At 39.1% G+C, this 144,179-nt stretch overlaps 1 protein-coding gene across 3 annotated transcripts; it reads left to right on the forward strand.

The window, feature by feature from the left end:
• The first annotated feature begins 4,583 nt into the window (after positions 1–4,583).
• Positions 4,584–81,879, forward strand: LOC5574455 (TBC1 domain family member 31). Of its 3 annotated transcripts, XM_021843870.1 has the most exons (11): positions 4,584–4,725; positions 4,839–4,952; positions 5,020–5,168; positions 7,797–8,168; positions 33,722–34,035; positions 34,108–34,620; positions 35,625–36,735; positions 50,061–50,263; positions 60,996–61,184; positions 69,282–69,389; positions 81,195–81,879. In XM_021843870.1, the coding sequence occupies exons 1-11, from the start codon at positions 4,658–4,660 to the stop codon at positions 81,264–81,266; spliced, it is 3,213 nt and encodes a 1,070-aa protein (XP_021699562.1). In that variant the 5' UTR covers positions 4,584–4,657; the 3' UTR covers positions 81,267–81,879. The 3 variants fall into 3 exon arrangements, with proteins under 3 accessions (XP_021699562.1, XP_021699561.1, XP_021699563.1); XM_021843869.1 differs by having other exon boundaries at positions 33,722–34,620; XM_021843871.1 differs by lacking the exons at positions 50,061–50,263; positions 69,282–69,389; positions 81,195–81,879 and having other exon boundaries at positions 33,722–34,620; positions 60,996–61,166.
• Positions 81,880–144,179: the final 62,300 nt, after the last annotated feature.

Raw genomic sequence — 144,179 nt, forward strand, 5'->3', positions numbered from 1 at the left:
TCATCCTTCACTGCGAACGCATATGACTGCACTGCCACACGTTATACCTACGTGGGTTATGTTTGACCCACCTGTTGCTATGGTTACAGCTTGCTATGGTCGATGTGTTGTTTGTGTGGAATGATTCAACTTGAATCATATGTATAGGGGAGATGCCAAATGCGCATGCAAAGAGTGGATTAAGCACAAGTTTACAATATTTTAAGGATACTAAAAGTAATTAGCAACTCTGGTAAACCATGCATTGTTCTGAAAGAAAAAGTGAAGTGAGTGATCCAATCCATGCTAAAATTATCCCAAAGATGCAATTCAAGCTGAAAAATAAAAGCGACGGGTACGTATATTTTCATTGTTCCTATAAATATTTTGTCGTACATCGAAGTAACATTTAAATTAAGAAATCTATTCATAAATTCATAAATACGAATTACTGTTATTGTAGTACCGTAAAACGGGGTAAGTTTGATATCTTTTTTTCGAAGAAAACTTCAATATTTATGCATTCTGTTTCAAAGAATTACAATTTATTTTTTTAAAACAAGTACTGACATAATAGCTATCGATTGCACTTGATAGATTGCCAAAAGATTTATTCTGAATGGATATATTATTATTCATATAATCGAAAGTTGGTTTTCTGTATTGGGGTAACTTTGATAATGGAGTATAAATCGGTTTTCGCTAAGAGATTTGAGACCGAATTCATGTTCTACTATAACTAGGTTGTCAAGGATAAGTGACGAACTCATTATGACTTCATCAAATAGTGATCGTAGAGCAGAACAGATTGTTGGTAAACGTTGCAAAAGTTCAAAATCTTATAAATTTTCAATATTTGAATATACCTACATCCGCAAATGCACTTGATTCCAACGAAAATAGCTTTGACATGAAGTGTCATACTAATATTCTTTACTTCTGCATTCGCTTTGCTCAACTGATTAGCAGAAACTTCGTTATTTCATTTAATATGTTGTGGGTCTCGCACTATCAAAGTTTATTTATTTATTTCGTCAACCGATGTAGACTAGTACATTTTACATATACATATTTTTGTTTTATTTCTTAATGCTAGTATTAAATTTATGAAAAAATACTGAAAAAATGTAGTGTAAGTAATGTAAAGTTCATTTTGTTTTATATTATGTGTTGCGATTTCGAATGGATTTGAAGTATGTTTTTAGATTTTGCCGAGACATGGTAAAGTCAATAGTTTCGCAAAGTTTATTTGTAAATGGCCATCATTTGATTTAGAGGCCCATTTTTGGCATAATTTGTTCGATGATGATTTGTTAGAAATAAGCTACGATTTCGTAGTTGCCTAGAAGGAATATAGAAATTAAATTTTGATAATTCTTTTTTTTCTATCTTTATTAACGAGATTTTTAGCCCTGGGCTAGTTCATCTCGGGACCAACGGCTTTACTTCTCTTCCGAAGGAAGTCGTCACTGATTTTTTTTTAGTGACTATCTCGGGGATGGGATTCGATCCCAGGTCCTCGGCGTGAGAGGCGTGTGTTCTAACCACTACACCAGGTCCGTCCCCTTCAGAAAAATTTTGATAAGATTTTTGTAGAATCAATACGTTGCGAAACGATATCATTTACAAATGAAACCCTTGATATTTCTCGCCACTCTTTCGAAGTTTGTATGTCAATAAGCATGAAGCGTTCTTTGTAGGGTGGAAGTGGAAATGATTTACAAAGAGCATGTAGTAGAAATTGTTTTTGTATAGATTCTAATCTTTCTTCGTGTGTGATTGAGAAAGGAGACCATACAATCAGGTCCGTTGCACTCGGGCTCAGATTGGGTACCACTTCTAGTACTGCATTTGGTCCCTCGGTAGTGCAAAAGGTACCCAAGTTTGACACATCGCAGTACACTTTTCACGGCATTCTAGATTACCTTATGAGCCATAAAATTTTGGGCATTTTCAAGGGACATGAAGGTCTTTAATTTGTCTTTGATACAATGCTGCAGTATTCCATAATTGGTCTTACATATGCAATATATAGAGTTTTAATTGTGTATGGGTCATGGAAGTTGTAGCAGAAACGTTTTATAAACCGTAGCATGTTATTAGCCCTGTGGATTATTGTGTTGTAGTGGTCTACGAAAGAAAGTTTAGAGTCTAAGATCCCTTACTCTTTCACATTTTTCCACATTTTGATTTACTAATGCAATTGAAATGCGTGGTGTTGTTCTTTTTCTGTTAAATGATGTTAGATTGATTTTTTTTGCATTTAATTCTAATAGGCTTTTTTTGCACCATGTGTAGAATCTTTCTATTTCATTGCGGAATACATTGATGTCTTCTTCATTTCTTATTTCCAGATAGAGCTTCATGTCATCGGCATAAATTAACACTTTGAGTCTATGGAAAGTGAAGGAAATGTCGTTAATTTACATGATAAAAAGAAGAGGTCCCAAATGAGAGCATTGAGGGACACCCGAAGTGACTTGAATTGGTTTTGAGTTTTTTTCCTTTGAATTTCATGATTTGTTGGCGGTCAGTTAAATACGATTCAAGCCATTTCAGCAGTCCTGGCTCGATGTTGTAGTTTGAAAAGTAGTTTGGTATGTCTATGTGATCAAATGCCTTGCTAAAGTCCGTATGAAGAGCTTCTACGTGGTTTCCATTGTCCATCGCATTCAATGAATAGTCAACAAATTGAAGTAAATTTGTTGAGGTCGATCGACCTTTAAAGAAACCGTGTCGTGTGTCAGAATTTCTATTTTTGATTTGAAGAAATAATTTTTTGTTGACAATTGACTCGAAAAGTTTGTTTTTTTTTTTCCTCCGAAAATGTAGTATAGATTTGTTGGAATAAAATTGCATATAGATTGCATTTTTTCAGAGTTGTCACCCACATTTTCATCAAGGTGCATAACGGATGGAAAATTGTCAGATTTTAGTTTTTTTTTAACGTAATTGAAGAAGTTTTTTGGACAGGACTTTATTTCAAGTTTTTGAATTATATTCTTCAAAAGCATCGCTAATGGCAAGTTTCAATTGATTGCAAATGTCCAAATATTTTGCTAAGTTTTCATCGTTCTGGTGTTTCTTATAAATTTTGTGTGCCTTTTGCTTCCGATTTTTATGATTTTTTATGTGGTTTCGCCGTATTTTCTTGGAAGGAATTTCTTGTTTTATGATTTTTAGTTCATTGAATATGTATGCAGCAGTTTCGACATTTCCTTCATTTCTGATAATTTCTTGCCAATTAACGCTATTTAATCTACATTTAATTTTTTCACAGTCTGCTGATTTGTATTCAAAGGTCCTAAATTTGCGGTTTTATCGAAAATAAACTGCAATGTTTCATTATCCCCAACGACTACTCGCATTATCAAAGTTATCCCGTTTGACGGTATTAGATATACAAATAGGCCTGTCCTTTATCATGGAGAAATGTCATCATGCCAAGATAATTGAAAATTCGAGTAAATAGCATTCGGATTGATGGAATTCGGGGAAATGGCATTCGGGGTAATGGGGTAGAATCAGGACTGAAGTAACGGTTTTAGAAATTATAAAAAATGTAGGTAATAACGATTTGTTTTGATATCTTTCTAGTCTAAAATTAAATGCACTTACAGTTCCATTTGACCAATCGATCAAATTTTCAGTCCAAATGGTTGTCTAGTTCTCTGGAAATTTAATGCATCGCAAAATTGTTTGTATATTAGTTAAGCGATCGAGTGGCCCCAGTCTTCTTCTTTCTGTCGTTACGTTCCCACTGGAACAGAGCCTGGCTTCTCAGATAAGTGTTCTTATGAGCACTTCCACAGTTATTAACTGAGAGCTTACTATGCTAATGACCATTTTTGCATGCGTATATCGTGCGGCAGGTACGATGATACTTTATGCCCTGGGAAGTCGAGAAAATTTCCAACCCGAAAAGATCCTCGACCGGTGGGATTCCAACCCACGACCCTCAGCTTGGTCTTGCTGAATAGCTGCGCGTTTACCGCTACGGCTATCTGGGCCCACATGTGGCCCCAGTCTATATCCTTCAAATCAATTTTAAATTTTGCGTTTGTGTTATTTGTGTTATATAGACAAAATATTGCACAACATTACTTTGAATAAAACTGTTTTAGATTCCTAGAAAATATGGTGGGATCAATTCTACCAAGTCTCCCCTATAAGAGTTCACAATTTACAATTCAAGTTACCTAATTTAAAAACACACAATACAAAAAAAAACGCGAAAAAATAATTATTAAGCTGATGAAAAACCCGAATTTAGTACTATACCATTTAATTCCACTAGAGTGTGTATCCTTTGACAGATACGCGTTTTTCGACCTCAACTGTAAGGCCGTCTTCAGTGTCGTGTACTAAAATATTACATGGTTTTTTACTTTCTGTGAACGGATTATCGAGTTGGGAGGGTTTCTAATTTTGTTCATCCTGAAGTGTATATGTTTTCTTATAATATTACACATTTCTCGGCTTCCTTAAAGCAAGTAACGCGTCAACATTTCCCTCCCATCCTTAAATTGACCTGCATTTGGACGCAGCCGGCGCTGGTATTGTTATAAAATGAGAGCACCAGTACTTATACATTGAAGATGCTTCTGATCCTGAGTAACGTCTGTTGGTTCCCTGTGTGTTCTTGCAATAACGGAGTGGCAACTGCGGGCGGTCAATCATGTTCATGCTCATAAGAATTTTTAGCATCCTAACGATGTACGCAAGAAAAAATGGTCAATTGGCAAGGAAAGTTAATATCGTGGAAGTGCTCATAAAAATACTAAGCTGAAAAGCACATTCTTTCCCAGTTAGAATGTAATTTAAGAAAAAATAATGAATGGAAAATATTTTCTTCACAGAGTGCTGTTAAAAATTCATCAAACGGTGTCCCAGAATGGCCGCTTATTAAGGATACGCTTCATCATAGCCTGTTTCAGTTATGAAAATGACAAGCTGTTTTGTGTCGATCACAGGTAATATTAAGCTTGTACGAAGCATTTTGTATTAACAGATTCAAAACAGGATTTTTTCTTCTTCCAGGGGAAGCATCTTTGTCTTTAGTTTGACTGCTCTCAAATATTGGATAATCGAAAATAACTTAAATCAAGTAACTGCAATTGAGCCTATACCTAATACGAACCAACTGCTTGTGGGAAATAAAGAAGGAATTGTTGCAGTTATAGATTCAGGTGAGTGTTCTCTCTCATTAGTACGCTTTTGTTTTAATGTTTACCATTGTTATTTATATGCAATAGGGCAAATGTTAGGTAAGTGTACCATTCAGAATTATTTTCACGTGAATATGAAGTGAATAAGTCATGAATTACTTGAGTATGAAGTGAATCCGACCTAATCACCTTTAACAATTTTGCAATTTCTCATCGTAATAGGCTGTTTTTCATCAGGCAAATCTGTCATGAAACGGCCTACTTTCCTGCACTGAAGTAAGCAGTACGGGAATAGTCATTACGCAACTGAAACCAGTGCTGTAATGATTCATTACGCAACGCTTTCTCATTAAGCAACTGTTTTGAGTAGCGTAATGAATCATAACACAACAAATTTTCAGAAATTGTAAAATAATGGTGTATGCATTCCGATATAATTTCTGATACCCTCAAGTAATGTTATACGAAATTGTAAAAAAATATTGTACGTAACTCGTTGCAGAACTCGATTTTTACAGCACTCATCAAAATTATCCTACTCGGCAAGCCTCGTAGGATAAATTTACGACTCGTACTGTAAAAATTATCATTCTGCAACTTGTTTCGTAAACTACTATTCCTGAATCGCATGAAATGTTAATCAAATTTAACCTAAGTTATTTGATTATGAAGTGAATCAATCCTGAACCACTTGATTATGCAATGATTCAGGCGTGACATACAATGAAAATATTTTCGGACTCATTTCAATACCGAGTGAATCAGACCAGAATCACCTTAATGTGGAGTAAATTAGCTTCATGCAGTGTATCAGGCCTGAATCACTGGAATATGAAGTGAATTGATCCACTTGAGTACGAAGTGATTAAGCCCAGAAAATGAAGTGTATAAGTCCTTTAGGGCTCATTTTTTGAATATAAAATGAATCAAATTTAAACTACCATGACCCCACAGTTATGGATCAAATAGTGTGGAGTCCAACATATAAAATTCAATAAAACGACATAAAAAACGTAAAATTGTAATTTAAAAGCACGAATTGAATCGTTTCAAATTGGAACTTCAGTTAGTAAACTGTTTTGAGTGTAATATTTACATAGGATTGCATAAAAATTAAAAATTGTATCGGTTTCTGAAAACCAGTTTTCATATTATGGATCAAATTGTGACATATTACGGATCAGTGCATAAAATCAAGAGATTTTCAACTCAATACATCTGTATTGATTGATTTGGCGAAAGTTAACAATGTATTACATATTACTGCAAAAAAATAGCAGTGTCAGAGCTGGAAACAAGGGTAAACTGCCCATTTTTTTGTGATACTGCATTGTAGTAACTGAGACATGGACTGTTTTCGCTCCACACCAAGTTTTCCACCCATTTTGTGTCTGCTAAAAAATGACAAAACCTTGATGTTTTATTAGTTTTATCCTTAGTGCTATTGTCTGAAAATGTCGAATCCAATGCTTAAAATGGCAGAAATCTACATTCTTTGGAAATGATCCATAATCGTGGTAAACAATCATTTCCTGGCCGGTATTTAGAATCAACAATCAAGAAAAATGTTTTCCAAAGATGAATTCATACTAAATCGATGCGAACGAGCATGTTTTATGCTATAACATTTGAATTTTATCACCTGTAGGAGCTTATGAATGCTGACGGCACTTCTTACAGAAAACGACCACATTTTGATAGCTGTGTGGTACCAACTAAACATTTGTCTAAAACACCGTTATTTAGCGGTTGAATGTTGTGCTTAACATTACAAATGGTAGAAGACAAATAGTATAACATGGGAAAAATATGTTTTACGTCAACGTTTATGTTTTGAGCGAGTTATCCGATGTTGAACGCCAAAGTGATCCGTCACTGTGGGTGATCCGTAACTGTGTGGGCATGGTATTTAAAAATGAAGTGATTCAGATTTGAATTACTTCAATATATAATAAAATAAGACTATAAGACTATAAGTCATGAGTAGCTATCTCTGGGATGGAATAGGCCAGGGGAAGTGGTTCACCCAGAGTGAATTTATAGCAGAGAAAAAGTAGATTTTGTATGAGTATGTATTGTACTCGACGTGATAAGCGTGTCATGTGTAAACCAGGTCCATGCTCTATGAAAATATAATGAAACAGAACTAAATTACTTGGATATGTAGTGAATCAAACATGATGTGCTTCAATATGGAGTAAATCAAACCTAAATCACTTGAATATGAAGTAAGTTCGAGCTGAATCACCTGAATAGGCAGTGATTCAGTCCTGATTATCTTGTATATGAAGTGGAAAAGTCCTGAATACGAAAAGCATCAGGCCTGAAACTCTTGAAAATGAAATGACTCTGACCTGAATCACTTTCAAAAGACTACAACAGACCACGTGAATTGTAGGTGATCCATTATTTTGTTTCTTGATAAAAAAATATCCAAATCTGTTTGGCTTCCTAGAGAAGCATTCAAATCAATTTTGAAACTTGTGAAGAAAAAAAACGAGATGAATATACCAGTATGATAAAATGTTCTCGTTTGTGTTTGGGTGGGAAAACGGCTCTACTACAACTATGGTACAAGCGTTCCACAACTAGCTGCGAACGGCCCTTCATGTATTTACCTAATTGGATTTCTGTTCTTTACACCCATAGATACTGGCAACGAACTAATGCGCTTAAAACCTCACCATACACGAATCGAACGGATATCCTTCCCACCCTGGGTAGGAAAACAACATCAACAGCAACAAAAACAACTACCACATGCACAATTCAATTCACGCCAAAAACAGGAAGCAAAGTACTTAGAAAAACCAACCAACACGACCGGCACAAAGGACCAACAGAAAGCTAAATCGAGCAAGAACGCCTTAGCAGCGATGTTTCTAGTAACAGCGCCCGGCTGTGCCAAATTGTTCGATATGCGAAATTTCGTGGAGGTGCACCAATTGAATTACGGGACAGTGGACTCAATGAAGCATATCGAGCAGCTACAATGGGTTCCACGGGCGAATCTTCTGCTAGGTGAGAAACATGTAAAGGCAGCCTATAAAATCAATTTTGAAATCTATTTTATTTGTCGTTCTATTGTTTTTTCATACGGTTATTAGGTTTTTCAACATAAAATTGACTTAAAAGCTCTTAATTCGCATGAATTAAAACTATTTGTTTAATCTTTGTAGGATGTATCTGAATTTGGTTTTGTATGTTAAATATTGTTCAAAATATTTTTTTTAATCCTGTATATACAGGGTGTTTGGTTCCATGTTTTTAATAATTGGAGGGTAGATAGGTCTCCATGAGATATGAAAAAGTGCCCATGGAACATAGGGTCGCAAATCACTGCTAAGTGAGTTATTCACGATTTTAAGATTTTCAACTTGTTCATCTTTGGAACCACATATCTAATTAACTATGCGTCATACATTTAATCCCAGCGCATGAATCGAAAGCTTACAATCTAATCTATCTTAGTTTCTTGGACGTAATTTTTGTAGAAAATGATTCAAAGGCTCAAATTACGAAAAGTTTGCAAAAAGTGACGGAAAAATCAGCATTTTTCGACGTATTTTTATGAATTTTATTAAAATTATCGTAATTAATGTTAAAAAAATTCTTCTACAAAATATGCATTAACTTGTTAGCTACCAAAGGGTCTTTGAGAGCAAAAGTGTATCTCTTGTAGATTCGTCACAATATCATGTTGAAAGTTGTGCTTCAAAGAGCAAAAAAATCAAAATAAATATCGGCTGATAACTCTATTCGTTCGTCCGTTCGTGTGTTGATGCCTCCGCGTGTGGATGAAGTGCTCGGAAACGACAGATGTCGGTCGTGCCGAAGCGAAGGGGAAATGAAATCGCTTCGCAACATGCGCCATTTATTTCTTCTCTTCGCGGCGTTTGGTTTGCAAACAGACGCATAAATAGATTTAGTGCGGTCGCCGCACGACCACCGCAGTAGCGAAAGTGTGTTCATAAAGACTGATCCCTTTAAATTCCTCGCACTAGTAGCTGAGCTACGGTGCAGAGCAGATGGGGGGTGCGCTTGCGCGTGTAGCGAGGACTCAATTTATGCATTTCTCGCCTATGACGTGGAACTTTTGATGCATTTTGAAGGGTTTTAGGTCGTCTATTAATTACATAGAGGTGGACAAGTGAGAGTAGAATTTATGACGTGCTATTCACGCCGTTGTAAAAGTACAACACTACCAAGTAAACCTCGCCCGTGATACACAGCACGAGCGAGGTGAATTCTTAGGTTCAATAAAGTAATTTAGGTATCGCACTAATGCTCAGCGTGAACTATTGGAGCAGCAGGATGAAATATCTCACAAAATTAGTGACCGTCTATCCTACTACAGCTTGGTTTTCTGTATAAGGTTGCTTACAAATTATGTTCAATAGATCAATAATCTCTCAGTTAACTATTTTTATAAAATCAAATAATAGACCTACATGTAATATTTCATACAATTTTCAGTGTCGTATCCAGAAAATTGCTCAGGGGAGACAAACGACGCAAAAAAGTGGATATTTTTACAAAAATTGGGATGGCTTAAGACGGTTCAACCACATCATTTTGTTTTTCTTTTATCCAGCAAAATAATAGAATAACTGCATAAAATTAAGAATCTCTTTTGAAATTGAAACTTTGGCAGTTTAATAGGTTCTATGTGCAGTCACAAGAATTAAAAGTCACAATTTGTAGATCAGTACTTTTCTTAAAAAAAGCCTGAAGCCTTGCAATGTTTGTAATATGAAATCAAATATTTTGAAAAAAAAATCAAATAATTCATCAAATTCCAACATTTTTACTTCATTATTGAAATAATTTATGATAGATTGAACGAAAACGACACAATTTTATCAAGCAGGTTGATGAGGTTCTTGTACAAGAATAATAAAATATAAATAAACCTTTTGTTATGCTCTAAATCAAGTAGTAATCAGATCAGTACCCAAATATTTGTAGTTCAAAATTTCATTTTCTCTCTCTCTCTCTCTCTCTCTCTCTCTCTCTCTCTCTCTCTCTCTCTCTCTGTTGAGTTACTGAGTCTTATATTTTTAAATTTGAATTAAAAACCAAGAGAAGTGTTAATTTTGACCGATAACATTTGAAATATTTGCAGTTTGCTCTAATAGATGGAAAATTAGAAATCAAATTGAATATAATTTAACAATTAAATGTATTAAAATGAACTTAAAACAGTCACAGTCACAATTAGAAATTGAAGCTCTTTCCAAACTTTAGTCAAGTTTTAATCATCAAGTTAACTGTAACTCTAGCGATGGCAAAATCATTTGAAATTTGATTCATGGAACATATTCAAGGCATAAATGTGTATGATTTTACACGAATTAAATTTAAAAAAAAAAATACCTGCTGGAAACCCACCAAAACCCGGAAATATGAGAATATGTCATTTTTCAAACAAAACTAGTTTCATGTTATTTAAAGCTCCCACAGTAATTTACGGATGCTAATAGTTGTCACTATGGCAAGCCTGGAAAATTTCGTGAAGGAAAATATCCTTCATCATTTTAGTAACAGAACCTCCGAAATGTCAAGAAGGCGAAAGTGTAAACACGACACGTAGCAAAACATTTTTTGGGATGAACAATATTTCATTAATAGTATCAAGAACTTTGGTGATCACTAAGCCTCTCACTAATTTGAATTTCAAATCCAAATGTTTAATTTTAAAAATAAAATTCAATTCACATTTTCAAAGCTGAATAAGCCAAACATGCTTTTAAGAGCGTTTTTCGTATTTCAAGTGGTTTCACACCAAAAACTTACTCCAAAATCCACTAAGGTGGAGAGGGAGGGAGGGTTGACCCTCAAACACACCCCCTCCCACTGATCACTTGTTTCTGTTTTGTAGACAATATGATCTTAATTTTCTTTCTGGCGTTATGTCCCAACTGAGACAGAGCCCTGCTCCTCAGCTTAGTGTACTTATGTGCACTTACATAGTTGTTAACTGAAAGGTTTTCTCAGCCAAAGTTGCTGTTTTGTATGTGTATATGGGCAGAAGCATATACGTTTTAAATATTTTATATGGGACAAAGTCCACGAGACCCCTCCCAGCTCTGAAATTCTTTGGAAATGAGCATGTAGCTTAAGGACAGCCAAAAAAGCACTGTAAATGAAAAAAGAAAACTCTAGTGGAATTAAATGGTATAGTACTAGATTCGGGTTTTCTTTTAATTATCGGTATTCCACTAAACAGCTCGAAGATTTATTACACAATATTCTTAATTTTTCTCATGATCTCAATTAAATGCTTTTCACACAAAACAAAAGCATGATTACTGCATTCACATGAAAATATTAATTTAGAAAATATTCAAGATCTATCCTGCAATTTCCAAGTTGTTCCAATAATTTCTCCACAAATTCCTTCAGGAATTCTTTCAGTTAATGTTCTCAGGAGTTTCCCAGGGATACCTTCAGACTGAGACCACTTGAGGAATCCTTTGTCGGCCAATACCAGGCTGGTTTTTGGGAGGGCCGATCCGACAACGAATCATTACCATTACCAGATACATCTTGCAAATGAACTTAGATAAATTCTTGGAGTATAACTAGCAGACTCACCATCTGTTTGGATTGGAGACGAGGTGTCAATGTCGTGTGTGAATTTAGATGGAAGTAAGGAGACGCACTTAGGAATTCATTGTTCAACATTGCACTCCAGGGTGATATTAGGAGACCAGCGAGCAAAGAAATGACACTATCATGACACGGTCACATCTTCTTCTTCTTCTTGACATTACGTCCTCACTGGGACAGAGCCTGATTCTCAGCTTAGTGTTCTTATGAGCACTACCACAGTAGTTAACTGAGAGCTTTCTTTGCCAAAGTTATCATTTTCGCATTCGTATATCGGGTAGCAGGTACGATGATACTTTATGCGCAGAGAAGTCAAGGAAATTTCCATTACGAAAAGATGCTGGACCAACCGGGAATCGAACCGAGACACCTTCAGCAAGGCTTTACTTTGCAGCCGCGGACTCTAACCACTCGGCTAAGGAAGGCCTACGGTCACATATGGTCCTTGGTCTTGTGGACGATATCAGCCTCATTTAAATCGATCGCAGGTCAGTGGAGGAGGCTTTCGAGGCTCTGAAGAATCTGAATATCTCCAAGAATTCGTTGAGGAATATCTGCAAAACATCTTTCAGCAATATTTTTAGGGATCACCCCTGATACTCCTTCAAGAATTATTTTATGAATTTATCCAGGATTTTCTCCAGAAATTGTTTGGTAAATTCTGGCAAATTTTTTTTTCAGGGATTTCCTATGAGATACATCAAAGGATTCCTCTAGCAACTCCTCTAAAATTTCTTCGGGGATTTCGCGGATTTCACCTAGCACTCCTTCTCTTAGGAATTCCACTAGGGATTTGTTCAGAATTTCCTCCAAAGATTTTAACAGGAATTCTTCCAAAGATTCTATCAGGAATACCTCTTTGAATGCCTCCAGAAATATTTACATTTTTTTCTTTATTAATGTGAATTTTAACACATATGGCTAGTTCTTCACTCATACAGAAAAATATTTGAAAGGATTTCTCGTAAAATACATCCAGAGCTCCCTCCAGGAATTCCTTAAATTACATTCCTTCAGCATTTTCTCCAGAAATACCACCAAGAATACATCCAAGAGTTTCTCTAAGGATTTCTCTAAAAATACGTCCAAGGTTTCCTCCACGAACTACATAAGAAATAACTTTAAAATTCTACTAAGAATAGCTCCAGGGATTCTTTAGGATTAACTTCATGGTTTCTTCCAGGAATACCTTCAGGTAGAGGAATATCTTTCAGGATTCGTCCATAAATTACTGCTTAGATTCCGCTAGCAATAGCTTCTAAGATTCCTCCTGAAATTTGACCATGGGTTCCTCCTGATAAACTTCAGGATATTTTTATCAATTTCTCCGTCATTTGTATAGGAGCTGTCTAGTAACATCCTTTAACTCCTCCGGAGATTCCTGCAGAAATTCCTCCAGAAATACTTTCATTTTTTCCTCCAGGAATATCTCCAATGATTTGTTAGGAAAACCGTCAGGGTTTTCTCTAGCAATCAATAACATATCCATTGATTTTTTTCAAGAGTACCACTAGGGTTTTCTCTAGGAATACCTCCAAGGATTCCGCCAGTTATAAACCCATGAATCCCTACTGGAAAACGTTCAAAGATTTCTACAGAAATATCCTACCTCCATGAATATCTCAAAAGATTGCTCCAAGTAAACTATGAAGATTTCCTTCAGGGAGTCTTTCTGGAATTCTGTTTAAACTTTTCTTCGGTGACTCCTGCAGGCATTCCTCTAAAGAGTTGCTCCAAGAATTCCTTTAGGGTTTCATCCAACGATTTCCTTAGAAATCTCTCCAAGAATTCCATCCGGAGCTTCTCCATTGGTTTCTTCAGGAATTCTTCCAGGGTTTCTCCCTGTTTTTAAGAATAACGATTTGGATTTTCTCATGGAACTTCAAAGAATCCTTCTTAGAATAATTTCAGGATATTTTTCATGATCTTTTCAAGAATTCTTATGGAGATTTCTACAGTGACCCCTACAGGAATCAATCCATTCTTAAAAACAGGGAGAAACTCTGGAAGAATTCCTGGAGAAACCAATGAAGAAGCTCCGGACGGAATCATCGGAGAGATTCCTATGGAAATTGTTGGATGAAATCCTAAAGGAATTCTTGTAGGAACTTCTTAGAGCAGTGTTTCCCAAACTTTATTAACTTTCGCCCCCTTTAGGCCAATATTTTTTGGAATCGCCACTTTAATTTATGAAACACATATGAATTCCACAAAATGTCTTCGATTTGCATATCCCTTAATATTGTCGGTTATCGGACAATGATTAAAAACGATTAACTGAACAGTATTTTGTACAGTCGACTATCCACATCTCGATATCTCACCCTATGTCGATGAATTCTTCGGTCCTTTTATTCTGCATATAATTATCATCTCCATGTGTCGATATCTTCGTCGATCGATGTACTGCTCATAACTACATATTTGTCAAAATCGACATTTTTGAAAATTTCGAGTTTGTACCGGGGAGAGTTATCAAATGACAAATACTTTCGATCAACTAACCGAAATCTATGAGATTGTTCTAGAAAAAAAAAAAATGCATAATTGTTTTGTCACATTGGCAATTGTAACCGCATAACAGTCACATTGAGATTATACATGAGCCACATAATGTAGTAGCAAAAAAATTTCTATCAGAATTATTTTTTGACTACTCTTCCTATATGCAACATGAGTTGTACAAAATTTCAGCCTCAAATAAGCAATTATGGATTCATAGTGATTTTTTTGAAATTTTAGTTTCCTTCAATACTGCAATGAAATGCAAACTAGGTATATCATTTAATAAATGCCTACTTTTGTCGAATGTTACAAATATGCAGATATGGATAGTTTAGTCTTGTAGTTTTTTCATTCCTGATTTTCTTTCCGTACGTCGCTATGCCCATTATCAAAGGATACTAGTTCAAAATTTCGTGATTCAAAATAATATAGGTGCATAAGATGACGTCTGCTTGTTTATTATTTTGCTTATTTACCTTCGTATTTCCACGCAATCAACGCATGCTTCGTAAACTGTTTAAGGTTAACGTCAACGAATTAACGAAACGACGTTAATCGTTGATTAACGTTAACAACTCTGTTTTGTACGTATATTTATCGATCTACAGCAAATTGTTAACGATTTTCTTCGAATATTTCGATAGGTAATCTCAAAATAACATATTATGAAAACAATATGTGAAAAATAGAATCCATTTCATTACAGCAGTGTTGCCAATTTTGATGATTGTCAATGTACTTTGAATGGTCTTCTAAGAATGAAGCAATTGTGTTTCTATTGTGCTTCAAATGTGACATTGGGACTTAATAAGTAACTCTGTGAAGGCGTAAGTTATTTTTCATATTAATACTATATTTGCACTTCCGTCAGGGCGTACTTTTATCCAAAAAAAAAATCTAATCATATCAGTTCCTTTCAAATTTAAAATATTTTTCTCTAAAAAATATAGGGGAAAAATGATTTTATGATATCTGTAAAATTGTTGCTCCAAAAATAATTCGATTTTTACCATCAGGCTTCTGATTGATGATGTTTTCTAAGAACAAGCCTTTTATGAAAATAAAAAATATAAATTGTTGAATTTTTCAGCCAATTTGAGCAATCATTGGTTTTGATAACCTCCAAAAATCGACCGTTCTAATCGTTGTTCAATATTCGTGTGAAATTTAATTATTTTGGAGATTTTTTATTATCACAACATTGTAAAATACTAGTCGAACGATGTACAGAAACCCGATTGAAATTTCATTAATAAATTTAAAAGTTACAGAATGCACAAAGTGTCCATTTTATAAAATGAACAGTCCTTAATTTCAAAGTTTCATACAAAAAAGTTCCTGGTATTCAATATTGAACATTGGGATAATTACTTAAAATTCTCAGATAAATGTTTTGAACTTTCAAAACATGTTATCTGTGTTCTCAATGATATCAGTGATTTATCTTTTCGATTCAGAGAAAATCTCAAATACCGATAATTCACATGATATGGAAAAAATGAATGCATATTACAAACATTTTGTTTTTGACAATCATTCAGTGTTTTCTATCATAATTTTAAACGGAACATGCTTAGAGTTCTAAGCAGTCTAAAATAAAGGAAATCATGAAAATGGTTTAGTTTAGAAATGATTCTCCTTCAGATGCATTAGTAATAGTTTCTTGTTGTATAGTTGTACTTGAGTGTGTTCTTCAAAGGTTATAAGTAACAATTTTCAACTGCTCCCATGTCAGCTTTTTCTAGATTTTCGCTCCCCAATTTCTGTTTTACAAATTTTCACCCCCTTGGACCTGAAAATCGCCCCTAGGGGGGCGAATTCGCCCACTTTAGGAATCACTGCTTTAGAGGATTCATCGGGTTATAACTGACGGAATCCTAGAGAAAACCCTAGTGGTACTCTTGAAAAAAATCAATGGATATATTATTGATTGCTAGAGAAAACCCTGACGGTATTATATTGTGTTAAAATACACTCAAATAAAGATTTAAAAAAAAAAAAAAAAAAACCTGACGGTATTCCTAACAATTCATCAGAGATATTCCAGTTAGCAGTAATTTATGGACGAATCCTGAAAGATATTCCTCTACCTGAAGGTATTCCTGGAAGAAACCATGAAGTTAATCCTAAAGAATCCCTGGAGCTATTCTTAGTAGAATTTTAAAGTTATTTCTTGTGTAGATCGTGGAGGAAACCTTGGACGTATTTTTAGAGGAATCCTCAGAGAAACTCTTGGAGGTATTCTTGGTGGTATTTCTGGAGAAAATGCTGAAGGAATGTAATTTAAGGAATTCCTGGAGGGAGCTCTGGAAGTATTTTACGAGAAATCCTTTCAAATATTTCTGGAGGCATTCAAAGAGGTATTCCTGATAGAATCTTTGGAAAAATTCCTGTTAAAATCTTTGGAAGAAATTCTGAACAAATCCCTAGTGGAATTCCTAAGAGAAGGAGTGCTAGGTGAAATCCGCGAAATCCCCGAAGAAATTTTAGAGTTCCTAGAGGAATCCTTTGATGTTTCTCATAGGAAATCCCTGAAAAAAAAATTGCCAGAATTTACCAAACAATTTCTGGAGAAAACCCTGGATAAATTCATAAAATAATTCTTGAAGGAGTATCAGGGGTAATCCCTGAAAATACAGTTTCTTCAGAGCCTCGAAAACCTCCTCCACTGACCTGCGATCGAATTAAATAAGGCCGATATCGTCCACAAGACCAAGGACCATATGTGACCGTAGGCCTTCCTTAGCCGAGTGATTAGAGTCCGCGGCTACAAAGTAAAGCCATGCTGAAGGTGTCTCGGTTCGATTCCCGGTTGGTCCAGCATCTTTTCGTAATGGAAATTTCCTTGACTTCTCTGCGCATAAAGTATCATCGTACCTGCTACCCGATATACGAATGCGAAAATGATAACTTTGGCAAAGAAAGCTCTCAGTTAACTACTGTGGTAGTGCTCATAAGAACACTAAGCTGAGAATCAGGCTCTGTCCCAGTGAGGACGTAATGTCAAGAAGAAGAAGAAGATGTGACCGTGTCATGATAGTGTCATTTCTTTGCTCGCTGGTCTCCTAATATCACCCTGGAGTGCAATGTTGAACAATGAATTCCTAAGTGCGTCTCCTTACTTCCATCTAAATTCACACACGACATTGACACCTCGTCTCCAATCCAAACAGATGGTGAGTCTGCTAGTTATACTCCAAGAATTTATCTAAGTTCATTTGCAAGATGTATCTGGTAATATCTGATTCGTTGTCGGATCGGCCCTCCCAAAAACCAGCCTGGTATTGGCCGACAAAGGATTCCTCAAGTGGTCTCAGTCTGAAGGTATCCCTGGGAAACTCCTGAGAACATTAACTGAAAGAATTCCTGAAGGAATTTGTGGAGAAATTATTGGAACAACTTGGAAATTGCAGGATAGATCTTGAATATTTTCTAAATTAATATTTTCATGTGAATGCAGTAATCATGCTTTTGTTTTGTGTGAAAAGCATTTAATTGAGATCATGAGAAAAATTAAGAATATTGTGTAATAAATCTTCGAGCTGTTTAGTGGAATACCGATAATTAAAAGAAAACCCGAATCTAGTACTATACCATTTAATTCCACTAGAGTTTTCTTTTTTCATTTACAGTGCTTTTTTGGCTGTCCTTAAGCTACATGCTCATTTCCAAAGAATTTCAGAGCTGGGAGGGGTCTCGTGGACTTTGTCCCATATAAAATATTTAAAACGTATATGCTTCTGCCCATATACACATACAAAACAGCAACTTTGGCTGAGAAAACCTTTCAGTTAACAACTATGTAAGTGCACATAAGTACACTAAGCTGAGGAGCAGGGCTCTGTCTCAGTTGGGACATAACGCCAGAAAGAAAATTAAGAACATATTGTCTACAAAACAGAAACAAGTGATCAGTGGGAGGGGGTGTGTTTGAGGGTCAACCCTCCCTCCCTCTCCACCTTAGTGGATTTTGGAGTAAGTTTTTGGTGTGAAACCACTTGAAATACGAAAAACGCTCTTAAAAGCATGTTTGGCTTATTCAGCTTTGAAAATGTGAATTGAATTTTATTTTTAAAATTAAACATTTGGATTTGAAATTCAAATTAGTGAGAGGCTTAGTGATCACCAAAGTTCTTGATACTATTAATGAAATATTGTTCATCCCAAAAAATGTTTTGCTACGTGTCGTGTTTACACTTTCGCCTTCTTGACATTTCGGAGGTTCTGTTACTAAAATGATGAAGGATATTTTCCTTCACGAAATTTTCCAGGCTTGCCATAGTGACAACTATTAGCATCCGTAAATTACTGTGGGAGCTTTAAATAACATGAAACTAGTTTTGTTTGAAAAATGACATATTCTCATATTTCCGGGTTTTGGTGGGTTTCCAGCAGGTATTTTTTTTTTAAATTTAATTCGTGTAAAATCATACACATTTATGCCTTGAATATGTTCCATGAATCAAATTTCAAATGATTTTGCCATCGCTAGAGTTACAGTTAACTTGATGATTAAAACTTGACTAAAGTTTGGAAAGAGCTTCAATTTCTAATTGTGACTGTGACTGTTTTAAGTTCATTTTAATACATTTAATTGTTAAATTATATTCAATTTGATTTCTAATTTTCCATCTATTAGAGCAAACTGCAAATATTTCAAATGTTATCGGTCAAAATTAACACTTCTCTTGGTTTTTAATTCAAATTTAAAAATATAAGACTCAGTAACTCAACAGAGAGAGAGAGAGAGAGAGAGAGAGAGAGAGAGAGAGAGAGAGAGAGAAAAAATGAAATTTTGAACTACAAATATTTGGGTACTGATCTGATTACTACTTGATTTAGAGCATAACAAAAGGTTTATTTATATTTTAACATTCTTGTACAAGAACCTCATCAACCTGCTTGATAAAATTGTGTCGTTTTCGTTCAATCTATCATAAATTATTTCAATAATGAAGTAAAAATGTTGGAATTTGATGAATTATTTGATTTTTTTTCAAAATATTTGATTTCATATTACAAACATTGCAAGGCTTCAGGCTTTTTTTAAGAAAAGTACTGATCTACAAATTGTGACTTTTAATTCTTGTGACTGCACATAGAACCTATTAAACTGCCAAAGTTTCAATTTCAAAAGAGATTCTTAATTTTATGCAGTTATTCTATTATTTTGCTGGATAAAAGAAAAACAAAATGATGTGGTTGAACCGTCTTAAGCCATCCCAATTTTTGTAAAAATATCCACTTTTTTGCGTCGTTTGTCTCCCCTGAGCAATTTTCTGGATACGACACTGAAAATTGTATGAAATATTACATGTAGGTCTATTATTTGATTTTATAAAAATAGTTAACTGAGAGATTATTGATCTATTGAACATAATTTGTAAGCAACCTTATACAGAAAACCAAGCTGTAGTAGGATAGACGGTCACTAATTTTGTGAGATATTTCATCCTGCTGCTCCAATAGTTCACGCTGAGCATTAGTGCGATACCTAAATTACTTTATTGAACCTAAGAATTCACCTCGCTCGTGCTGTGTATCACGGGCGAGGTTTACTTGGTAGTGTTGTACTTTTACAACGGCGTGAATGGCACGTCATAAATTCTACTCTCACTTGTCCACCTCTATGTAATTAATAGACGACCTAAAACCCTTCAAAATGCATCAAAAGTTCCACGTCATAGGCGAGAAATGCATAAATTGAGTCCTCGCTACACGCGCAAGCGCACCCCCCATCTGCTCTGCACCGTAGCTCAGCTACTAGTGCGAGGAATTTGAAGGGATCAGTCTTTATGAACACACTTTCGCTACTGCGGTGGTCGTGCGGCGACCGCACTAAATCTATTTATGCGTCTGTTTGCAAACCAAACGCCGCGAAGAGAAGAAATAAATGGCGCATGTTGCGAAGCGATTTCATTTCCCCTTCGCTTCGGCACGACCGACATCTGTCGTTTCCGAGCACTTCATCCACACGCGGAGGCATCAACACACGAACGGACGAACGAATAGAGTTATCAGCCGATATTTATTTTGATTTTTTTGCTCTTTGAAGCACAACTTTCAACATGATATTGTGACGAATCTACAAGAGATACACTTTTGCTCTCAAAGACCCTTTGGTAGCTAACAAGTTAATGCATATTTTGTAGAAGAATTTTTTTTAACATTAATTACGATAATTTTAATAAAATTCATAAAAATACGTCGAAAAATGCTGATTTTTCCGTCACTTTTTGCAAACTTTTCGTAATTTGAGCCTTTGAATCATTTTCTACAAAAATTACGTCCAAGAAACTAAGATAGATTAGATCGTAAGCTTTCGATTCATGCGCTGGGATTAAATGTATGACGCATAGTTAATTAGATATGTGGTTCCAAAGATGAACAAGTTGAAAATCTTAAAATCGTGAATAACTCACTTAGCAGTGATTTGCGACCCTATGTTCCATGGGCACTTTTTCATATCTCATGGAGACCTATCTACCCTCCAATTATTAAAAACATGGAACCAAACACCCTATATATATATATATATATATATATATATATATATATATATATATATATATATATATATATATATATATATATATATATATATATATATATATATATATATATATATTCTTAAAATTGAATACTTGAATTCCATCAAGCACTTGATTTCTGCAGAATTTTCCTAGAGCATCCTCGATGAATTTAGGGATTCGAACAAAACATTACCACAGAAAAAAAATATTCCAGGGATCTCTCAGAAAATTTTCATCAAAATTTATGTGTAGCTAACTGTAAATGTTTTTGATTTGGACAAATTCATAGAGTAATTGTAGAAGATACTTTTACACTGCTGAACAAAATTTTGAAATTTGGTTGAAGTTCTTGGGTTATCCTCGGATGTATCAATGAAATTCATGCAGGAATTGATATTGACATTTTAAAGAAATTCTAAGAAAAGCTCTAGTTTTCTTACAGGTCTAGTGTAATTATTGTAGAAATTTCTCTGGAATGTGATCTAACATTGTAAAATATGAGTATCACGGGACTCCTCCACTACTACCCCCCATGCAAAATTTCAACGTTTTATACAGAATGGTTGCGTTTCTATTCATTCCATGTAGAATTTCCAGCATGTTCGGTAAAAGGATGGAAAAGAGAGGGGGTTGTGTTAGGGGTATGGAGGGGAGCAGGTAATAGTAACAACAAGCATTATTTTGATTTTTTGAAAATCGATGAAAATAATCCATAAGAAGTGAGAGGAAGGCAATCTTAAGAAATCTGGACATTTTGAATGGTTTTTCTTCTTTTAATAACGAAAGATTTTAAATATTTCTTTTATAATTTATCGCAGAAATAATACAACACTATTCTTCATCTGAGTTACCTCTCATCCACAAAATTTTCGTCAATTTCATCAACGACGTACATCAGATCATCTAAGGTGTCACCAGATAAATCGCATTTAGAATCCTCGGATATTATAAAGTTTTGCACAACTCCAAGGTAACTCACAGAAACTATTTTTTTGCTATTACGTTGCAAATAAGCCTACCTTATATCAAGATAATGCACAACATAATGGCCTACTTTTCCTGACAACAAAAACAATGCTGAAAAGTGCTACTTTTCAGCACTCATTTCGGTGTTGAAAAGTAGCACTTTTCAGTTCTGTTTTGAGAGTCACCATATCTGCGTCTCTCCATGGATCAATGCACGCGTTCACTCGTTGACGTTTTAGCGGTGCCGTGTTATTTACGTGACCATGGCAACGAGTGAATTCGGCACCGCTCAAGTGTCAAATTAGTGCAGTCGTGCATTGGTCCATACTCATCATATACCACTAAACAGCTCGAATATTTATCGTCTCTTTATACGCCTGTATCTCAAGTTTTTGACCATGGACATGCATACTACTGCTTCTGCAACCATTGGGCGATTGGTATCCGAGTGAAGGGAGATCGAGAGCCATTCTGATCTAGAAGCTGGTCACCCAATGTTTGTAAAGGTTGATGTAGGGTAAATCCCAAAATATCCGGAACCTAACTTCAAGCTTCTTCACGGTTCTTGCAGGCAATTTGGTACATGAGAAATAACTTTTAAAAGTCAAAATTGTGTGCGGCGTCTAGTCTGGTCCCTCGTCGAAATCCGATCAATAGATTCTCGATTGAAGCATGAAAATTTGTGACTGTCAGAATAAAGATCAGGCTGCTGTGTCACAGCCTACCTGATTGAAAACTACGGAGTCTATGCGTCGCATGGAAGGCCATGTGGATACTCTCGAAATAGGATTGTGCTGTTAAAAATAATTCAATAGAACGGTATTTTTCGTAATAGCAAAAAACGTTGTATGCAACTCGATGCAAAACTCGATTTTTTCAGCACTCGTTGTATTTATCCAACTCGGCAAGCCTCGTTGGATAAATGTACAACTCGTGCTGAAAAAATCATTATTTTGCATCTTGTTGCATAAATAACTATTTTGTTTTCCTCAAATAGAATTTAAAAATGGATCTGACTCGTGCAAAGCGTGAAGAATAACGTCATGCAAGTTGGCCTCTCTGGATTTTTTTTTTGCTGGTGGATCCTATTTTTTTTTTCAAAACTTTTTGCTGGCGTCCGAAAGTTTCTTCAGTCAGTGAACCTAAAGGTGCAGATGAGTAAATTATTCTTTCCCCAAAATGAGCAAGAACTTTATGAACAGTTGCAGGAATTGTATACCAACTATACAAATTGAAATATTGTTGGTAAGTAGCTTTTCAATACTCATCAAATTTTTCTGGGTTTATTGGCTCATGACAGTTAATTGCTATTAGAATATTGTGCAACCTTACAATAAATCTTCAATATGATAAGCTTCCTTCCACTTTGTTACTAATTCATATTTATATTTATATAGCTTTAAAGTCATCGTAATCATCTTCTTCTATTCCATAAATGGCACAAATATGTTTGAAAACATTTTCACCATTCTCCATATGATTTAATTTTATATCGAAAAGAGAAATAACAGCGTGATTATCCATAGCTTCAATTATCATTGTTTTTATGGTGCTCCCACTTTTTCTAGTTTTTCAACAATAGCATCATTTTCAAAAGCACTGACAGTACTCTACTCATATATAAAATTCAATTGCCAGTATTAAGTACTAGCTGTTGTCAAAGAAATCAAACAAGCATATTTTTGTTTGTGCTCAACAAAGAGCGATTGATGTTTCCTAGTTACCTAATGGAGAAATATTATTCCGAATCTCATGGTGGCGGTGGTGGTCATGGTTATGAATGAACAAGTAACAAAATCACGCATTTACTACCTTTGGTTTAAAAACAGAGTTGCTCGCTGTCACTATCAACGCCTAAAATTTGTCGACATGGATAATTACCACGTGATCACTCAACATGCAGTGATTATGATCTAGAGTGCGCTGTCGCATCACTGCTGTTGGTTGTCAAATCAAAGTGATATTGATAGCTCGCAAATGATATTGATAGTTTTAGGGCATCAGCCATCAGCTGATATGATTGATACAAAGCAACTTTCAATGTTATATCTATTCTCTATAGCGACTATTCTCTATTACGACAGTCCCTTCCGATGTCGTTATAACGCGCTTCGGTTGTACATCAAACAATTATTGCTGTTTGCATTTGAGATGCAAATCTCGACTAAACGTCCTTCGAATGCGGTAATACTAAACAATTAAAGGACACCTAGCAACGATTATACAAATCACCGCCGCCCTAGCAAGAAAAATCTATCCTTGACATCGCATTGCTTGTGAAAAATCTTACCGCATTTGGTGTTCCCGCATTTGATATTTGCATATTCCCATAAAGGGTTTACATAAGCTTTCTGTTGGACTATTTAAAAAATGTCATATCACTAATAGAACAAATATTTAGAATGAAATAAATTAAAAATTTTAGAAAATAATGCCAAATTTAAACTTTGATAGTCAAGAACTTTTTTCCTCGCATTTCCTCACACTTCTGTTTAGATAAAAACCAAGCTTGAAACATCCACAAACATGTCCCGCAGATAAATCTTGCATAAATTGCAACTTTGAAAGTTATATCATTTTTAATTTTTTTTGTAATTAGATTTTTTTACCGTGCCTGCTTAAAATAAGATTCCTTCCACATTAACAAAGCTTACAGATGGTCAGAATATCGTTGTTTTCAGTTGGCCTACAAGTTTTTGATTTATTCCATATCAATATTTTATTTTGCCTTTAGGGTAGACAGAAAACATGATTTTAGGCAATATGATTTAAAGTTTTTTTTTTTTTTTTTTTTTTTTTTTTTTTTTTTTTTTTTTAAGTTGATTAGTATAAATCATATCAGCTGATGGCTGATGCCCTAAAACTATCAATATCATTTGCGAGCTATCAATATCACTTTGATTTGACAACCAACAGCAGTGATGCGACAGCGCACTCTAGATCATAATCGCTGCAGGTTGAGTGATCACGTGGTAATTAGGCTGATACAAATATTAAATTTCTTTTATGTCCGAGACCTCTTGAAAGGTACGAGGGGGGGGATAAAAATAAATAAGGAACAAAAAAATAAAAATGAAAAAAAAAGTTTTTTTTTCGAATTTTTAATGTTAACGATAATTGTTAAACTTTTTTCATTCGTCCTCTGGGTTATTATTTTACTTGTTTTTTACTTTTGAAATTGAAAAAACCTAACTGATGTCAAAAAATGATGAATCTTTTTTTTTCTCCCCTTCAAAATTTTCGGATTTTCGAAGGGGGGGGTGACATAAAAGAAAATTAATATTTGTATCAGCCTTATCCATGTCGACAAATTTTAGGCGTTGATAGTGACAGCGAGCAACTCTGTTTTTAAACCAAAGGTAGTAAATGCGTGATTTTGTTACTTGTTCATACATAACCATGACCACCACCGCCACCATGAGATTCGGAATAATATTTCTCCATTAGGTAACTAGGAAACATCAATCGCTCTTTGTTGAGCACAAACAAAAATATGCTTGTTTGATTTCTTTGACAACAGCTAGTACTTAATACTGGCAATTGAATTTTATATATGAGTAGAGTACTGTCAGTGCTTTTGAAAATGATGCTATTGTTGAAAAACTAGAAAAAGTGGGAGCACCATAAAAACAATGATAATTGAAGCTATGGATAATCACGCTGTTATTTCTCTTTTCGATATAAAATTAAATCATATGGAGAATGGTGAAAATGTTTTCAAACATATTTGTGCCATTTATGGAATAGAAGAAGATGATTACGATGACTTTAAAGCTATATAAATATAAATATGAATTAGTAACAAAGTGGAAGGAAGCTTACCATATTGAAGATTTATTGTAAGGTTGCACAATATTCTAATAGCAATTAACTGTCATGAGCCAATAAACCCAGAAAAATTTGATGAGTATTGAAAAGCTACTTACCAACAATATTTCAATTTGTATAGTTGGTATACAATTCCTGCAACTGTTCATAAAGTTCTTGCTCATTTTGGGGAAAGAATAATTTACTCATCTGCACCTTTAGGTTCACTGACTGAAGAAACTTTCGGACGCCAGCAAAAAGTTTTGAAAAAAAAATAGGATCCACCAGCAAAAAAAAAATCCAGAGAGGCCAACTTGCATGACGTTATTCTTCACGCTTTGCACGAGTCAGATCCATTTTTAAATTCTATTTGAGGAAAACAAAATAGTTATTTATGCAACAAGATGCAAAATAATGATTTTTTCAGCACGAGTTGTACATTTATCCAACGAGGCTTGCCGAGTTGGATAAATACAACGAGTGCTGAAAAAATCGAGTTTTGCATCGAGTTGCATACAACGTTTTTTGCTATTACGAAAAATACCGTTCTATTGAATTATTTTTAACAGCACAATCCTATTTCGAGAGTATCCACATGGCCTTCCATGCGACGCATAGACTCCGTAGTTTTCAATCAGGTAGGCTGTGACCAGTGCCGTAGCGTGCGGTTGGCCATGTTGGCACCCGCCAAGGGCGCCAGCCATCAGGGGGCGCCAAAATGCGTGACGTATCTGGGAAATTTGTTGGAGATACATATTTAATAAGTTTTTTTTTTCTGAAGTCACAGTATCTATAAAAAACAGTCATAGACTTAAACAGCGATAGAGGGCTTATGAAGCTTCACAAGCAAAGTTATGTCGTTCTTCCTATGTAATTTATTAGCAGTAAGTTGAATGCTTCGTCCATAGACAATTCCTGAGATACTGTCTTATCAATAAAAAAAAATCAATAATTTAGAAAACAGTTTTCGATAGCAATGATAAATCAGCTTATCCTCAGTGCTTACTTTAAAAATAACTATAAAATTCTAAACTGGTATTAAATTCCATTAACTGGTAGTTAAAACTGTACGATTCCATAAAACTGCCGGAAGAATTTTCAAATAACTCGGCACATCATTTCCTCAAAAAATAAGTCAGAAATATCACCTATAACCAATATCATAAAAGAATACTAGGTAGGTTAAACATTAAAAAAGGGTAAAAGTGAAAAAAAGTGGAATAGTGTATTTTTTTAACAAGAGATTTGTTTATTTCTCTAAAACAATGCTCCGAACTGACTGATAAATGTTTGATTCTGTAACATCGATTTCATTGATTGACTCTTTTACTATATTTTAATGAAACTTCGTTTGGTCTCTTTGAGTATTTCCTGAAAATAAAATCTATTACTATTTTACATAAATTTATTGTGAAAACTTTAAACTCCTTTATACAAATTTATAATGCAACTTTGACATAAATTCTTGAAAATTATTCTGGTATAATTCAAGGCAAAAGTATTCGACAACTTCTGGATTATAAACAGAATTTATCGAGTACTTTTTTGAATATATGCTGCAACTGATCCTCGTTTTTTAAGTCAACAAGATATTGTAATGAAAATTTATAGAGAATTAATGAAGTAGTGTCTTCAAATCCGCCTCTAACCATATAAACAGTAATTTCATTTGAATTAAAAAAAAATCTGAGGATGTTCAGACAATTCACATGTATAAAAGATTTGACAGATCTTGCCCAAGCCTTATCAGTAGCCTTAAAGCCTTACAGTATTATTTGAGTTTTATCATGCTATTTTTGAGAATTTTGATGAACAATAATTACAGGAAACAATCTATAATTTTGAAAATAATCCTTAATGAACGTGAACGTGCAAAAAAATAAAGTACTTTGAACAAGGGGCGCTCAAATCGCGGTTCGCCAAGGGCGCCGTGAGGCCACGCTACGGCTCTGGCTGTGACACAGCAGCCTGATCTTTATTCTGACAGTCACAAATTTTCACGCTTCAATCGAGAATCTATTGATCGGATTTCGACGAGGGACCAGACTAGACGCCGCACACAATTTTGACTTTTAAAAGTTATTTCTCATGTACCAAATTGCCTGCAAGAACCGTGAAGAAGCTTGAAGTTAGGTTCCGGATATTTTGGGATTTACTCTACATCAACCTTTACAAACATTGGGTGACCAGCTTCTAGATCAGAATGGCTCTCGATCTCCCTTCACTCGGATACCAATCGCCCAATGGTTGCAGAAGCAGTAGTATGCATGTCCATGGTCAAAAACTTGAGATACAGGCGTATAAAGAGACGATAAATATTCGAGCTGTTTAGTGGTATATGATGAGTATGGACCAATGCACGACTGCACTAATTTGACACTTGAGCGGTGCCGAATTCACTCGTTGCCATGGTCACGTAAATAACACGGCACCGCTAAAACGTCAACGAGTGAACGCGTGCATTGATCCATGGAGAGACGCAGATATGGTGACTTTCAAAACAGAACTGAAAAGTGCTACTTTTCAGCACCGAAATGAGTGCTGAAAAGTAGCACTTTTCAGCATTGTTTTTGTTGTCAGGAAAAGTAGGCCATTATGTTGTGCATTATCTTGATATAAGGTAGGCTTATTTGCAACGTAATAGCAAAAAAAATAGTTTCTGTGAGTTACCTTGGAGTTGTGCAAAACTTTATAATATCCGAGGATTCTAAATGCGATTTATCTGGTGACACCTTAGATGATCTGATGTACGTCGTTGATGAAATTGACGAAAATTTTGTGGATGAAAGGTAACTCAGATGAAGAATAGTGTTGTATTATTTCTGCGATAAATTATAAAAGAAATATTTAAAATCTTTCGTTATTAAAAGAAGAAAAACCATTCAAAATGTCCAGATTTCTTAAGATTGCCTTCCTCTCACTTCTTATGGATTATTTTCATCGATTTTCAAAAAATCAAAATAATGCTTGTTGTTACTATTACCTGCTCCCCTCCATACCCCTAACACAACCCCCTCTCTTTTCCATCCTTTTACCGAACATGCCGGAAATTCTACATGGAATGAATAGAAACGCAACCATTCTGTATAAAACGTTGAAATTTTGCATGGGGGGTAGTAGTGGAGGTGTCCCGTGATACTCATATTTTACAATGTTAGATCATACCTTGCTAGAAACAAATGAAAAAAACGCTATAAAACTAAAATAGTAGTTTACGGAACAAGTTACAGAATGATGATTTTTACAGCACGAGTCGTTAATTTATCCTACGAGGCTTGCCTTATGATTCAATACGCAAATCAAACCAGTTGCGTAATGAGAAAGCGTTGTGTAATGAATCATTACAGCACTGATTTCAGTTTCGTAATGACTATTGCCGCGCTGCATACTTCAGTGCAGGAAAATAGGCCGTTTCATGATAGATTGGCGTGATGAAAAACAGCCTATTACGATGAGAAATTACAAAAAAATATTTTTGACCGCCTGGTTGTATGGGGATCCCCATAGTAAAATGTTTCCAAAAGTTCCAACGTATTTTTTTAGTTCTTACTTTCGGATTTCATCCACGGTTTTTACAGAAACATACCAATACCAAGAGAAAAAAAAAGCATATTTGCGCATTTTACGACAATTTCCTTAGCTCATGAATATAAAAAAAGAAGCACCATTCATGCATTGAAAATATTCCATCGATAAACGTTGGTTACCGTTCACAAATAACGTACTGAGGGGAGGGTGAGTAGGCTCAAACGGCTAATACAATAACTTTATGTTTTTCCATTCAAAAAGCGTTACGAAGGGTGGGATAGTATAAACAATAGTCAATTTTAGCGTTACGTAATAAATAGACGGTGCCTTGATTCGAGCTTCATCCTAGAAGGGACATTCCGATCAATGTTACTCCGTATTACGGCACCTGGAATTATCTCTAGGGGATTAATATTTTTTTAATTTCTTCATTAGTATCATTCCAAATCTTACATTTATTTCTTAAATGTAGGCGTTCTGTGTTATTAGACAACACTATCATCTTAATTTGGTAAAACAAATTTAAGATTTTATTAACATTTTGTTAACAACATTTCATTTGCCGTAGCAGTTCAGATTTTTTTACAGGTGAGTTGATTTCACCTTCTTATAAGAGATTTTTTTTTCAATTTACTTAACCTAACTATGTATATAACGCATTAATCGTGGCAATAGAAGATTGATTGGGGGCCCAAATAGCTGTAGCGGTAAACGCGCAGCTATTCAGCATGACCATGGGTCGTGGGTTCGAATCCCGCTGGTCGAGGATCTTTTCGTAAAGGAAATTTTCTCGATTCCCAGGGCATAGAGTATCTTCGTACCTGCCGATACGATATACACATGCAAGAATGGTTATTCGGCAAAGAAAGCTTTCAGTTAATAACTGTGGAAGTGCTCATAAGAACACTAATCTGATAAGCAGGCTTTGTCACAGTTGGGACGTAACGCCAAAACAAAGAAGAAGATTGTAACGATTTTTGGCTGAAATTATTAATTATTTTATTTGACATTTGTTCCAATGTTTCAACATTGGATATTCTATGTAACTCATCGGTACTATACCAGGGAGGAAGCTTTAGAATCATTTTCAAAATTTTATTTTGAATTCTCTGCAAAGCTTTCTCTCTGGTATTACAACAGCTAGTCCATATTGCTACAGCATACAGCATGGCTGGCCTGGAAATTTGTTTGAATATCAAAAGCTTGTTCTTAAGACAAAGTTTTAATTTTCTGTTAATAAGGGGATAGAGACATTTTACATATTTGTTACATTTGGCATGAATGGCCTCAATGTGATTTTTAAAAGTTAAATCCTTATCTAGCATGAGCCCTAGATACTTAACTTCTTCTGACCAATTTATTAGAACCCCTTAGAAGTAGAATGTTGTCACAAAACATGTCTACTTGAAGGTTTCAAATAATGAGCTTTCGGTTTATGTGGGAATATTATTAGCTAAGTTTTGGAAGCATTATGAGAAATCTTCTATTTTTGCAAGTATGAAGAAAGAATATCCAAACTTCTTTGCAATCGACTACAGATGACACGCAGACTTCGTCCTTTGGCGGAGAGGCCTGTGTCATCCGGAAACAAAGATTTTTGACATCCCTGAGGTAACTCACGTAAGTCAGATGTGAAAATATTGTATAATATTGGTCCCAATATGCTTCCTTGTAGAACACCAGCTCTTACAGGAAGACTTTCATATCTGGAGTTCTGATAATTAACCTGAAGTGTACGATTTGACAGATAACTTTGAAATATTATAATAATGTACGTTGGAACCTTTTCAAAGGGCATTTATTTACTGACAGAAATCTGTGGGGTGCATCATTATTGTTTGGATCTGCTGCGGCATCTGTGGTGGATTCTCCACAACATTTTTAGGGAGATTTTTAGAAGAAATATGAATCTTTGACGAACTCCAAGAATTATCAAATAAAAAAAATTAAAAAAATTATTAAAATCATAGCTAAACACATTTATAAAGTTCCAACTTGAGATTAAATTCCTTAGCACTACACCTAATTTTCAATTATGATAATTTCATGATACGCTCATGTTTCAAACCGCATAAGAAACAATTTGAAGTCAATTCCGGGATTTATAGTATTATGTTTGTACAACTCTTGCCCACATGATCTATTTTTAATTTTCAGTTTTTTTTAAACAAAGAGATGAACGAAAACGTCAAAACTTGAAAACGCTTGTTTGGAGTGAAAATCTGTTGAAAATCATAAAAGTAATCCGAAACAGAAGAAGAGAATACATTTTGGCCAGCACAGGGGAAATTGGGATCATAAGGCGCCAAACAATATTACCACGCTACAGTGTGTAAGTAAGTGTAAGTAAGTGTAAGTAAATATTCTAAAGACTATGATGAACATAATTTGTGAAATTAAAACAACTAAAACTTCAAATCAAATGCATCTGGGTACTTTAGGTTTGTTGCGTTGCGTTGCGTGGTAATGGAGTATTTCGTAGATTGCATACTGAAAACTGTAACGTTAGTTACTTTACCACTCTTTTTCCAAATGCTCATGAAAAACTATTTTGGATGAAATAGCCATTCAATCGGAAGTTAGAGATGAAAAGGCACGACAATTCTCATTACCGGCCACGTCCATCTTCTCCGTTACGAGGAAATGGAAGGATAATGATGATATGATGATCTACAGTATCGGACATATAAAATGCACCAAAGCCGTTTTTCCATACAAAATGGTCAACTTCAGAGAGCTATATCTCCGCCGGTTCTCAACCGATTCTTTTCATTTTTTCTGTGACGAATTACAAATTGCCTCAGTTTTTAATAATTATTGAAAACGTTGTGTGAAAACTATTGGTTCAAAAGTTACAGATAGGTTGAATTTTGACATAAAAATGCACCAAGACGAAAAGTGATGTATCAGGCAAACTATGTGTCGTATCCTTTCGGTGCCTTGAGCGCATTTGGTCCTTCCCAGACAACCAAAATGTACGTATAACGAAATCACCTGGAGGCTTTGTATGTGCAACATTTCACTAATAAGATGTCGCGAAAAGACCTTCTACGTACAAAAATGGAGGCGAAATGCGTGCATATATTATGTGATGAATAATAACATACAATGCGTGTGTATAAATATTTAACCGAACTAACCTGTGATTTTATGCGACTTAACTTATGATAACAAAGGTCGATTTGACAGCTGCTGCGGATTGATTCGACTTACTTTGTACGAGTGTACGGGACGAAACAAAATGTAAAATGAACTCAGAAAAGAAGTGTTTTATGCGAGGAAGCTAATCAATCTGACGAGTTTATCAACGGTGTTTTGCGAGTTTGATGTAATTAGTATGAATTAACGAGTTGTAACATGAACTTTCATGCGATTTCTGGTTGTCACTCAATGAACAAATGCGCTGAAGATGCGTATTTTTTCTGCTGCATCACTTTGTGGCTTGGTGCATTTTTTATGTCAAAATTCAACCTACCTGTAACTTTTCAATCAATAGTTTTCATGCAACTTTAACAATAGTTATCAAAAATTGAGGAAATTGGTAGTTCGTCACAGAAAAAATAAGAAGAATCGGTTGAGAAACGGCGGAGATATAGCTCTCTGAAGTTGACCATTTTGTATGGGAAAACAGCTTTGGTGCATTTTATATGTCTGATACTGTACTTGAAGAGAAGCCAGCGACTCTCCGACGCCCTCATAGATGCCAAGGAGTTAGGATAGGAAGGGTAATTGTCTAGGATTCACTATAAGCGAGTGATGCGACCGGAATGAAATTTGGTGTATGTGTAGTTTAGTATATTTTTTGTAACTGGGTGAAGGTGTGAATGTAATGTTTCTATCATCGTTGGGAGTGAAGCATTTAAAAAAGTTAATGTCACTCCATGCGCGTGTGTCATCCGGAGATGGGGCACTGGTATCTACACGTAGTGTCCGGGCTAATGAGCTTTGGTTTGAGCGCCATTACTCGCTCGCAACGAGAAGAAATTTTTACCCTACCACACACGTGGCAGAGCTCCATCCGCCGAATCTAATTCTTCACCAGCCAAATTGGAAAAAAAAATCGCAGAACGAAGTAAACGTGACACAAAAATCAAAACGCAGCAGACCGTCAAACAGGATATTTATATATTATTTGTAAGCGTTTCACAAATGGTAAAATCCTATCTATTCTTAATATTTGAATATAAATTGAACAAAACACTTCATTAATCACTACATATTCTCATCAAACATACCATAGTAAAATTGTGTTAACTTGAATATGGGATTTCGACATTTCATTAAAATATAAATATGAGAATTTAAACTTCCTGTGCAAAAAGCTTGTTTGTCGCTACTGCACGTCTGGAAGTTTAAACTATTTGCTGCTAACCAATGAGTAACTCATTTTTTGAAAGTTATTCATCAGTTCTACAATATTTTGTTTTGTAACAAATCACATCTAATATTTTTTAAATGTGGATGGATTAGAACTATGGTATCAAATAAATATTGAACACAAATTGGTTGATCATCTACCTACAAACTAAATTACCGTGACATATAGCTAAAGTCTAATTCTTGTCTAAAAAAATCCATTTCAATTTAACTATTTTGACTGCGTTCTTTTTGGGCTGCCTCCAGGTTGCGGACTGCATGAAATGCTCAAGCTGTGGAACACCGACTTCAAACTAGCCAAAGAGATAGATCTGCGGAAGATGAGAAGCAACTACTTGAAAAAGTTCCAAATGGAAACTATTATATACGACAAGGAACCACCGATCTGCGAAAGCCATGATGAATCCAAGCGTGAAGTTGAGCGAGTAATTCAGAGCATGACCACTGATGGCCGTACCAAAGGGTACGTGAAATCTGCTCAATTTACTGCTAACGGAAAGTTTCTCGTTCTTAATTGCATGGACCACTCTTTGATTATACTCCGATGTGATTCATGGCAGGTATGCAAAATTCTGACACTTTCTAGTCCATTCATTACGCATTTTGAAATCGTACACTTTGACCGGGAGCAGCAACTTCCTCGCACTACAGCTCAGGAGTTTTTGATGATGGTGAAAACTGTTGAGAATGATTTGCTGCTAATGAATTTGGAGAACGGTTCCAAAAGCTACATAGGACATAGACCGGAAAACAAATGCTATAAATTCCGACTCTCCAACAATGGCAAAATGCTAGCCAACGTGCTGAAAAGCGGTGAAATTTTGCTCCATAATTTGGAATTCCATTTGTGTGCCTTGGAAGCGAATAAATTACAACATTCGGTGGCAGCGGTAGGCATACCAACAGGAAAAACACATCCGCGACCATCGAAAAGAACTGCAAGTACCACTAGCATCAGCCAACAACAGCAACGAACGATGGCAAATAGTAATGTAGCTACTCCTTCCATTGCATCATTGTACACAATTGTACCAAATGAAACGGTTGCTTCTTCCGGGTCAACTTCGACAGGACAAATAGTGTCCGTATTCCGGAAGGAGAGTAAGCTTAAAATAGATAAGCGCTTGGAGGAGATCCACGATAAGGTAAGCTTTGACTTGTAGGTCCATTGTTCTCTTCGATTTTATTCGTCATCTGGATATTTTCCATCTGACCTTATCACGGTTTAACAGAGCGCAGAACATGGAGATTAAATTCAAACAAAACGAATTTGTACCTATTCACAAAACTTGGTAATGATGAAATTCAGTGCACTGCGGTGCATCGACAGTGGACCATGCCATAGAATTGAATGCTAATGCAAAATTAGTTGATAATTAGATTTCCGAAACCATAATTGGCATTGTGTGGCGCATAAAATCAGAAAATCGTATGAAGCTGCTGGAATGTTCCTGCTATTCTTTTCTTTTTTATTGATAATAAATAGTACTTTCAATTATTCCGATCTAATATTAACGCAAATTTCAGTAAATTAACTGTTTTGTTTAGCTTATATTTTTGGGCAGTTTTGCATCGAAATTTAATAAAAAAGAACTTGGTGCATTATTTCTTTTAAAAGAAATGGTAGATAATAATATTATCCAATTTGAACAATTTTGGTTTTGAGGTCACATTCGGAAATAGATTGAACAATAATTTGCTCAATGCTTACTTTTACGTATGAGATAGATATTCGGAATTGGGTTCAATTTAATTTATATTTATTAAATTAGGGCCCTGTACGATATGTTCATTTGCCGTGGCGGAAACCTAATTTGGTTGCGGAAAATTCAATTGAATATATTATGGTAAAACGATTTTTTTTGTTAGTAGCCCGTAAACCGTTCCACAGTATTCTTTCATAAGAAATTAAATTTTATAGAATAAAATAAAAATACATTTTCGTGAAAGATCGAATTATGTGCCTCCAATTAATGTAAGATTGCTAAATCCTATGCCGCGTCGAAACCAAGTTGTCGTCTTTGACATCGAACTATGAGATCGATTACACTACAGCTTGAAACCAATAGTTTATAATCGTAAAACTGTTAAAGAGTTCATATTTTTAGTGAAGCAACTTAATTAGTTCTGCTTTCCGGGTTCATTACAGATATCGAAAACGCTAGCCAAAAACAGACTGCTGCCTATATTGAAAGAGTTTGGCGAATATCCGGAGAAGCATCGGACTACCATTTGGCGCACTTTACTCGAACTACCACAAAACGTCGATTGCTTCAATGCGTTGCTTCTGCGAGGACACCATCCTTGTGTGGCGGATTACGAGCGCAAATTTTCCGGTTTCGGAGGACGGATGGTTCGAAACATGAAAAAAATCGTTTCCTGCCTGGCTCACTGGTCAGCGGTTTTTGCACAGTGTGATTTTGTGCCATTTTTCGTACATCCCTTCGTTCGACTGTATCCAAATGATTCTCTTACTTGTTTCGAAACCGTTGCTACGGTGTTTCTAAACCACTGTCAGTTGTGGTTCGAGTTTGCTCCACTGGAACCGTTTAATTATTTGGGTATGATAGAGAACATTCTGTGCGAGTACGAGCCGAAGCTGATGATTTTTTATCGTACGCGCAATATTTCTTCCCGAATCTATGGGCTGACGTTGATGGAGACAGCTTTCGCGGGAAACTTTGATGCCAATAAATGGATCCGTCTATGGGACCACATACTTTCCAACGAATCCTGGTTCATGCTATTTTTTATTGTAGCATACAACGCTGCTCACAGGACGACTATCATGAATTGCTCGAATGAAAAGGATGTTGAAGGATTTTTTCACGAACTATCACTGATAGACATCAACAGACTGCTGAAAAGGACATACGATTTGGCCGAACGATGCGCTGAAGGCATTCATCCCTCGTACTACATGAAATCATTCATATCACTTAGTGGCGCAACGGTTTGTAACACTTCGACGACCGGGGTCAAATGCTCTAATTTAGAGAGACCCCATAAATCGACTCAATGTTATGAACCCAATCAACTTCGAATTCGTGATGGCGATAAAGCGGTCGAAAGCACGTATAGCAAATTCAGCAACTTTCCCAAACAGCTGGTTGATATTAGAACTGGCGAAATAAATTGCTTGAAAGCGGAACAGCAGCGATTGGAAGCAAAAATAGTGGAAATGGAAAAGCTCGAGCACATGCTGAAGGACCGAATGGTGGAAAATTTGATCCAAGAAGAGCATGAGCAGCGGATGAGAGGTAAGAAATGTGGTTGTGAATAAGAAATTAACAAATTAAGTACCACTCATAAGACGCGACGTGAGACAGGACACAACACTTATTGTTCTTACAACGATTAAAAGGAGTTAAAACTACCTTTTTAGTCGACCGGTTTCAGGCTCGATGTTGCCCATCTACGGGACGATGTCTGACTGATTACATAATATACTAACACTAGTATTCGTACTGTGGTCAGTATACATCGAGAAGTGTTGAAGGTTGCTGCATTTTCAGCTTAGTCAGGTGGAAGAGTGGAGACACGATTGGAGCATCGTCCTCATTCATTAGAGGGCGATTAGATGTTGCGATATACATGGACTCCCATGCATTCAAGTGAGATGTTTTTCTGACGTTTTTAATCAACTTTGCATTCTCCCAGTCCACAGTGTGATCTAAGGTCGATGTATGTGCTGCTACACTAGAATCATTAGCACGTTCGTTTTCGACCGCGTTCCTATATTCTCGTAGGCGAGTTTTGCGAAACTTGCGCCGAGTCTGGCCGATGTACACTGCAGGGCAATTACTACATGGTATTTGGTATATTCCTGATTTTTCCTCCGCCGGGATTTTGTCTTTCAGGTTACATAACAAATCTTTCAGTGTGTTGTTGCATTTGTAGACTACATGAAAACCGTGGTGCTTGAGGACTGCTTGGATTGGGTTGGTGATCTTTGGGTAGAACGGGAGACTAATTCTTTTAACCTCGTCTTTTGTCGATATCAGTGTTGTGGCATTTTTCCTGTATTCCTTTCATGTTTTCGTAGGATTTTATCTACGAACTCCTTACCGTAACCATTCAGTTCGCCTGCTCTGTGAATTCGATTTCTCTCTTCCACAAAATCCTCTCTTTCCATGGGTATATTATAAAGCCGGTGCGCCATGGAATGGAACGCGGCCTGCTGCTGAGCACCGAAATGGTAGGAGTCAGAAGTTATATACCGATCCGTGGATGTTGGTTTGTGGTATATTCCAAATTTCAAATAATTGTCTGCCTTTCTAGTAATCATCAAGTCTAGAAAAGGAAGATTACCATCTATTTCCTTTTCTATAGTGAATTTGATGGTTCTGTGTTGAGAATTCAACAGATCTAAGGTTTGGGACAAATAACGCTCTTTTACCACCGCAAATATATCGTCAACATACCGTCGCCAGATTCGAGGGAAAAACTTTTCTTTTTGTAGTCCTACTTCGAAATCACTCATAAAGATGTTCGCCAACAATAGGGAGAGCTTACTGCCCATGCTTAGCCCAAACGTTTGGTTGTAGAACTTACCTCTGAATGCAAAATAGTTCTGGTTCATACAAACCTCGGCCACCAAGAGAAGCGCATCGATTTGGCTATGTGGTACACGATTTCGCTCCAAGTGTTTCCTTAGGCTCCTCAAGGCATCAGTCACAGGTGATGTTTGGAAAAAGGGCGGTTACATCAAATGACACCAGAACTTCACCACGTCGAATTTCGAGGTCTTTCAAATGCTCTACCAACTCAACTGAATTTTGGACGCTTTTACCATGAGTAATTAGGTATTTCCTCATTTCCTCCACCAACCAAGCAGCCATTCTCTCGGTAGGGGTGCAGACATTTGATGAAATCGGTCGCATTGCCACTGGATCCTTATGTATTTTTGGCAGACAATATAGAGAAGCAACTTTCGGATTGGCTACCTGAAACCTCCGTTCCAGATAATCCTCCTCCACAAGTCGTGTAACTTTATGACGAACGGTGTTAGCCTCTTCCACCATTGCATTGAGAGGATCTTTGGGTTTCCCATTCTTAAATTTACACTCTTCGTATGGGCCGGAATCGATCATTTCAAGGACGCGGGAATCATAATCGTGCTTATCCATGATTACAACCGCGTTTCCTTTATCAGCCCGAGAGTAAACTACGTTCCGCGCCTGCAATTGACGAATCGCACACCAAGTGTCGAAACTGACTTGCTTGTGTTTCCCACCTTTATCCGTGATTTTCGAAATGCATTGCTCAACGTCGTGACGTACGGCCGATTTAGTCGTTAGGCTGTTGTACTGGATGGCGCTTTCTACGTTGTTCACTCCAACCGAAATAGGAGCGCACAAAGGAGAAATGGCAAAATTCAATCCCTTGTTCAGCAGGTCTAGCTCCGCTCGTGTTGGTTGTACGGACGAAAGATTAACAACGAAGTTATCAATGGGTTGCGGGGAACGTTTTGCTTTTGGAGCCTGTGTGAGTGCGAGAGATAACAATTTCTTCCGATGCCTTTGCTTCGTTATTCTAACACGCTCGTTTAGGTTTCGGTTGATATTGTGCATCACTGTTTGAAAACACTTCTTGTTCTCTTCAACACATCGATGAACAATGGACCTATGCACGAATGTGCTATTTGACGTTTTAGCGGTGCCGTGTTGTTTATGTGACCATGGAAACCAGTGAATTCGGCACCGCTCAAACGTCAAATTAGTGAACTCGTGCAAAGATCCATACACTCTGAGGTGGTATGGTAACCGATTTCATTCAACAACTCTAAGTGAAGTGAATATAGCTGTTCTTCCACAATGGACCTATGCACGAGTTCACTATTTGACGTTTGAGCGGTGTCGTGTTATATACGTGACCATGGCAACGAGTGAATTCGGCACCGCTCAAACGTCAAATTAATGAACTCGTGCATAGGTCCATGGACACCGCCTTGTGTTTACACTTTATTTCATCAACAAGCCAAATTCTTCTCGCACGTTTGGCTGCTTTTTCGCTAGATTTACTGCTTATGGCCGTTTTTATATGGATAAATTTTGGTATGAGGCCTCTTCTCTTGCACCGTGTAAGAAATTGGATATCCAACACCACTCTTCCACCTGACTAAGCTGAAAATGCAGTAACCTTCAACACTTCTCGACGTATACTGACCACAGTACGAATACTAGTGTTAGTAAATTATGTAATCAGTCGGAAATTGTCCCGTAGATGAGCAACATCGAGCCCGAAACCGGTCGACTAAAAAGGTAATTTTAACTCTTTTTAATCGTTGTAAGAACAATAAGTGTTGTGTCTCACGACGCGTCTCATGAGTGGTGTCGAGGTTCTTATGTTAGCACAAACCCCAAGAAATTGAGTGAAATTAAGTAAAGTCAGGTTTCCAAGATGACGGTGGGTGGCATACACTTTCGCATTTGGACTACTATATCGAAATAGTAGTTTTTGCAATTTCTCATCGTAATAGGCTGTTTTTCATCACTTAAATCTGTCATGAAACGGCCTACTTTCCTGCACTGAAGTATGCAGTGCAGGAATAGTCATTACGCAACTGAAAGCAGTACTGTAATGATTCACTACGCAACGTTTTTTCATTACGCAACTGTTTTGAGTTGCGTTATGAATCATTATACAACAATTTTTCAGAAATTGTAAAATAATGGTGAATGCATTCCGATATAATTTCTGATACCCATTGGCGTAGGAACAGGGGGGGCCAGGGGGGCCTGGCCCCCTCCAGAATCTTCCAGGCCCCCCCCAGAATTTTTGATGACAATAAAAAAAAAAAATAACAATTTTACATGGAGCAGAATCTTCTGAATCAATTTACATAACTTTTGTTATTGATAAAAATCTCTTCAGTAGTTACGTTATTTTATGTTAGAGAGAAAATCTCGCTTGAGTTACACCGCATCAGCGTGGCGGTTCTGAGTTCGTTGAATCATCCCATCCCCGACATAGTCACTTATGACGTAAAAAGTTATAGTGACGACTTCCTTCGGAAGGGAAGTAAAGCCGTTGGTCCCGAGATGAACTAGCCCAGGGCTAAAAATCTCGTTAATAAAGTCAAATCAATCAGTTCGTTGAATCGCGCGACAACCTTAAGCTTAACCGTCCGGCTGTCGTTCAATTGACTGCTGTTAGAACTAGCTTCTCGTTGTATGCGTTAAGCGCAATTTTTCGACATCTCAGTTGCAAAAAAAAATACCTTGGTGTAAAAAAGCGTCAATATCCTGGAAATTTGATTTCTAAAATTTCTTTTTTTTTCTTAATAACACTGTGGAACACGTTTTTGCCTCAAGCATCTAAATACCACTATTTACTTAATTAAGGGTTGCCGAATCCATTGCCGTTTTCAAAAATATCACAGTGCGTCTAGTTTTTGAGATATTGGCTGTTGAAAATGCAAAATTTGACTATTTCAGCCAACTTGCATGCAAGTTTCCCAGCTTGTATGGCAATTTCTTTGAATAATTTGCCACTGAATTCAAACTTTATGTGTATAACAACACTTATCAGTAAAGTTCATAATACTATCCATGTTCAGAAGTTTGTTTTTGGTGTTTTAGAAAAGTATTATATTTTTTCATATAAGAGAAACAAAAAAAAAAATGTATGGAGACTGCAAGCATGTAGAAAAAATCGATTAATAAAAATTTTATCATACAATTTCAACCAAATTATGTGTAAAATGAAAGTTGAAATCCTATTTTGCATGCTTGCTGGATTGGAGCAAAAAAAAGTTTGATAAATCATACTTTAAATCTCATGTAAACATCAATTTAACCAGTGTTTTATACAACTTTGATGACCTGTAGCTAAAAATTGTGACGTGCAGGAACATTTCTGAGAACGGCATAAGATTCAGCGGCCCCAAATCTACTAGAGACACATAATATAATCCTTGAGACACGCAAAAATGTAATTTTTGTTACGCTGTGTAATCCAAATAATTCTGTTTCAGTATAAAGCAAGTGAATATGCACTGTTTTTGTTTTTTTTAGGATACCCTGTTCGAGGTGTCCGGTGATTTCTTTTATCCTCATAAATTTCGGCATAGCCAAGTTTTCTTCAGATAAATGAAAGAAATTTAACCTGGTGTGAAATGTAACAAAATCGACCATATTGTTTTATTCCAGCAATAAATTCTCTCTTTGATTTTGATTTATTTTTTTAAGTATTCTCGAATGAATAAATTCATTGCTTAAACAATATTTTTTCAAGAAATCTTATAATTTCTAGCAAATATTTAAAAAAAAACTCTTAGATGTTCTTTATACAATTTTAGTGGCTTCAGAAATTTTGCAAATATCTTGGAAATTAGTCAAATAATATTGTGGGACTTGTTCATCCTTTCAAAACAAGTCTTCCTATTGGACATCCATTCCTGCCCTGTCCATGTCTACTTTTTATTAGCAAATTGATTCCGAAATATGTTCTCAGATTTACCTAAAATATGTTACCCAATCTTTCAAAAGTTCAGTTTTCCCTCACAATTTCTCCAAAAAATAATTGATTCTGTCAAATCTAATACTGAGGTATTTCGCTGAAAATTCTACTAGAAATTCTTCTGCGAATTTTTGTAGTTTTCACAAAATTGTTATTACAATTTTTTTCGCGAAGTTCATCAAAGTCCTTAAGAAATGTTTCCAAAATCTGTCACAAATTACGTCAAAAATTCTTCTATGTTTTTTTTTTCTTGAAATGTTGATTCAAATCCCCAGATTGGAAAAAAAAACATTGATTTTAAAAATGTCTCTTGCCTTCGAATCTTCAGAGGATATTTGTTGAAAAACCCTAGACAAACTTAAGCTTTCGAAACTAGCATAGCGGTAAAAGAATTTGTAGAGAAACATGTAGCAAAATAACTGAGAATGGGGAAAGCATTTTTTAAGATATTCATGAAGAAATTTGTATTGATCTTCCTTAACACACTTCTCTAAAAATAATGTATTTGATAGTGTGTCAGAGTCCATTTTTTGTTCCACCCTCGAACTTCTAGATGTTTTCTGGCAGAATTCTAGAAAATCAGAAGTCAAGAAAGAATAGATTTCAAGGATAATATCTAATGAAGATCCGAAGGAACTTCTTGATAAGTTTTGTGTTTTATTTTTAAATTCATTAGAAAGGTTTAAATTATCATGTAATTGCACCTCTAGAGAAAAGATTATAAATTATCTCTCAATGTATCATTGCCCATCTACTGTTGCACCAGCTTCAATATTTTGTTTTTATCCTTCCTTCACATGATGCTTTGAGAAACTTCGTACAGAAATCTTTCCATACTCCAAAAAACAACATTTTGAAGAATCTTAAAACGGTAAATTGTAAGCGTTTTGAAAAAATACAAAATTCTTATACATATACGTATACGTTCCTGATTTCTGAGAGTCGATCAGGAATTACTCAACAAATTTTCAAAGTAATGTTAAAGTTTCCCCTAAGATTTAAATTCATTAAATTCTTACATTATGAATTTTACCACATTACACCTTTGGTAATGTTTTAAAAATATACGGGCAATATTTCGCGTTAAACTTTTACAGTACTACTTTCAATAAAAAGTCCATCTGTTTCAACAACAATCATTTTCTATTAAAAAAGACTAAGAAAAATTAACAAGATTGTTTGTAGTAAATTCGACAAGGACCACCTAAGCTTTTCTGTGAGGTTACATTGTCAACAAGTTTCAGAATTCTTAAATTCTTGCATTTTACGGCAGGAATAAGGTATTTTTTTCCGAATTATATTTAAGCTACAATTATTAAAAAATACCAACAAAGTTTTTTCAAACCTTTTTTTTGTAAGTGTTTCCTTAGGAATCTAAGGAATTTGTATAGCAATCTCTAAAGATATGGATATATTTTTGGAGTAATTTTTGAACCAAAACATTATTTATAACAGAAGCCTGAGATTACAATTCGGAAAAAATGGTGTTATTTCTAAAACCCAAAAAATAGTTGTTGTAGAAGTTTTTTGTGAAGTTCAAGAAGGAATTGCAAAATCTTAGTAAATCTGATGAAAATTTCTTCAAAAAATTCCCCAAAAAAATCGTTAGTGCAGTTTAACGAAAAAAGTTTTCGGAAAATACTTAGATAAATCTCTGTTATTTTTTTCGGAAGAATCTTACGGAAACAATAATATAATTCTGTAAGAATAAATTACGTGCCTATTCTCTGAGTATTTTCACGGAAGAGTTTTTGAAAGAACAGTTGAACGTATTCCGCTAGGAATTTTATAAATTGTTAGAATAATTCAAACATTTCGTAATTTATGAACAAAAAAAATCGAGACAGTTTTTTACGGAATATTGCTCATTGATTTTAGAGAATTCCAAAAAAATAATTATCTGTGAAAAAATGCAGACAGATCTGCGGAAAACTTCTTTAAGAAATCATGATTAACATTTTTCCAATTGAATTACTTTTAATTGCTAATGGAATTCTTGTGGAATATTACGAGGAATCCTTAGAGTAACACGTGGAAGAATTTATGCAGGAAGTCTGGAAAATTTTTGCTGAGATTTTTTCAAACAATCCTGCAGAGGAGATTTTGGAAGTTTATAAAAGCAAAATTATAAAAACTGTAGGCGAACTCTTTGAAAAATTCGTGGAATGAATCCTTGCTTTGTACTATTTTCTGGGAGAAATCTTCAGTAATTCCTGAAAATCCTTAACAAGTTGCTAATGAACAACTGCAGGATATTTTAAACTAACAATTGGTATTTATACGTAATAAGTGCGTAGAGAACCTTACAGGAGAAATTATTAACATAATTTCTAAAACATACTCTGGCGGAATTCCCAATGAGTTTTTTAAACAATTCGAAAGAGTTTCTTCGTGAAATATTTTAGTGAGATTAGAAAGTCTCAGAACGCTTTTCCGTGGGAATCCCAGGACAAACTCAATGAAAACTGGTTAAGGAGTTCTTGAAGAAAGCGCTGAAGAGTACGAAAATAATTCATGAAGAAATTTCCGTAGGGATTCTCTGAGGAATCTCTTCAAAGGACATGGTTAAACACCTGAAAAACGTGGAAGAATCACAAAGGACATTCCTTGTGATATTTTTTTTTGCTAGAATTAAAGGAATTTTGACCGGATTGTAAAAAAAAATGTTTTCCGTAGCGAAAATTGAAATTTACAAACATCACCCATGTGCCACGAAATGAGACAAAATAACAAATAAATAAAATCAATACAAATCTGTTAAAACTAAGAAATTTGTGGGAACCATAATTATTGGGACCGGCATTACTTCTGTAAAAGAAGTATTTGCTAGGCCCCCCCTAGGCCCCCTCCAGAAAAAAATTCTAGCTACGCCAATGCAGTGATACCCTCATGTGGTCTTCTTTTAAATTGCAAAAAATGTTGTACGTAACTCTTTGCAGAACTCGATTTTTACAGTACCGTAATCCGGGGTAACATTGATCAGCTTTTAGGATATTTCTTAAATATTTAATTCAAAAAATGCAAATGTTCTGAGTTTTATATTTTTAAAACAAGTACTGCCACCCATAGTTCGTGGCTGTATACGGTATTTTGTTTTTTTGAAAGATTCAAGCATGTTTAAAAAAATGTTTTAAGTGATGTTTTGATTTAGCTGATATGGGGTAACATTGATCACCTATGTAAACAACATTGGTTAATATTGAAAATGTCGTTATTTACTCAAATCATGGCCCCCGAAGCCGAATATGAAGGCCAAACGCTTACAAGTCATTTACTTTTCGAGTTATTTTAAAATTAAAAACACCCCAAACCAAGGAAAACGCCTAAAAGTAGGCAATTTCCTAAATGAATTCAATATTCTTTACAGTAATTCGTTAATGTTGCCTAATTGGGCATACCTCTGAAAGTTTTAACAACGGAATCTTTTTCGGCAATGCCATTTTTAGTAAGAACCACATTTTGCTTGCTCATATCGTTTGCAGAACTTATGTGAGACATGATCCTTCGGTAGTGTCATCATTACCCATTAAAATCATTGTTTCAAAAATTTAACAAATTTACGCATAAGGTAAACACATATTTTTTTGCAAAAATCTTCTCTTTCATTAGCTCATGAATATAAGAAAGAGAAGTACCATTCATGATTTGGAAATGTTTCATCAATAAAAGATGATACGAACTTTTTACGAGATGAGTCATTCCGATCTATGTTACCTCGCTGATCAATGATACCCCGGATTACGGTATTTTAAAAATAAAAACACCTCGAATAGCGGAATACGCCTAAAGATAGGCAATTTCCTAAGGAGATTCTACATTCTTGACAGTAATTTGTTAATGTTGCCTAATTGAACATACTTATAAAAGTTTTGACAGCGGAATCGTTTTTGGCGATGCCATTTTTAGTAAGAACCGCATTTTCCTTGCTCATATCGCTTGCAGAACTTATGTGAGTCATGAATCTTCGGTAGTGTCATCCTTAACCATTGAAATCGTTGTTTTGCAAACTTGACAAATTTACGCATAAAAATAACGCAATTTTTGCAAAAATCTTAATTTTCAATAGCTCATAAATATAAGAAAGAGAAGCAACATTCATGCTTTGGAAATGTTTCATCAATATATGATGATACCAACTTATTACGAGATGAGTCATTCCGATCAATGTTACCCCGCTGATCAATGATACCCCGGATTACGGTATTCGTCGTAATTATCCTACTCGGCAAGCCTCGTAGGATAAACCCGCATAATTCTGAACCGTACGCTTACTGTTTGCAAAACTGTTTACAACCATTTGCGACAATATTTGGATGTTTTCGTATAACAGAAAAATAACAATAAACTCACCCTTTCACGAACGGTTTTAACAGTTTGGTGAATTGTGATTGGGCAAACTACAATATGGAAAATAGGCGGTTAAGTTATGTAACCAAAAACTCCGATTTTCCCGAACAAAATTTTACGTTCACAGTTTGTGTAATTGTCGATTTACTGTCCATTTTTGGTCCAATCCACTGTGAAGCAAACAGTTTTAATACAGGTTAACTATAAATTTGAAAGAAAGCGAAGAACGTATGTGTAATTGTTGATTTACGGTAATTTGAAGTATTTAAACCCTTTATTTCACTGTTCTGTTATAATTATACCATTATGGAAGCATTCATAAATTATCTAAATAAGAAATAATGAAACAAATAAAGACGCGTGGAAGAAACTTACTTCAATTAGATCGACTACAGATCCAATTTCAATTAAATTTACATAACATACACTTGTTTCATTTGTTCTTGTTTAAATAAAAAGGGGTTTTTTCAATCCTTTCTTGACCCATAACGTAGTTGGAAGAAAACAATTAACTTTCAAAATTATGTTACTATTTTTATTTAGCAATTATTCAAACCAATATTTGATGATTTTTCACAGCATTCTATAAAATCCACAAGACTTGTTCATATTACCACCTCTTCCCCTAATGGAACTTAGTAAAATTGAGACAAATTTATTAAAAAGTATTTTAAAATCATACACATCGTCTGGGGAACCACATTATTTCCTTTATCTGATTTTTTTAGATATGCTTCTTATGAACGTGTAATTCGTACCGAACACTTTTTATTTTCTTCCGGCGGCATGATTCCAGTTCCAAATACTCGATTCTTCAGTTCACTTCTCGTTTCAGGTAGCATAACCCGTTTCATCATCTTGCGGGGATGTCACAATGCGGAACGGATCTTAACGGAAGCAACGAGAGTTTTCTTCGCTAGTTTCAAAACCAAATTTAATTTTCACTCACTCTGAATTGTTGAAATCTGGATTAGAAAAAAAAACAAACAAAAAAGCAAGACGGTTTGCAGCAATACGATGAAAATTTGCATGTACGGATCGGTTACAAATACCAACATGCAAAATAATTTGCCAAACTGTTGAATTTAGGTATCATATGGTTTAATCGGAATCGGCACAGTGCATCTGTATACTGATACGCGCTCACAAATACATTGGACACAATTATGCGTGTAACTGTTTGCCAAACAGTTGAAAAAAGGTAAAATATAGTGAAATATCCCTGTGTTAGTTTGAAGCGGAAAAATAATCACACACAATTTGGCAAAATGTGATGATACAATTTAACTGTATTTCATGAGTATTCATCCCCAAATTGTTCAACATTATTTGGACACTGAAACAAATTGTTACTGTTCGGTATGAAGTACGAAAATCATTTCATACAGTAATAAGCTTTTAGTTCCATATTGTTCAACATAAAAGTAATTATTTGTGGTACACTAACCTTTACCGATAAATTAAACATTCTGTTTGGAATGTTAAGCAATCTTTATTTTTCTATGCGGGAAGTGCAATATACGGTACGGTATGTTTACTATCAAACCATTAGACTTCAATGTATGTGTGACAACTTTTCATGATACTAAAAAATATGCAATCATATTTGAATGTTTTGCTAAATTTTAACCATTTGCGATATAACCCTCGTAAGTTTAGAAATAGTTGATTTATTCATAGTTTCCAAATATGGACTATATGGAACTGATTGATAGCAATTAGCTATACGGTTACCGTTAGCGATACAGTAGATGTAGTGTGAGATACAGTACAAAACCAAAATATATTTATAGTAATACAATTAAGCCACAATATTGGAAGCAGTTAACGTATGATTTATGATTTAAATGTTGTTTGGAAAATTTCCCAAAGCGTTTTTTTGCTATGTGGGAATTTACGACTCGTGCTGTAAAAATCATCATTCTGCAACTTGTTCCGTATACTACTATTACGATTTTTACGATTTTTACAGCACGAGTAGTAAGTCGTACTCGGCAAGCCTCGTTGGATAATGACGACGAGTGCTGTAAAACTCGAGGGAATAATTTTAATTTTAAAACTATTTCTCATCAATCTGCACATGGTCGTCCGTAGCCATGTTTGAGAAATTCTGATCATAGAAGGTTGTACTGAGCAAATGTCACAATTTTTCAAACCACCGTCCGGATAGCATCATTATTCGAAACAATGAGCTATTCCGATTCTGATTTTCCGTTTGATATTGAGTCGGCAAAAAAAATCGCTTTACATTTATTGACATCATATTCAAAACTTTGCATTTCAACTGGACCGCGTGTACCTCAACGGCTTACACGAAAAAGTAAAACCATAGTTCGAAAAACATCAGTGAATCAAAATCCGGACGGTACCAATATCCGGACACTCTGAGAGAAAATATGATTAAACTATTGAATTAAATACATATGGGGTAAATTTCATACATAATATTCACTTTTAATTTTGCTGATCATTTTACCATCAGTCGTAATCTAGTTACCATTGCCTAAACATCAATAATAACCAAAACAAAAAAATCGCTCCTGTTGCAAGGGGATTTTCTGCAGTTTGAATCATTTTCGGTAGGAGTTGCGACGAACGTGCCTTAGCATTCAGTTGTGTTTTTGTGTTAAGTTTATGTGTTTAAATTACATTACTCTTAAAGTATTTTGAGATTTAAACGTTCGTATGTGTATTCGGAAGCACTACAGTCGTGAAATTCGTATAAATATGCATAAGGCGGTGTAAAAGAGACTGTCCGGAATCGTCGACAAGTGGTTTGAAATCCGGACATAATTCTAGAGCACGGCGTTTTACTTCTAAGAGTGGATATTTGGAGGGTAAATCTAAAAGAAAACTCGCAAACATTATCATTGAATGCTACCAGTGATTAAAATGCCGTTTAATAAACAAAAAAAAAAAAACAGTCCGATTCAAATAATTCTACGGTTCTAGCAACAAGCGTCTAGGCGCATATGCTTGTATACAGTTGGGGTGTTTGTACCACACATTTACAATAATTTCGTTATCATAAACATCATTGATCAAAGGCATGCATGTAGTGTTTATAAATGTGACATACGAATAAATGCAAATAAATTTTTCATGAATTTTGTTGCAATATTCCATACTGCAAAAGCGGTGTCCGGATTTTGATTCACAAGTGTCCGGCTTTACAGACAGGTAATGCTTCTGGTGTCCGGATTTAAGGACAAGACAAGTCTAATTGTTTCGATGATTTTCATGTTATTATCATAACTTTCAACATAAAATTTACTTTTCTTGCCGAGTTCTAGTATAAAACTATATGTAGCGAAAATGAACTCACATATTTTTCGATGGAAAATGGTTTAAAACTGAGTTTGAATATGTGTCCCAGCTCAAGCGTCCGGGTATTGATGCACCACGGTAGAGCAAATCGGCAGATTCCTTTCAAGATGTGAATGCGGACTTTTACGGAATTTCAGAATGACTATCGAGAAGATCTTTGCCAGATGTCTGATTGTTAGTTGAACTCCAAGAATTGAAGAATACATTTTCATTCAAAACAAAATTATTTGTTTTTAGTTCAATAATAAATATATTATATAACTATAATACCAACTATATTCAATTTAAAACATTAAAACATTTTTTAGTTTTTTCAATTTGATTATAAGAAAAGTGGTTCTTCAACTTTCTGGTAGCATTTTAGATTTCGTACATCCTTTTCCGGTTTATAGGACGGACGGACTGTAGCGTTTAGCTAATGATGAAGGTAATTCAATTCCCGTTACAGAGGTTGAAAGGAAATATGAGGAAGCCCTAACGAGCGAGGAGCAACGCATCGAAATGCAACGAAAACTGCTGCTGCTGCACAAGAGACAGCTGCGAGAACGGGAAAATGAAGTTTTGACCGAGTCTCGGAATATGCTACTGCGGAAAAGTGCTGCTGCAAGAGAATCCGAGCTCGAAACATTGCTGAAAACGCTGCAGCAAGAGGTAAGCTAATCGTTTGATGAGGAGAGGCAAATTGGTTAAGAAGGTATTCTTTTTTCGAACATTCTACAAAGTTGCGACTCAATGTCTAGGTCTAGAGCGTGATGATGCCGTTAGGAGCAATATGTTGAACATTCACAAATTCGAGGTTGAAAAACTTGGATTAGTTTTTAGAATATATATGTTGGTGTTTGATTCACATTTATACCACGCTTTTCTGATTTCAAGCTTCATTTATTTCATTTTATATATATTAAAGTTCACACTAAACATTATTGACTAACGCGAAATTTTGCGGCAGAAATAACCCATAGGCTACGGGGCATACAATAGCTTGCATTTGAGGATGAGTAAAGTAATTTGTTCATTAAACTTTGATTGTATGGGAAATCCTACGAGCATTGTGGATAAAATTATTTCAGAACATCTCTGGAAGAGTAAAAAGCACAACCATCTTTCAGTACTGTTTTATTATCTGCAAACAAAATGTTTTCTTATAAAAAGTGAACAGATCCGTGATTCATGTAAGTTGTTATGAACCAGGGGATTAAGAAATGTGCGATTTCCAGAAATCACTAAGAAACACTTAATCCGCACTCTTAACAATAATGGAAATTACTGTGGACGTAATTCATAGTATGACTGAATGGCATATGATGTAAATGATAAAACGACACAAAAATGTGTCCTTGACAGGGCCGGATTTACAAATGTTGGGGCCCGGGGGCCATTGTCTGGTGGGGGCCCTTTTCCCAAAAAGTCGTGTTGATACCTAAGAATAGACTAGATATTTTTTAATGTTCTTTGTGAGGTTTACATTATTTGAAGTCGAACTATTTTATAACGTTCAAAAAATGCTTTAGATCTCTTATGAACGTATACCAATTTTTAATTTGAAATAATGTTACTAATGTTTTCTTCAAAATTTTATGTAGATTTCATATGTTTAGGTCAAAATCATTTTTTTTTTCTGAGTTTATTCGTGAACACCAAAATCCATTTGGCTATTACCTTCTTGTAGGTACCTTTATTCGAATTTAGCTTATTCTATTCATGTTTTATTATTCAAGTTGTTTAAAATACAGATTTACTTATCAGTTTTGAGTAGAAGAAATTGGTGTTGGGCTGAAGCAGGTATTTTTCTAGAGACTTGGTCTCTGTTTGATTTTTTAATTTTTTAGTTCAATTTTTAAGTTTCTATATATAATGGGAGGTCTCTAAAGTCTCCATTTAACCAAAATGGTTTCTAAAGTCTTGATTGTTCTAATTGCAATAAATCATGATGAAAAATTCTACAGGATTCAGAGAAAATTTCAAAGCGTATAATGCGGCTATTCAGCAAGTTCTTCAAGAATTTTGTCTCATATTCGCCGAGGAAAAACATCAAGAAATCTTGTCCAGGAACTCCTACATGGATCTCTCTAGTATTGTTTGTAGAGGTTCCACTACCAATTCTCCCAGATTACATCGTTTTATTTTTTCAAATACTATACTAGGGATTCCTTCAGATATCTTTTCACTAATCCTTCAACCGAATTCAATAGTTGTTAAACTTAGAAAATCGATGGATGAATCATCGGATAAAATCTTGGAGAATAAGATTTGGAAAATAAATAAACGAATATTTGAAGAAATTCCTAATGGAATCTTTTTGATTACCCTTGGAAAAATGCAGGTTAATTTTTTGAAATATCTTAAAAAAAAAAATGAGGGATTCTACATGCAATAATAACTTAACGAACTCCTGGTGAAGTCTTCGGAATTATCTCTGAATTTTTGAAAAAAAAAATACTTGAATTTTCATGAAACCCCTTGAGAAAATCATGAAAGAAATACATACAATATTACGAGCAGCAATACTGTCGTATAAATATAATATATAATGAATAAATTGCATTCAAACCTAGTCCTTAACTTCTTTGAGAGAGCATTCATTATAGTAGGAGAATTCAATGTCGCTCTACGTGTTTATCAAAATCATTTTTGAATCTTTCTTAATCATCTTTTTTTTTTCTCGTAAAGTCAACAGAATCCCATTCTTGATGTTCTAATATGTTGTTTTAGTAATTGTGTAATTCCAAATATTCTTGATTGCTTGCATTGATTCTAATTATTCGTAAAAGTTCACCCACATATATGTTTGTCGAGTTTTGTGGGGGCCCCTGAAATGTGGGGGCCCGGGGGCCATGGCCCCCTCGGCCCCCCCATAAATGCGGCCCTGGTCCTTGAAGATGTCTTTTGAAATTACGATTATGGATAGTTATTAGAATTGTTAACTGGTCAACCAATTCTCGCTGAAACCAGGCCGCCATCGGCACCCATCGTTAGAATTTCAATTTTATGTCACTGATCGCTAGTTTTCGATAAAACTTAAGGGTGGTACTTTCGGTTTTCTCAAATTGGTGGACCCTTCGTACGCCAGCTAGCTGAACAGTTTGCGAAAAAGCCCGTTTTTTGATAAATCTAGGGTATTTCTTCATATTTCGCCTGGACATAGCAAACTTAGTGGCATCGTATAGAGAAAGGATATAGCTTTCATCTGAAGTTAAACAAATTAAGTTCTATCGATAGAACCGTTCGGTTGATTGCCGTCAGTATAAGAGCACATTGAAGCCTCCTGTATTTTGCCTGTGTTGGTAGCAAAGCTCAAAGCTTTGAGCCAACCCTTTTCCAGTAAAGAAGCTAGGCAAAATACAGGACGCTTCGATGCTTACTGACTTTAAAATGGCTTGCTCAATTTTCACCACCTAATTAAATTTCAATCTTATCGCTCCCTTGCGACGCCTATGCACCTATTCGTTTCCATCATTTGCTTCTATAGACTCCCTTTACCTTTGAGTCGCATGTCCGATATAGCCATAAAACAATAATAATTTAAAATCAATCACGGTCGAAACCTTCTCCTATATATTTTGTTTTTGACAATGGCCAACTTTTACCCAATATGGATTTTGAAACAGCGTGCTTGGAGGTATGTACAAAAAGTGATGTGGAATTGATATTACTTCAAGCGCATAAGAGTTCAATCATCCATTAAAATGAGTGTCTTCTACAAATATTATGAGTCGTTATTTTCAATTACTCACATACTAGCATTTCGCCCCCTTTCTGGCTTTTTCGCCCCCCAAATAGGGTCCTAAAGCCCTGTCCCATTTTAGTACCAAAAGCTTAAGTTTAGGCCAGAAACACATGTTTATTGAATTTTTAAATGATTTTCGTTGGTTTCAGTCCAAAAAACATTTCTTTAAATGTTTTTTGAGATTTTGTCACATCCCTTGGTTTAAACTCAAATTTTGGGTATATTTTGTTTTCCGTGTCCCCAGAACCGTAGCGTTGCCTCATGGCGCCTTTGGCGAAGCTCTGTTTGCGCGCCCCTAGTCAAAGATAAATTTAACATTTTTTCTCATGAAACACGTTAAACTTACCATAAAAATTCCAAAAGGTTTATTTTCATTTTTTTTTCTGCGGCTTCTATATGACCTCATTTTTAAAAACACAGAAGAAGTGTCATGCTAAAACTTAAGTGTTCACTTACATTTAAAATACATGAACTGTTAATTGATTTTAAGAGAAACTCTAAAATTTGTTTTTAGATGAACTGTCTGAGAATTGTGTTTTTAATACATTTGTTGATGAAATTCCATGATATTAGCATGAAAGAAATCGGCGGAAAAATAATAAGCTTTTAACAATTTTAGCATATATTAATAACAAATTTCAATACTATGGAGTTCAATTTTTTGAATTGTGTGTGATAAGTTCGTCTGAATAAGTCACTCTTATTCCATATTTTTTTAAGTCAAAATTGGTGTAAATATTCTGTTTAGGATTCTGAAGATTAATTTATCAGCTCCCTGTAGAGGTTTTATCTACGATTCTTTCAGGGAATTCTTTGAAAATTGTATCCAAGACGATATGATCATTGCAGTGATGAATTTTGTAAAATTATACTCAAAATGCAATCAAAAGTATTCTGACCAGTATTCAATCAAAATGACACCAACTACATACTTAAATTATTTTACGGATTCCTGTGAAATCTCAACAGCTGAACGGTTCGGTAAAATATATTAACGGAGTACGATAAATTTTCACAGTATTCGGTAAAAATTCACCGGAATCCGTAAAATTCCGACGAAATTACGGTATTTTATTTCACCGAACTGTTCAGCTGTTGAGATTACGGTGAAATTCACCATAGGAGCTTAGTATGTACTCTGTTAAAATCCAGATATATGTCCACGATTTCCTGTGATAAGATATGTTGTTTTCAACAGCGTTATTATTGTTGTAATGAACGGTGTTTAAAACAGTCTTAGTTCTAAATTCGTATGAAATTTTTTCTCACAAAAATATATCATTCAGCTAAATGTCAGAATGTTTAACTTCCAAAAACATTTCATTGCAAATAGTAAAAACTGCAGTAAATACTCATGTTCTCCTAAGATCCCAATTATGTGTGAATCCTGTCTATAAATTCTGTGGAATCCGCTACTTAAGATTGTATAACAACGGTATCCTATTCACATAGAAGTATTTTCTCAGGGTGTTCTTCCTGGATTTTATTAGTTGTGTTTGGCGCACTTCACTGAAGAGCAATAGTTTTTCTCCAGGTTTATTAGAAATACAGTTTAGCTTTCAAACAGCTTAAAAGGCATGGGAGAGGAAGCGTATCTTGTGATGCTTATATTTTTCCTAATTCACAAAAAAATGTTTATTCTCGTTTTGAATCCTTAAACAATTTAAACAGTTAAGCTAAGTATGCTGTTTCGCTCAAGAAAAGTAAAGAAATTCCTTGACTGAAAGGGTCAAGAAATTTCCTACAGAGAGCCCCCTTTGAAGTGACATTTCTTCTCAACTGCGTACTGCGATCAGAAAAAAGTGATTTTCTTGACCATTTCTTGAGAGAAATTTTCCACACATCGAGATAGGCGATTCCTTTTCTTCTCAGTAGCAAACCGGCCTTTATGAAGGATTTTATAACAGAAAAAAAAAGAAAAGTGCTTAGAACCTGGCTGCCAGACATACTTGTGCACTAGTTTCAAAAAATAAAAATAAATTTCAAAAAATAACTAGCAAATTTTAAAGTAAATTTAAAGAATTTATAATTTTAAGAACTCTTGTCAGGAATCTTCAAGTTCTGAGTACTGAAATCTTCTGAGATGCTTTCAACACAAAAAAAATATGACAAATGTGTTAATTTTTCCACTTTGAATTTGACACTTATTGGCTATGACTCTTCCAAAACTTTGCCAAGTGAGTCACGCATTTTGGCGCCCCCTGAGAGCTGGCGCCCTTGGCGGGTGCCAACCTGGCCAACCGCACGCTACGGCACTGCGTGTCCCTTCCGAAATGTCAGATAGGAACAACCCCAGTGTAAAAACTAAAACCCCTGTATTTTTGTCGACAAAGTGAATGTCAATCATGATCAAAAGTGTCAAGGTTCATACTTGGAATCATTTTTTAAATCAAAGTTTAAATATGTTATAGCCGTTTTTTGAGTTCGAAAAATTGCTAAAGTGGTTGCAAGAACATGCTCTTTCGTATTATCAAATAAAAACAAGAATTCCTTAAAAATTTTAGGACCTAATTTAGTATAACAAATTTTCGCCCTTTAAGACTGAAAATCGTTCCCAGGAGGGCGAATTCACCCACTTTGAGAATCACTATTCTATATCTTATCGCTAAAATATTGTAGTACGACCAATAAGTACGGAAACAAAAAACAGCAGTAAATAATAACAAAATGATAAGAAATTTTGTTACCTGGATTTCATAATTTGATAACTAATTTTATTATCATGAATGACCTCAAACCTGTCTGTCACGGATACAATGATACTAAATTTTGTCATCATTCGATTATTTTTGATAACAGAATATCAAAACGACACCAGCGATAATAAAAGTTGTTATCAATTTGTTGTCATTCAGTTATCCGACTTTACTCGAGAAGGGTGTCCAAAACGAAGTATCATGGGCAATTATAAATATATTCAATATTCAAAACATTTTGTTTGAATAACAAGACACATTAGGGCAATTCAAAATTAAAAAATGTTTGAAAATCCAATCTCCCATATCTTCCTTACCATCTTCACCATAAAAACAGAGTTCTGTGATATCTTCTTCTTCTTCTTTATGGCGTTACGTCCCAACTGGGACAAAGCCTGTTTCTCAGATTAGTGTTCTTATGAGCAACTGAGAGCTTTCTTTGCCGATTGACCATTTTTGCATGTGTATATCGTGTGGCAGGTACGAAGATACTCTATGCCCTGGGAATCGAGAAAATTTCCTTTACGAAAAGATCCTCGACCAGCGGGATTCGAACCCACGACCCTCATCATGGTCATGCTGAATAGCTGCGCGTTTACCACTACTGCTATCTGGGCCCGTAGCTCTGTGATATATAGATGGTGATTTAAAGGTGGCCCAAAGACGATGTAGGTTTATATGGAAATTACTATGGAGAAATTTTGAAAAATTATCTAAACACCTAGAGTAGAGTAAAGTGGGGCAAAAGTTCGAGTGGGGAAAGAGTTTCTTTTTAAGATTTCTAGCTCAAATCAAATCAAAACTTAGAAATGTCATGGTGGTTCGAATGCTATTCAAGTAAGAAACTTTCACTCCAAATATCATAAAAATCGATTGAGATTTGGAAAAGTTATGGCTATTTGTTGTTTTTCGACGTAAATATTGTAATATTTAGTCAAATTTTCGATGCATGGAATCAAATGAAGATAAAATATTTTTCAATATTTTATGTATGGGCGTTTCTAGGCCTATCATAAGGATGCTTTGACGTGTATTAGTTTTTTCATAAATAGTAGGAATCAATTTTTTTTTGGCCCATAGCGGTTCAAAAGTTCAAATCTGCGGGACAAAAGTTTGACCCATGTATAAACCCACGGAATTTTTTTCAAATTTGCTGAAATTTACATTTTATCTTCAAATTTAGCGAAATTTGCCTTTTCGTGCGAAAAATGTCACAAAAATTTTACATTTTCACTTAGTTTTGCGAGAAACTGCTATTTTTTGGGTGTATTACAATTAGCCCTGTTTTGGGCATTTTTTAGATGAAAATTTAGTGTGTATTTTTCGGCAAACATAAGTTTACGGCCGGTATAAAGTATGCCTGGCATAAAAGTATTGATATTTTGTGTTTTAGCCAACGAACTTTTGCCCCACTAGATTCGAACTTTTGCCCCACCGGTGGCCAATATGTTGAAGGTTCGCTGTATGGTACTTGTTGTTTCATCTGCCATTATTTTCCTGGAAACTTTGATTATACCACTAAGGTCGAACTTTTGCTCCACCTTACTCTACTATAATGTAAGTACAAACTTATCATGCCATAGTGACTCACGCTGATTTTGATTCTGATCATGTCCCAATTTCAAATATCAAATGAAGCGATTCATAATCCTATAAGCAGTACTTCCAATTATTTACGAGCCGACTGGAATATATATGTTACTTATCGTTACTACATCGATAGTAATCATGATGTTAGCATTCGTTTTCAAACAAAACTTGATATTGACAATGCTCTCTAAACTTTAACTAATCCCATCGTTGAAGCAATACCAAAATGTGAAGTAAAATTTAAATCCGTGATAATAGCGATGATCTTATACTCTTGATCCGTATTAAAAACGTGAGGAGAGGGCAATTTCATCGCCCTCGCTATCCCGCTATGAAAATGATATGTCAGAATCTGCAAAAAGAAATTCAAAAACGTTTTTCTCAATTAGGAAACAAAAATTTTAAAAGTAAAATTTCTCAATTGGACCCTAGCTCTAAATTGGAAATTATCAACAATTTTAAAAAAACTTCAGAAGCCACGGCTTTAAAAAAAAAACAAATTATTACTAACTGTTTGCGAAAAAACTCAACAACTTGCTATGTCATGCGAAAATTGCGAGCAGACTGATTTGGAAGAAGTGAGAACTATTATTAAAAAGTAAAAAATATAAAGCTTCTGGCGATGATGAAATTGTTTACATCCTCATCAAGAAACTTCTAGAAAGTAGCTTATCATTTTTGGTTGATATATAACAAATGTTTTCAATTGACATATTTTCCTGACAAATGGAAAAATGCCAAGGTTGTACCAATTTTAAAACCGGACAAAAATCCTGCAGAAGCTTCCAGCTATCGTCCGATCAGATTGCTTTTCTCCATCGGTAAACTTTTTGAAAAGGTTATTTTAAACCATCATTGACCATCATTCTGTCAACGAAAATTAAAATTTAGCCAATTAACAGTTCGGGTTCCGACATGGACATTCGACCACTCAGCAACTTGTACGTGTAACAAATTTAATTCGTTCCAATCTGAAGGCTATTCTACTGGTCTTGCTCTTCTAGACATAGAAAAAGCATTCGACAGTGTTTGGCACGAAGGCTTGATTGTAAAATAAAAAAAACAACTTTAATTTTCTAATATACAGTGGGGGGCTGAAATCCGTACAGGCTCGAAATCCGTACACTTCATACAAATAGTAGGCGTTTTGTAAGAAGTGAACACATCTGACTTTCCTGAGTTACCACAACGATGATTTTTTTTTTTGTTCGCGGAGGACACTGGCCTGCGTGTCATCTGCAGTAGATTGCAAAAATGGATCTTGGACTCATGCTAGATAAAAATTACCCTTTAATAAAAAACATTGAGGGCATTCAAGTTAAATGTAACAAATACTTATGTAAAATGTCATCATCCATATTGTATGCTGTACCAATATGGACTAGATGTTGTAATACCAGGAAGAAAGCTCTGTAGAGAATTTAAAATAAAATTTTGAAAATTATTCTAAAGCTTTCTTTCTGGTAGAGCACTAATGAGTTACATAGAATGTCCAATGTTGAAACATAGGAGCAAATGTCGAATAATATTATTAATAATTTTAGACAAAAATCGTTGCAATCTTCTATTGCCACATGGGGGACGGACCTGGTGTAGTGGTTAGAACACACGCCTCTCACGCCGAGGACCTGGTATCAAATCCCATCCCCGAAATAGTCACAAAAAATTTCAGTGACGACTTCCTTTGGAAGGGAAGTAATGCCGTTGGTCCCGAGATGAACTAGCCCAGGGCTAAAAATCTCGTTAATAAAGATAGAAAAAAAATTCTATTGCCACGATAAATGCGTTATATATCTAGGTTAAGTTAGGTTAAGTTAATTGAAAGCGTTTTTTCTTTTATAAAGAGATGAAATCAACTCATCTCTTAAAAAATCGGAACTGCTACTGCCTAATTTAGTTTTACCAAATTAGGAGGATAGTGTTTGCTCACGGTAGACACAACAAGGTAGGCATTCCCACGTGTAAACAACGGATTTCAAACAAAACATGTGTAGTCATTCCTATCGTCAAGCAAGAGGCTTACATGATAGTAAAGGAGAGCAAGCTTTGCTTTCTTTTGCATTCGTTCGAGTTTGCGATAGGAATGACGTCACTGCCAAATGACATTTTTCGGAGCGTAATACCGTGCTTCTTTTTACCGTGGTGTTTGCTAATACAGAACACATAGATATAAGAAATGAATGAATGTATGAAATGATACTAGTGAAGAATTAACGAAAAATAAGTGCACGGCTTTACGGTTGAGTTTGTATATCTGTCGAAAGATGCAAATATCTAGTTGGAATAAAATGGTACAGTACTAAAGTCAATTTTTTGATAACTAACATTAACTGGATGTTATAAAATATTTTCGGCAAGTAAAGTTGTAGGGTAAATGTTCCAATAGAGGAGGTACTAAGCACGGTTCAACTTCATTTAACACCTCAGAATTCAAAAACGCAATGAATGTACATATTTTTGTTGTAACAGGAAGTAACGGCCATTCTTAATGAGAAAAATAATTTCATCGTAGTAACCAACGTCATGTCAGTGAAAATTATTCACTCGTTACTATGACCACATAAATAACACGGCACCGCTCAAACGTCAAATAGTGAACTCGTGCACTGGTCCATTGGTTCACGGTTCCTTTAGTTGCGGTATAGTTTTAATTTGTATTGCTATAGTTGCGGTAACCGTTGTTTTCTTATGGGATCCTCCATTATAGGAACACTGCACCGCAACTATTGGTACAAGTGAGAACAGTTTTAGCAGTTTCGGTGGTATTTCATGAATTTTGAAGCACGATGTTTTCAACTATTTCGTGTGAACAAGCCAATACATTGGGACTGTCGGTTCTGTGAATTATTCAATAAAATCAGTATAAACGGCACTACCGCAATTATAGAAACACACACAACTAATGGATCACTTACCCTAATAATGCTGAGTTTCGGCAAAGAATTTCAACATTTTGCCGTAAAATTCGTCAATTTGATTTGCCGAAAATATCAACTCAGGGAAATTCATAAAAATTATTAAACAATGTGGTTTGTAATGTAATTGAAACATTTTATGTAAAAAGTGACGAATTACTCAAGGGCGAAAACAATAATAGGTAATAATTTATGTAAAAGCTGCAAAAATAATGATGCGACAAATATGCCCCCTTACTTCAGAACAAATTTATGGTAACACATGGTTGTTTATTTTTTGTGTACTCCATATGGCGTTTCATGATGAAGCGTTGCGTTCTGACAGACACTCAGAGTCAGTATACAGACATTGAAAATGACGAAAAAAAACTATGGAAAATCGTCATTTTTTTCACCATCGTAATCTAAATCTATCAGACTGTAAAATTTTCGATGCATGTTAAATCTCGTTGCAGAGGCACCGCGAGGAAATTGATCTCATGTTCGCCGAGGAGGACATGAAACATCGGGAAATGGAACTACAGGCAAAACGCTGCGATACCAACTCGGAATTAGTGGACGATCGATCTCTGGAGCAACGATATCAGCAGGCAATTCAACAGCTGGAGCGCCAGAAGCAACGATTTTACGAGGATATCGAACGGGTAATAAAATTTGTTCCATTTCCTTTCACGTTTTCTCTCTGGGTCCTACAGCAGTTGCACAGTGTGGCAGAAACTTGTATGAACGGTCATTTATATTATTTGTTTAATGGTTGTTTCGTGATCTCGATTATATCCAAATTATTACTTAGATGACTTAGGCCTATTTTTATTCCAAGTTCATTAAATTAAATTAGACATTTTCACCTAGGTTTTTTGATATTTTATATAAATGCATGTTTGAAGTTTTATAATAAAATCCAACAACGATCTGGATGATTCATGTTCAAACATTTTTCAGTTTTACTGTTTTCTATCATTGATTGCCGTAACAGACTGGATTCACCCCGTAAAGCGATGAAGAAGGACTCACGCTATAACGCCATTCCATTGCCCATTGCAGACATATGTTTAGCGTGCTTTTTTTATCATGGAAGATGTATCAAAAGCATAGAGTTCGAGAAGTAGCAACCATGTCCATCGCCAGTGTATAGCTGTAATATAATGGCCATGTCGTCATCCATCTAATTTGAACCTAAGCTGATTTGTTTTGGTTCGGATACAGATTTATTGGGCGTTAAATGGGGTTCACTGACGAATAGGTTTACGATTTGATTTCGATCATAGAGCGTAAATTTTATTTGGGCTACTGCCGCATCAGTGGCTTCCAGTCATGTTTCCAAGATAAATGTAAACTATGTTGTTTTAACTATGTAGTGTGGAGAAGTCTCCTTTTTGGTTGTCATCATCCTCGATAATTAAAATGGCAAACGAACCTCTCGGTTTGAGGGTCAAGACAGAATTGATTTATTCAGTTATCCAAAATTATTCTGACACTTATTTAGTTCGGAGACACTTGAAAGCACTTATGTATTGTTATGTATTTGATCACCAATCAGTGATCGACACCGAAAAAGAGAATGCTCAGAGAGAGAGAGATACGGAGAAGGCTAATTGCGCCAAACCGAATTGCGCTTGACGACCACACGCTGTTTGCGTGTTCAGAATGTAATATGATCCCAGCCTATTTTTGCCGGGTCAGGCTTTAAGTCATCGAACTGCTTTATGGGCTCATATTCGTTCGCCGCATAAATCAGTTCGATGACATTGTAAAACGTTTGCTATTTTCTTTGTGGGGTGCCACTAGTGTGGTCCCTTAAAATTTGGAAATGGGATTTGCTAACATGTGGGATGCACATGCCACACCATCCCCCTAACGGAAAGTGATTGGTTGTAGATGATTTCAAGTGTCTCTCACAAAATTGGATGTATAATTTTTCATTTCCTCTTTTTATCGAGTCCTCTCTATTTCATAAAATTGTAACTTTTCGCTATTTGTTTGGATGTATCAATGTATGTTGTATTCATGTCTATATGTATGTATGTTTTCTATGAATCCTTCCCTTCCCCCTTTGGAAAAGCTTCAGCATATATATTTTTTTATAATTTTAGTAACCTAGATTTATGTACCTCAACTGCTTTCTTATCTTTTTGTATGGTTGCGTTTGAATCGGTTAGCTTTATTATTTTATAAGGTCCTGAATGTACCTGATCTAATTTGTAGTTGTTTTCGGATTTTAAGAATACTAAATCTCCTATATTTATTGGTGTAGTTTTAATGTTTTCGTTCATTCGATTTGTCCTTAGTGTTTTACTTTTTACTATTTTCTGCAAAACTTTTGAATGAGCAATCTGTAATCTATATCTTAGTTCGTGATTGTATGAATCATGGTTATAAAGTGGATCAATTTTTTGGGTTGCCAAAAATTGTATGTCATTGCACTTTCTTCCAAAAATGAGCTCAAAGGGTGTGTATTCATGGTCTGCACTCGGTGTAGTATTATATGAAAAACAGTAATGTGGTATCCATTCATCCCAATCTGATTTGGATTCATTAGAGAAAATCCGTAGGTATTCGTTTAAACACCTATGGTTTCTTTCTAATGCTCCTATCGTCTGTGGATGATATGCGGTAGAACATGTATGGTTTATATTTAGTAGCTTACATATTTCGTCAAACACTCCTTTATACTCCGTTCCTTGATCGGTTTTTATACTTTTCATGGGTCCGAAGTTTAAAATGCAATGTTGGACAACTGCTTTCGCTATTGTGTATGAAGATTTATCTGGTATCGGAACGATTATTACGAATTTAGTAAAATCACACTGCATAGTTACAGCGTAACGATTTCCATTCTCAGTAAGTGAAAATGGTCCGACAGTGTCTATCGACAGAACATCGAAAGGTTTGACTGGTGTTGATGTAATTACTAATTTAGATTTAATAGAAGGAAAATTTTTATTAAGCTTACATTCTACGCAAGATTTGACGTAGTTTGATATGGTTTCTTTCATATTCTGCCACGTGTACATGGATTTCACTTTTCGGTATAACCGGTTAATACCTAGGTGTCCTCCTGTGGGCGAGTTATGAAACTTGTTTAGTACATTATTTACCTGTTCTTGACTTGTCAAAAGCCTAGGTTTTTCGAATAATAATATGGTCGTATTCCTTAGAATATCATTACCGATTTGTTTAAATTTTTGAATATCAATGTATTTGAATATAAGATCGTTTGTTGCGATCGCTAGCATGTATGAATTGTTTCTTTTATTTGTTATTTTTGGGGCCCCCTTTTCAATTTCCTTCATTATTGTTTGTATTGTTACTATTTTATTTATATTGTCGTTATTACTTTGGATTTTCAGCCCGAAGGCCGTTCCCTTAGTATAATTTTTATTAAAAATTACTATATCTAGTGAATTATCGATATTATGTACAAAACTTAATTTCGGCAGAACAAAAGCTTCCTCATTACTAACTGTTTCGTACACAAAAAGTTGATCAGGCTTTTGTGACTGAACGTTAGGATGTGTAACGCTGTTTTGCCTTTTATGTATGGATCGTGTTACTACATACATCTGTTTGAGAGATTCAGTACAAATTTGAATTCTCGAAAGGGCATCTGATACTACGTTAGACCTTCCTTTTATATATTCCACTTCGAAGTCAAATTCCTCCAAATCCAGTCGCATTCGGGTGAGTTTGGAAGAAGGTTCCTTCATTGAGAATAGGTAAACAAGAGGCCTATGGTCCGTTCTTATTTTAAACTTACGACCGTAAAGGTATGGTCGAAAATGTTGAACCGCCCAATGGATTGCGGTCAACTCCTGTTCGATTGTAGATTTGTTGGATTCGCCTTTTGTAAAAGCTTTACTGGCGAATGAAATAGGTAGTTCAACACCATCATGTAGCTGAGCAAGAACTGCTCCACAGGCTACATTTGAGGCGTCTGTAGTTAAAATAAATTCTTTTCTAAAGTCGGGAAATTTTAGGATATTTGGTGATAGTAAAGACCGTTTAAGGGAGTCAAATGCTTGTTGACAAGCATCACTCCACTGAAATGGTACGTTTTTTCTTAGAAGTACATTGAGCGGGTTTGTAATAAGAGCAAAGTTTGGTATAAAACGACGATAATAATTACAAAAAGCAACGAATCGACGAGTTTCGTCTGTATTCGTTGGTACAGGAAAATTCTTAATGACTGTGTATTTATTTTTGTCAGGTTGTATTCCGCTTGCGGATATATGATGCCCTAAATAGGTAACATCTGCTTTAAAAAAATTGCACTTGTGAGGGTTAAGTTTGAGGTTGTATTTCCTCAAACGTTGAAAAACTTCTTTAAGATTGGCAATATGGTGATTTATTGAGCACCCGATGACAATGATGCCATCGATATATAGGAATGCAGTTTCGGGAGGAAGACCGCTTAATGCAATCGTCATCATCCTTTGAAAGCTATTCGGGCTAATATTCAGCCCGAATGGCAATCGGTTAAATTCATAGTGCCCTGAATTCGATGAGAAAGCTGTATATTTTTTGCTTTCTTCACTTAACGGGATTTGATGAAATCCAGATTTAAGGTCGAGCGTCGAAAAATACTTCGCTCGTCCTAGTTGGTCTAAGATTTCATCTATCCTTGGCAATGGAAATTTATCTGGGCTTATTTTTTTATTTAATTGGCGAAAATCCACTACTAGGCGCCAAGTTTTATCGCCCGTAGCGGACTTTTTCAGTACTAGAAGTATTGGGTTATTGTACGGGGAAACTGAGTTTTGAATTATTTTATTTTTCAGCATATTTCGGACTTGAATTTCCATCTCATGCTTTTGTGCTTCCGGAATCCTGTAATTTTTAATATACGTGGGACTCGGATCATTTAGATGTATCGTTTGCTTGTAAAAATTATTTTCTGTCAGTTCGTCGTCGGTCAATGCGAAAACATCACTGAACTCTTCAAAAAGATTTTCGAGCTTGCCTTTGAGTTTTGTATCAGTTACGTTCAATTTCAATTCATTTAATAGTGCTTGCTTCCTGTGAGTATTGTTTGCTGATTTATTTATATTAAATACTTCGTAATTTGAGATTGGTACTAGTTTTGGTATAAAATCATTTGGAATTTGCACCGTTTCATCTAAAGTGTTCATGATTTTAACATAAGGGTAATTTGTGCTAATTATGCCATTAGCACAGAAAACTCCATGTTGAATTTCCTGTGCTATGGTAACGCTATCCTCAATATTGCCAAAATGCAGTCGTTTTAATACTTCGCATCGTGGTGGAATAAAGTATTTACCTCTCAGGTGATTGGTTATAGGAATTTCGAGGGTGTTTTCTGAAGTTCTGATTGACAATATCCAGGTATTATAATCAATATTGCATTTCCAACCTGCAAGGAAATCTCTACCGAGAATTCCATCGGTAGGAATTGGGAAATTTTCGTCCACGATGTGGAAATTTTGGGCTAAATTTTGATTATAAATTTTGATTTGCACTAAAGTGTCTCCTAGAGTGGATGTTGTTCCATTCCCTATACCGATTACGTTGCATTTGTTCGTTGGTCGATAAATTTGGCTTGGTTTAACTTTGTTTGCTTTTAAGACTGATATATCAGATCCACTGTCCACCATGAAGATGCACGGTGTTTCTGATGCATCAATATTAAGACATACGAAATTCGAGGCAGCTACATTTATTGCGTATGCTGCCCGAACGTTACCCCTAAAGGGTGTTGCTGTATTGATTGTACCCCTAAAGGGCGTTGTGACTGCTGATAGTTCACGGGCGATACTAAAGGGGGTATTTGCTGCTGAAAACTTGGCAGTTGTTGATATCCCTCATTTGCACTTTGGGCAATAAACATTCCATGATTTGATAAAGGAAATCCACGATTTGGAAATGAATTTCCACGACTTGACCAACCTCCTCTTTGATGTGGATATCGCTGATATCCTCTACTTTGACGGAAACTTCCGCGATTGTGACCAAAATTTCCATGGTTGTACTGATGGAAATTTCCACTGTTGTGCTGTTGACATCTGCCGCGATTATTTTGCGTTTGGTGGGCTCGAGCACGACCTCGAGCTCCATCTCTTGATGTCCACATTATTCGAGTGATATTTTGACTTGTTTCTCCAGTAATTGGGCTGGATTGTGCATTTTCTTGCAATTTCTGAATTGCATCATTAATATTGGTAAAGTTACCTGCTTTAAGAACAATGCGTGCTTCATTGTTCTTAGTGCCCCTGATGAGAGCATCTACGCCATGTTTTGTGGCCATTTTCTGCGCTATAGCTTCAGGTATGTTGTCACCCAAATACACCGATTTTAGCTGCGCGATAATTTTGTCGAATTGTTCACAAAAGTCAGTCACGTTGTCCGTTTGTTTAATTGCAGCGAGTTTAGCTATGAGGTTTTCTGCTGTTATTTTTGACATGCAGTGATTTTTAACAGCGTCTAGAGTTTCGTTAAGGGTTTGATTTTCATTCACGGCCTGACGAGCTTTGCCAGTTAAACGAGTTCTTACGAACCGCACCACCGTGGCTTCGGCAGCATTTTTCTGGGCAGGGGTTGCCCCCGCAAATGTTTCCTCTACGTTTGAGTGAAACAACCTCACTGCGTCCAGAAAAGTTGTTAAATGTTCTGATGTGCCGTCGTAAATTTGCACTAGGGCTGTGCCCAATTTCAGATCGACTTTAGGAGTCGCCATTGTCGTGATATTTATGACTCCTGATTTCGCGTCGTTTACTTTTATTTTCCGTTTTATTATTTCGGTTATTTCAAAATATGCTTGTCTTGAAGATTTAATCAGAAAGTTCAAATTTGTTAACGATATTTCCTCTTCGAACTCTATAAGTCTTTGTTCAACATCGGCGTAGAGTTCATGAGCATATTTAAATTTTGCTTGAAGAGTTTCGGTTCTATAATTCGTATTTATGGACTTTTTTAGATTATTGGCAAGTCTAATCAACTGACCAACATCCTCTTCAAGCTGTATCATTAATATTTTGCTAATCTTATATCTATAAACATTAAAAGTAAAAACAAATCCTTTACTTATCTTACAACCATTCCACCCGTTTAGCGGAGGCGCACTCCTCGACGCTGAATTCTGGTTCGATTGCTGTTCCTTGCGGCGGAGGCGCACTCCTCTACGCTCGCTTTTAATGATGATTCACTTTTCTGCTGCTATTCGCTGCTACTGTTGCCGGCCTCAGGCAAGGGTCTCGCGTTCATTCATCATGTTAGATTCGGCTACTTTCTTTATTATGGGCTACTGCCCCACTGTTTATCTCTTAGAGGCGAGATAGATGCCTGAAAAAAAAAAACTGACCGTTTTTCGAGTTCGACACTGTTTGTACTTTTTTTTTTTTTTAAACCTCACTTAGTTTATTTAAAGCTGACACACTCTTCGCAGCTTTTAAAGCTTGCTTCCGTGAATGTTCCTTATACATGCGGTAAAACATGATTAGTAGTTGTAGTACTACTAGTATTAGAATAATGTTCAGTTTAATATCGTTTTTCTGGTGTAAACTTTCGTGTACTTCTAATCTATTGAGTACTTGGACCTGTGGGTCACCTTTATTTTCCGTGTTCTTGGACTCCGTAGTGCCCATGTTGCTGATTCACTCAAACTACACTGTTCTAACGCTCCTTGTCCGTTTTATTTCACTTCAGTTAGTTCGTTAATATGGCAAATTGTGCCTTTTTCATTCCTTTAGCCCACTCGGTGATTATTTGCTGCATTAATGCCACTGTTGCGCACATCAAAATTAATGCTAGCATTATAATTAAGATCGATGTCACCGTCATGGTGCAAAATCTTCACTTCAAAATCTTCACAACTGTTTTTCACACTTTTTCACTTTGGTAGCCTGTCACTTTGGTAGCCATGTGGAGAAGTCTCCTTTTTGGTTGTCATCATCCTCGATAATTAAAATGGCAAACGAACCTCTCGGTTTGAGGGTCAAGACAGAATTGATTTATTCAGTTATCCAAAATTATTCTGACACTTATTTAGTTCGGAGACACTTGAAAGCACTTATGTATTGTTATGTATTTGATCACCAATCAGTGATCGACACCGAAAAAGAGAATGCTCAGAGAGAGAGAGATACGGAGAAGGCTAATTGCGCCAAACCGAATTGCGCTTGACGACCACACGCTGTTTGCGTGTTCAGAATGTAATATGATCCCAGCCTATTTTTGCCGGGTCAGGCTTTAAGTCATCGAACTGCTTTATGGGCTCATATTCGTTCGCCGCATAAATCAGTTCGATGACATTGTAAAACGTTTGCTATTTTCTTTGTGGGGTGCCACTAGTGTGGTCCCTTAAAATTTGGAAATGGGATTTGCTAACATGTGGGATGCACATGCCACAGTAGTTTATTTGATAATTGTTATTATATTTTTTTTGTTTTTTTACTTTTATTCTTAGTTCACAAAGACAACTCTCTAGTACCCAAATTTTTACTTGATCATATCTATATCATTGTTCCAGATATCAAACCGTTGGGGCAAAAATTTAAAAAGGCCGATTTTTTTTAACAAAAATTAAATATTCACATTTTTGTGTCATGAAAATAAACAGAAAACCCTAAAGGGTATCCCATCCAAAGGTGAGATGGTTGGGTATTATAGAATCAATTGAACTTCAGATCTCCGCTGGTTTACCTCAATGTTCATTAGATTAGTTTGTTGAGATAGTACGACATTTCAAACATAAAATAATGTTGATATGTTTTTTTTTTCTTTTGCAGGTGTCTTATTATGATTCGGTTGGACGTCCCGTCGCAAACATGTACAGCGGCACGCAGACTGATACAGCGGATTACTGCCATTCAATGCCAAAACAATGGCATCTAAAGGTAAAACTAGAAAGTTACTCAATTATTTTATCTGAAAGCGAAATCAGTTTTGAAACCACCCTAAAATGTGATATCGTTTATAAAATTTATTTGGTTTTACATCAATCAACTTGATAAAACCTCGCGAATAATATTTCGCCAATTCACTCGGTTTATGGGCGCTTCTCTCCATTCTTGACTGCGACCCACGCTCTCCAGGTCCTGGTGCACCTGGTCAATCCACCAAGCTCGTTGCGCCCCACGCCTTCTTGTTCCAACTGGATTCGTAGCGAACACCAACTTTACAGGGCTGTTGTCCTGCATGCTTGCAAAATGCTTTGCCCAGCGTATCCTTCCAGCTTTAAAGCCACCTTCAGTTTGCCGTAGAGTTGAGCGTACTCGTGGTTCATTCTTCGCCGCCACACACCGTTCTCCTGCACGCCGCCGAAGATCGTCTTAAGCATTCGGCGTTCGAACACCCCAAGAGCTTGCAAGTCCTCCTCGAGCATCGTCCACGTCTCATGCCCGTAGAGGCACCATCTTATAAGCGTTTTGTACATCGTGCATTTGGTGCGGGAGTGAATCTTTCTTGACCGCAGTTTCTTCTTGAGCCCATAGTAGGCATGACTTCCACTAATGATGCGCCTTCGTATTTCCCGACTAACGTTGTTGTCGGCCGTCAGCAAGGATCCGAGGTAGACGAACTCGTCCACCACTTCGAAGGTATCTCCGTCTATCCTGACACTGCTTGCTACGCGGGCCCTGACGCGCTCAGTTCCGTCTACCAGCATGTACTTTGTTTACGACGCGTTTCAGGCGGGTGAACAAATCTGCCACCTTTTCATTTTTTTTCCAATAATATCGTTTGTCCAGATCTCGTGAAAATCGTGCCTTGACTGTTAAGTCCGGCTCTCCACATAACACCTTCAAGCGCAATATTGAACAACAGGCACGAAAGTTCATCTTCCTGTCGTAGTCCCCGCTAAGATACGAACGAAATGGAATGTTCGACCGAGAATTTCACGCAGTTGCGCACACCGTCCATCATTGCTCTCCATAGCTCTACACGGTCAATACTGTCGTATGCCGTTTTGAAATCGGTGAACAGATGGTGCGTAGGGACCTAGTACTAACAGCATTTCTGGTGGATTTGCCACACGGACAAGATCTGGTACGTTGTCGAGCGGCCGTCGATGAAACCTGCTTGATAACTTCCCACGAACTCATTTGCTATAGGTGATAGACGATGGGAGAGAATCTGGGATAGCACTTTGTAGGCGTCGTTCAGGATAGTGATTGCACGATAGTTTTCACACTTCAGTTTGTCGCCCTTCTTGTAGATAGGGAATATAACGCCTTGCTTCCACTCCTCCGGTAGCTGTTCCGTTTCCCACATTCTGGCTACCAGCCGATGCAGACAAGCGGCCAATCTCTCCGGGCCCATCTTGATGAGTTCGGCTCCGATACCATCCTTGCCAGCGGCCTTGTTGTTTTTGAGCTATTGAATGGCATCCTTAACTTCCCCCATCGTGGGAGCTGGTTGGTTTCCACTGTCCGCAGTGCTGACGTTGCCATCGCTTTCGCTTTCCTGACCTTCTGGACCTGTGTTCTCTGTGCAATTCAATAAAATGTTCATTGTAGTGTTGTTTTCACCTTTCGATCACCTCGTGTCCGTCCGTCCAGATACTCCCATATTTATCCCGCCACATTTCAGCTCGTGGCACGAAGCCTTTGTGGGATGTGTTGAGCTTCGGATAGAACTTCCGCGTTTCTTGAGAATGGTACAGCAACTCCATCTCTTGGCATTCCACCTCTTCCAGGCGGCACTTTTTGTCCCGGAATAGGCAGGTTTGCTGTTTCCGCTTTAGTCTGTATCGTTTCACGTTTTGCCGCCTACCATGCTGCAGCATTGCAGCTAGCGTTGGGCAAATTTGTCAATGACATCGATGTTACTGAATCGATTCACAATTGAACTGCCGAATCGATTCACCGATTTAATCGAGTCCTTTTAATCGATGTTTTTGAATCGATTCGAATCGAATTTATATTGAAAATTATGAAGTTTAAAATGAGACCAAGTGCATTTGCTTTCGATTTTAACATCCTTAAATTTAATCAGTTTTGAAATATTATAGAAAAGATTTACTACAGCATGGCTAGTTTAAAATTAGATTTATTTCCATCAGCTCGTTAATAGATATCCTTCAAGTTCAACAAAAATCGAATGAAAATAATCGATTCATCCGATTTCAGACGCTTCAAACATCGATTCAAAAAATCGAATAATCGGAATGAAAACATCGATTTTTGGAACATCGATTCAAAATCGCCCAACGCTAATTGCAGCCCGCGCTGCATTCTTCTCCTCCAAAACCTCCTGGCACTCCTCGTAAAACCAATCGTTTCTTGATCTTCGTTCCACGCATCCGACAATTCTTTCAGCAGCGTTGTTAATGGCTGCTTTGACTGTCCTCCAGCAGTCCTCAAGAGGAACCCTATCGAGGTTGCCCCCATCCGGCAATGCTGCGCGTACGCATTGGCGACATCCGGTTGTTTCAGTCGCGTTAGATTGCACCGATCGGTACCGTACATCGTTGATGACGGATAGTTTTGGGTGCAGTTTCACCATCACCAAGTAGTGGTCGGAGTCAATGTTAGCCCCAGGATAGGTTCTGAAGTCGGTTATGTCGGAGAAGTGCCGCCCATCGATCAAAACGTGGTCGATTTGCTATTATATGCCTGCTGAGGTGATCCCCAGGTGTACCGATACGGGAGGCTGTGCTAGAAATAGGTGCTACGAATAGGGTAACAACTGATTATTTCGTTCTTGATCGCTTATAGTTGGCGCCAGTGGCAAAAAGTAAGTCACCTTTCGAACATTCAGTTGCTCTCACTGGCCGCCGAGCAGCGACACTGATGTTTGTATTTCAGTCACTGACCGCGCTATGCTGGATTCTCAAATTTTTCAAACTCCCAAAACAAGCACATGGAAGAATGGTAGTCGAGAACAGTCAAAACGTATGGAAAATAATGAAAAACGTGAATTACAAGCAAGGGAATTGGATCGAAAAAGTAGTGATTAGGAATCGATCGTAATGTAAATACATAACTTTTTGTGTTTAGTTCATGTTCCATGGTTCTTTCTTTGCTTCAGGATTTCGTTTTTACTGTTGAAGAGCTAGTCTGCTAAGACTACGCAGATCCTAGCGAGGCTAGCCCGTCCACATTCGATTGCAAATCATAAAAAAAAACACTACAGTAGATGTTTCCTTCAACTGGGCAGCTACTGACTGATACCTCAATCAGCAGCTGCAACTCTCTTTATTCAAACCGTAGGCATACATTTACAATTTAACATCCTACACAAATATTTGCTGTGTAGTTTCCGGCTTAGAATAGAACTACGGATGACCTGTTCCGGTGGTAAGAGTCCACAAAACAGGGTAACCCCAATTCAAGGTGTAAATAAAAAAAACCGTGCTGAGGAATTAGTGGTCGAGGGGGTGAAAAAGATGCTCGGCTATTAACGGAGCCTGTGGGGCACCTGGGCACCCCTCACAGTAATTTGTCCTTTACCGCGTTAATGCAGGGCTCTGGCGTGGTGGACCTCTTTTCCCGTGCAACTCGTGGGATCCATAATGAGTACAAATTCTAATCAAAATAGCAGTAGTAGGGAAGCGAACCCCTTCGCAAAAAGTGGGTTAGCTAGGTCTCCGTTGAGGAGAGCGGAAGCAGGAGGAGGCAGCAGTGCACGTAGTTCTAGTGATGGACACCATATTTCATCCCCGGGTATCGGGTGAGGTTATGGATGGAGCGTGGTTGATGAGGGCCATCAATAAAAGTAGAGATGGGCTCTCTGCGATGGAAGTGGCTGCACAGCAGCTTGACTCCATCATTGACTCAAAGTCTAACATCAGCAAGGACCTGAAGCAAGCCCTGTTCAGACTTCGTAAGTCGATGTTGGCGGCCAAGCAGAACCATGCTGAACCCATGGCGACTGTGGCAGCGGAATAACCCGTGGAATTGAAGGTGCCGAAGTCTACCCAGACGGAGCCCTTCGTTTTCGCGGGTAGCCCCAAAAGTGCGGAAGCGAGTGCTTACAACAAGCAATCGCAGAAGCGTGTCAGGGGAGGAGCTACCCGGCGGTGCTCGCAAGCCCAGGCGAATAGGGTAACGGTCGTATTTTGGACCCCTAAGGAAGTGATTTTAGTTTTTTGTCCCAATTAATTAATTGCACAGCGTAACCGAGTTAAAGAACATGCCAAAATGTAGAGAAATACTTCTTCTACGAGATAAAAATGCCCAAACGGTAATGTAGGATTCAAATAACGTCGAAAATAATTGAATTGTGAAGCACTGCTTTTCATTATTTTGGACACACCAATACATTTTGGACCTTCTGCATTTTTTTTATCGTTTGGCTGCAATGTCCACCACACTGGTTGTATAATATGCTTGCCCATAGTCTAATCAATCGATTGACAATGGAAAACCGAATAAATTAAACGCCTTTAGTTCAGAAATTTGAAAAAAGTTTTTATTTACATTTGGAAAATTTCTGACAGCTTCAATTTCTGTGCGTAACGTGTTGTAACGGTTGCATGAATGAACCGATTAAATTAAATTAATTCCAAATAAAATAAACACATTTTCTTTGTATAAACGGTTGATGCAAGTGCGGAATAGTCCTATCTTTCCAAATGGCATGCGAATTGAGTTGGTGCTTCGATTTAAACTGGTAAATTTGCAGGAAAATGGGCCAGGGGGTCCAAAATATATAGGAGTCCAAAATATATTGGTTACCCTATTAAGCCCGAAAGTCGGCAGAAGTGCCGGAAAATCGGACCCCAGCCAGGCGTCCCGGAAAGCCGAGAAGGGTGGGTCCGAAAAGGCTGGCCCCTCACGGATTGATGGGAACAGGGGGTTGCGACCATTGAGAGGTTCTCAATCTCCACAGGTTAGGGCGGATCAGGGGGGGGGCGCCCCCTGGACAACCGTAGAGCGAAAGAAGAGGAAAAAGAAGCATGAAGTGTAGGAGCGCAGGGATACCAGGCCAAAGAAAGGTAGGAATGTAGGTGCAAAGCGCGAAAAGGGGGATGCGATCATCATTAAGACGGAAGAGTCCAAGTACTCGGAAGTCTTGAAGGCAATGCGCAGCGACGCGAAGTTCGCAGATCTAGGACGTACGCAGTGTCAGACGCACTCGTACAGGTGAAATGATCCTCGAGCTTAAGAGCGACAAGGAGTGCAAGGGCGCCGCCTACAAAAGTTTGGCGGAAGAGGTGCTTGGCGAGGGTGTCGAGGTGAGGGCTATAACGCAGGCAGTGACTCTGAAGGTGATGAACCTTGTCGAGACCACCGACGCAGAAGAGCTCGTCACGGCACTGCGGCATTTGTGCGAGATACAGGTGCCCACCGCTGCCGTTCGGCTACGGAAAGGTCCGGCAGGAGCTCAGGTGGCCTTAGTACAGCGACCTGTGGCGGACGCAAATAAGTCCGCTAAGGTAGGTAAGATCAAGGTGGGTTGGTCAGTATGCTCATTGACCATACACGAGCAACCGGTGATCTGCTTTAGGTGTAGGGAACCAGGACACAAGTCCTGGGGCTGTAAAGGCCCTAATAGGACCAAGTTGTTTAGGCGATGTGGTGAGGAAGGTCATGAGGCACTAGGCTGCAAGAACCCTCCCAAGTGCTTGATTTGTTCCGGGAAGTCCGTGAACAACAAGCATCCAACGGGAGGCTCAAGGTGCCCGACCTTCAAAAGAGCCATAAACGAAAAGTCACAGTGCAGGTAACGCAGCTGAACCTAAACCATTGTGACGCAGCTCAGCAACTGCTTTATCAGGCAGTTACTGAGTGGGGGACGGATATCGTTATCATATCGGACCCATACCGAGTACCCGCCGGCAAAGGCAACTGGGTCGTGGATGGATCTGGAAAAATGGCGGCGATATGGACGACGGGTAAATATCCCGTCCAGGATTTGGTGTCTACTACCTACGAGGGCTTCGTGATCGTATGACGACCGTGCTGACAGGGCGAAGGCCAGTAGTAATAGCGGGTGACTTCAATGCCTGGGCCGTGGAATGGGGAAGCCGTACCACGAACCAGCGAGGTCAAATCCTGCTAGAGGCACTGGCCGTGCTAGATGTCGATCTGGCTAATGTTGGTACCAAAAGTACCTTTAGCCGAAACGGAGCGGAGTCGATTATCGATGTTACTTTTTGTAGTCCTTGCCTAACGAGTAGTTCGAACTGGAGGGTAGACAATGCCTACACTCACAGCGACCACCTGGCGGTTCGCTACAGTATCGACTACACCAATAGCTGGCAGCGTGTAGAGGAAGCGGCTAGGTCAAGGCCAAGCCCTCGTAGGTGGAAGACATCGTACTTAAATGACGTAGTACTTAGAGAGGCGCTCCGTCGTGAGCGTAACCTACTCAACCTAAGCGGGGACGAACTGGTAGCGGTGCTTTCGCGTGCGTGCGATGCGACCATGCCTAGGAAAGTCCACCCTAGAAATGGGAGACTACCGACATACTGGTGGACTCAAGCAATTGCGAACCTGCGCCGTGCCTGCCTACGGGCCAGGAGGCGGATGCAGTGAGCACGTACCAAGCAGGAGCGTGAAGAACGACGGGCGGTGTTCACCGCTGCCAATGTCGCGCTGAAGTCCAAGATAAAGGCAAGCAAAAAGGCCTGCTTTGAGGGACTCTGTCAGAGTGCCAACGTGAATCCGTGGGCGATGCCTACAGGATCGTTATGGCGAAGACAAGAAGTGCAATTGCTCCTACAGAGCAATCTCCAGAGATGCTGGAGGGGGTCATCGAGGGGCTCTTTCTGCGCCACAACCCTAGCCCATGGCCTCCTTTCGTAGGACAGCCGGGGATTGGGGCTGGCGATGAGGAACTTGTAGGGATTGCAAAATCCCTCAGTATGGCACCAGGTCCGGACGGAGTTCCAAACCTGGCCCTCAAAGTCGCAATCTTGGAGGCTCCCGGGATGTACAGATTGGACGAGGAAGTATTTCCAGATGTGTGGAAGAGGCAGAGCCTGGTACTATTGCCAAAGGCGGGAAAACCACCCGGTGACCCGTCGGCGTATAGACCAATATGCCTGATTGACACGGCGGGGAAGGTGCTCGAGAAGATCATCTTCAACAGACTGTTGAGGTACACTGAGGGTGTAAATGGTCTCTCAAGCAACCAGTTCGGCTTCCGGAAAGGGAGGTCCACCGTAGACGCTATTCTGACGGTTAAGAAAACCGCTGAGATAGCACTCCAGCGTAAGAGGAGGGGTATTCGCTACTGCGCAGTAGTGACTCTGGATGTAAGGAACGCATTTAATAGTGCCAGTTGGGCGGCTATTGCTGATGCGCTCCTGCGTCTGGGGATACCCGAGTACCTGTACAAGATTCTCGGAAGTTACTTCCAGAATCGGGTATTAGTCTATGACACAGAGGTGGGTCGGAAGTGCTTTCACATAACCTCAGGAGTCCCGCAAGGTTCCATCCTGGGTCCGGTGTTATGGAATGTCATGTACGACGAGGTGTTGAGATTAAAATTCCCGGCGGGTGTGGTCATCGTTGGCTTTGCCGACGATATTACGCTGAAGGTCTACGGTGAATCGATCGAAGAAGTGGAATTGACTGCAGCCCAATTGTGGAGGAGTGGATGAGCTCCAGGCTCACCACAAAACTGAGGCGGTTGTTGTCAATAACCGAAAGTCGGTGCAGCAAGCGGTGATCAGTGTTGGCGACTGCACGATCACTTCGAAGCGCTGCGTCAAACACTTGGGGGTGATGATCGACGATAAGCTTACCTTCGGTAGCCACGTTGATTATGCCTGCAAGAGAGCCTCCACAGCTATTGTGGAACTGTCCCGGATGATATCCAATAGCTCTGCGGTGTATGCCAGTAAGCGTAAGCTTCTGGCCAGTGTCGCCTCGTCCATACTAAGGTATGGTGGCCCGGCTTGGGACACGGCTTTAAGTACCGATAGCTACCGTAGCAAGCTAGAGAGTACTTATAGGCTAATGTGCCTGAGAGTTGCGAGCGCGTACCGTACCGTGTCACACGATGCACTCTGCGTCATCACCGGTATGGTGCCTATTGGTATCCTTATCATGGAAAGCATAGAGTGCTTCGAAAGGCGCGGCACAAGAGGCATACGCAGGACTGCCAGACTGGCCTCTATGGTCAAATGGCAGTGTGCGTGGGACAGTTCCACCAAGGGAGTGTGGACTCACAGGTTGATTCCGAGGTTAGATATCTGGGTCAATAGGCGCCATGGGAAACTAACATTCCACCTGACACATGTCCTTTCGGGCCATGGTTGCTTTAGATAGTATCTACACCGTTTGTGTCATCGATGTTCGTTGCTGCATGGCTACGCAGCTAACCTGGAGGTTGCGATGTGCAATAGCCCCTCTCCGAAGCAATGCCTTCTTGGTGGTCCCAGAGAGACGAAGGGTTTGGCGGCAATGGGAATGGTTTAGTGGGTCGGGGATGTAGTCCTGTTTACTGCTTGTAGTAAATGGTCCCCAAGCCCACACTTCCGGACTTTGGTCCGGAGTCTGTTGAGCAGATTATCCCCCCATTGCTAAGAAGTCGTAGGCCGTTCTCGTTCGTCAGCCGGTGGGCGCCTAACTTTACAATCGTCGGTCTGAACTCCTCCTCCTGGCCAACCTGAGCGTTCAAATTTCCTATGATGATCTTGACATCGTGGCTTGGACAGCGTACGTACTCGCGTTCGAGCTGCGCGTAAAATTTATTTATTTTATTTATTTATTTATTTCGTCAATCAAATTGTAGACTACATGTTTGCTTAATACTATGTTGTATTATATCTAAGGGAATTAAAATATTGCCTAAGCTTCGTTCGCGACATGGTCAAATCAATTTCTGTGTAATGCTGGTTATAAAGAGACATCATTTGATTTATTGGGCCGAACTTGGCATAATTAGTTCGATGATTGTTTGATGCGAACAAATTCCGATTCCTCAACTGTCTGGCGGGCGTGTAGAAATTCAAACTAGATAAGAGATTGGTGGAATCAATACGATGCGATACTATATCATTGACAAATGAAATCATGGCTAATTCGCGACGCTCCTTTAAAGTTTGGATGTCAATAAGCATGCATCGAGCCTCGTATGATGGCAGTGGAAACGTTGTCCAGCCTAATTTGCGTAAGGCATATAAAAGAAATTGCTTCTGTACTGATTCGATTCTATCCTCATGTGTTTTCATATGTGGGGACCACACAATACTACAATATTCTAAAACTGATCTTACATAAGCAATGTACAAGGTTTTAATCGTATATGGATCCCGAAAATTGAAGCTAAAACGCTTAATAAAGCTTAACATATTGGTTGCTTTGTGGACAACAGTATTATAATGGTCAGTAAATGTAAGTTTAGAATCTAATATAACACCTAAATCTCTAATCTTATCGCACCTTTGAACGTCTTGATTTTCTAAAAATACAGTAATCTGTGGTGTATTACGTTTTCTGCTATATGTGATTAGATTACATTTTTTGACGTTTAATTTAAGTAAGCTTTTACTACACCATTTATCAAATATACTTATTTCATTCAGATAAATGTCGCTCTCTTTTTTGCTATTGATTTCCATAAAAAGTTTCATATCGTCAGCATAAATAAGAATTTTAACATGTTTTATCACATATGAAATATCATTAACAAACAATATGAATAACAATGGGCCTAAATGTGAACCTTGGGGAACTCCTGATGTAACATGAACAGGTTTGGATAGTTTTCCCTCAAATCTTACTATTTGTTGGCGATCTGTTAAATACGATTCAATCCAGTTGAGGAGTTTCATTGCAATTCCCATTTTATTTAGCTTGAAAATCAACATAGGAATATCTAATCTGTCAAATGCTTTACTAAAGTCGGTGTAAAGTGATTCGACGTGGTTACCTCTATCCATTGCATTTAAAGTGTAATTAACAAATTCCAAAAGGTTCGTTGTAGTAGAACGACCTTTAAAGAAACCATGTTGTACATTCGTTATCCTATGTTTTATTTGGCTAAATACTTTTTTATTAATGATTGATTCAAATAGTTTTGGAATGGATGAAATAATAGCAATTCCACGATAATTTCGAATATCAGATTTTTTACCAGACTTGTAAATGGGTATAAGAAATGACCTTTTCCATTCTTTTGGAAATCTGCCCTTCTCAAGTGACATGTTGAATAGCCAAAATAATGGTGCTGTAAATTCATTGGCTAAGTTTTTCAGTAAAGCAGGTGGGATTCCGTCAGGCCCTGATCCTTTGGTGGAATCTAAATTCTTCAGTCCTGTTAAAATATCTTGTACCTGTATTTGACTAACGCCGACATCGGTTGTAAAATCAGGAAAACTTGAAAAGTGTTCAAAATCACGGTCATTATCCGAGAAGTTTGTATAAGTCTCTTGGAAAAAATCAGCAAAGAGATTGCAAATGTCATTTTGATTATCTGCTACTTTATTATCCAATGTCATTTTAGATGGAAAGTTGTTAGACTTCATCTTAGTTTTAACATAATTGAAGAAATTCCTAGGGCAAGATTTTAAATCATTTTCAATTTTTGTGTTGTACTCTTCAAGTGCAGTGGATATGGCCTGATTAAGTTGGTTGACAATATACAAATAATTTTCTAAACTTTCTTGAGTTTTTTGTTGTCTGTAAATTTTATGAGCCTTTTGCTTAGGATTTTTCAAATTTTTTATTTGCTTATTAATCCAAACAGGATTTTTTGACCCATTCCTACGACGTCTCCGCAAGAGTGGAACTTCCATCTGAATAATTTCCGACAAAATTGAATAAAAACCCGTAACTGCATACTCCAAATCTTCCTGATTTTTCAAAACGGATTGCCAATCTATTCTATTCAATTTCTGTTTGATGCCGTTATAATTGGCATTTTTATAATCAAAGAAATTCTCAAAGTCATAGTAGTCGGAATTATGATAATTATGAACAAAGATTGAGTACTCGATAGCTGTATGAAACGCTTCATTTTTCCATAGTGGAGAAAGAGATTCGTTCACACAGAAATCTTCCATTATGTTTGAGAATAAGAAGTCCAAATAACAGTTTTGTCGGTTTTTCACATGATTGATTTGATTTAAACCTAAAAATGCAGCTCTTTCAAAAATAAGTTGTAATGATTCGTTTTCACCAACAACCGGCAGCAGAACATTTTCGTTTTCGGAATCACGAATAAAATCAGCATTACGCTGATTAAAGTCGCCATAGATATGCACTTTGATTTCTGGAGAAAACTGCGACATCCTTGTCATCATCAGAACTTCCGGAGTGTGAGCCATGCACTTTCACTATGCCGAAGTTAAAGAATCGGCCTTTGATTCTTAACTTGCACATTCATTCATTGATCGGCCACCACCCGATCTCACGTTTTTGCATATCACCCATCATTTTAATCTACTCCTGAAGTAAAAACATTAATTTGATTAGAATTTATTGACTTCGAGACATTGGTAAATTGGTAAATTTTGCTCTGTTCAGGAATGCATCATTGTTCCATGTGAATAGTAAATCCAGAAAACATGGAACTGACGTGCGGTTTTGGTAGTAAAAACTTTGTTTGTATAAAACAATATCGACGATGTGTATGATGAATGAGTAACATTCACCCTCATTCTTGTCCAGCGGATCAAAATTTAAATTTGGATTGCTTTATCTCTGTCAAAAATGGACCCTCAGATATAAACAATAAACGTTAGTTTGGATGTCAATCAGTATGTAATGAATAATTCATATTTTTTCTTTAAATTTCTCCCACAGGATTGCGAGAAAAAGATTGAGTATCTGGAAAGACAATTGGAAACTCTTCTTCATTCCAAAAATCAGATATAATACTAAAATCTTTTTGTTTGTATAGGTTTTATTTCATCAGATCGTTTGAAAATTGTCCTAACAATAAAACTATTTTCTTTTGATTTATGACAATCACACGAGTCAATGAATTGCGTTTTCCTGTGGAAATAGTCAAATAAGTCAGTGTGACACAAACTTACTAACTTAATATCACTTTAAAGAATCGAGTCTAGGCGAGTTTTTCCAAGTTGAGTTTTGTTACCTTTTTAATAGTGCTCACCGATAAATAACACTCTACCGCGCACAAACATAGGTACGTACCACGTATGCACTTGCACCTGTGACATAGAACAAGGAAAGGATCCAACATAGAAGAGCAGATGGTGATTTCAAAATTTGCATTACAAATCTGCTAAGTTGCTCTACTACCAGGGATAACATGAATCTGGGTTTTTGCGTCTTTCTAGAATAGAACGGAGGAGTAAAAATGCCGTTGATTCGATATACACTATGTAGCCACCATAGTAAGCTAACCAAAGCAACTTACCGCAGGTACACAAAGGAGCAGATGCAGTTGTAGGGCAGAGGTTCTCAATGTATTTCAATCTTGGAGTGATAAATAAAAATACTGAAGAGATGGTCGATATTTTCAGTTGTTAGATTTTTTAGTGTTAAAACAATCCGAAATTTTTCGCAACAATTAATTTTGAAATGCAAACCTTTCCAATTTAAAATTTGTCAAAAGAAATTCTAAGAATTAAATTAGTACACAGAACTAAGTAGATAGAAGTACAGTTACGAATTACAATGCTCATGATACTAAAACCATATTATTTGAATAACTCTTAAATCAAGAAGATTATAGGGTGTCCCGGAAAGTATGGGCACGACTTCAACATACTGTTTTTCAAGGGTATTGCAGATAAAAAACTGATTTTAACACACTTGATTCTTATTTGATTTGAATTTTGATCGATCTCGTTATATGCATTTTTTATAGTTTTGGCATAAATCGCATTGATTCTGAGTGTCTTTGTTGTACAAAATTTGTGCTATAGAAGAGAAGAATTTTTAATAATTTTACAATTTTGCCAAATGCTTTCTAGCATAGCCAAATGAACTTTTGAACAAAAAATTATACCGTCGTTGGGGGTGACAATGGGTCAAAAAGGGATGTGTACGAATTATTTATTGAATAACTATCGCAATTTAACTCCAATAAACTTCAAATTTGGTGTGTATGTACTTTGATGGTACATTAACAACTGTTCAAAACATTAAAGAAAAATATTTATTCACAGCGGCACCACAAGTGAATGAAAAATGACCCAATCTCACCCCATAGAGGGGGTGACATTGGGTCACTCTAATTGAAATAACTTGTTTTTGATAATATGGTTGCATAACCATTCACAACTGGAGAATATTGATGAAATACGATGCAAACAAGATGAAAAGATATCTAAGATGTTTCACAAGTATGATAAATTCACTTAAAAGAACGATTATACCAAAAAATAGAAAAACTTTGAGAAAAAATATGTAAACACAACATTCATCGTTGACATAAATTTTCTATTTTTTTCCCTCGAAATGTCTTCAGAGTCTCAACCCCATTTCCATAAAGCCTATTCAGTTTCCCCAAAGGTGTACTGAAACAGTGATTATTTTAATTCTTCGCAAATAGTTAAATTTCGGAGCGATATTCCACGATCAATACATTTCAGGCATATGTTGACGTCATAATCACAATATTTCAGTGTTCCAACTCATTTGTACTTCCAGGAGATGTTTCGATAATATGAAAACACTGATAAATAATTAGATTAAAAAAAAAAACAATCCATTTGATAAAATTTTACGATGTTGCTGCGCACGAAACACAGTTGCTGGATTGAGAAGTTGTCAAATGCGTTGCATTGTTATTCAATGTACGGAATCCTCAAGTAGACTAGTTTGATGTTTCAGAGATGCTGTATTTAGAAAGAATAAACACATCTTAATGAAAAAGAGAACTACCGGCACCGTAAAATGTCAAAAAAGTGGACTTGCAATTTCATTTACTGTCGTTCTTGCTTGACCCAATCTCACCCCCATTTTTGATGTTTTAGACACCGTACCGAAAAAAATAAATTTTTTGTTGAAAAATCAAATAGATTCCAGAAAATACATGTGAAGTGTAATGAAAAGACTTTAAACCTTCTACTAATATAACGGTAGAGGTTAAAGTACATGCGTGATGCTGTGCACAGGAGAAATTTAAAGTTGTAAATTTTATCTAATTTCAACATACAAGTTTATTGATATAGTAAACAACAACTACTATTTCTAAAAATGTATATTGTGATGAATTATGTGTAATAATATGTTCCCTAACACATGAATTATTAATTTTAGTAATATCACCGTTATTAGCTGAAATATTTCATAAATCATATTTTTCCGTTTTGACCCAATCTCACCCCCTAGACCCATTGTCACCCCCATCGACGGTATAAATTATCTTAAATACACAGCCAACCATGATGAAAGATTTTGATAACAATATTTTTAAATGGTTACCCCAAAAATACAAAAAAATGAGGTATGTGCTAGAAAGATAAGATTTGATTTTCTAAAAACAAAATATAGATTGTAAAAGGTTATATTATAAAAGGCCCAGATAGCCGTAGCGGTAAACGCGCAGCTATTCAGCATGACCATGCTGAGGGTCGTGGATTCGAATCCCGCTGGTCGAGGATCTTTTCGTAAAGGAAAATTTCTCGATTTCCAGGGCATAGAGTATCTTCGTACCTGTAACACGATATACACATGCAAAAATGGTCAATCGGCAAAGAAAGCTCTCAGTTAATAACTGTTGAAGTGCTCATAAGAACACTATTCTGAGAATCAGGCTTTGTCCCAGTTGGGACGTAACGCCAGAAAGAAGAAGAAGATACAAATATCAGAGGTAGCATTTAAAATACCCTGAAGAAAAATACAAAAATATGCAATTATTTGTTTGTTTGAAAAATTACAACTATGATTTTCGCTATCAAAATCTTGAATATACTATGAGAAACTATTTTCAACATTTATTTGTTAGAGAGATGGCATTCACAAATCTTATATAAAACTGAAGACAGCAAATTGCTCTGATTGTGAATTTGAGAATCCCTGTGAGAAAAAGCTACTGCTTTTCCAAGAGGAAAGACTATACTGTAGAGTGGGTCATTGTTGTGTGCAAAATGCATACTTGGTCATTCCATATAAAATATGTTTTAGCAAGACACATTTTTGTTGCGCATTTTGTATGTAGTTTATATGGGAACTTGGTTTCGGGCTTTTTTTGGTTAGATGATACAATACAATGTTATAAATTTTCCACACTATAATTGAATGCAGTGATCGAAAAATATCAAATCCTGTTTCTGATAAATAAATGAAACATCGAATTCAGTACTATACCATTTAATAAGCTAGTGGAATTAAATGATAAAGTACTAAATTCGGGTTTTTATTTATTTATTTGTGTTCCACTAAACAGCTCGAAGATTTACTATTTTGTTTCTTATGTTTATGATTATTAGGGACCCAGATAGCCATAGCGGTAAACGTGCAGCTATTCAGCATGACCAGGCTGAGGGTCGAGGGTTCGAATCCCGCTGGTCGAGGATCTTTTCGTAAAGGAAATTTTCTCGATTCCCAGGGCATAGAGTATCTTCGTACCTGCTACACGATATACACATGCAAAAATGGTCAATCGGCAAAGAAAGCTCTCAGTTAATAACTGTTGAAGTGCTCATAAGAACACTATTCTGAGAAGCAGGCTTTGTCCCAGTTGGGACGTAACGCCAGAAAGAAGAAGAAAGAAGAAGATATTTATGATTATTCTGAATTAGATATGCATGAACACGGTATTATTCGAAATTCTTTCGCAATACTTCATTGGTGTTGTGATTACGTCATATGCTGAATTTGAAAACTTCTTGCTCATGCATGCAAACTAATCTCATATTTCAATGTTCTATGAGTTTTCCAATACAACTTCATGGAACTAAATTAAATCATCATTCCTGAGGATTTTTCTATTACCTGTACGATACTTACTTGGAAGACTACTAAATTGAATGGTAGGTATCATACAAAGGGAGCCTGTGTTGGCTTTTGATTATAATTTTACAGTCGATCAAACAAATTGGTATACCTAAACGAATTGCCAAGATTTTCCATGCTATGCTACGAGCCAACTGAGGAAGCACGATGAATAATTCAGTTCAATTTATTTCATTTCTGCAAGCGGCATGTGCTTGATGTTCATGTTACATTGGAGTCTGAAATAATAGGAACGCGAACGGAAGTAAGTAGCCTAGAATTAAGGTTATGCGGTGGGGTTGGTGGATTTTTGATTTTGCATCTGAAAATTCTACCATCCGCATCCTTGAAAGTCTTCTTATTTTTCTTGGCATTACGTTCTCACTTGGACAGGCCCTGCTTATCAGCTTAAAGTTCAATGAGTACTTCCACAGTTATTAACTTTGACAAAATTGCCATTTTCGCATTCGTATATTGTGTGGCAGGTACGATGATACATGCCCAGTAAAATCAAGAAAATTTCCATTACGAAAAGATCCTGGATCTACCGGGAATTGAACCCAGACAGCATTGCTCAGCTTAGGGAGGCCTTTCGGAGGTACTACAGACAAATAGACGGAACCCCATTTTTATTGTCTATTGAAAACAGTTGTAATGGTGATTGCAGGAATGTTGACTATTGTCAACTCTGTAACGTTTTGGGGAAATTAGTACAGTAGAGTAGGCTCGGTATGGAATTGAATCTATGGCATTTTGTCGAATGAAGTTTAGTTGAAAGTACATTTGGTCGAACGGATATATCGTCGAAAGGATATATGTCGATAGGACATTCAGTCGAAAAAACATTTGGTCGAGTGATATTTCGTCGTTCATACACAGTGATTATTAAATGATTGAAGAAGGAGAGTGCTCATAAGGTGCATATTATTACTGGCGGTTAAACGTGATTGTGTGCAAAAAGTCTACCTTGGTATTCTGGTGAAATTTCATGAACAATCTTCAAGCCACGACGTCAAGATCACCATAGGAGATTTACCTACATGCTCAGGTTGGCCAGGAGGAGGAGTTCAGACCGACGATTGAAAAGTTCAGTGCCCACCGGTTGACGAACGAGAACGACTGATGGATTTCGCCGCCTCCAAAAATATGGCCATTTGTAGCACCTATTTTCAGCACAGCCTCCCGTATCAGTACACCTGGAGATCACCACAGCAGACAGAATCGCAAATCGACCACGTTTTGGTCGAAGGACGGCACTTCTCCGATATAACCGACGCACGATATGTCTGAACCAGACGATTAAAAAAATCAAATGTACATCGGATTTTTTCTCGCTATGGACCAGTATTTGGTCTACATTTTCATAATCGGAAGGTTTTAAAATATTCTATCGGTGAAATTTTTTTCATACATTTTGTAATGGGTCGAAAAACGGGATTTTCATGAGTTTTAGTATGAAAAACAGTTAAAAAGTGGAAAAAATCAAATTTTCACCGATGGAATATTTTGAAACTTCCCAATTATGAAAATATAACCCAAATACTGAACTCTTGCGATAAAAACCCCGATGTACATTTGATTTTCATAATCGTCTGGTTCAGACATAGTGTGCGACGTCCGAACCTATTGTTGACTCCGAGCTGGTGATGGTGAAACTGCGCCCAAAACTATCCGTCATCAACGATACACAGTACCGACGCATCTAGCGTGACTGAAACAATCAGATGTCGCCAACGCGTACGCGCAGCATCTTGAGGCAGTGTTGCCGGATGAGGGCGAGCTCGCTGGAGTCCCTCTTGAGGACTGCTGGAGGACAGTAAAAGCAGCCATTAACGACGCTGTCGAAAGCATTGTCGAGTACGTGACACGGAGTTCAAGAAACGAGGTTTTGGAGGAGAAAAATGCAGTGTGGGCTGCAATGCTGCAACATGGTACTTGGCAGAACGTGCAACAATACGGACTGAAGCGGAAACAGCAAAATGCACCGCCTGGAAGAGGTGGAGTGCCAAGAAACTCAACGCATCCCACAAGGGATAAGGATGGGAGCATCTTGACGGTTGGACACGCGGTGATCGAAAGGTGGAGACAGCACTACGGCGAAGGTGATGGCTACGTCAGCACTGCGGACAGTAGAAACCAATAATCTCTCACGATAGGGGAAGTTAAGGATGCTATTAAACAGTTTAAAAGGCCGCTGGCAAGGATTGCATCGGAGCCGAACTCATCAACTCATGTCTGCGTCGTCTGATAGTCAGAATCTGGGAGACGGAAAAGCTATTGGAAAAGTGCAGTCAAGGTGTTATATGCCCTATCTACAAAAAGTGCGACAATCTGTAGCCTACAAAGTGCTATCCCAGAATATTTTCCGTTGTCTATCACCTATACAAACGAGTTCGTGGGACGTTATCAAGCAGGTTTAATTTACAGCCGCTCGACAACGGACCAGATCTTTTCCGTGCGGCAAATTCTCCAGAAATGCTGTGAGTATCAGGTCTCTACGCACCACCTGTTCATCGATTTCAAAGACGCCTACGACAGTATTTACCGGGCAGAGCTACGGAAGATCATAGACGGGAACAGCTTCTGCGGGAAGCTCACACGATTGATTAGAGCAACGATGGATGGTGTACAAAACTGCGGGAAGATCTCGGGTGAACACTACAGTTCGTTCGACTCCCGCTACGACAAGGTGTTGAACTTTTGCCTGCTGTTCAATATTACGCTTGAACGTGTCATGCGGAGAGCCTTAACACTCGAGGCACGATTTTCACGAGATCCAGACAATTTGTTTGCTTTGCGGACTATATGGATATTATTAGAAGAAAATTTGAAACGGTGGCTGATTTGTTCATCCGCCTGAAACGCAAAGCATCAAGAGTCGGATTGATGGTGAATGCGTCGAAAACGAAGTACATGCTGGTAGGCGGAACGGAGTGAGACAGGGCCCGCCTAGGAAGCAGTGTCACGATAGACGGGGATTCTTTCGAGGTGGTTGACGGGTTAATCTACCTTGGATCCTTGCAGCCGGCCGACAACAACGTTAGTCGTGAAATACGAAGGCGCATCATCTGTGGATGTTATGCCTACTATGAGCTTCAGAATTAACTGCGATCAAGAAAGATTCACTACCACACCAAAAGCACGATGTACCTACCTTGATACCTTGATGGCTACAGCGTAGCATCACGCCATTGCCGGGCGTATTGTAGAGCTCCATCTTCGTCGGTCTTGGGCGAAACTTTAGGGTCGCCAGGTCCTCTTCCACTGCGTACAGCCAGCGTATTCGTGGTCTTCCCCGAAGCCGCCGACCTCTACCTGGTTCCCTGCTGAATATTATTTTCGCAATTCTTTCTTCCGACATTCGCACTAAGTGACCAGCCCACTGAAGTCTGCCGTATTTAACACGATTGATAATTTTCGCATCTTTGTACACTTGATACAACTCGTGATTCATGCGTCTGCGCCACACACCATTTTCGAGTTTCCCACCGAGTATTGTCCGCAGCACTTTACGCTCGAAAACACCGAGAGCTTTCCGGTCTGACTCTTTCAACGTCCACGCTTCGTGCCCGTAGAGAGCCACCGGAAGAATCAATGTTTTATACAGGGCGAATTTTGTTTCGGTTTGCAAGCTGCGGGATCTATGCTGGTTACGAAGTCCGTAAAAGGCCCTATTCGCAGCCGCAACACGTCTTTTCACTTCGCGGGAAACGTCGTTGTCACATGTCACAAGTGTGCCAAGGTAAACAAATTCTTCAACAACTTCAAACACATCCCCATCAAACACTACCTCAGCACTTACACCACCATGCCTGACTCTATCTCTACCTGCAACCATGTACTTCGTCTTGGTAGAATTGATGGTCAGGCCTATCCTCGCTGTCTCCCTCTTCAGAGGCACGAAGGCCTCTTCCACTGACCTGCGATCGATTCCAATCAGGTCTATATCGTCCGCAAAGCCAAGGAGCATGTGCGACCTTGTGATAATAGTGCCATTTCTTTGCACGCCAGATCTCCTAATAGCACCCTCAAGTGCAATGTTGAACAGTAAATTCGAAAGTGCGTCTCCCTGCTTCAATCCGTCTAACGTCACGAACGAGGTTGACACCTCGTCTGCGATCCGAACACTTGATTTCGAACCATCCAGCGTAGCACGTATCAGCCTAATTAGTTTCGCCGGAAAACCATTTTCAGACATTATCTGCCAAAGCTCATTTCTTTTCACTGAGTCGTACGCCGCTTTGAAATCAATAAACTGATGGTGAGTCTGCAAGTTATACTCCCGGAATTTGTCTAGGATCATTCGCCAGCTAAACATCTGGTCCGTTGTCGAACGGCCCTCACGAAAACCAGCTTGCTATTCGCCGACGAAGGACTCCTCGAGCGGTCTCAGTCTGTTAAACAGGATGCGTGACAGAATTTTGTACACCGAATTCAGCAGGGTAATTCCTCTGTAATTGGCACACTCCAGTCTGTGCCCTTTCTTGTAGATAGGGCGAATGAGGCCATCCAACCAGCCGGTGGACAATTCTTCGTCCTCCCATACCTTCAGAAATACTCGGTGGATCGACTGGTAAAGCTGCTCGCTTCCGTGCTTGAGAAGCTCGACTGGGATCTCGTCCTTCCCAGCAGCCTTACAGTTCTTCAGCTCGCTGATCCACAGCTTGATCGTCATCATCTATGTTCATCCTGTTCCTCGCTACATTTCCATTCTTACCGTTCAACAATTGCTGAAAGTGCTCCTTCCACCTGGCAGCCACCGCCGTTTTATCGGTCAGCAAATTCCCTTCTCGATCATTGCACATGGCGGGCACTGGTACGGTATTGTGCCGCGCACTATTGACCGTTGCATAAAATCTCCGCATATCATTCCGGTTCATGCTTTCTTGTGCGTCAGCTACCACACTTTCTTCGTGCTGCCTTTTCTTTCTGCGGTGGATTCGCTTTTCTTCGGCTCTCGCTGCCCTGTACCGCTCTCTGTTCTGTCGGGTACCGGCCACAAGCATACGGCTTCTGGCGGCATTCTTCATGTCTGTCACCCTCTGGCACTCTTCATCGAACCAGTCGTTCCGTCTTTGTCGTTGACCAGTGCCGATCACTTCCCGCGCCGTTGTTGTCACAGCTTCGTGGATAGGGTCCCACAGGCTGTCGACGTCTCCAGCAACGTTGACTCTTCCCAACTTCTCGTCTAGTTGCTGACGGTACTGCGCAGCTACCCCATCAGTCGACAAGCGTTGTATATTGAAGCGTAGCGTTCTGTGTGTTGCGGAACTCGTGACGCTGGATAACCGCGCCCGAATTTTAGCTACAACGAGATAATGATCCGAGTCGATATTAGGGCCTCGGAAGGTCCTGACATCAATGACATCTGAGAAATGTCGCCCATCAACCAGCAAGTGGTCTATTTGGGAGCAGGCATCGCCACTCGGGTGTCGCCAGGTGTGTTTGCGGATATTCTTTCGCGCGAAGTATGTACTGCTGATTGCCATCCCTCTAGCAGCAGCGAAGGTTACTAGCCGCAGGCCATTATCATTGGTAACGGAATGAAGGCTTTCCGTTCCAATGACGGGTCGGAAGAAATCTTCTTTCCCGATCTGCGCATTTGCGTCGCCGATGACTATCTTGACGTCTTGTTTTGGGCACTCTCCGTAGGCCTTATCCAGGCTCTCATAGAACTCATCCTTCATGTCATCGGGCTTATCGTTCGTTGGCGCATATATGCTGATCAGGCTGTAGTTGAAGAACTTGCCCTTCATTCTCAACACACAGATTCGGTCGCTTACCGGTTTCCACAGAATAATTCGCTTCATCTGCTTCCCAATCACTATGAAGCCAACCCCACGTTCTGCTCTGTCGCCACCGCTGTAGTAGATGTGGTACTTGAATGAAGTGTTGGCGATGGGGTCCACCGCTCGGAATTCGCGTTCTCCGGTTCTCGGCCAGCGTATTTCCTGGATAGCTGCCACGTTCACGCCGACATTCCGCAGTTCACGAGCCAGGAGCCCAACACGCGCGGGTTCATTCAAAGTTCTCACGTTCCAAGATCCAACTTTCCAATCGTTGTCCTTTATTCGTTGCCGGGTCTGTTGCCGTAAAATCAATCCGTTTGCTCTACTTTTGCCTTTCTTGGTTGGTGAAGAGTCTTCGATAGGCCACCTAACCAGGGTTGCGCTACCTACATCGTGCTAGAGGGGCTGCCTCCTCGATGCTGACACGATACAGCATCGTCCGCTTGTTCTTTACATGATGACCATGGTCATAGCCATCACAACCATTCACCTTTATCAGGGCTTTGGACCTGTAGCTCTGGTTCTCAATAGTTTCAAGTTCTTTCGGACATGCTACTATGGTGAGCCGTCATGCGCTAGCGGTGCACGATGTACAAAACTCTTATTATACCGGTAGTCCTCTACGGGCACGGACTATGCTCGAGGAGGATTTGCAAGCTTTTGGATTTTCGAACGCCGAGTGCTTAGAACGATCTTCGGCGGCTTACAGGAGAACGGTTGTAGCGGAAAAGGATGAATAACGAGCTCGCCCAGCTCTTCGGTGAACCCAGGATCCAGAGAGTGGCCAAAGCTGGAAGATACGCTGGGCAGGGCATGTTGCAAGAATGCCAGACAACAGCACTGTAATGATGGTGTTCGCCTCGAATGCGGTTGGAACAAGAAAGCGTGGAGCGTGGGCGGATCAAGTGCGCAGCGATTTGGCGAGCGTGGGACAGAACCGAGAATTGAGAGATGCGGTCACGAAACGGTCACGAAAGCTGTTGGTTACGCCCCGTCGAAAAATGGTCTACCTGAGCTAACCGCCAGTCTAGAGTGACAAAACCACACCCATCCCTGTGCAAGGGTTTGTCCAGGTATAGGAGACGGACGAAGGTCAGACACGATATTGACAGCTAATATAATTAAGGAACAATTGAATTGATCAGCCTTGAACCTAATAATTTACATGCAAATCAACCTATTCCTAAATACATAAATACTATATAAACAGGTGAGAACTTAAGGCTAAATGAATTAATGAAAAATCAATGAACTAATGTGTGCTTACATAACTAGGAATTCGGATTGAACATACGTGCCAATTGCCTTCTGCTTAGTGATCCTTGGCTAGTAAACGGGTGAGAACTAAGTTAACTGAAAACTAAAGCATTACCCTAAACATACATATGTACACAGGTTCTAACTTACAACTAGATGCTATAAGCAAATTGCTTAGAAACCACAGGACACAGCATAAATACCACAGTGCTACCGTTGATAGGTGAGACTTTACACCAACATGAAAATTAAGGTTATACTAAAAAAATTACTCTATAGGCTGTATAACCCTACGCATTGTATCCATCAGCAAATGGTAGAGGATAGACAGCAGAATCACTAAAGTAAGCCAATTACTATATACACTTACATATAAATACTTAGTCTAATTCAAATATTTCCTCCAGGAATTTTATAACTTTTGCACCGGATAAATAAAGTTTGGGAATAAAGTTCATGGAATTTCGATTTAAACTCGTTGTGATCAACATTTTATAAAATTCTTTATAAATCGATCTCGAGATGTCGAAAAAGTCTACCAACTCTGGACGCGAATACAGCGAAGAGCGCAGCTTCACGGGTGCAGCCGAAGGTAATACCGTTGCAAATGCGGCGGCGACTACAGGCGGATTGTTAGGCGAAGCCTCCATGCCTAGTGCAATTCAGGTAAATTCGAAGCAAGGTAATGTTCCATTGGTTACCGTTCCCCGAAATACCGGGACCAAACCAAAACAGCAGCAGCTAGATATCGTTCCCAAAAAGTCAAAGTCAATCCCAGTCACGTCCGACACGAAACGGAATCCGGTACGCGAAGTTCGAAGGAAACATGATTTCCACTGTCAGTTGTGTAGTGAGCGTGACAACGATCGAATGGTGCAATGCGATGGCAGTGATTGTAAGCAGTGGTTCCACTACGATTGTGTGGAAGTAACGAATGGTGTGGCACACGTAACCTGGATCTGTCCTATTTGCAGCGCCGCAAAGGATCCAACCCCAGCGATTATGAACCCCCCCACCGGTACCACCACCGACCAGAACATGCAGCTGAACGAGCAAATGAGGTCGTCAAAAAAGAGCAGTCATACAGAACGGTCGTTCAGTAAAGGAAGTTCAGTAAGGAGCGAAACAAGAAGGATGAGGGAGCTGGAGCTGCAGAAGCTAAATGAAGAGCTAGAGCTGGAGAAAAAGTTTCTGGAGAAACGATACACGATCCTAAAGGACTACGGTAGCGATTCGTCATCAGTAGCAAGCGAGATGGAGAATATGTCGAAGATTCAAGAGTGGGTAGCACAAACTGAGCGCCATGGCGAAGCGAGCGATTCCGGTTTAGTAGAAGAGGAGATGAATGGGCAGCAAGCATCGAACAACTCGAAGCAGCCACAGGAGCACCAAATTCCAAATCTCGCTCAAAACAACAACCGACTATCGATTCACGCAGATCATTTCGATCGTGCTTTGCGGCATACTCAACCACAGTTCCCGAGTCTCAGGGAGAATCAACCGTCTAACTTTCCCTCGGGGCACCCAGCTACAATCGTGGATGGCGACCAATTTGTTCCAGGACAGCGTTCAACACCGGTGTACAGACAATCTCTTCATATGCCACCCGCAACGACTATGAACAACGAGACAGTGTGTATCCTTAATAGGAGTCAACTTGCTGCACGTCAAGCAGTCCCCAAAGACTTGCCGGAATTTAGTGGGAATCCGGAGGACTGGCCACTCTTCTATTCTGTACTCAACTTCTCAACCCAAATGTGTGGGTTCTCGAATGAAGAGAACATTTTACGATTACGCAAGTGTTTGAAGGGAAAGGCACTGGAGGCGGTGAGATGTCGTCTACTTCATCCCTCAAACGTAGCTGGAGTATTGATGACGCTAAAAATGCTCTACGGAAGACCAGAAGCTATCATCCAGGCAATTATCCGAAAAGTTCGTTCACTACCACCACCAGACATGGAAAAACTGGAGACTGTAGTGAGTTTTGCACTAACAGTAGAGAATCTTGTCGCAACGATCCAGGCCTGTGAAGTCAGCGATTTCGTATACAACGCTTCACTCCGGTATGAACTAGTGGAAAGGCTTCCATCCTCTCTCAAAATGGACTGGGCCAGATTCTCCCGTGGAAAACCAAATCCAACGCTCATTGATTTCAGTGCGTGGTTGTATGCTACAGCGGAGGATGCAAGCGCCGTTATGATCAGCAGCGGTAACAATGATCAAAGAACCCGGCAGAGCAAAAAGGACGGGTACTTAAACTACCACTCTGAGTCAGAGTCGACAGCCACAAGATCTAACGAAGCACCTGCCAGACTGAAAACTTCCGGCACCGTCACGAAAGAACAATGTGTTGTGTGTAAAGGAGTTTGTTGTTCTGTCGCTAAATGCCAGAGATTCGAGGAGTTTAGTTATGACTCCAAGTGGGCGACGGTGAAGGAGTGTAGACTATGCCGAAAATGTCTTCGGAAACATAATGGATCGTGCAAGCAGGCTAAGCAGTGTGGAATCAACGGATGTGAGTTTCTTCATCACCCTCTCCTTCATAATGCACAAAAGCATGGTGCATCGAAATCAGCACCACCGGCTACTGCTAGCAACACACCACCAGAGACGAGAAGAACGGATCGTAGCTGTAATATTCACCAAATCCAATCAGAAGTTCTGTTCAGGATCGTCCCGGTTATGCTATACGGACCAACAAAGACGATACGCACATACGCGTTTGTCGATGATGGATCTGAGCTCACTTTGATTGAACAGAGCCTGTCCGACGAGTTGGGAGCGGAAGGACCGAAAAAACCATTGTGCTTGAAGTGGACCGGCGATACGCTGAAAGTGGAGCAAGGTTCACAACAGATTAATCTACAGATATCCGGCGTGAATAACCCGAAGAAGTACGAGCTATCGAACATTTCCACAATATCTTCTCTGAAAATTCGCCCACAAACTCTACTGGTAGAGGAAATCCAGGAAAAGTACCCTTACCTGGAAGGACTTCCGCTTGAGTCCTATCGCAACGTCAGCCCTCGGATTCTCATCGGAGTAGATCACGCTACACTTGGTCACACCATCACAAGCCGTGAAGGCAAGGACAATGATCCCATTGCCGTTCAGACACGATTAGGCTGGATGGTTTTTGGAAATTGCACTGGGAAGGAGAAAGAGGAACGGTATGTAAACTACCACAGTGTCCAAACCTGCGAATGCAATCGAGTTCCTGCCGAAGATCTACACAAACTAGTGAAATCTTATTTCTCGCTAGATAGCCTCGGAGTATCAAAACCGGACAAATTGTTGGTATCGCAACAAGACCAACGAGCACAAATGCTTCTCGAAACTCTAACTCGCCGTACAGATGGGCGATACGAATCCGGCCTTCTTTGGAAGTACGACGGTGTTCGACTTCCGGACAGTGAAGCTATGGCACGGAAGCGTTGGAGATGTTTGGATAACCGTATGAGGAAAGATCCCGGATTATCTGAGGCGCTTAAAGCAAAAATGAGTGAACATATCAGCAAGGGCTACATAAGAAAGTTGTCAGCGGAGGAGCTTAAAAAATCACAACCTCGCGTGTGGTATCTCCCAATTTTCCCGGTGGTCAACCCAAACAAACCGGGCAAGATAAGAATCGTGTGGGATGCCGCAGCCACAGTCTACGGAGTGTCTCTGAACACCTTTCTTCTGAAAGGCCCTGACCAGTTAACGTCTCTCGTTTCCGTTTTAGTACAGTTTCGAGAGTTTCGGGTGGCAGTAAGTGGTGACATCCGTGAAATGTTTCACCAAATAAAAATGCGTGAAGAAGACCAGCATTGCTTACGTTTCTTCTGGAAGGACGACGATAACACTACGGAACCGAGCGTTTATGTAGTACAGGTGATGACGTTCGGAGCCTGCTGCTCGCCGAGTACCGCTCAATACGTAAAGAACTGTAACGCTAAACGGTTTGAACAGGATCATCCTGAGGCCGTAAATACAATTGTTAAACGGCATTATGTAGATGATATGCTCGTCAGCGTAGAGTCCGAGGAGGAAGCAATTCAGCTTGTTCAGAATGTCAAGGCGATACACGCCTCTGGTGGTTTCGAAATTCGAAACTGGATATCGAACTCTCGAAATGTGGTGGCTGCGGTAAATGAAAATGCTTCACAAGAGAAAAATCTCGACATTGGCGAAGAAGGCGTCGCTGAAAAGGTCCTCGGCATGTGGTGGGATACTACGAAGGACTGTTTCACCTATAAGATCTCCGCACGCTACGACAAGGAACTTATCTCAGGAAACCGTCGGCCAACAAAGAGGGAGGTCCTACGCACGCTTATGATGGTATTCGATCCGTTAGGATTCATCGCACATGTTTTAATGGTCTTAAAAGTGCTTCTACAGGAGATATGGCGAACACCAGTCGGGTGGGACGATCCAATCGAGAATCCGCAGTATGAAAAGTGGCTGTCCTGGCTAGAAATCTTCCCGCGGATAGCAACAGTTGAAATACCGCGCTGTTATCGTCTACTAACACCATTAGATGAGGAAACCAGAATTCAAATGCATACGTTCGTCGATGCAAGCGAAAGTGGATTTGCTGCAGCGGTATACCTACGATTCGAAAGGAACGATGTCGTCGAATGTATGCTAGTTGGTGCCAAAACCAGAGTCTCCCCTCTCAAATTTCTATCGATTCCTCGCTCCGAGTTGCAAGCGGCAGTCATTGGTACGCGTCTCGCCGATACCATATCAAAGGCACTCTCAATCAACGTTACTCAAAGAACGTTTTGGACGGATTCCAAAGACGTATTATGCTGGCTCCGTTCGGATCACAGGCGTTACAGCCAATTCGTTGCATTCCGCATCAGTGAAATCCTTGAAACAACAGATGTTAATCAGTGGCGCTGGGTACCAACAAAACATAATGTTGCTGATGAAGGAACGAAATGGAAGCGGGTCCCTAACTTGGACAGTAACTGCCGATGGTTCCGTGGGCCAGACTTTCTTCTCCTGAAGGACGACAACTGGCCAGCGAATCCGTTTCCAGACAAGAGCACACAGGAGGAGCTCCGACCACATCTGCTTCACCATACGCAATCCAGTGAGCAGGTTATATCACCACAGAAGTTTTCAAAATGGACCGTCCTCCTGCGTGTAACGGCTTACGTACTACGCTATGTTAGCAACCTAAAGCGTAGCTGCTACGGGAAACCTCGAATGTCCGGACCGTTGACGAAGCAGGATTTTATCGATGCAGAAACCTATCTGTTTCGTCTTGCGCAGTCAGCAAAATCAGCAAAACTGCTCCCTAGATCCAGTCTACTTTACCAATGGTGTGCGTTCCTAGACGAGAACAACGTCCTTCGTGTCAAGGGCCGAACAAAAGCGTGTGCGTTTATCGATAGAGATGCTGCTGAACCCATTATCCTGCCCCGGAATGATTCGGTAACCTCTCTTGTCATAGCTTCTATCCACGAGCGGTTTAACCATCAGAATCACGAAACGGTGGTTAATGCGATACTTCAACGTTACCGTATCCCTCGCTTGAAAGCAGCATACCGACACTTCAGGAAAGATTGTCAACAGTGCAAAATTATGCTCGCTAACCCGAAGCCTCCTGCAATGGCTGATCTCCCTATAGCTCGACTAGCGGCCTTCACTCGTCCCTTCACTCACATGGGAGTGGACTACTTCGGTCCGATACTTGTCTCGGTTGGAAGACGTACTGAAAAAAGGTGGGGGGTACTTGCCACTTGCCTAACCACTCGCGCCATACACCTACAGATCGCTCACACACTGACCACTGACTCCTGCATAATGGCCATCCGGAACATCATGGCCAGGAAAGGTATTCCTGCTATGATCTACAGCGACCGCGGAACTAATTTTCGCGCTGCAAGCAAGGAGTTACAAAGTGCGACGGAAAAACTTGATCAGAACGTATTGAAAAAGGAGTTCACGTCAAGCCACACTGAGTGGTCTTTCAATCCTCCCCTTTCACCTCACATGGGCGGCGTGTGGGAGAGGTTGATTCGAAGTGTCAAGCAGAACCTCGAACGATTGCAGACGAGCAGGCTGCCGACCGACGAAGTCCTGCAAAACGCATTGATAGAGATCGAGAACATAATAAACTCTCGTCCTCTGACCAACATTCCAATCGATGACGATGACTCACCAGTGTTGACTCCTAACCACTTCCTGTTAGGATCAGCCAATGGTCTGCGATCATGGGTCCCCTTGGACGACAACCCTATTCTACTGAGGAACAGCTGGAAGCAGTCACAAATGTTAGCAGACACCTTCTGGAGGCACTGGGTCCGGAACTACTTGCCTACGATCACTCGTAAGACGAAGTGGTTAACTCCAGTAAAACCGATCGAAATTGGGGATGTAGTAGTCATCGTAGATCCGAAGCTTCCTCGTAATTGCTGGCCGAAAGGCCGAGTGATTGCTACGTGTCCGGCATCGGACGGTCAGGTGAGATGGGCTACCGTGCAGACTGCATCAGGAGGTATCTACGAACGACCAGCGGTATCTCTAGCTGTACTGGACGTAGGCGTTGAAAAGAATCCGCTCCAGAACGAATCTTCGCGTATTCCGGGGGGGAGTGTTGGTTACGCCCCGTCGAAAAATGGTCTACCTGAGCTAACCGCCAGTCTAGAGTGACAAAACCACACCCATCCCTGTGCAAGGGTTTGTCCAGGTATAGGAGACGGACGAAGGTCAGACACGATATTGACAGCTAATATAATTAAGGAACAATTGAATTGATCAGCCTTGAACCTAATAATTTACATGCAAATCAACCTATTCCTAAATACATAAATACTATATAAACAGGTGAGAACTTAAGGCTAAATGAATTAATGAAAAATCAATGAACTAATGTGTGCTTACATAACTAGGAATTCGGATTGAACATACGTGCCAATTGCCTTCTGCTTAGTGAACCTTGGCTAGTAAACGGGTGAGAACTAAGTTAACTGAAAACTAAAGCATTACCCTAAACATACATATGTACACAGGTTCTAACTTACAACTAGATGCTATAAGCAAATTGCTTAGAAACCACAGGACACAGCATAAATACCACAGTGCTACCGTTGATAGGTGAGACTTTACACCAACATGAAAATTAAGGTTATACTAAAAAAATTACTCTATAGGCTGTATAACCCTACGCATTGTATCCATCAGCAAATGGTAGAGGACAGACAGCAGAATCACTAAAGCAAGCCAATTACTATATACACTTACATATAAATACTTAGTCTAATTCAAATATTTCCTCCAGGAATTTTATAACTTTTGCACCGGATAAATAAAGTTTGGGAATAAAGTTCATGGAATTTCGATTCAAACTCGTTGTGATCAACAAAAGCATTGTGGCGAAAATGGTTGATTCAGTGTTATTTGTTTAGATGTTAAATAAATAAATATTAAGAAATCTGCTCAATGCTGATGATGCCAATAAACTATTATTTTCACTTAAAAGTGCTGGTGTGAAGGATTTCCGCCCTATTTTTAACTGTGGTGCGATAAGCTTTCATACGATTTCACACTATTTTATTTCCAGTGGCTTGCATTGGGGATCGTGATATGTCCACATTTTGGATATTAGACACGGAACTGTAGCTCAGCGGTCCATTTTGAAATAGCAAAGTTCTTTCGGATGCTGTTTATCTTATGCTCTAATGCGTTGAATATTTCATTAAAAGTGGAAATAATCTTCTACAGGTAACGGGGCAGGATTCCATTTCCATCCAAATCAACGTCGACACTAGCTTTAATTCATCTAACAGAAATCATTGACCCATTCACGTACAGATTAATCTATCCATGCATGCTGCAGTGCGAATTGCCTTGCAGGTCGGGCGGGCTGCTGAATGATTTATAGCGGTACAATATTATCGAGATGAATATTTTAAACAGTAACACATGGATATGGGGGTTCTTCTCCGGTCGATCTCGCTACTGATATTGCTGGATGCTGTAATTTAGTGTCAACCGAAGTGCAAAATCCCTACGATTACGCTTCTGCCATCCACGTTTCACGTGGAGTAAAAGCTTGCGTCACGGAGATAATTCGTCTGTCGCAGAAGTTATTGTAATTTAAAGCCTGCGCTGACAATGATTTATAGTCCGAACATGGAGATAAATTTTCAGTTCACATCTCCGCTGCATTTGAATGAATGTTTGTACAGATTTGTTAGAAGAGATTTTCTAACCGCATCATACATAAGGGATGACACATAAATTTTTGTTTTGTTTTTTAATTAAAACTGTTCATGTAAAAAATAAACTGGAGAACAATGTTTATTCTTTTCGTCATGGTGGGTTTTTGTCGACTTATCTTCTGAAATTTAGCAATTTGATACGCTTATTTGCTGAAAGTATTGGTGCAAATTTTTGAGCCTAATGGTTTTTTGGAAACCACCCAAAACAAAGAGAACATAGCTGCCGAACATACAACAATTCATCCTATATGGGAAGAACGGTTCTAATGACATTTTCGATCTCGAGTGGTGCCATAGTCGATGAATTTCGTTAAGCAACATATAGATTTTTCCGTAATAATAGATATAAGAAAAATCACTGCTACTAAGTCCATTTTCCCATATGTTATTAATCATGAAACCTGTATCTATAGCAAAGAAATGTGTAAAGCGTAACCTTGCAGAATATGTATTAATTATGTTGGTCAACCTGTGCCTTTATTATGTGTCTATCTGCAGGAAATTTCATCCCATCATTTGTGTTTCGTAACGAAGCCTATCTCGACGAATGAGCGCGGCTAGGAATCGAAGACACGTGCGGCAAACAATAAAAAGTTTCCCACCTGTATAGGCGTAAAAGTGCTCACTGGCCACCTACTTTTTCTCAAAAAAGAGAAGGACCTTTTTTGCGTAATGAGAATTTGTTGAGTGCTACCCATTCAGTTCTGTTGCAATGGACAACTTTTTCAAGAGGGTTTCAGACATCATCTCGCCATGCGAAGTTCACCGCAAAAAGATATCAACTCGATGATTCGTCTCTTTTTTGACATGGCAAAACTTTGTCGTCCACAACAATCCTTTGCTACGCAATTATGTATACGTGAATCCAATAATAAACCCATCTTATAGGAAAGTGAGTTATAATGATACTTGTTGGAGCGATTATTATCTATAGAGATTCGCATAATGACACGTATCGTATCACTAGATGTTGAATTACAGTGGGGTCACCCTTTATTATGAGTCATTTCCATTCGAATTACACGCGGGACATAGTGACTAATAATCGTGACAAGGTGACCTATAATAGTGTGAGCACTGCAAAAACGATTTTTTGAACCACTGCTGAATATGAATATATAACCCAATCACTGAACTCTAGCGGAAAAAAAAATCCGAAGTACATTCGATCTTCATGATCTGCTGGTTTAGACATAGCGTGTACCAGCTGGGGTGACTCACTTCGCATAAAGACGTTTCGCATAAGGACATTTCGCATATGGACGTTTGGCATAATGGACGTTGCGCCTAGAACAGTTCCATACAGGGAGCATTTTGAAGAAGGCATATAATTCTCATTATGCCAAACGTGCGTATGCGAAACGTTCTCATGCGAAAGGTTTTTATGTGAAATGTCCCACCTTCGTACCAGCTGTAGATAATCTCTATTTCAATATATTTTTATTTATTTATGAAAAAATATAGTGATTTGGTACAATATTGTCGAGTGTCGAATCTGCCAGATAGCCTTTTTTTATAAAGTTTTATTGCAAAACATGCCTACAAAAATGACATCTGATATTCACAAGAATTGATATTGGGTACCTTTTCAACTTGTTCATATATTTGATAAACATCTTTACTGTCCTCATTTGCATAAAAGGGAAAATATTTTTCCCTATGCCCTAGGGAAGCAACAATCATCACTAATTTATCCAAAAATAGCTAATTACATATTTCGAAACAAGCAATAATTGGGTATTTTACATTGCAGGCCTCGGCATTCGCAAACATTCTCTGGATTATATTATCCGGGTACGTGTCTCCTGTGTAGCGAGCCTGCGATCTCTCACAACAATGAAAGGTGGGCAATCGAACAAGAAATGCTGTTTCTTCCATACCATTTGGAACACTCAGAGATTTTGAGTGTTCGAACCTATACAGGTACTGCCTATAGCAACGTGATCCTATACGTGCTTTACAACCTTTCAAGGTTTCTGCTCGTTCTAAGTGCTTTTAATCTTATTTGTTTTTGCTGCCAATTACAGTAGAGTTGTTAGACGTCATCCTCGCGCTACTATAGCCTTAGATGCCCTTTTACAGGCATATTCAACGTGGCTAGCGAAGCTGAGCTACCCCAAGATGCCTAAGGGATCGCGGGATTCTATGGTGCAATCACCTACCGAGATAAGCGCCTGTTGCTCTGACTTGCAATTGTTAGTTGATGGGTCAGTTCTAGTTTCCTAGACTTCATCCATTCCTCAACTATGGAAATACAGTGCGCAGCTGTCAACTCTACTTCCTCCATCGATTCACCATACACCACTAGGGTGATATAGTGGGCGAAGCTCAACGTCTTAATACCCGTCGGAAGGGGCAGCCTCAGTACGTCATCGTACATCGCATTCCATAAGAGCGTGCCCAGGATTGAACCTTGAGGTACTCCCGCGATAATTTGAACGCTTTTCTGCCCCTCCTCTGGGTCATACAGTAGAATCATACCATCAAAATAGCTTTCTAGAAGCTTACACAACTGCATCGGTACCTTGATACGGTGAAATGCGTGTTCTACTGCTTCCCAGCTTGCGCTGTTGCACGCATTTGTCACATCCAGAATGACAACCGCGCAGTAACGGATGCCGCTCCTTTTATGCTCGATTGCCACCTCAGCTGTCTGAACGACCGACTGGATGGCGTCCAGAGTAGATTTACCTTTCCTGAATCCAAACTGGTTGTTGGACAGGCCGTTCGCACTCTCCGCTTACGGTACTAGCCTGTTGAGAATCAACCTCTCCAATAACTTGCCCGTCGTATCTAGTCGTACCTGGTGGTTTCCCCGCCTTTGGTAGAAGCACCAATTTCTGTCGCTTCCATACAACCGGGAAGATTCCTTGATTAATGCAGCGTTGCGTTGTGGTTCTGAACATGTCTGGATCCGCGTTCACTGCCGCTTTCAAGGCAACATTCGGGATACCATCGGGTCCCGGTGCCTTGTTTGACGCGAATGGTTTCACGACTTCTATCCGCACTTCGTTCGTCACACTCGCCACTTCTTCTCCTTCATCTGCCGCATACGGCGCTGGGGGCCATGGGCTTGTGGGATGGTGCGATCGATTATCTATCGCAGCAACTCGGGCGACTTCTCTTGGCACTACGGCACCTTTGGTCTTAGCCATTGTCATTATGTAGGCGTCACCCCATGGACTCGAATTGACACTCTCGCATAGACTATCAAAGCATGCCAGTTTTCGACTCTTGATTTCCTTTTTGAGAGCCAACTTTGCCTCTCTGAATGCTGCACCGCGTTCTTCTCTTTGTGCTTCTGTGCGTGCGCGTTGCATTCTTCGTCTAGCCCGAAGGCAGTTACTCGAAGATTTGCAATTGATTCGCACCATCAGTAAACCGGCGGCCTGTACTCTATAGGAGGGGCTTTTCTCGGCATGGAAGTATCACACGCTTGTGATATCACAGCAACTAGCTCTTCACCGTTTAGGTCCAGAGTGTTCTGTTCGCGCCTCAGAGCTTCAGTGAATAAATACTTCGCCGTAGAAGCGCGCTGTTTTCCAACCTCGAGCTTGGGTCGAGTTACATCGCGCTGCTTTTCGCCCGCCTATACTATAGCAAATCGCTTGTTGATCGCTATGAGTATAGCCGTCATCAACGCGCCAGTTCATGGTACCCAAAAGGTTTGGACTACGAAACGTCACGACGGTAATCGATTCTGCACCATTTCTGCAGAATGTGCTCTCTGTACTCACAATAGTAGGCCTCTTTGATTGGAGCAACGGCTACCCCACCCCACTGTCCATGCATTAAAGTCTCCCAGCTATCACTACTGACTGCCGATTAGATAGTTCGACTATCATCCTGTCGACCATGTGGGAAAATTCCTCAATCAACCTCCTTGGGGGCGCTGCAATAGAACAAGCCGTTAAATTTTGTTATCGTAACACCGTTATTTGAGATAGATAGGGAGACATACGGCTTTGTCACCATTCGACTATTATCGGCAACCAAAAAAAAAAAAAAAACACGTCAAGTACTCAGTATTTTCTATCAAAACACATCAATACAAATATTCAGATGATTCTTTGTTCTGCCCGCTTCCCTCTGACGAGATTTCCGAGACTAAACTAACAATATCGCCAGAGATGTAATCATGATTGTGAACACGCCTCAAAATGCGACTGATTTGGAGCTGCCGAAGAGATTCACCAGCAGTTGTTATGGGAAAGTTGCCGAAGAGAATGAGGCAGCCGACAATAGTTACAATGACAAGAGATGATCACAGCGTCACATGTCCTCAAAAGCATTTTGACAAGTCTGTCGGTGTGAATCGATAAAGGATTGGGCAACGCATAAATGTAAACAGATATACACGGAATTTGTCTGCTGATGTACGAGAAAATTACAAAAGAAATGCGGCATCGGCTTAGGCTGCCTAAAATACGTAAGTTCCCGTACTACTTATTGGATTGGGTATCGTGCTGTCGTTCTTATATATATATGAGACTTATCCGCCAGCAAATCCCCGTTGGTGGCTGATATGCGGTAAGGGTCCGATCACTGTGTTATAGTCATCATGCACCAATTACCAGGGATCATCGCGAATAGGACGCCCTAACGGAATCCTGCCATCATAGTCGTTCTGGCCCTGATGTTGAGGATAGTGACGGGGTCTTCCAAAATCTCACCTCAGGCAAGTAATGAATGCATTCGAAAGAAATCTGCTCGTTCTAGCCCTATTCAAATTTCTGATGTCGCCAACGGAATAAGCAACACCGATTTAACTGTTCAGGCAACTGAATTACCGATAACCGAATTGCGTTTTTATTACCAAAACATTCGGGGTCTTAGAACCAAGATTAGTGATAGATTCCTTGCATCCTCGGAAAGCAACTACGATGCAATATTCTCTACAGAATCATGGCTTGATGACCAAATCAATTCTCGCCAATTATTTTGGATGCAACGTCTTCAGGTTGAGTCGTTCATCATTCAACAGTGTTAGAACACGCGGTGGAGGCATGCTCATAGCCGTATCATACAAACCCGAAGCAACAGATGTGCAGCTCTCGTTTGATGTTAGAGTGGAGAACATCTTCGTCAAGATTAGGAACGGCTTAAGTTCTATCTATGGGGGAGTTTCATACATACCACCAGAGAAATCAGCTGATTGTGAATGCATCCAGTGCCACGTAGGCGTTATTTCGGAAATCAGTGAGAAGTTAAGTATCAACGACGGCCTCGTATTAATCGGCGACTTCAATCAATCTCGAATCGTTTGGAAATCAACCAACAATGTCGTAGCATTTGCCGACCCTCTATCATCGAATCTTACGTAAGCTGTGTAGTAATAATGATGTACTTGAAAAAAATAATTAATGATTTAATAAAACAATTCGCAAGTGTATGTCTGAAAATACTTGAGAGTGTCAGATTTCGAATGGATCGCGGTTCATCTTCGTTCGGTTGCATCGATTTCTACTTCTTGTTGTAACAACGGACCAGTTCTGTGAGTGTGTGAGTCTGAAACTAGCAACACATGCTTGGGCTTGCTTTCTGGTACAGGTAGCATGGTTGAGTGACGGCAAAGATTGAATGCGTGTGAGGGGGAATGAGAATAAGTTCAACCAGAGTTGGTGTGCGTGACGTGTTACTGTTGGGCTTGATGTTGAAGGCCGTTCTTTTGAAATGATGCATAGATTCTGTGAACGACTTTGTTGGCGAATGGACGTGTTGTCCTTGATTCGCGTTTTCGGTTACTACAAGCTGGTCAAACTCTTTTGGACAATTTCGCATTTAGGAGGCTGAGACAGAGGATTTTTTTTGGGAATCCGTTAAGACAGGACGTTGGATCTAATATTCACGAATGATGCTATCACAGATTGAGTTCAGTCGATGAAGCCCTTCTGTCGATAGTGGATATAGATCCGCATCACCCAGCCTTGGTATTCACAGTAAGATCTTCGACAATAGTACCGTTCGTAAAAGACACTAATGAAGAAGTTCATGACTTTGGTAAAGTGTACTACGAAACATTCCAAGTTTTGCTTTCGAGAGTGGGCTGGTCGAATGTATATCAATGCAACGATGTGGATAATGCGGTAAGCATCTTCAATGGGAAACTAGACGAATGTTTCACGCACTGTGTATCGTTAGCAATGCCGCGACGAAAACCTGCATGGTCTAATGCTAGTTGTATCTACTTACGACGGAATCAATTCAAGATGCGAAGACGATTTTCAGAAAGCAATAAGTTGGCATTTAATCCAGCTAGCCGCAGTTATCATTACTACAACCAATACCTTTACGGTAAATATTGTTCGATTGATTTGGAAATTGTCTTCGCGTTTCTACCACACATTCTTATCAGTCACCTTTACGATCACCGCTCATGTTTGTCTGCCTAACACAATGCTGCTTTAATTCAACACTGAGGGGCTGAGCAAGAACGATTTATCACTACATGCGATCAGTGCACAAAAGGCTATACATCGGACAGCAAGATATACCATTCGATCTATCGTGTGAAACGGCAATATTTGTCATATATGTGTTATTTATCTGAAACTTAGATTAAACAAAATAAATAAATAGTTTAAGAATAAAAGAAATGTTATATATAGTGCATGCAAGAAATTAGTGCTTATCAATAAACTTAAATGTCTAAAATCTATGTGCTAAGTGTATAAAACAGTTGATTGAGTACTGAAAGAATCGTGAATGGTTTGTGTCCAAAATTGGCTCCGCCTCCCTGGCTATCGAACAAATATGTTAGGCGTGTTCAGGATAATTTACGAAGACATCCAAAGCAGCTCTGGAGTTTTGTCAACTCAAAGCGAAATGGAACTGGGCTGCCATCATTTTTGAGCTTGAATGGCCACTCTGTTTCCTGTACCGAGGGCAAATGCGAGCTTTTTGCATCATGGTTTGCAAGTGTCTTCGAGACATCTTTTCAATCTCAAGCACATCCCGATGCTGCGACACCGACTGTCGTTACCTACTGGTATTATCGACGATGACACCCTTGACGTTAGCCAAACGATGGTGGAGGAGGCATTGAAGAAGCTAAACCCATCTGTTTCGTCCATGGAAGGGGCCTATGCTGTGTGGAATGGTAGTGGGGACGATGAAGAAGAATAACTCGATTTCAAACTAGTGAGTGCTTCAGATGAATTTGGGCACGCCGGTCCGGAAGGAAGATAGACTTGATCGGTGGACACAACGGTCCGGAAGGAGGTTTCACAGTTCCACGGATAGATTCACCGGTCCGGTAGAAGGAAAAATGGGTACGTTGTCTATTACAATTATAACAATATTCGATTGTTCGAATTACGCGTGCTACCTTTTCTATACTTTGGTGCGTTTGCAGGTTGGCGCCAAAGCAGAGAAGCATCACGCTGCTCGATCAGGCTGATGCGAACGGTGAAGAAGGAGCGAACAATACGTGTTGAATGAATCAATTTTCGTATGCACGCCAATCGATGATGCCATCCGTAGTGCGAGCGCAAACTATACCAGACCAGATCCATACCAGACGATATGATATTCCTGCATGCGTATTGAAACACTGAAAGGCGGTATTTATTGCTCTGCTAAAGGCTATGTTGTTTCCGATGTCAGCAGTTCCCTAAAGCATGGCAAGTGTCTTATATGCGACTAAGCTGCAAGAAAAGCAGCAGAACGGAACTATCGAACTATTGTGAAATAACCTCCCTTCCAGCTGGATTCAAATGCTTCGAGATTATTATGTATGATGTTTTATTGCAAGGCTGAAAAATATACATTTCACAGAATCAGCATGAACTCTTCCCATAACGGTCAGTAATCTCAAATCTATGCGAGTATACGTCATTCTGCATCAAAGAAATGGATAAAGGGGGACAGGTCGACATTATTTATATAGATTTAAAGGCTGCATTTGTTACAGTTGATCATGATATTCTCTTGGCAAAGTTGAACCGTTTCGGTGCGTCTCTGAGAATTGGTTGTATTCCTATATAACTGATCGTTAAAAGCAGGAAGCACGGCCAGGGAGTCCCGTCGGACATGGTTTACCACAGCTGTAAAGCGTCCAGTTTCCGAGATACCGCAAATCTCTTTGCCGACTTTTTTCAACCGTTTATAGCAACCAACAATTCAATGCCGTTCAAACTGCTTCTAACAGTTCCGTACATCTACCTCGCCTGGAAGTATCAACAAACGATGTCCATACAGCGCTGTCAGAAGTTGAACCGACGAAAGGTGCTGGGCCGGATCGCCTTCCTCCTGTTTTCTTCAAAAAGTGTGCGTCCTCGCTCTCGTTACCAGTATCGATTATTTTCAACAAGTCGTTATTGGACGGCATCTTTCCAGAAGCGTGGAAGATAGCATCTATTACGCCAATTCACAAAAGTGGCAGTATACATGATGTCGAGAATGCTTGGGTAAGGCACTTGAGAAAATGGTTCATGAAGTTCTTTACCGCTCCGTTCGACATGTGATATCTGATAGTCAACATGGATTCATGAAAAACCGTTCGACGACTACAAATCTCATGACATTTGCAAACAAATTAACGAAGAGGATCGAAAAGAGGCAGCAGGTTGACGCAGTTTATATTGATTTCTCCAAAGCTTTCGATAAAGTGCCCCACACGTTAGCTGTGGAGAAAATGCGGCACATTTGTTTGCCCGACTGGATCATCAACTGGACGTTTTTCAATGATGTGTCCCATGTATTTTCGAACTGTTGTTGTTGTTGTTCTATGCAGTGCCGTAGCGTGCGGTTGGCCAGGTTGGCACCCGCCAAGGGCGCCAGCCATTGGGGGGCGCCAAAATGCGTAAAGTATTTTGTTAATTTTGAAAGGCATTTATTAAAAAGGGCGCCTCCTAAAACAAATTGCCAACAAATTTTTTTTAACATAATAATGGAAAATTTGAACAATTCCTGAATCGCTTTCAAATACTTTTCAGTATTTTGGATGATTCCCATACATTTATTTCAAATTTTAACATTATGGTTACTTGCTTAATCTCTAATGGTTTTTAATAGCCATTAAAACTGGTTTGAGCAAAAATCAAGTTTGTGGTATTTATTTGGAGGTTCTATTGGAAATAAAAAAAAAATATTCAAATAAACTTGATAAGAATCAAACAGTCTTTTTGGAAGCCTAAGAGCATCTTGAACAGGGTTCTCAGAGTACGGTAGATCATTATGACAGATAATCTTGAACAGGCCTTTCATTACAGCTCACAGTGATTTATCTCCATACAAATGGTATAGAAAGTCTTGAAATGGATTGTTCATGCTCAAAGGAAAATCCCTTACTATGAATGACCAGATAATTGCCGTCTGAAACTATTTATCTTCATCGCATGATAGACTCTTCTTTGATCATGATAACCTCATCATCATCATGATCATCATATCTGTCAAGTTATATGACGCATCAGCCAAGCAACAACAAAACATGATACAAAGACCTTCAACTTATTTGCATTAGAATTTTTCAAATGATTTGTAAATGTTGTTTCAACATTTAAACAAGAATGTTCATTGGATGCATTTAAACATTTTGGCCATACAGATTTGTAATACCTAAATTCTTCAACCAACCGAAAATTATGGTGTGCAAGTTTGCTCAAGATGAACCTTTGATTTTCTGAAGGTTGGTATAAAAATGTATAGTTTAAGCATGTATTCGAGTGTGTGCTCACATTTGAAAATTTAGTCGAAGTTGATTATAATTCCCCATACATTTTACTAGGGAGCACAAACACAAGAATTTTGATAACGTTCTTTGAGGAAATGTAAAAAAAACAGTTTTTATTTAAACTTCAAAAAATTCTGGGTTTGAATTTAGAAGAGAAATACAAAAATACTTTCAGAATTGTTAGTGAAAGTTTTTTTTAACTTTTCCCCGCCTTGACATCACTGTGCAGCTGGGCAGAATATTCAAAAATTTCTACACGTGGGAGGAACTCTTACAGAATTCTGAACAACATTTTCAGAGAATTTCGTGTCAGTGATAAGCAAACTAAACAATTGATAAAAAGTTTTTTATTGCATTTTATTCTAAGAATTTGACGAATTTGCTTCCACTTATTGGAAGACTCTTGCGAAAACAACTAAAAAAATGTTTTCTTAAGGAGTTGTTAGGCAAAATCATTACACAATATTTAGAAGCCTTTGCATTTTTTAACAAATGAAAATATAATTAACAATGTCAAGAAATAAAAAAAAAAATGTATTTAAGAAATCTATATATATAAATAAAAATGGAACGGTGTTTGTATGTCACGAAATAACTTGAAAACGAGTTAATGGATTTACCTGATTCTTTCACAGTTAGGTTCTTGAAGTGTTCCGATGTGTTCGTGTGTTTTAAAAACTCAAAATATACACCGGGAAAGACGAAAAAACGAGGGTGAATATAACTGTAATTTTTTATGGGACGTCACATGGCGTTTTTCAACAGCCTACTTGATGGCAAGACGAAGTTTGCCGGGACCACTAGTTAAAAATAAAAACTATTGATTTTAAGAAGAGTTTTTTCAATGCTATGCTCAATTGTTTCCGCAAAAGTGCCTCATGAACAGTAGATTTCTTACAAATTTATTCAAAACATATTTAATAAAATCTCACACAGTTTTCAAGAAGAACTGTGTTGTACACGTTTCATTGATATTTACTAATTATATTAATGAACTCTAAATTAGTGAATGCTTGAGTCGCAATTTAATATATGCATTCATTTAAGAGTTGTCCTAGTATTTTAAAAAGGATCTTTATGGAAATTGTCTAGTATCCCAAGCAAAAACTGCAATATATGCATATAAACGGTATACGTTAAGCTAGCAATACTGTATAACTACAATTAAAGTTTATTTAAAGTGGAAAAGGGCCCCTCTACAGGCATTTTTGTGTTATATTTTATAAAATTTACTCGACCTTTGTGAAGCCTTTTGACACCTTAAAGTAGCTATACAGTAGATGCTAGCTTTATGTACACCATATATATGCATGAATAATAGCTTGAGCCACATGGTTACTTGGGATGTTCAACGAAAACTTCAATCACATACAAAATTGCATCAGAGGGGCGCCCAACGGGAGGTTTGCCAAGGGCGCTGTGAGGCCACGCTACGGCTCTGGTTCTATGCAGATGATTCGAAAATCTATCTCATAGTAAGAAGCATCAACGATTGTCGCCAGTTGTAAGAACAGTTGAACCTCTTTGTGAGTTGGTGTACATTGAATCATTTGAAAATTAGTATGTCTATTAAGTGCTGCATCATATCCTTTCGTAGAACGAAAAATTATTTTTTGTACAATTATGCCGTTAATGGTACTATATTGAATCGGGTGGATTATGACAAAGATTTGGGTGTTTTACTAGACCATCAATTGACATTAAAAATGCACTCTTCAGAAACAGTCGACAAAGCCAATCATCAACACGGATTCATATTCAAAATAGCCAGCGAATTCGATGACTCTCTGTGCCTGAACTGCCGTGAATCGCAAGTCAGTCCCATCTGTAAAAAGTAGGCATTGAGAAAATGGGCTGTGAAGTTTCCAAACTCGTTTTCCATACGAATATTCAAAAAATTCCAGATTATTGGAACATGTTCCAATTTTAATGAAACTTTCATAACTTGCGTTTTACTACGATATTTTTCCGAGAAAAATATAAAGATGATCGAAACACGGTTCATTTTTGTATTACTCGGTGCGGAAATCTGTAGTGGGACTGACATGCGATTACTTTTTATTATGGGACAATTTGACTTGCTGTTTTTTCCTATTTTTTCCGAACAAATAATATAATCTCATAAGTGCAGCTGAAAGAGCATTGGAAATATGTTGAAAACTGAGCTCAACTCAATTTTGACGAAAATGCAGATGGGACTGACTTGCGATTCACGGCAGTGAAATCATTGTACTGCTCGTTAGTAAGATCAATTCTAGAATTTGCTTCTGTAATCTGGTAGCCATATGATGCAGTGTGGATTGCTAGAATCGAATCGATCCAGCGTAGATTCGAGAGATGTGCATTGTGTAGCTTACCATGGTCTGACCCATTACGGCTACCGCCTTACGAGCATCGATGCGCACTGCTCGGTATCAAAACGTTAGAGGACAGGCGAAAGATGAACCAAGCCGTCTTTGGTGCTAAAATTCTTTGCTCCGAAATAGACAGCCCAGCATTGCTTCGCCAGCTTGATATATACGCTCATCAACGTGTGCTGCGTTCTAGACAACTACTGTACCAACCACCGAGGCGAACTATGTATGGATCCAATAATTATATTGACACAATAAGCCGGAGATTTCAAGATAATAACAGTTTGTTCAATTTCGACATCTCAACTGATATCATCAAAAATCGGTTACGCAATCGCCAAGTCTGATGTTTTCTGTTAAGTGTTGTTCAAGAATTGTTGCTAAGTTTAGTTTAGTTTAAATTTTATTCATTAAGACTGTTGTAGTGTTTCACTTAATCTTGGCAACACTGTAAGTGCCAAATAGAAGAGGTACCAACTTGTAAGAGAGGAGAGGATTAATAAAAAGTACGTACTTGTAAAACCCACACGTGTCGCGTTTCAATCCCAACATTTTGGCGACTATTGATGGGATTCCGTGATTAAATTCGGTTTATGCGAAAAAAAAAACGGTTTAAATACGGATCTATCGAAAAGTGAATCGGTAGCGGTCGTTTCGAGCCGGCGGGTCACGATTATCGAAGAGAGTTATCCGGCTACGTGAACATAACCTCGAAAGTGGAAAATGGACAAAACATCAGCCTTAGCGCCTTTTGACGTGACGGATACAGCATCCATTGCTAGTCGGTGGACAAAGTGGAAAAGATCACTTCAACTTTTCTTGGATGTAAATTGCGTTGCACTTGCTTCACGCAAACGATCTTATCTATTGCCCTATGTAGGTGTGGGAGTGCAGGATATTTTTTACAATATTGAAGGACATGACGCGAATCCTCCTCTCGGATCAGATGTTTATACGGAAGCTATACGTTTGCTGGATGGGCATTTCGCCCCGCTTAACAATATTCACTACGAAAGATGTGTGTTCCGGAAGTTGGCGCAAGAGGAAAACGAACCTTTTGAGAAGTTTATTCATCGGCTCCGAGATCAAGGTCGCCTCTGCGATTATGGTGGCGGCTTTGGAAATGAGGAATTCTGAGCAAGTATTTGATAACTGTGTGTCCGATGCGCTGAGGGAAGCGATATTAAAAAAGTAGTTGATGACGGTCCAAGAAATAGCTGATGAAGGACGAGTCGACGAGTGCTAGAAACAGTGAAGCGAAATCGGGAGCAGATGAAGAAGCAGGGACGTGAAGAAGTATGTTTCCGCTGTGGAAATACAGGTCATTTTGCTACTGAAAAAAGTTGTCCGGCTAGGTCGAGAGTGTGTGACAGATGTCAAATTATTGGACACTTCAAGCGAATGTGCAAGACCAAGTCAAAATCAGGAAAAACCCCGTCACGAAAGTCATCCAACAGGTGCGGGAAGCACAAAGAGTTTCGGATTCTTCCTGTGAAGCAACGGCCGAAGAGGATTTGGATGACGAGGTGCACCAGGTGTATTCCACTGACTCTGGAATGGATAAGATAACCTGTGTCGTCGGAGGAGTCAAATCAGAGTGGATTATTGACTCTGGAGCCCACGTAAACGTGGAACGTGGCTGAAAGACCAGGGATGTGTAGTGAGCAAACAGTGCTGGGGATGGAAGATTAAAGGTGTACAAAACGATAAACACGGACATTTCAATGAGTAATAAAACAATGCATCACGAAATTTGTGTAGTGGACAGCAAAAAGGGAGCTTATCTTTTAAGCACATCCATTGCTCTCGGACTGCTTGAAATCCGCGGAGAAGTGTTTAGTGTTAATGACGGTTGTGAGCCTCCGATCGGGAAACTAAAAAGTGTACAGGTTGAGATCAAATTGGACAATAGTGTATCTCCCGTTCAGCAGTCGTGCAGACGGCTGCCAATTCCATTGAAGGCGTTAGTGGATGACAAAATCGCAGATCTTTTGAAGCAAGACATAATCGAGCCTGCCCCGCTTCGCCTCTTGTCGTTACTCCGAAAGACGGTGGCCGTAACGTGTGGCTCTGCGTAGACATTCGTAAAGCAAACAAGGTGATAATCCCGGAAAACACCCTTTGCCCACATTCGAGGAAATCATGCCACACTTGGAGGGATGCAAAGTGTTCAGCAAAATCGATCTGGTAAAGGCATTCCACTAGATTGAACTAGCTTACTATCGTTACAAGAGACTTATGTTTGGAATGCAAGTGGCTCCAGAGATTTTCCAACGGTGCATCGAAAGAGTGCTGAAAGGACTGAAAGGTGTGAAGGTCTTCATCGACGATGTGCTGGTGTACGCGTCGACCAAAGAGGAGCACGTCAGGCGGCTAAACGCAGTATTAAACCGCCTAAAAGAACATGAACTTACCATCAATGAAGCAAAGTGCGAATTTGGAAAGCCAATGGGAAAATTCATGGGACATCAACTGTCGGAAGACGGTATCCTTCCTACGGACGAAAAGGTTAGAGCCATTCAAAACTTTCGTGGTCCTCAAACGGTAAGCGAGATGCGTAGCTTCTTAGGGTTAGTTAACTAGGTGGGGAAGTTCATCCCCAATTTGTCGACCCTTACGGCACCCTTTCGTGAAATGATTGTTAAGGGCGTACAGTTTCACTGGAAGTTGAAAGAAGCTAAAATAAAGCTATGGGGAACTCCAACCATCTGGCCTTCTACAACCCCCATTATAAAACGGTGCTGATTACAGACGCAAGCGACAGTGGTTTGGGCGCCGTTTTGATGCAAGCTAACCACAACAGGTCAAAGTTGAGACCAATTTGTTATGCTAGCAAGAGTCTTTCTAAGACAGAAAAGAAATATTCTACGTTGGACAAAGAAGCTCTCGCAATTGTTTGGGCGACTGAACGATTCGAAATGTATCTACGAGGCTTGGATTTTTCGATTCTGACCGACCATAAACCCATGATCCATATATTAAGCGAATCCTCATTCCCAAATAAACGCCAAGAAAGATGGGTTCTTCGCATGCAGTCGTATAGATACAACCCGGGAGCGTCATGACAGCTGCAGTACAACGTCAGTGTACCGAAAAAATTTGGTCCGTGGTACTGTCAAACTCCATGAAATTATGGAGTGCGCCCGAAAAAGGGCGTAAATTAGAATTATGCTCAATTAAAATCAATAAAGGTTTACAGTTTTTGTTTGGCATTTGTAATAGGTCATTATAAACAATGACCACCAAACTGTGACCATCAAGAATGTTTTGTACGGTCCTTGGGAAGATTTTACGGCCCGCGAGCGGGTTTTGAATAGTGATGTGTTGTGGCCCACATGTTGTAAATTCTTTATGCCATAAGGCTTATGGTAACCAATCTTTTGTTTTTTAAATTATTTTTGAACATTTGGTCATTCAAAACTTGCTCGATATTTATAATCCGTAGGGGAATTACTAGACTCGACTACACGACACTGAAGACGGCCTTACAGCTGAGGTCGAAATACGCGTATCTGTCAAAGGATACAAACTCTAGTGGAATAAAATGGTATAGTATTAAATTCGATTTTTTCCATCTACTTATAGGTATTCTACTAAACAGCTCGAAGATTTATTATCCAGTCTATATTGATGTTTTCTCGAATCTGGAACCAAAATTTTAGCAGGCAAAAAGGTTTCAAAATTAACTTGAATCCCCAGATATCTTAGCTGCTTAAAGGTTTTAGCTTCCCTGTGGTCCTTAAATGGTCCTTAAAATTAAAGGAGTTATCGCAATCCGGGGAAACATTGACCAGTTTTTTTTAATATCAAATGTTTCATTTGAAAATGCAAATGTTGCAAGTTTTACATATTTACAAGTACTGACACTCATCAATCGTGAATATATACTTCATTTTGTTTAGCTCATGAATATAAGAAAAAGAAGCACATCTATTCATCGAAAATATGTAACCGTTCAGTTACAGAATTTCTAGATTTATTTTAATTTTGTGCATTTTGTAGGGTGAACCGTAGTGTTTTTTTGGTTTGTGTTTGGTAAAATTCGTAATTGTTTGTGACAAGCAAAAATTGTAATTTAAATAAACAGTGGATAAAATGGGCGTTGGGTGGAAATCAACTGTGGTAGGAAATGTAGGCAATATGCAAGGTAATGGACGATGTTTATGCTACCAAGGATGGAAATATGGAGTAAGGATAAGGAACACAAGGAAATTATGGACTGGAGGGAATCATAAGGCTTGAGCTAGATCGCCATGATCACTTTTTGATCGGCGTTCGTGTGAGACACAAGTGAGTGAGAGTTAAGTGGCAAAATTTGTGAAGTTCGGTGAACCGTAGGAGAGGACATTGAAGCCTTTCATTCAGGTATGCCACATTATTCGGCCACCATAATACCAGTGCCCTAATTCCTGTATGCCTTCAACAGGACCTTTTGTTAGTGCCTTTTGGTACTGAGCGATTAATACGCCATCCTCACAGTCCACACGATTCGGCCTAGATCGGGTATCCGATCTACGCCTAACCACAAAAGACTGCTCTCAGGTCTCATTCTTACGACCGTATGAGAGATCCTCGGGCCGTTGAGCCCTAAACATAAAGGAGGACCCTTCTCGGCGTAGCCAATACGGTCTCGTCCGTGGTCCGTCGATTCCGACAAAGAAGGAAGACGCCGTTAGCCAAGCCTAGGTCACGTAAGTGGCCGATTCACAGTGGAAACGCCATTCCACTTGTCCACCGTCACCAGACCCGATCCTCAGCAACCGACGCCATCAACCGCCATTGCCATCAGCAGTCATCAGCGAGCGCTCGCCATCGCAACGGTACGTACCCAACTTCTCGGCGTAGCCAATACGGTCTCGTCCGTGGTCCGTCGATTCCGACAAAGAAGGAAGACGCCGTTAGCCAAGCCTAGGTCACGTAAGTGGCCGATTCACAGTGGAAACGCCATTCCACTTGTCCACCGTCACCAGACCCGATCCTCAGCAACCGACGCCATCAACCGCCATTGCCATCAGCAGTCATCAGCGAGCGCTCGCCATCGCAACGGTACGTACCCAACGATCCTGAACCGCCTTAAAACCACAATAGCCCAATAAACACAATAGACACTCCACAGTAGTTTTTTCAATAAATTAGATCTTTTTCCTCCAAACACACACACTTCTCAATAGCCAAAGAAAGACCATAGTTCCCGCACACTTAGATCCGCGTAGCCCCTCCGAATTACCCAGTAGCATGCCGGCCCTGCGACACAGTTCAGGGGTCTCATGCTACTGAGCTAGATATCCGGGAGTCTTGGTTCTGCCGTTAGCCTATAGAGCTTCATCAGTGTAAGTCTCAAACAGTCTCAAATATTCCATTGGTATATGCTGATTTTCTTACTAGTATGGACATTCTGAGTTCTGAACAACTCATCTAACTGTTCATGTAGAAAAATACGATCCCATTGAAACCCGTTCAAATAAATATTTACATGTATTACGGCTCACACCTTCATCTGAGGGCATCAGAATCGATAACTTTACTCCGTCCAGCCATGAAACATGCCCGTCAAAAACAAATGTAGTGTTTAAAGGTGATATTTACTTTCAAATCGCGAAATCATCACCTCTAACTTAGTTCTAATACCCTCCGTTATATGAAGTAAGGTAGCGCTTCGATCGTCGCAAGTTTCTCGTTAAACAGTCAATTACCGCTTTATAAAACAGTATTTTTCTACTTGTTTTTAATTATGAATCGTGGTTTACGGCTAACCAGCCGAGTGGAAGTTTAACAACTACCGAAAAGCTAAACATATCATATAATTTGCAATTGGATTAGATGGATAAATTGATGTGAAGATTTGCAAAAAAGTTACACGTCTTCTCAGTGAGAATCGAACTCACGACTCCCCGATCTCTAGTTGGGGCGCGTTACCACTACGCCATGAGAGGACTCATGAACGCAGAAGGTAACCTGTCGTTTGAGAACGTCGCGACCCATTGGAAGCCCACACAATAGAAACCTCAGCCAGTACAGTTGCTGGCTAGTGTTGTGTGCTATTTCCGAAAGAGGTGCACTTTGCGAAAAAGAACCACGTGATTATTGAGCTGAAATCGAATTCAGGTTAACTTCTGCGCTCATGAATCCTCTCACGGCGTAGTGGTAACGCACCCCAACTAGAGATCGGGGAGTCGTGAGTTCGATTCTCACTGAGAAGACGTGTAACTTTTTCGCAAATCTTCACATCAATAGGGTAACGACTGTTTATTTCGTTCTTAAACGCTAACAGTAGGCGCCAGCGGCAAAAAGTACAGACAACAATCGTTAGAAAATTCAGTTTCTTTCACTGGCCGCCGAGCGACGACACTGTTGTTTATATTCCACCCACTGATCGCGCTACGCTGCATTCTCAAATTTCTCAAACTTTCAACACAAGCGCATGGAAGAATGGTAGTCGTAGAACTGTCAAAACGTATGGAAAATAATGAAAAACGTAAATTACTTGCAATTAGGGAACTGGATCAAAAAAGTAGTGATTAGAAATCAAGTGTAATGTGAATACATAACTTTTTGTGTTTAGTTCATCTTCCTTGGTGCTTTCTTTGCTTCAGGATTTCGTTTTTACTACCACTGAAAAAGAGCCATCTATTGCCTTTTCAGTTTTGAATATCGCCCTATTCGTCCATCTAATCCAATTGCAAATTATATGTAATGTTTAGCTTTTCGGTAGTATTTTTCTATTCCCCGCAAAACATAGCACTAATAAGTCATTTAATCGTTTCACCGTTTAGTTCATTTGGAGCTAAAACTTTGTGATTTTATTAAATATATTTTCATTGGAAGGAAAAAATATCAGACTCGCCCTTATTCCATATCATTCCATTTGTTGTGTTGCATCCGTCAACAACGAAACAAAATCTGGATCTGCCATAGTGAAAAATTGTGCCGGCAGCCGTGGATGGCCACATTGTTTTGGTTGCAAGTAGGTACGTGAAAATCTGGGTATCTGTCACTTTGCGGGGGGGGGGTTGCACACAGGGCACCCTGGAAAAGACAAAATTTGCGGCTTTTTTTTCCTTCTAAGCATTGGGGGATAATCTGCTCAACAGACTCCGGACCAAGGTCCGGAAGTGTGGGGTTGGGGACCATTTACTACATGCAAGCAGTAAACAGGACTACACCCACTAAACCATTCCCATTGCCGCCAAACCCTTCGTCTCTCCGGGACCACCAAGAAGACATTGCTTCGGAAAGGGGCTATTGCACATCGCATCCTCCAGGTTGGCTGCGTAGCCATGCAGCAACGAACATCGATGACACGCTTAGGAGGGTCCACCAAGGTAGCATGCTGGCGCTTTGCCAGCTTCCCAGGTGGTCCTCACCTCTCATTGTCCGCTGAAGGCGGGCAGGGTCGACCACTACGTCCGCGCCCAGCTGCACCGCAGGTATCAAGAACTGATACTGCGGGCTTCGCAATTTGACCTACTGAAGGCTCAGGCCCTATCAGCTAGCACCAGCTGGGATTGCTGACGAAGGGGCCTCCACCTGCCCCGAACAACCATTGCGGCTTCGTGAGATGCCTTCAGCACCCTGGGTTCATCTAAGCGCAGTTATTTTGGGACCCCTCCCGAATGGCAAGTATATTTTTGTACTGGTAGACCTTTACAGCCGTTTCGTGGTTGCCGAGTTTATGAGCCGGACTCTGTCAGCGGACGTTATTCTAGTGCTGCGGCAGATGTTTACTAGACTCGGTTTGCCTGCAGTATTGACAACCGACAACGCCAAAAATTTTTCAAGTCAGGAGCTCAAAGACTAGTGCGTCGATTATGGAAACAAGCTTGCATATACCACGCCATACTGGCCATGTGCAAATGACGAAGTTGAGCGCCAGAACCGCTCGTTATTTAAGGCACTCAAAATCAGTCAGCAACAGGGTTCAGATTTAGAGGAAGCGCTCCAAAAATACCTTTACATGTACTCTGTTACGCCACACAGTGTCACTGGAGTTCCACCAGCAACACTGATGTTTGAACGTAGATTCCGAGATCTGTTTCCTCATGTGCGTGATGAAGCTACTTTCGATGAGGAAATGAGAGATAAAGATACAACTATCAAGTATCGTACAAAGGAGATTAGAGACAAGAAAGTAGAAGCAAAAGAAGCATCGATTAACGTGGGAGATGAAGTCCTTATGAAGAATATGCAGCCAACAAATAAATTATCACCAACGTTCCTGCCAATACCAGCTACCGTCGTCGAGAAAACTTGCAATGCGGTAACAGTGGAGACGGAGAGTGGACAGCGGTTCAAACGAAATTCGTCGCATCTCAAAGCGTATCATTCACCTACCCCAAGGGCAGCTGAGTCGACGCCCGACAACACGTGCAGTGACGAATCACAGGCTGAATTGGTTGATGATCATCGAGACAGACCTCGTAGAAATGTCATGCAGTTAAAGCGTTTCGAAGATTACTTGTTGAAATAATTTTAAATATGTTACTGCGTTTTTTGAACCTCATTGAATTAGAAAAAGAGATATGTTGTAGTTGTTGGCGTTCATGCCAGCGCGCCTTCACTGTAACCCGACAATCTAGCAACGTTCGTACCCCTCGGAGTCAGGTACCGAAACGGAACGGAATGACAGTTTTCACTGTCATGCGGTGAGTCACCCAAAGCACGGACATCTGAATTGTCAGGGATCATGAGAAGCAAATACTAGAAAAGTGAAAGTACATGTTGTTTCTACGATTCAATTATTTCAACCTAAACCTAAATTATAGCTTAATACTAGTGAATTTGTGGCTTATGCTAAAGGTAATCTAATTCTATGGAAATTGTTCGAATTTATATTATCTTTAAAATATTTGTGTAGTTGAACTGTTCTATTTGGTTACACCTTGAATTGGACGTATATAACCTAGAAGGTTGCGATATATATTACTACTAAAAAGGTAAAAATACTCAATTGAAATCCCATGCAAATTTAAAACTAAAATTCCATGCAATCTTAAAACTAATTATAGTACGGCAATTAGTACGGACCAGTGACAACGACAGTTAGTTCAGACAGTACTCATACAGACCAAACGACATAACTAAGACCAGACGCAGAGCAAGTACGAAAGTTGGAACTAAACGTAAGTGATATTAGACAATAATCAGACATGAAACATTGCATCAAACGTATAAACATATATCAAACATGAAACATAAATTGTGTAGACAGAAAATTGAAATTACATACTTTTCTAGGAAAATAATAATCATCCGGTCAGAAACCAAACAAGCGAAATTGGTTGTTCTTATTTCCGGGATTATTATTTCGGAATTTCCCGAATTGGTTGGCAATCCCCAACATATTATTATTTTCGTTTATCGCGAATACTCTGGTCATGTCAAGTCGCACCTTACGGTCCGGCAAAGTGGTTGGTGAGATAAATAGTGTGAATCTATGTGCAAATGGTGGTGTGCAAGTGGTGGTCACGGCAGATCCAGAGGAGTCCCACCCCGGACGAACGTGCCAAGTATGTCGTGGGCTGGATTCAGATGAGATGGTGCAATGCGACGTGTGTTCTAAGTGGCATCACTTCCAATGTGTAGGAGTCACGCAGCAAATAGAAAATGTTCCCTGGAGTTGTACCAAATGCGAGTCCGCGAAAGGTGTCCAGGAAAACAAGTCTTCTGCAGCTCTTCTTCAGACAAGCGGTGATCCATCAGGGCAGTCATCTAATTCGTATCTGACCCGGCTCTCAATGCCGCCAGAGCATCAGCTTCAGCATCAAAATCAGCGCCAACAACCCCAGCAACAGCGAACTGATATAACAGCTAGTCAATTAGCCCTTTCCATGGCAGCTGATGAGTTGAGCCAACCCAAGGGAACAAATCAAGGACCGTTTGTTACCTCGTTGCAATGGATTGTGTCACCGTCTCAAAACGGATCTAAAACTCCATCGGTGTCATCGAGTCGCTCTTCCCAAGCCGTCGCTAGGCTGAAACTTCAGATGCTGGAGGAGATGAGGATCGTCGAGCGGCATGAAGCAGAGCGGCAGCGTGCAATAGCAGCGGAGGAAGCAAAACGAGAGAAAGCATTCCTGGAGCAGAAGTATCAACTGTTGGAGCAAGCCATGAGTGAAAATGGCTCATCCAAGCACGGTTCTATGTCCAGAACGCAGAACTGGGTCACAGCTACGAATGCGCACCGTGATGAGCTGACAGCCTGTCGAACGGAGGACGTAGTCGATTCAAACATGCACGCTGGTAAGGTACAGCTTTGGAATCCAACTATTGGGCGTATTGGTAGCACTCGATCGTCACTCCCAGAACCAAACCCTCCTGATCCATTCCCCGCGCCTGAGTCCATGCTGAGCTACCCCATAAATCCATCTGCACTGACCGCCGGAATGCATCTCGGGTCGACAAATCAAGCTCCGTTTCCGGAACAGCCTCGAAGGATTCCAATATCCGGACCTTCACGTCGAGTTTCAATAGCACAGTTACCTCATTCTGGCGGACGAGGAGTAACTGCGCCAAACGCTTCACAAAATTTCGAAACGGATCCATCCTATCGGTTGTCGAATAACGTGTCGATACCAGAGTACCAACGATTTGACCCACCATCGCACCGACCAGTACTTCCCCACCAGAGCCGTCCGCATTCTTCCACCATGCGAGACTACCGAGACTACAACCAAGAGGAAGAGGATGAAGCTGATTCATATCCGATTTCTAGGAAGCAGTTAGCTGCCCGTCAAGCCATTTCAAAGGATCTTCCGATATTTTCCGGAAACCCGGAAGAGTGGCCTCTGTTCCTGTCGACCTTCAACAGCACAACTGCTCTATGTGGATTCACCAACGAAGAGAACATCGTCCGTTTGCAGCGTAGCTTGAAAGGTCGAGCGTTTGAAGCAGTAAAAAGCCGACTGCTGCACCCTTCGAATGTCAGCGGAGTTATGTCGACACTCAAGATGCTTTTTGGGCAACCGGAAGTCATCGTCCACTCGATGATGTCGAAGATCAACTCACTCCCAACATTGAAACAGGATAAATTAGAATCAATCGTGGATTTTGCCGTCAGCGTTCAAAACTTCTGCGCAACAGTGGACGCGTGCGGATTAGAAGAATACTTCTACAATATGACCTTCCTCCACCAGCTCGTCAACAAGCTTCCGCCATCGATCAAGTTGAATTGGGCGCAGTATCGATTATCACTACCGACGGTCAATTTAGCATCTTTCAGCAACTGGCTCTACCATCTAGCAGAAGCGGCAAGTGCCGTAGCAATCCCAAACACTACCTTTGAACCCCAACCCGAACGTAGCGACTCACGTATGAGCAAGAAGAGCAACTCGTTCGTCAACGCCCACTCCGAAGAAGCACTATCAGGTTATCACTCCACAGCGACATCCACCGCGAAAGACGCAGCTGATAGCTGTCTTGTATGCAATGGAAGCTGCAAATCTATACCCAAATGCGAACGTTTCCTGGAATTCTCTCGTGATTCTCGCTGGGCAACTGTTCGAGATTTAGGCCTCTGTCGCCGGTGTCTACGCAAACACAGTGGTGGATGCCAAGCAAAACTGTGTGGAAGGAATGGTTGCGAGCTGAAGCACCACGAGTTGCTACATAACGATCATAAGAGAGCACCCAAGTCGTCCAACACTTCTCCAAATGACGCTAGCAAATCAGCACCGAATCAGAGTTCAGAGTCAACACCACAAGCGACAAGTTCAAACGAACACGGATGTCATACTCACCAGGTCACCTCTAGTCAGGCGCTGTTTCGATACCTACCCGTAGTACTTCACGGGAAGAACCGGTCAATTGAAACATTTGCCTTTCTGGACGACGGATCGGAACTTACGCTGCTTGACGAAGATCTAGCGGATGAGCTGCAGTTGGAGGGAGAAACAGCACCCCTATGCCTACTCTGGACTGGAGGAGCGAAGCGTCGAGAGGATGGCTCAAAGAGTGTACAGCTTGAAATCACCGCAAAACATAACGGATCGAAGAAGTACACAATGCGTGGAGTACGCACAGTAGCTGAACTTCTGCTCCCATCACAAACGCTCAACTTCGAAGAGATGGTCGCAGCGTATCCACACCTCACAGGTTTGCCGATCACCTCCTATCAGAATGTTCGGCCGAGAATTCTCATTGGAATGAAGGATCAGCACCTTTTCCTTGTTCAGAAAAGCCGCGAAGGAGCATTACACGAGCCGATCGCTGTCAAAACTCGTTTAGGATGGACAATTTGTGGGGGAGGCAAAAGTGACCATGCCGCCAAACTGGTTCATTCAGTCTTCCACATCTGCGCTTGCGATTCGTCTTCGGATGAGGACTTACACAGAATGATGAAACATTATTTCGCAGCAGAAAGCCTAGGAGTTGTTCAACCGAAAAAACGTCTTCTCTCGGCTGAAGAAGAGCGAGCGCAAAGTCTTCTCGAAACTTACACAGTGCTAAAAGGAAACCGTTATGAAACAGGTTTATTATGGCGATATGACAATGTTCGGCTGCCAGACAGTTTTCAGATGGCCCTCCAACGTCTGCAATGTCTTAGAAAGCGAATGAGCAAAGACTCTCTGCTAGCGGATGCTCTCAACAAGAAGATTAGCGTTTTCGTCGAAAATGGCTACGCCAGGAAGCTAACCAAAGAAGAGCTTTCCCAAAGCTTCTCCCGGACGTGGTACCTTCCGATATTTCCAGTAATGAATGTCAATAACCCTGAGAAGATTCGGATGGTGTGGGATGCTGCAGCGGAAGTCCACGGTAAATCCCTGAATTCAGCACTGCTTAAGGGACCAGATCAGCTCTGCGAATTATTCATCATACTTATCCAATTCCGGGAAGGACGAGTTGCCTTAACTGGAGATGTGCGTGAAATGTTTCTGCAGGTGCTTATGCGTCCGGAAGACCAGCAATGCCAGCGGTTTCTCTGGTATGATGAAGACGGAACTCTGTCCATTTACGTTCTCCAGGTGATGACCTTTGGAGCGTGTTGCTCACCTAGTAGCGCTCAATTTGTAAAGAATTTAAACGCCGAGCGTTTTAAGGCTGACTACCCAGCGGCCGTTGATGTGATCCAGAAGCGCCACTATGTTGATGACATGCTGGTGAGTGTGGCGACAGAAGAAGAAGCGATTGAACTCGCACAGCAAGTAAAGAAGGTGCATGCAGAAGGCGGCTTTGAAATCCGTAATTGGCTCAGCAATTCCAAGCGCGTCGTCAATGCCCTGGATGAGAATCATACGGAAGAGAAAAGCCTCGATTTGTCAACTGAACTCGCCACGGAAAAGGTACTCGGTATGTGGTGGTGTACCGACTTGGATACCTTTACCTACAAGGTTGGGTGGGACCGTTACGGTCGAGCATTGCTAGAAGGTAAAAACCGTCCAACGAAACGACAGATGCTCCGTGTACTCATGTCAGTGTTCGATCCGCTTGGGCTAATAGCCCAGGTTATGGTGTACCTGAAAATCCTACTGCAAGACGTCTGGCGCTCAGGCATCGGTTGGGATGAACAAGTTGATTACAACATATTCGAACGTTGGCAAACATGGCTGAAAGTCCTCCCGCAAATCGAGCAGATCAGCATTCCTTGGTGCTACTTTAGTGCTGAAAGCACCGACTACGAAAGTGTGCAACTTCACACCTTTGTGGATGCCAGTGAAAACGGTATGGCAGCCACTTGCTACCTGCGCTTCAACAATGACAACAATGTGGAGTGCAGTATAGTTGCCGCCAAAACCAGAGTTGCGCCGTTGAAATTCCTTTCCATACCTCGACTGGAGCTTCAAGCGGCTTTGATTGGTGCCCGACTAGCTCGAACACTCACCGAAGCCCTCACGATTCAGATTTCTCGTCGAGTTTTCTGGTCCGACTCACAAGATGCCCTGTGCTGGATCAAATCTGATCACCGCCGCTACTCTCCATTTGTGGCGTTCCGGATTAGCGAGATTCTCGAGTTAACGGAAATGACGGAGTGGAGATACGTCCCCACTGATCTGAACGTTGCGGATGACGGCACAAAATGGAAAGGACTTCCCAATTTGAATCCTCGAGCAAGATGGTTCACCGGCCCGCATTTTCTATATCTCTCGGAAGAAGATTGGCCACGATCATCGATGAAATCTAGCACCACCGATTTGGAGCTCCGTCCTAGCCTAATGTCACACTTTGTCACCACAGATTCCGTAATACACTTCGAAGAATACTCTAATTGGAACCGGATAGTCAAGGTCATCTCTCTACTCTACCGGTTTGCAAGCAATTGCAAGCTAAAACTCCAAAGAAAGCCAATCATGACTGGACCCATTTCCAATCAAGAATTCAAAGCTGCCGAATCGTATATCTTCCGCCAAGCTCAGCAAGAATCTTTTCCTGATGAATTGGCACTCCTCAAAAGATCACAGAATAATCCTGAATCGAGCAATGCGCCAACTGTTGTAACAATACCTAAGTCAAGTCCGATTCACCAGAAATCACCTTGGTTAGACCAATGCGGTGTACTTAGGATGCGAGGCCGAATCACTGCCTGTGATTACGCAACCGAAGATGCGAAACACCCAATTATACTTCATCGTGACCACCAAGCCACCAAATTACTTATTGCACACTACCATCAGAAGTTCCACCATCAAAACCACGAGACCGTTATAAATGAAGTTCGTCAGAAATTCAGTATTCCACGACTTCGATCGACATACGCAAAGGTGAGAAACAACTGTCAACGCTGCAAGAATGACCGTGCAACTCCACGTGTACCATTTATGGCCGACCTACCTGCAGCACGCCTGGATGCGTTCACTCGCCCGTTTACGCACGTTGGTGTTGATTTTTTCGGACCGTACGAAGTTGTCAACGGTCGCCGAGTAGAGAAACGTTGGGGCTTACTCGCCACTTGCCTCACAATTCGCGCAATCCACATCGAGATTGTCCATTCTCTAAGTACTGATTCATGTATCATGGCCCTGCGCAATTTTATTGCGCGGAGAGGTAAACCGCGAACCTTCTTTAGTGACCGAGGAACCAACTTTGTTGGTGCAAGTCGAGTACTTCGAGAAATTGAGAATACAATCAATCAAGAAGAGCTGATGAAGGAGTTTACGGATATTGATACCAGCTGGACGTTTCTGCCTCCCTCTTCACCGCACATGGGCGGTAGTTGGGAACGCCTCATCGGCAGCGTCAAGAAAAATCTAATGGCAACTCTATCAACAAGGAAGCTCACTGACGAAGTATTGCGTAACCTGCTAACAGAAATCGAGGGCACTGTCAACTCTAGGCCGCTTACGCACGTTCCGGTCGACGATGACTCAGCCCCTGCCTTGACCCCAAACCACTTTCTCTTAGGCTCGTCCAATGGATCGAAACCTTTGTGTACTTCGGATGATAGCGGCGTCGCACTTCGTCAAGGCTGGTTATTATCTCAGGTACAGGCCAACTGATTTTGGAAGCGCTGGGTTACCGATTACTTGCCTGAAATAACCCGCCGCACCAAGTGGTTTACGCACACAAGGCCGATTGCGATAGATGATGTAGTGGTAATAGTCGATCCTAAACTTCACCGGAATTGTTGGCCAAAGGGCAGAATCATCTGCACTCACCTAGGACGCGATGGTCAACCCAGATCGGCGACGGTGAGGACAACCTCCGGGATTTATGAACGCCCAGTAGCTAAGCTTGCCGTGCTGGATGTACGGCGTGACGTAACGTAAGTTGGCCCATTGGCCATCGTACCTGGGGGGACTGTTGGCGTTCATGCCAGCGCGCCTTCACAGTAACCCGACAATCTAGCAACGTTCGTACCCCTCGGAGTCAGGTACCGAAACGGAACGGAATGACAGTTTTCACTGTCATGCGGTGAGTCACCCAAAGCACGGACATCTGAATTGTCAGGGATCATGAGAAGCAAATACTAGAAAAGTGAAAGTACATGTTGTTTCTACGATTCAATTATTTCAACCTAAACCTAAATTATAGCTTAATACTAGTGAATTTGTGGCTTATGCTAAAGGTAATCTAATTCTATGGAAATTGTTCGAATTTATATTATCTTTAAAATATTTGTGTAGTTGAACTGTTCTATTTGGTTACACCTTGAATTGGACGTATATAACCTAGAAGGTTGCGATATATATTACTACTAAAAAGGTAAAAATACTCAATTGAAATCCCATGCAAATTTAAAACTAAAATTCCATGCAATCTTAAAACTAATTATAGTACGGCAATTAGTACGGACCAGTGACAACGACAGTTAGTTCAGACAGTACTCATACAGACCAAACGACATAACTAAGACCAGACGCAGAGCAAGTACGAAAGTTGGAACTAAACGTAAGTGATATTAGACAATAATCAGACATGAAACATTGCATCAAACGTATAAACATATATCAAACATGAAACATAAATTGTGTAGACAGAAAATTGAAATTACATGCTTTTCTAGGAAAATAATAATCATCCGGTCAGAAACCAAACAAGCGAAATTGGTTGTTCTTATTTCCGGGATTATTATTTCGGAATTTCCCGAATTGGTTGGCAATCCCCAACAGTAGTGTTTCACTTAATCTTGGCAACACTGTAAGTGTCAAATAGAAGAGGTACCAACTTGTAAGAGAGAAGAGGATTAATAAAAATCACAGTGCGCATCGTACCTTCGTGCTGTGCGTACACGAATTCTCTCTACTCTTGGAAGTTTTCTTAAAAACTACCTAAAGCAATAAAACAGTACTTTTCAGTGCTAAAATTCAAAACAGTACTTTTCAGTGCTACTAAAACAGTACTTTTCAGTACTATTTTTTCTACTATTGATCCCTTTACGATCCTTGTTTGGACCCGTGCCTTCGATTTTTCGTTGGACCCGTTGGCGAAAGCTAGCGGTGGTAATCCTTCTTGGACACCGTCTTGGGAAAAAAACCTCTCGAAGGTCACGTCTTCTTATTCACTAAACATGGTTGCAACAACAAATAAAAGGAAGGGTGAATCTTTGAACAACTTCCTTCCAAAAAAGTGGGATTTAAAACTGTCACTAAACGTGGCAAGAATGGAAGAAAGTACGTTTCTCCGGAATGCGAACTTTCTTCCAAGGGTGAAATGAATAATTGTATTGAAATGAGCAATCAGTTCGATGCTCTAGACAAATTTTCCGAACACCAAATCGAAGCAGCCTCTAGCCCAGGCTCTTTGATTCAAGTGAGGAAGCAAAGAGTGCCGCCTATCGTGGTCAGTTGTTCCGAATTTGCGGGATTTAGGCAGGAGATCTTGAACTCCATTAGGGGAATCAAGGTCTCCTTCCAAATCGCAAAGAAAGGAGACTGTCGCGTTTTGCCGGAAGCTCTTAAAGATCGCGAACTTCTTCTCAAACATCTTGAAGAGAAGAAACACAAATTTTTTACTAATGACGACAAAACTGAACGTTTGTTCAAAGTTGTCTTGAAAGGTCTCTCAAGTGACTATAAATCACCTGAAGAGATCAAAAATGGAATAAATGATTTACATGGATTTTCCCCAGTCCAAGTAATCATTATGAAAAAGAGAACCATTGTTCGGAAAGGGCTTTCTCAAGAATTTTATTTAGTTCACTTTAACAAAAAAGAACTAAATAATATTAAAGCTTTAGAAAAAGCAAAACTTATGTTCGATGTCCGTGTGACGTGGAAACATTTCCAGAAACCTGGAGAAAATTACCAGAACCCCACTCAGTGCCGTCGGTGCCAAAAGTGGGGTCATGGTACAAAAAATTGTCGCATGGATGCTAAATGCATGATTTGCGGAGGTTCTTCTCACGCTAAGGACGTCTGTCCTGTGAAAGAAGATACCAGTAAGTTTGAATGCGCCAATTGCAAGGGCCCTCATAAAGCTAACTATTGGGAATGCCCTTCACGCAAGAGAGTCGTTGAGGCTCGTGCCAGGCAGATGAAAGATAATATCCGTTACGATAACGGTCGTTTCCGGAATTTGCCTGGTAGAGTATCGAACAATGCTCATTTTTCAGTTAACGATCGCTTGATCATGAATCATACCCATCAGGAAGATCATAATCATGCTCATTCACAAACTAATTTTAATCCGTCGGTTTCAATTTCGAATGTATCAAATCAAATGGAAAAAACCCTACCGCCACAGGTAACTCCGCATCTTCGTCTACTGGAAATTCTAATGGGAAATCACATGACATGTCTGCCTCTGATTTTAATTATCTAACTGAACAATTGAATCTAATGATTGATGCAATGTTCAAAGCCACCACTATGACTGAAGCAGTCCAAGTTGGTGTAAAATTTACAAAACAAATTGTTATTGGATTACGTTTTTCTAATGGATCCAACTAATAATTTAAATATTTTAAATTGGAATGCTCGTTCTCTGAATGATAAAGAGGACGAGCTGTTTAATTTTCTTACGGTTAATAACGTGCATATAGCAGTTATTACCGAAACGTATTTAAAACCTGGATCTAAACTCAAAAGAGGTCCTAACTTTTTTGTTTATCGTAATGATCGACTTGATGTGGCATGTGGGGGAGTTGCAATCATCATTCATAGGCGTATAAAACATCAACTGTTTTCATCATTTGAAACTAAAGTTTTTGAAATTTTAGGTGTTTCTGTTGAAACACAGTTTGGTAAATATACTTTCATAGCAGCCTATTTGCCTTTTCAATGCTCTGGATAGCAAGTTTATTTGCTCCAAACTGACTTGCGTAAATTGACTCGCAATAAGTCAAATTTTTTTTGTCATTGGTGACTTTAATGCCAAACATCGGTCATGGAATAATTCTCAAAGTAATTCCAACGGCAGAATTTTATTTGATGAGTGCTCTTCAGGATATTTCTCAATTCAATACCCTGATAGCCCCACATGTTTTTCCTCTTCTAGAAATCCATTTACGATTGATTTGGTCTTAAACGACTCTAGTCATCTTTGTAGCCAACTGATTACTCATGCTGATTTTGATTTTGATCATGTCCCTTTTACATTTCAAATGTCTCAAGAAGCGATTCTCAGTCCTATCAGCTCCACTTTCAATTATTTTCGAGCCGACTGGAATATATATAAAACGTATGTTGACTCTAATCTTGATGTTAACATTTCTTTAGAAACTAAACTTGATATTGACAATGCTCTTGAAACATTAAAAAATTCCATTGTTGAAGCCCGGAGCATTGCAATTCCAAAATGTGAAGTAAAATTTGAATCCGTGATTATAGACGATGATCTTAAACTCTTGATCCGTCTAAAAACCTTAGGAGAAGGCAATTTCAACGCACTCGCGATCCTGCAATGAAAATTATATGGCAGGATTTGCAGAAAGAAATCAAGAAACGTTTTGCTCAATTAAGAAACAAAAATTTTGAAAATAAAATTTCTCAATTGGACCCTGGCTCTAAGCCCTTTTGGAAATTATCTAAAATCTTGAAAAAACCTCAGAAGCCAATACCGGCATTGAAAGAGGAAAACAAATTATTACTAACTAATTGCGAAAAAGCTCAAAAACTTGCCATGCAGTTTGAAAGTGCGCACAATTTTAATTTAGAACTTACTAGTCCAATTGAAAATCAAGTTACTCAGGACTTCGAAAATATTCTCAATCAAGAGAACGTTTTCGAAAATGCCTGGGAGACTGATTTGGAAGAAGTGAGAACTATTATTAAAAAATTCAAAAACATGAGAGCTCCTGGCGATGATGGAATTTTCTACATCCTCATCAAGAAACTTCCAGAAAGTAGCTTATCATTTTTAGTTGATATATTTAACAAATGTTTTCAATTAGCATATTTTCCTGACAAATGGAAAATGCTAAGGTTGTTTCAATTTTAAAACCAGACAAAAATCCTGCAGAAGCTTCTAGCTATCGTCCAATCAGTTTGCTTTCCTCCATAAGTAAACTTTTTGAAAAGGTTATTTTGAACAGAATGATGGCCCACATCAACGAAAATTCAATTTTTGCCAATGGACAGTTCGGATTCCGCCATGGACATTCGACCACTCATCAACTTTTACGTGTAACAAATTTGATCCGTTCCTACAAATCTGAAGGCTATTCTACTGGTCTTGCTCTTCTAGACATAGAAAAAGCATTCGACAGTGTTTGGCATGAAGGATTGATTGTAAAATTAAAAAACTTTAATTTTCCAACATACATCGTTAGAATAATTCAACGTTATCTGTCAAATCGTACACTTCAGGTTAATTATCAGAACTCCAGATCTGAAAGACTTCCTGTAAGAGCTGGTGTTCCTCAAGGCAGCATTTTGGGACCAATATTATACAATATTTTCACATCTGATTTACCTGAGTTACCTCAGGGATGTCAAAAATCCTTGTTTGCGGATGACACAGGCCTCTCCGCCAAAGGACGAAGCTTGCGAGTCATCTGTAGTCGATTGCAAAAAAGTTTGGATATTTTTTCTTCATACTTGCAAAAATGGAAGATTTCTCCTAATGCTTCCAAAACTCAACTAATAATATTCCCACATAAACCAAAAGCTCTTTATTTGAAACCTTCAAGTAGACATGTTGTCACGATGAGAGGGGTTCCAATAAATTGGTCAGATGAAGTTAAGTATCTAGGACTCATGCTAGATAAGAATTTAACTTTCAAAAATCACATTGAGGGCATTCAAGCCAAATGTAATAAATATGTAAAATGTCTCTATCCCCTCATTAATAGAAAATCAAAACTTTGTCTTAAGAACAAGCTTTTGATATTCAAACAAATTTTCAGCCCAGCCATGTTGTATGCTGTACCAATATGGACTAGCTGTTGTAATACCAGGAAGAAAGCTCTGCAGAGAATTCAAAATAAAATTTTGAAAATGATTCTGAGACTTCCTCCCGGGTATAGTACCAATGAGTTACATAGAATATCCAATGTTGAAACATTGGAACAAATGTCAAATAAAATAATAAATAATTTCAGGCAAAAATCGTTACAATCTTCTATTGCCACGATTAATGCGTTTTATGTTTAGGTTAAGTTAGGTTAAGTATATTCAAAGCGTTTTTTTCTCTTACAAACAGGTGAAATCAACTCACCTGTAAAAAATCTGAACTGCTACGGCAAATGAAATGTAATATGTTGTTAACAAAATGTTAATAAAATCTAAAAAAAAAGGATTAATAAAAAGTACGCACTTGTAGAACCCACACGTGTCGCGTTTCAATCCCTACAAAGACCATAATGTTGGATGATTCTTTAATACAAATAGGAATACAAATACAAACACAAAAAACTTCGCCGTGCTTCGCATCGTCATCAGTATTTCGGAGTATTTCGTCTCTTCTGTGTTGATAACAAGGCCATCGCCTAAGTTCCTACGTATTACTGTCTTCTGTTTAGGGTTCTTCCTTTACTTACGGTTTCTCCTTACTTTCTTCTTTCCAACACATATCCTTCTTCTTCTTCTTCTTCTTCTTCTTCTTCTTCTTCTTCTTCTTCTTCTTCTTCTTCTTCTTCTTCTTCTTCTTCTTCTTCTTCTTCTTCTTCTTCTTCTTCTTCTTCTTCTTCTTCTTCTTCTTCATCTTCTTGGTATTGACGTCCTCACTGGGACAGAGCCTGCTTCTCAGCGTAGTGTTCTTATGAGCACTTCCACAGTTATTAACTGAGAGCTTCCTTTGCCAAAGTTGCCATTTTTTGCATTCGTATATCGTGTAGCAGGTACGATTATATTCTATGCCTAGGGAAGTCAAGGAAATTTCCATTACGAAAAGATCCTAGACCGACCGGGAATCGAACCCAGACACCTTCAGCATGGCTTTGTTTTGTAGCCGCGGACTCTAGCCACTCGGGTAAGGAAGGCCCCAACACATATCCACAGGTTGCTAATGCTGGTTCCTGTGTGCGCACTGACTGGTTCGGGCATTTAAAAATATTAAAAATTGCAATCTGTTCCTTCACTTTTTGATTTTTCGAAGCACTTATTTTTATTTTTCCATTTGCATTTTCGTATTTTTCAGTGTAGTGTTTTGACTTTATCGGCATTGAATCGACATCGAATAACTAAAGAAATGAGTTAAACAGGCCAAACATCAATTTTATTTTGAAGTGTTTAAGACTTGCTGCTGCATTATGTGGGTCTATGCCTTCTTTCCAAAGAGTGTTGTTTCAATTTACGATCTATTATAGGATTTTCGATATCGACAAACATCGGATCGAGAGACGATCATCAATACTATCAATATTTGCCCAGCCTTACTGTTTATGCTTTAAGTAGCACCATGTGACTTCATTATTCTAGTCAAATAAGATGGATCGCGACGAACTTACACCATTCAATGCTTAAAACGAAAAGCGCGTGCGGGATTAAGTCTATTAGTTCGTAGATCGTAGATTCTCGATTACTTTTTTAAATCGACGCAAGTAACTTTCATAGGGTTTTGAGAAAATTAATTAAGAAGAATCACAACCTGTCTTCTAAAACTGTTTTAAAATGAACCTCCTTTTAAACATTTTTTCGCCGTGTACATCGCTTAATTTTTGCATACAATCAACTCGCGATCAAAAACTAGGTTGTTTCTATTAGTTCCCACAAAAATAACTTTAACAAAATGATAAGCCGTTTCATTCGTTTTTCTAGTTGGGTAAAAGCGGAACGTGTGAAAGTTCGTCTGCGAAACACGTAGGATCATAGGTTGTTTCCATTGAGTTAGAGTCAAGCAATAAAAAAAACATTGATCTGTTGTAGTAGATTTTATTTATCGCAAAACAATGAAAATAAGAGGCGTTTCCTTTTCCTCGCTTGTCCGGGGGATAGAGGGCAGGATAAACATCCGCGTCTTCAAATAAAAAGGGGTAAAGCACGTTGCAAAAGTCGCGCGTCGGTCGAGTGAAAGTGAAAAAGTGGCGTGATCATTTAGTTGTGTTTGATCCTTCGACCTTGACGCTTGCTCCTGCGGGGGCCGGCGATGAGGGCAGGATCAAACATGTCGCGCGTCGGTCGAGTGAAAGTGAAAAAGTGGCGTGATCATTTAGTTGTGTTTGATCCTTCGACCTTGACGCTTGCTCCTGCGGGGGCCGGCGATGAGGGCAGGATCAAACATGTCGCGCGTCGATCGAGTGAAAGTGAAAAAGTGGCGTGATCATTTAGTTGTGTTTGATCCTTCGACCTTGATGCTTGCTCCTGCGGGGGCCAGCGATGAGGGCAGGATCAAACATGTCGCGCGTCGGTCGAGTGAAAGTAAAAAAGTGGCGTGATCGCTTAGTTGTGTTTGATCCTTCGACCTTGATGCTTGCTCCTGCGGGGGCCGGCGATGAGGACAGGATCAAACATGTCGCGCATCGGTCGAGTGAAAGTGAAAATGTGGCGTGATCGCTTAGTTGTGTTTGATCCTTCGACCTTGACGTTTGCTCCTGCGGGGGCCGGCGATGAGGGCAGGATCAAACATGTCGCGCGTCGGTCGAGTGAAAGTGAAAAAGTGGCGTGATCATTTAGTTGTGTTTGATCCTTCGACCTTGACGCTTGCTCCTGCGGGGGCCGGCGATGAGGGCAGGATCAAACATGTCGCGCGTCGGTCGAGTGAAAGTGAAAAAGTGGCGTGATCGCTTAGTTGTGTTTGATCCTTCGACCTTGACGTTTGCTCCTGCGGGGGCCGGCGATGAGGGCAGGATCAAACATGTCGCGCGTCGGTCGAGTGAAAGTGAAAAAGTGGCGTGATCATTTAGTTGTGTTTGATCCTTCGACCTTGACGCTTGCTCCTGCGGGGGCCGGCGATGAGGGCAGGATCAAACATGTCGCGCGTCGATCGAGTGAAAGTGAAAAAGTGGCGTGATCATTTAGTTGTGTTTGATCCTTCGACCTTGATGCTTGCTCCTGCGGGGGCCAGCGATGAGGGCAGGATCAAACATGTCGCGCGTCGGTCGAGTGAAAGTAAAAAAGTGGCGTGATCGCTTAGTTGTGTTTGATCCTTCGACCTTGATGCTTGCTCCTGCGGGGGCCGGCGATGAGGACAGGATCAAACATGTCGCGCATCGGTCGAGTGAAAGTGAAAATGTGGCGTGATCGCTTAGTTGTGTTTGATCCTTCGACCTTGACGTTTGCTCCTGCGGGGGCCGGCGATGAGGGCAGGATCAAACATGTCGCGCGTCGGTCGAGTGAAAGTGAAAAAGTGGCGTGATCATTTAGTTGTGTTTGATCCTTCGACCTTGATGCTTGCTCCTGCGGGGGCCGGCGATGAGGGCAGGATCAAACATGTCGCGCATCGGTCGAGTGAAAGTGAAAAAGTGCCGCGTTCGATAAGTTCTTTTTGATCTTTCGACGTTGACGCTTGCTCCTTGGCAGTGCGTCAAGAAAGCCCGAGCAGTCGTCAGTTGTTTTCCCTCTCGGGTCGCGCGCCTATTTTCTCTGTGTGTTTTTATATAGCCGAGCAAACGAGTGAAGCTGAAAGTGGATTGTTGCTGCTCAAGGATGACGGATCAATTGGTGAGCTCGTTTCATGCTACTATATCTAATCTATAAAATATGTATGATTGCTCCTTTAATAATTTTTCAACAAACTATGAAATGTTCGTCACTGTGAGTGTCGACATAAACTCTGATTCATAAATTATCGTCAAATTTGTTTTACTCAAAACTCCTTTTTCCTTTTACTTTTATTTTTGTAATTAAAAAAAAAACTTTGAATGGTTCGACACTACGAGTGTAGACTTGCGAAAGGTTCACTTTATTCAACAAACTTTGATAAGTTCGTCACCTCAAGTGTCGGCATAATTTTTCTCTACATAGATATTGTTCACATCAAATAGAAAATTTTATATTTACATATAAGCATATTTATAGCTCACAAATAATTATTTATCATGGTCTAATCGCTTATCAAAGTGAATCCTGTGACCCAACGATCCTCCCCATTAACAAACATCCCTCCCAGTAACCTTTGTGGAGATGCAGAGGCAAACACGGTCTCCAAATAGCAAAGGTTACACACTAACATACCTTCCCCCAATCCCACCTGACTGCAAGGACGTGGCCGGCGCCGTTATTGACCATGTATAAATAGAGGCACTGAATTATGCACACTGAAGAAGATTTTGGCCAATCCCAGCCGATCTTCTAGTTGATTCTTTGTGCATTTTCACTGACCTCGGTCAATCACGGAATAGCAACCATTGATATGTGTAGTCAGTCTAAGCTAAGCTAAGCTAAGCTTTCCTGACTTGAGGCTATTTGAATAAGTTTTCGAGGATTGTTGAATTTTTATCATCAACAGCTGTGAATTGTTTAAACGCAATCACGCAAACTGTGTCTTCGTTGTACTTATTCTTGTTCAGATTTCTTCTAAGATCATCGAAGCGACCAGTCAGTGGCAATAAGCTGTATTGCTTCGAAAAGCTTTCGTCCGTTCGATGGTGCAAAGGCAAGGTGCTGGAATAGCACCAGATAAAGCCTTGGGGGATTCGACTCGGCCGTTGCATTTGCTACTCGGACACGGTCCCATTCCAATTCGAGGCAGAAACAGCAGCGGGATGTCATCGGAACGGTTAGTGATAAATTTTATTACAGCTTGGTGCATTTTTTCTTACATTTCCATGGAACTCAGTAAGTCCCCAGTTGCCATTGTAGGAATCGTTTTTCCAGCCCATAAATTGTACGGTTTAGCGGATGCACTGTCGGTGACAAAGGTTTTGATATATTGGGCGAAGGATAGAAGAAATTGTTTAATTCAAAGAAAGTTAATAACATTTGTCGAAAGTTTACCGGGCAATTGGCTATCGGATCGTATTGAAAATTTATTGCTGAGATTCTTGGTTTATAGCTTTCCAATCAAGGTTTTTAAAATCTAGATTGTTAGATGGTGTTTCTGCACACTGGAATTTTCAAATCATTAGGAATTTTTTAACAGTTTCAAATCATTAGGATAGTTTTTTTTTTTATAAATATCACCGCTGTTTTCAAGTATAATTGATCAAATTTCACTATTCTAACACATTTTCTTCTATCCATCATTCCTAATGTTTTGAAATCGTATGAATATGGTTGAAATTTCAGAATAGGTATAATTCGTATCAGTTTTTGATAGATTTGTTGAACTCTGCTAATTTTTTTGTTGGCAAATAAAATACAACCACAACATACATCGATATACAATCACGCATAAACAGACACACCTTGCTTGTATTAGTCTTATAATAATCACGGTTCAATATACCAATATTCTAGTAGATTGTCTTCAGAAAATGAATAGGGTGCCGGTACCAATGGTTTGTAATGCACCAGTAGATTGGACTATGGAATAAAACGAACATATTTCGATAAAAACGACATGTGCTATTTTTAGTGGATAGATCGTGCCTAATTTAGTCGATTTGCCAAATTTCAGCTTTATATTTTATCAAAAAATCATATAAATAATAAAGTTTGTGCAAAAAAAAAATGAAGAAAAGCCCTAGAGATGATCTTTAAGCTTCATCCGAAAGATATTAATTGCTGTTCCGAAGGAAAAATGTTAACCCTATGTAAAAATTTACCATTTTGTTTTTTTTAGAATGAAATCTTCTTCTTCTTCTTTCTGGCGTTACGTCCCAACTGGGACAAAGCCTGCTTCTCAGATAAGTGTTCTTATGAGCACATCCACAGTTATTAACTGAGAGCTTTCTTTGCCGATTGACCATTTTTGCATGTGTATATAGTGTGGCAGGTACGAAGATACTCTATGCCCTGGGAATCGAGAAAATTTCCTTCACGAAAAGATCCTCGACCAGTGGGATTCGAACCCACGACCCTCAGCATGGTCATGCTGAATAGCTGCGCGTTTACCGCTACGGCTATCTGGGCCCCCTATTTAAAATTCCTTGTATCATTCCCGAACGTCTACTACTGGAGCACTAGCGCAAACTACTGGAACACGTGTACCAATAGTGGCTCAAGCGATTTTATGTTTAAAAATTAGTTTTATCACTCTTGTTATATTTTTCCCATATAGTAGAGGTTGAAATCTTTCTGTTGACGCCAAAAGATCTTGGTTAAGTTTTTCGTTATTTTGTTATGATTTTTATAGCTTAGGTAGTCCACTAATGGCACCGGCACCCTATCATTGCTTTTTTGTTTATTTTTATTTCGTAAGTGTAGTTAAGTACACCTTTACCACAGATGCCGATGCCAGTAAGTACTGAGCGGTGTCCCAGGAGAATCTTACTGCCTAATACTAAAAAGCAATAACCATCTTCGTGGGGGTAATCCTCTTTTTATTACTTTTATCATCTCATCCAGATATCACTCGTAAAAGGTAACTAGAGCAGTAAAGCACTAAAGCACAGATGATTTTGAGATTGTTGGTAGGTAAGATACGTTGACTCTGGAAAATATTCACTTCGTTACCGTTCCGATGTTGGCGTCATTTGGTTACCTTGCTCGCCGTCTATGGCAGAAAATTGAACATTGGGACATAATGATTACCCTCTAATATTTCAACACTTCCCAGGGCGTTAGTTTCCACAACGAAAATATTTTTAGGGGCTGTAAAGGTGACACTCATTTTGGTTTTGACATTTTTTACTTTTGTTTATGATCTGGTAAATAATATAAAAATCGCAAATCTAATTTTGTTTAATTATTCAAGTTTGTTTTTTAAACTTTATTTAAGCGTATTTTAACACAACTGGATAGTTTTCCACTCATTATTCAAAGGTTTTCAGTAATGTGTGATGAATGGAACCTTGCATATTTATGTATTTATTAGTATTGTTTTAATAGTTTTGTTACGGTCGCCATGTGGAGAGCCGTCGAAATAACCGATCCTTCAGCATTTCGCGGTTTCCGGTATTATTTATTCATAGTCTGTAATGGGTTGGTGTTATTCCTGTTGCTTATGAATGCTCATGCTTTTTTCTTTCTTCTCGATGAGTACCACCGTGAATTGAACTGTACCTCAATACTACACCATTTAAAGCAATATAATCATTTTGAATGACCTGTAATAACATGAGCTGCAGTCACCCTGAAAATGATTGTTTGCAGCCCACATTGTCGTGGTTGATGTGTTTCATTTATATGTATGAAATTGCAAATCGACCACCAGCCATTCATTGCTTCCACGACACAATTGAATGACTATACGGTTCACCATAATGCACCGATCGCACATCGTGTCCATGCAGCTTTTATTGTGGGTTTCCAACTTGATTCCGAACCACACATGAGCATACTGTATATCCTCTCATAATTATAACTGACGGAACTTTGGTTGGAAAGTATGTTTCAATACGCAGGTCAAATGTGACGGAAAATCGTGGAAATGTTGAAAATGAACCAAAAAAGCAATAAATGGAGATTTGCATCATATTTGATGTTTGACTTGCGATAGTAGCATTTCTAATTTATTACTGTTATAAGCTTACTCAAAAAATAGGAATGTTTATGTACCGTAATTGAGTGATTCCAAGCAACAGCACCAAAATTTGGTAAATTTTTTTATTCATTTTTTTCTATTGAGCTGAAACTTTGCACAGTTTTCCAGTTCCATCTAAATCGTCATTTTCCGATATCAAATCTTCAAGTTGAGTCACGACTAACTTTTCAAAAGGGTGTATGTGAAAATGGTTCAAAAATATTCAAAAAGCTGCACAGCAAAAACGGTTCGTTCGATTGTTAGACAACTAAAGAAACAAAGTTAGACAACTAAATAAAGATTCCAAAAAAAATACACACAATAAAATAAAAATTTTTTTTTGCATTAAAAAACATAATTTTTGACACAAAAACTCAAATATCTCAAAACCATATCGGAATACCAACGTAATTTTTTGAGGGAAAACGGTCCATTATATTAGCTATCTACCAATTTGGTGATGGTTAACCAATAAACAAAAAAGTTATGACATTTCAAACATGTCACAATTTTCACATTTAGTAGAAAAAAAATTTTTTTTTCGGTGTAAATTATTACGGGAACCGCAGTTTGTTGCTGATTTTATTGTTAAGGGCCTTGCGTGAATTAAACAAGTCGTTTTCATGTATTCATTAGTATTATGTATATGATATGTATAAATATTATGTATATGCATAAATATTATATGTATACGTATATATGTATAAATTAAAATGAATTAACAGATTACACGAAAATATATTTTTTTTACCAGGATATTTTTTTTAGAGTATGATCGATGAGTTTCTAAATGTTATATATAAACTTTAAAAGTTTTGGATTTGGGTATGCGTTATGAGATCATGAAAACATTTTATTAATACTTATTTATTTATTTATTGTTATTCAATTTTTTACAATATCGAACACTTTTGCATCATTATCAGTACAGTTCGAGTATAGTTTTGCTTTAATTTTATTTTCTGACAATGGAATGAAACAGTGAAATTTTTGGGTTCCTTGGATCGTTTTCGCGTTATTATATTGCTCGCTGAGCTCTGATGCCGTTAATTCGTACTCTTCAGTAGTAGTAAAACAAAATGATAATTTTGTTAAATCTTCTTCTTTTCTGCGATTCGCCCAATCAAATAGTTCTTTTGCAGTTTTAATTGGATGCTCACGTTCTTTGGCTAAACTTGCTCTTGTGGCCATGCGCTTTATGGTTCCTTCAATAGCATCACAAGGACCTTTGCCATGTGACGTAGCAAAGAAATGCCATTCTGCATCAATTCCGTACTTTGATTTAAATTGACATAGGCTCGAAAAATTCTTACGGTTTTTGTACTGCGATGCTGCTCCATCAGACATGAAATATATCTTTCTGATTTCTTTATCCTTATCAACGCGTAAAAAGTTAATCATTTTGGCAATGAACAAATTTACAGATACTGAGTCGTGTCTTAAATCTTCGGAAATTACAATAAAACTAAAATGTTCAATTTGCGTACTTCCATTGAAATAAATAACGAATGGATGAATTGTAGCTTGTTGTACGTTCCAGTGATGGGACTGCACTTCATCTTGCAATACAAAGCTATAGTTTTCAGAAAAATCACAAATGACTAAAAATTCACCATATTGTAATGTATTTTTCGTATTTTTTAAAAAGCGGGATTGCTCTGTTTTAATAAAGTCGTGAGGAATTAAACTTTCTAATTTCAAGCAAAAAAATGACACAAACTCATCTACAGGTTTTACAATAGTTTCTAGGTCACACCTATCCGTGGTCACCCATTGCTCAAATGATAACTGATCAATATAATTTTCTTCAAACTCAGCGAATAAAGTATTTTCCAATGATGAAGAATCTGGACAATCCGAACAAGATCGTAGATAGCAATTTGATGTTGTATTTTCACACAAAAGACTACCAGTTAACATTTTAATAAATTGATTCTTTTCAAACTATGTAAGCTTAGGTTAATATTTTCGTGTGTTGTGCACACACAAATATTATGTGTTCCTGAATTGGATAGAAGCTTGCATTGCCTTGGACGAAGGCTTGCAAATGAGGAAAAACCTACCTTAATATTTTCGTTAATTTCCTTGAAGCGTGTATACGCTTCTTTCAAAGTAGTCATCATTAATCGTTTTTGGATTGCTTGACGCTTTCCATCTTTTTTTACAGATACATAATCTTTTTGGCCAGGCATAGCTCTACTTACTTCATCGTCTTCAAAATATTGAATTATTTTTTCTTTTGTCTCATCTGTCAATGAAGTACTCGACCTAGCATTTTTGGTTGCAAGACAGTTATTTTTGAATTGTTTTGCCTCTTTTGCTGTATTTCTATTGGTTTTGAACTCATCAATGGCGTCTTGAATAGACCACGAGCTTGGCAGCATCGACAAAATCAATAATTTTTCTTTCCTTGTCGTGGCTAGATTCGAGAACCTTTCCTTCATATTCATAATTACCTCATCGTAGTCTGTATTTTCCACATCCTCAGGTCCTAATTTGAAGAGGTTTCTTCGTACAGCTTCGTTGATTTCACGGTATTTTTTCTCGGGATAATTGACGTAACCCATCTTCGTCCATTTAATCGGAGTCACTTTTATTCCAGCTATCCCTTCGTTGAAGCGTTCGATGTTGACCTTCTGGATGCACTCATCTCTTATAATGAGCTTATCGATATGAGCTATCGCAGGTATCTTGAGAATTTGCAGCTTACCGCCAAAAACAACCCCTCGAAGTTCTGGAAGCATATGAAGGCACAAAAAGCAAGCCATGGTATCCCGAACAACGTTACTTACGGGGACATTAATGCCACCACACATATTGAAGCCACTGAACTATTTGCGAAATTTTTCCAAAGCGTGTACAGTGCCACATCGCCTCGTGTCTACCCGGGATGCTTCCAAAACGTACGAACTCACAACATTCATATCCCGCCTTTCCAGTTTTCTCATCAAGTTTTCTCATCTGTTGAAAAGCTGTGCTTCGTCTTTGGTTGCACCGTTGACCTTACTTTTCAATCGATCACTCAATGAGAACACGTTTCCTCAATTATGGAAAATTGCTACAATGGTTCCGGTTTACAAATCTGGCAGCATTCGTCTTGTGGAAAACTACCGAGGAATCTCAATTCTCTGCTGCCTCGGAAAAATGCTGGAATCTATGGTACATAAAGTTGTAATGTCTGCATCAATATCGATTATTTCTCAGTACCAACATGGATTCATTCCTCACCGCTCGACAACTTCCAACCTCTTATGTTACACTAATGTACTGTT

Source organism: Aedes aegypti, chromosome 2 (genome assembly GCF_002204515.2).
Source record: "Aedes aegypti strain LVP_AGWG chromosome 2, AaegL5.0 Primary Assembly, whole genome shotgun sequence".
In the NCBI taxonomy this organism is placed as follows: Eukaryota; Metazoa; Arthropoda; class Insecta; order Diptera; family Culicidae; genus Aedes; species Aedes aegypti.

Bases quoted from the DNA above. Each gene is read 5' to 3' on its own strand.
- LOC5574455 (XM_021843869.1), top strand. From the start codon at position 4,658: ATGTTCATGCTCATAAGAATTTTTAGCATCCTAACGATGTACGCAAGA. The intron at 4,726-4,838 runs GAAAGTTAATAT...TTTTCTTCACAG, and splicing joins AAAAATGGTCAATTGGCAAG to AGTGCTGTTAAAAATTCATC. The intron at 8,169-33,721 runs GTGAGAAACATG...GGCTGCCTCCAG, and splicing joins ACGGGCGAATCTTCTGCTAG to GTTGCGGACTGCATGAAATG.